Consider the following 144,179-nt stretch of genomic DNA (forward strand, 5'->3'; position numbering starts at 1 on the left):
GTACAATGAGGTCTCAAAAACATACGTCCTAGTCTCAGACTTACTAAATAGTCACTATGTCTCCTCCCTTACATGATGTGGAAAACAAGACAAGGTACTCAACTATATATCTTCAGTTTAATTTTTTTGGTGAAAAAAACATTTAACATTAGATTCACCTTCTTAGAAAATCTTACGAGTACAATACAGTACTGTTAGCTACAAGTTGTGCAGCAGATCTCTAGAAATTACTCATCTTGTATAACTGAAACATTATACCCTTGGAACAGCAACTTCCCGTTTTCTCCTCTCCCTATCCCCTGGCAACTATGTTCTATTTTTTTTTTCTTTGAGTTTCTATTTTATATACTTCATGCAAGTGGAATCATGCAGTATTTGTCCTTCTGTGACTGGCTTATTCCACTTAGCATAATGTCTTCCAATTTTATCCATGCTGTCATATATGGCAGGATACAAATTGCCAACATATGTATGAAAAGATACTTAACATTATTAATTATTGGGGAAAGGCAAATTAAAACCACAATGAGATATTACCTCACATTTGTTAAAATGGTTATCATCAAAAAAGCAAATGTTAGTACAGATGTGGAAAAGGTGGAACCTTGTGCACTATTGGTGGGAATGTAAAATGGTACAACTGCTATGAAAACATTATACAATTTTCTCAAAAAAATTAAAAATTGTATTATCATATAATCCAGCAATCCCACCTCTAGGTATATATATCCAAAAGAATGGAAATAAGGATCTAAAACAGACAGCTGCACTCCCAAGTTTAAGGCAATGTTATTTACAATAGCAAAGATATGGAAACAACCTAAATGTCCATAAATGATGAATGGATAAAGAAAAAGTGTACATACATATAAGAGAATGTTTTTTCAGTTTCATACAGGAAGGCATTCCTATCTTTCCCTCTTCTATGGTTTGGATATGACTTGTTTGGCTCAGCCAAGTATCATGTTGAAATTCGATCCCCAGTTTTGCAGGTGGGGCCTTGTGAGAAGTGTTTGGATTGTAGGGACAGATCCCTTATGAATGGCTTGGTGCCATTCTCACGAGACTGACTTTTAACTCTTAGTTCCCATGAGGAACTGGTTGTTGAAAGATCCTCGCATCTCCTCTCCCTGTTGATTCCCCTCTTGCCACGTGATCTGCACAGGCCAGCTCCCCTTCCCCTTTTGCTATGAGTGAAAGCAGCCCGAGTCTTTCATCAGAAGCATATGCTAGCACCATGCTTCTTGTACAGCCTGCAGGACTTTGCACAAAATAAACCTCTTTCCTTTATAAATTATATAGCCCCAGGTATTTATAGCAACACAAGCAGACTAAGACACCCTCCAGTTCTTCACTGGTAAAACAAAGAGTATTATAGCATGTGCCTCCCAGAGTTGTCATGAGCATTTAATAAAAATATACATGTTAATGATTTAACTCAATTTAACCTGCTTCCTATTAAATAGTAAGCAATCAATAACACTTAGATGTGATGATGATTATATGATTTTTAGTTGAAGATAACACTTTTGAAACTCCCCATCCTCTTATTCTCTGGAATATAAATAATACAATTTTAAGATAAGAACTCCCTCACAAAATAGTATTTTTTTCTGTTTACATGTTAACCAGCGTATGCACGTATTTTAAGCAATTTGTGTTTTAAATTCAGACAATTAACATCTAGCATAGTCTCATTTTTTACTGTATGTTAGATACTTTCTATGTAAATAAATAAAAGACATTTGATAAATGTCAGTCTAATGACTGAAGGGAGAAGAAAAGAAAAGAAATGAGAAAGGAACAAGTGATTTGACACTAATCCAATGTACTTAATGTATGTTAAAATGCATAGATAAGAGTTACACTAAGATTTTATATGAATTCTAAGCAGCCTACATTAGATACTAACCTAAGCTAGGCAGATAACTAACATATATTATCTTTAACAATTCAATATTGACAGTGCTATATATTAGAAAATATCCTAGCCACATTATATAGCACTTTTCATAGCCCCTGTTTTATACTTAATTCATAATTAGTATTTGCAAGCTATATTATGAATGTAAAAAATGAAATAAGATTCTCATATTTAATCTAAAATTCAGTATATAGTGATATCTACATATTAATATTTAAGCTACACTAATTATTGATAAAACATATTTCTCGAATTAATTATATAATAACAGTGATAACAGTTCCTGCTGCTTGTATTCTAAAACATAAGCAGGTGAGTCATACAATATACATCCTATACTTCGGTTTTCAAACATTTTGATATGAAGTATTTGGAAGCCTGGTACAACTAGTAGGTAAAAGTTTAACAGCGAGAGTTAAAGTGATTAGGAAGAGCAATACCTCAGTTAGGAAAAAAAATTTGGAGCCAACTTTGGTATTCATTGTTCTATACAAGATCCCTCATAATTCTCAGAGGAGAATCAACACACAGCTGGAGAAAATGACCAGCTGGGTGCATTAGCAAAGTTACTCTCATAAATAACAACTCCAGAAAATTCTGACAGATGGCTTCACTGCTGAATTTTACTAAATACTTAAAGATGATCTAATAGCAATTCTACTCTATTCCAAAAAGTAGAGGAGGAGGAAATACTTCTAAACTCATTTTACAAAGCCGATTTATCATCCTTATGCCGAAATCAGACAGACACCTCAAAAAAAAAAATGAAAAGAAAGAAAACTACAGGTCAATATTCCTCATGAACATTGATGCAAAAGTCTTCAACAAAATACTAGCAAACAAAACTCAAAAACACGTTAAACAGATCATTTGCCATGACAAAGTGAGATATATCCCATGGATGCAAAGATGGTTCAACATATGCAAATCAATCAGTGTGATACATCATATCAACAGAAAGACAAAAACCATATGATTATTTCAATTGATGCTGAAAAAGCATTTGATAAAATTCAATGTCCCTTCATGATAAAAACCCTCAAAAAAACTAGGTATAGAAGGAACATATCTTGATACAATGAGAGCCATATATGACAGACCTACAGCTAGTATTAAACCGAATGGGGAAAAACTGAAAACCTTTTCTTTAAGATCTGGAACATGACAAGGATACCCACTTTCACCACTATTATTCAACATACTACTGGAAATCCTAGCTAGAACAGTCAGACAAGAGAAATAAATAAAGTGCATCCAAATTGGAAAGGAAGAAGACAAATTATCCTTTTTGTGGATAACATGATCTTATATTTGGAAAAACACCTGAAGAATTTTTAGAATTTTTGATGCCATACTCCTACATAGAAAAATTTTATAACATTGTGTGTGATTATGTGTTTAGATCTGAAGATAGCCAAGTATAGACAAGTTTATTTTTATAATGGAGGAATATTATAATTCTAATAAGAGAGACTGAAGAAAATAGAAAAACAAAGAAATAGTTTGCAACACATGAATCTTACTAATTTCCTACTGAGGTAAGAATGATTTTTTTAAAAGTAGACATCAGAGAGGGACACAATTAACAGATGGAACTACAGAAATACCTTGATTTAAAAAAAACACTTACAAAAACTTTGACGATCAATTTCAGTTGTGAAAAATATGTGAAAAAAAGCATTCTCAAAATTTTCTCTTTCTCAAAGCTATTTCCTCTGAGGAATCCTGAAAATACTGGAAAGCTTTCCATGAGTTGGTAAAATAGCATACATAGGGGAAATAGTTCTATTTGTGAGCCAAAAGGTCTTATCAATATTTTACCAATCCATTTATTTTTAATCATCTAAAAACATGGCTCAGGAGATTTTAAAATGTGTGTACTTTTAGCAACTTAACTGTAAGTTTCTCCAGGCAGACTATATCAAAGCAAAAAGAACTGTTAATTGAAGACCTCAATACTAATCTTATTAACAACTCAGTGAGATCATTAAGATAATTTTAAACACTTGTTATCTATAATCTTCTTAATAAACAAACTTCTCATGTTTCAATGTTGCAAACCTGGACACATATTTTATAGGAAGCTCTTTCTGGTCTGTGTACCATTTTCTGAACACTTTTTAGAGGTATCAGTGATTGTTATTCCATAGTTTCTTCAATGCTTATCATGGTTCTGCTGTTCTATTTTATGTTGGCAATATTAATTTTAAAGCAAGTTGCAACATATTGTATTTCTCCATAATTATGTAGTGCTTAGGTTATTTGTAAAAATTTGTATCATCTGAGAGCGTTTGACATATTCAAAAAGAAACTACTAATAATTAGGTAATGAAATACCTTATCTGATATTGACACTGTAGAAAAAAACGTTCTGTAAATTGATGCTTGACAAAAATACTAAAAAAGGGTACTGGTAAAAAGATTTGGAGTGTTCACAGCAAAAAGAATGATAAATATTTGGGGTATAGATATCCTAATTAATATGATTTTATCATTACATGTTGTGTGCATATATTAAAACATCACAGGTACCCCAGAAATATGTACAATCATTATATATTTGCAAAAAATAAAATATGGCCTTTCGTCTTAGTTAGGCCTGATTCTAAAGCATAGAGTATTATAGCAAGTGCCTAAACAGTTTGCCTTATGTAGTTTTAATTTACATTGAGTTATTTTAAGAATTGGGAAATTTGGTTTTTCCTTTTTATACGAGTAGAGAAAGGACTGAAAATTGTACTGGATTCACCATCACTAAGCATAATCAACGAAGGATGTGCAGAAACGCACTTGCCACAAAATATCTCTAAAATTATTTTCTGATGGGAGTATATTGGTAAATAATTTATTGGATAGTAAATCACACTGCTAAGTAATTTTTAAAAATAGTGTACAAGACTAATTAGCTTATACTAAACAGGACTATTCTGTCCATTTTAATGACAAAATCTCCTCCAGTTGGGAAATTAGGAGGTAATTTTAAATATCACATAAAAGGAGCAAATCAAAAACAAATTACTTAGTGAAGCTATACTATTTTAGACTTAGACAGTTTTAGGTCAAATTATATAAAATAAGATAAAATGGTATCCAAATGTTCAAGTGCTATAGACTGAATGTTTATGTCCCCTCCCAAATTCATATATTGAACCCTAATCACCAATAAAATGATATTTAGATATGGTCCTGGGGAGGTGATTAGGTAACAAGTTTTAAGCCCTCATGATAGAATTAGTGCTCTTTTAAGAAGAGATAAGACAGGAAAAAGAGTGCACTCTCCCTCTTACTCTCCCTCTCTGATATAGCTAGAAGGCAGGTGTCCAAAAGCCAGAAATCAGACTCTCACCAAACACCAGAACTGCCCCTCTTTTTGGAGTCTAGTTTAGGCACATGAATCCAAAGTAATTTTAATTTATACTGAGTTATAAATTAAACTCAGTAATTTAATTCGATCATCCTCTAATCAAGAACTGCTTCTGTAAATTACCTCCATCCATATTTCTGCATTGTATGCTGCAAGGATTTGGGGCATTTTCAGAATTAAAGTTGTTCAAAACAATGCACAATTTAAATACTATAGTGCTAATATAGTTATGTTAAATATTTGCCCTTTTATTGATATATACATATTTACATATTTATGGGGTACCTGTGAGTGCATATTACATGTATAGAATGAGTAATCATCAAGTCGGGGTATTTAAGGTATTCATCGCCTTAGTGTTTAGCATTTTAATGTGTTGGTATCATTTCAAGACCTATTTTCTGGTTACTTTGAAATATGCATAATATTGTTGCTATATATATATATGTGTGTGTGCTATATGTGTATATACTATATATGTGTGCTATAGGCACACATATGTTCATTGCAGCACTATTCACAATAGCAAAGACATGGAATCAACCTAAGTGCCTATCAACGATACGCTGGATAAAGAAAATGTGGTACAAATACACCATGGAATACTAGGCAGCCATTAAAAAAAACCCACAAGATTGTGTCCTTTGTAGGGACATAGATGGAGGTGGAGTCCATTATCCTTAGCAAACAGAAAACCAAATACCACATGTTTTCACTTATAAGTGGGAGCTAAATAATGAGAACATGTGGACACATAGAGGGTAACAACACCCACTGGGACCTATCAAAGGATGGAAGCGGGAGGAGGGAGACGATCAGGAAAAATAACTAATGGTTACCAGACTTAATACCTGGATGATGAAATAATCTGCACAGCAAACCCCCATGTCACACATTTTCCTATGTAATAAACCTGCACATGTACTCCTGAACTTAAAATAAAATTTAAAAAATAAAAATAAAGATCAAATACAAAAAAAGAAATTGAATGTGTTTCTTTTATCTAACTGTGTACATTTGTACCTATAACCAACCTCTCTTCATTTTCTCCTTTCCCACACCCATCCTTCCCAGTCTCTGGTATTCATCATTTGATCGTCTACATTCATGAGATGAAGCTTTTTAGCTCCCACATATAAGTGAGAACACTTATTTGTCTTTCTGTGCCTGGAGTATTTCGCTTAACATAATGACCTCCAGTGTACACATGTTGCTATAAATGACATGATTTCATTCTTTTTATGGCCCAATAGTATTCTCTTGTGTACATATGCCACATATGTATCCATTCATCTATTGATGGGCACTTAGATTGATTCCATATCTTCACTTCTATGAATAGGGTCATGATACACATGTGAGTTACCCTTTCTCTACATCTTTAAGCATCTGTTATTTTCTATCTTTTTAGTAATAACCATTCTAACCACGGTGACATGATAGCCATTGTGGGTTTGATTGGCATTTCCCTGATTAGTGATGTTAAGCATTTTTTATATAACTGTTGGCCATTTGCATGTCTACTTTTGAAAAATATGTATTCATGTCCTTTGCTTGTTTCTTAATAGGATTATTTTGTTATTTTCTTTTGTTTTTACTACTGAGATGTTTGAATTTCTTGTATATTTTGAATATTAGTCCCTGTTAGAGAAATAATTTGCAAATATTTTTTTCTGATTCAACAGATGTCTCTTCACTTTATTGTTTCTTTTGCCATGCAGAAATATTTTAGTTTAATATGGTCTGATTATTCTATTTTTTGTTTTGTCTGTTATTTGTTGTTGTCGTTTCTTTTTCTTTTTCCTTTTTTTTTTTTTTTTTTTTTTTGATAGAGTCTCACTCTGTCGCCCAGGCTAGAGTGTAGTGGCATGATCTCGGCTCACTGCAACCTCTGCTGCCTGGGTTTAAGTGATTCTCCTGGCTCAGCCTCCTGAGTAGCTGAGATTACAGGCACTTGCCACCATGCCTGGCTTTTGTTGTTGTTGTTGTTATTGTTGTTGTTGCATTTTTAGTAGAGACGGGGTTTCACCATTTTGGCCAGGCTGGTCTTGAACTCCTGATCTTATGATCCACCCACCTCAGCCTACCAAAGTGCTGGGATTACAGGCATGGTTGTCTGTACTTTTGAGGTCTTAACATCTTTGCCTAGACCTGTGTCCTGAAGAGTTTTCCTATTTTTCAAGCAGTTTTATGGTTTCTAGTTTACATTTAAGTTTTCAATCCATCTTGAGTTGACTTCTGTATATGCTGAGAGATACAGGTCCAGTTTCATTTTTTTGCTGGATATAATTATCCAGTTTTCTCAGGACCATTTTAAAAATTTATTTTTATTTTTAATTGTTGTGTGTACATAGTAGATGTATATATTTATGGGGTAAATGAGATGTTTTGATACAGGCATGCAATGTGAAATAAGCACATCATGGAAAATGGGGTATAAATCCCCTCAAGCACTTGTCTTTTGAGTTACAAGCAATCTTATTACACTTTTTAAGAAGTTTAAAATGTACAATTATTATTGACTGTAGTCACCCTGTTGTGCTATCAAAGAGTAGGTCTTATTCATTCTTTCTAACTGTTTTTTGTGACCACTAACAATTTCCAATTCCCTCCCATAGCCCCCCACTACCATTGCCAGACTCTGGTTACCATACTTCTACTCCCTATTTCCATGGGTTCAATTGTTTTAAATTTCAGACACTACACATAAGTGAGAACATTCAATGTTTGTCTTTCTGTGCCTGGCTTATTTCACTTAACATAATGATCTCCAGTTCCATCCACATTGTTCAAAATGACTGTGTCTCATTCTTTTTGTGGCTGAATTGTACTCCATTGTGTATATGTACAACATTTTCTTTATCCATTCATCCACTGACACTTAGGTTGCTTCTAAATCTTAGCTATCGTAAACAGTTCTGCAACAGACATGGGAGTGCAGATATCTCTTTGATATACTGATTACCTTTCCTTTGGGTATATACCCAGCTGTGGGATTGCTGGATCTTATGGTAGCTCTATTTTTAGTTTTCTAAGAAACCTCCAAACCATTCCCCATACTGGTTGTACTAATTTGCATTGCCACCAACAATGTATGTTATTGCCTGTCTTTTGGATATAAGCCATTTTACCTGGGGTAAGATGATATCTTATTGTAGTTTTGATTTGCATTTCTCTGATGCTCAGTGATATTGAGCACCTTTTCATATTCCTGTTGGCCATTTGTATGTCTTCTTTTGAGAAATGTTTATTCAAATCTTTTTGCCCATTGTTTGACCGGATTATTAGATTGTTTCCTATAAAGTTGTTTGAGCTCCTTATATATTCTGCTGATTAATCCCTTGTCAGCTGTGTAGTTTGCAAATATTTTTTCCCATTCTGTGAGTGGTCTCTTCACTTCATTGATGGTATCCTTTGCTGTGGAGAAACTTTCTAACTTGTGATCTCGTTTGCCCATTTTTGCTTTGGTTGCCTGTGCTTGTGGGGTACTACTCAAGAAATATTTGCCCAGACTGACGTTCTAGAGATTTTTCCCAATGTTTTCTTGTAGAAGTTTCATAAGTCCTAGATTTGAGTCTTTGATAAATTTTAATTTGATTTTTGTATATGGTGAGAGACAGGGGTCTAGTTTCATTCTTTGGCAAATGGATATCCACTTTTCCCAGCACCATTTAGTGAACAGACAACATTTTTCCCAGTGTATGTTCTTGGCACTGTTGTTGAAAATGAGTTAACTGTAGATGTATGGATTTCTTTTGGGGTGCTTTCTTCTGTTCCATTGGTTGTGTCTGTTTTTATGCCAGTACCATGCTGTTTTGGTTACTATAGCTATATAGTATAATTTGAATTCAGGTAATGTGTTCCTCCAATTTTGTGCTTTTTGCTCAGGATAGCTTTGGCTATTCTGGGTCTTTTGTGGTTCACATAAATTCTATTTCTATGAAGCAGGTCATTGGTATTTTGACAGAGATTGCATTGAATCCGTAAATTGCCTTGGGTAGTATAGACATTTTAAAAATATTGATTCTTCCAATCCATGAACATAAAATATCTTTCCTCTTTTTCGGTGTCCTCTTCAATGTTTTTAATCAGTGTTTTATAGTTTTCATTATAGGGATCTTTCACTTCTTTGGTTCAGTTAATTCCTACATGTTTAATTTTAGATGTGGCTATTGTAAATGGGATTAGTTTTTGAATTTACTTTTCAGAGTGTTCACTTTTGGCATATACATATTCTACTGATTTTTTATGGTGGTTTCGTATCCTGCAATGTCTCTAAATTTATCAGTTCTAATAATTTTCCTATAGAGTCTTTAGGTTTTCCAAATACATAATCAGATTATCTGCAAACAAGGATAATTTGACTTCTTCCCCTCCAATTTGGATGCCTTTCATATATCTTTTTCCTGTCTGTTTGCTCTTCATTGGATTTCTAATACTATGTTGAAAAACAGTGGTGACAATGGGCATCTTTGTCATGTACTAGAACTCAGAAGAAAGGCTTTGAGTTTTGCCCCATTCAGTATACTAGCATGGTTCTGTCATAAATGACTTTTATTATGTTAAGGTGGTTTATTCTATCCCCAGTTCTTCGAAGAATTTTATCATGAAAGGATGGTGAATTTTATCAAATCCTTTTTCAGCATCAATTGAAATGATCCTATGATTTTATCCTTTATTCTGTTGATATGATGTATCACGTTAATTGATTTGCATATGTTGAATCATTCCTGAATCTCAGGGATAAATCTCAGTTTGTCATGATGAATGATTTTTCTAATGTATTGTAGAATTTGGTTTGCTAATATTATGCTGAGGATTTTTGCATCAGTAGTCATCAGATATATTGGTCTGTAGTTTTTTTTGTGTGTGTGTGTGTCATTTTCTGGGTTTGGTATCAGGGTAATAACGGCATCATAAAATAAGTATGGAAGTATTTTTTCCTTCTCAATTTTTCAGAATAGTTTCAGTAGGATTGGTATTAGTTCTTCTTAGTAGAATTCAGCAGTGAAGCTAACAGGTCCTAGACTTTTCTTTACTGTGAGACTATTATGGCCAGGCGTGGTGGCTCAGGCCTCTAATCCCAGCACTTTGGGAGGCCAAGGCAGGTGGATTATCTAAGGTCAGGATTTGTGACCAGCCTGGCCAATGTGGTGAAACCTCATCTTTATTAAAAATAAAAAAAATTAGCCAGGTGTGGTGGTGGGCGCCTGTAATCCCTGCTACCTAGGAGGTTGAGGCAGGAGGATCACTTGAACCTGGGACGCTGAGGCAGGAGGATCACTTAAATTCGGGAGGCAGAGGTTGCAGTGAGCCGCGATCACGCCATTGCACTCCAGCCTGGGTGACTAGAGTGAAACTCTGTATCCAAAAAAAAAAGAATGAAACAGCACCAAATAGACAGGTACCAGATTATAATACGTGCACGACTGGATCTTCAAAGTTCTTTTTTATGTTGTATATATAAGGAGAACAAATACAGTATAGCTTCTATGAGAAATAAAAGCCAGAAGACAGGACTGTATTTCCAAATTCAGAGAAAGATAACTTTGAGTGAAAATTATTAATTGCATACTCATAAAGAATGTTCTAGAATATTATTTAGTATTTTTGTTAGGTTACAGAAAGTTAAAGAAATTTACAGAATAGTATTTTATGTTATATAAATAATTTTATGTTCTATATTTGATCATGCATGTGAGAGAATGGTATTGATAAATATCACTGGGGAAAATTTCCATACTATCCATGTAATATAGTTTAGATGTGTGTCCCCTCTAAATCTCATGTTGAGATGTATTCCCTAATGTTGGAAGTGGGGCCTGGTGGGAGGTGATTGTATCATGGAGGCAGATTCTTCATGGTTTGGTACTGTCCTCCCAATAGTGAGTTCTTATGAAATCTGGTTGTTTAAAAGTGTGTGGCACCTCCACACTTGCTTACTCTTGCCTTTGTCATGTGACCTGTCTGCTCCAGCTTTGCCTTCTTGCCATGAATAAAAGCTCCCTGAGGCTTCCCCAGAAGCCAAGCAACCGCCAGTGCCATGCTTCCTGTACAACTTGCAGAACTGTGCAAAAATTAAACTTACATTCTTTACAAATTACCCAGTTTCAGGTATTTATTGATAGCAATGCAAGAATAGCCTAGCCCACCATGCAAAATAGAACTCCTTGGTTCTCTGCAGAATTATAATGTGTAGACCCATTTTCCTGAGTTTCTACCTATCTCTACACCACCTATAATATTTACCACACTTGGATCATTTGCTTTGTCCCTAATGCATGGCAACTAACTTATCATAAACAATCAATATAGCATCAATATTGATAAAATAGGCCAGATGTGGTGGCTCACACTTGTAATCCCAGCACTTTAAGAGGTTGAGGCAGGTTGATCGCTTGAGCCCAGGAGTTCTAGGCCAGACTGGGCAATATGGTGAAACCCCATCCCTATAAAAAGTATATATATATATACAAAAATGGGCTGGGCACGGTGGCACATGCCTATAGGCCCAGCTGCTTGGGATGCTGAGGTAGGAGGATCACTTGAGCACAAGAGGTTGAGGCTTCAGTGAGTCTTAATCATATCACTGTACTCCACCCTTGGCAACAGAGTGACACTCCATCTCAAAATATTTATAGCTATATAAATACAGATATAGATATTTTATATCTATATATTTTACATAGATATATAAAGAGAGAGAGAGAGATAGAGAAAATAATCTTCTGTTGCTTCAATGAAAAACTTTCCTTTGAGTGTGCAACTGTCAAGAGATTATGATTAATAACCCTAAAATTTATATAGACTTACAAAAGACTCATAATAGCTAAAGCCATCTTCAGCAAAATAGCTAAACTGGAGGAATAATATATCTTGACTTCAAATTATACTACAGAGCAATTGTAACCAAAACAGCATGGTACTGGCATAAAAACAGACACAAAGACCAATGGAGCAGAATAGAGAATACAATAATAAATCTATACATTTTCAGTGAACTAATTTTCAACAAAGGTGCCAAAAACATATATTTGGGAAAGGGCAGTCTTTTTCATAAATGGTACTGGGGAAACTAGATATCCATATACAGAAGAGTGATACTAGACCCCTATCTCTCACCATATATAAAAATCAAATCAAAATAAATTAAAGACATTAATCTAAGACCTCAAACTATGAAACTGCTAAAAGAAAACTTTGGGACAACTCTCCAAGATATTGGTCTGGGCAGAGATTTTTTTATTAATACCCCAAAAGCAAAAGCAAAAGCAACCAAAGAAAAAAGGGACAAATGGGATCACACTAAGGTAAAAAGCTTCTGGACAGCAAATAAGTCAATCAACAAAGTCAAGAAACCACCCACAGGTTGGGAGAAAATATTTACAAACTACCTATTTTAGAAGTGATTAATAACCAGAAAATATAAGGAGTTCAAACAACTTTATAGGAAACAGTCTAATAATCCAGTCAAACAATGGACAAAAGATTTGAATAAATATTTCTCAGAAGACATGCAAATGTCACTTAGACATGTTGAAAGGTGCTCAATGTTATTGAGCATCAGAGAAATGCAGATTAAAACTACGATGAGGTATCTCACCCCTGTTAATATTCAAAAACAGGCAATAACAAATGCTGGCAAGGATATGGAGAAAAGGGAACCCTCATGCACCGTTGGTGGGAATGCAAATTAGTACAACCATTATGGAGAACAGTTTGGAGGTTCCTCAAAAAACTAAAAGTAAAGCTACCATATGACTTGGCAATCCCGTTGCTGAATATATACCCCAAAGAGAGGAAATTAGTATATTCAAGAAATATCTGCACTCCTTTGTTTGCTGGAGCACTGTTCACAATAGCCAAGATTTGAAAGCAACCTAAGTGTCTATTAACAGATGAATGGATTTTAAAAATGTGGTACATATACACGATAGAGTACTATTCAGCCATAAAAGAGAACAAGATCCTGTCATTTGCAAAAACATGGATAGAACTGGAAGTCACTATGTTAACTAAAATACGCCAGGCACAGAAAGATAAATATTGCAAGCTCTAGCTCATTTATGGGAGCTAAAAATTTAAATAAATGAACTCATGGATGTAGAGAGTAGAATGGTGGTTATCAGAGGCTGGAAAGTGTAGTAGGGTAGAGGGAAGTGGGAACTGTTAGTGGGTACATAAATATAGTTAAAACATACAAGATCTGGTAATTGATAATGCAACAGGGTGATTGCAGTCAATGATGATTTGTTGTAAATTTAGAAATAACTAAGAGTGTAATGGATTGTTGTATCACAAAGAAATAATAAATGCTTGAAGTGATGGATACCCCATTTACCCTAGTGTGATTATTACGCATTGTATGCCTGTATCAAAATATCTTGTGTACCCCATATATATATATATATATATATATATATAAAACTGTGTGTGTATATATATATATCTGCTATGTACCCATATTTTTTAAAAAAGAGTATGATTAGAACATTTCTCAGAGTTTCAGTCTTTATGTTTCTGATGATAAGAATATCTAAAATAAGAGCTGTGTTAGGAATTGCAGGTCAAATTATATTATGACTCTAGGGTAGAGTGAGTTAGAAAATGGGAAACGTGAAGATACAATGTGCTCCTAGACAGTGAATGTAAAAGTGAACAATTCTGCATTACTGGTTAATGGCAAAGGAAATTCTAGAATGGAACATAAATTAAAGAATCTGTAAACCTACTACTGAAGCCATGTTATAGTAATTTTATTTGAAAATTGTATTTTTCTTTTTCTATTTGTATAAATTTAAAGGGTACAAGTGCAGTTTTGTTACATGGATATATTACATAGGAGTTAAGTCTTGTACAAGGTCAGGGTTACGATGTTAGATTAATTCATTTTAAGCAGCAGAAATAAGCGTTAGAGATTTGGATCTTCGGAAGTATCTATCAACCTTGTAGTTATTTTCTTCTTTCCGTCTAAGAGAAAATTGGAGATGGTAAACAATAGAGTTTTGATTGATGCAGTAGTTACCTTTCTTGTTTGACCTCATTTTTTTATAAAAATCTTTTAAACAGAGACAATTTCTACCACCTGTTTAGATTAGATATCTTTTTGAAAAGGAAAATAAATTGCATGATAACCACAGCCTACCCCCACAAAAGCAGTTAGTTATTGAACAAGTTGAAGGCAGTTCTCCAATCTGTACATTTCATAGAAAAATGTTGACAAACTTCACCTGTTCCCTCAATTTCATTCTCTGACTTGCATGCTCAGTCTTTGTCATCTTCTCTGAAGGGGCCTTTTCTCAATACATAACCAAAAGAAGAACTAAAATGGAAAATATTTTCTCAAAAGAGGCACCATGAATTGGGGGCACTGAGATTGATAACAATTAATTTCAAATGATCCTTCTACATCAAATAAAAGAGGATAATGACAAATGTAAATGCTCTTCACTGAAGAATAACACTAACTCTTCTCAGATCTATCTTTGTCTTACATTTCACCTCATCCTATGTCAGGTCAAATCTAGAGAAAAAGCAAGCCACAGTGAAGGAGAAACCAACTTCTTTCTAGAATCTGGAGTTGTCAGAGCTGTTCTAATTATTGAGTTCTGATTCTTAGTTTTATTAAATTCAAGCCTTGAGGACAGTATATTTTTTAATCTTAGATCTGCAACTAATAACTATAACATCCAGAACACTGACTGAAACACATTTTTTTTGGCTAAGTTTATGAATCTTTGAAAAGGATGCACAACTGAGTAATTTATTTACTTAGCATTGGCTCCTAATGTATTATCCTGTTGTGCTTTACAAATAATCAGCTTGGTTCATCCGAGAGAGTATGCATGGTTGCAGAAACAGAATATGCTCAAAAGTCTTGCATCCAGAAATTGGTCTCATGAGAATGTGACAGATCTGAATATACTTTCCCCAAATTGAATAGGATGCACCAGAAACTATAGCTTTGTGTTGAATTTTGCTCACATTTTAATGTAGGTAACATTTAAGAAGTGCTCTCATTTGGCTCTTGTAGTGCATTAAAAAATCACATTGAAGGGCAGAGCAAGATGGCAGAATAGAAGCCTACACTATTTGTCTCCCAGCAGAAACATGAAATTTTAACAATGATCTGCACACAGAATAGCACCATCACAAGAACCAAAAATCAGATAAGCAATTACAGTACCTGGGTTTTAACTTTATATCACTGAAAGAAGCATTGAAGAGGGTAGGGGACAGTCTTGAATCACCAATGCCACCACTCCCCTGTCCTCTAGAAGTGGATGTATGGTACAGAGAGAGTCTATGCACTCGAGGGAGGGAGAGTACAGCGACTAGTAGACTTTACATTGAAATCAGTGCTGCTCTATCACAGCAGAGAACAAAGCCTTGCTGGGCCCAGCCAGTGTCCATGCACTGAATGAGCATTTGGACCAGATCCAGCCAGAGGGTAATCATCCACCCCGTGGTTGGAACTTGAGTTTCTGCAGGCATCAGTACCATAGGCCAAACTGCCCTGGGGTCCTAAGTAAACTTGACAGGTCCTAAGTAAACTTCTAGAATGTAAGGACTGCAATTCCTAGGCAACTTCTTGTGCTGGGCTGGGCTTAGAGCCAGTGGACTAGGTAGCAAGTGACCTAGAAAGTCACCAGCCCGAAAGGCTAAAGGAGTGCTTGTGCTATTCCTCCCCTAACCCCAGGCAGTGAAGCCTGAAGCCAAAAAAAAAAAAAAAAAAAAAAAAAATGACAACTTCCTTCTGTTCTAGGAGTGGATAGCAAAGAGTAAAAACCATTTTGTATTGCACCTTGAATAGCAGCCCAGCCACAATAGATTAGGAAACTGGGCAAAGTCATGAGGCCCCCATTCCAGGCCCAAGGTCATGGACATTTCAAGACACACCCTGGAACAAAAGAGAAACCAGTGCCTTGATGGGAAGGACCAAGTCCTAGCAGGATTCATCACCTACTGACTAAAGAGCCCTTGGACCCCTAATAACCATCAGCAATACCCAGGTATTATGCCATGGGCATTGGGCTCTGAGATGTGCTGGCTTTAGGGGTGACCTAGCATATTCCCAGCTGTAGTGGTTATGGTGAAAGACTCCTTCTGTTTGAAAGAAGCAAAAGAAAAAGTAAAGGGGACTTTGTCTTGCACCTTAGGTACCAGCCTGAACACAGTGGATAGGGCAACAAGCAGGCCCTTGGGGTCCTAAAGTCCAGGCCTGGGCTCTTGGATAGTATTTCTGGACCTGCCATGGGCCAGAGGAGGGCCAACTGCCCTGAATGGGGAGCCCTTGGCTTTAAGTCAACAACAACGGTACCTGGTAAAACCCTCTGTGGGACAGTAGTGGCTGTGACCACAAAGAGAGGCTCCTCTGCCTGCAAAAAGAGGAGGCAAGAGCAGACAGGACTTCGTATTCTGGTTTGAGTGCCAGCTTAGCTGCGGTAGAATAGAATATCAAGTACATTTCTAAGATTTTTGACTCTAATCCCTGACTCCCAGACAGCATTTCTGGACCTGCCTTGGTCCTGGGGGGAATTCACTGCTCTGAAGGGTATGATGTAAACCTGGCTGGCCTTGCTACCTGCTAATTGTAGGGGTCTAGGTGGTAGCCAGATAGTAAACACAGGTGGTAGCAGGCAGTGGTTATAGTCTTTTATCCAAGGATACTAGGCCTTGGGTGAGACTTAGTGCTATGCTACAGGTCTTGGGTGAGATTCAGTTCTGTGCTGGCTTCAGGTCTGACCCAGCACAGTCCCAGTGGTGTTGGCCACTGGTGTGCTTATGTCACCCCATCCCCAGCTCTAGGTGGCTTAGGGGGGAGAGAGAGAGAGAGAGGGAGAGAGAGAGAGAGAGAGAGGGAGAGAGAGAGAGGGAGAGAGAGAGAGAGAGAGAGAGAGAGAGGCTGACTCTTTGGGAGAACGTAAGGGGAAACGAACAAGAGTCTGTCCTGGTAATCAATGCAATTCTTCCAGATCTCATCTAAGGCCACCAAGGTAGTATATCTACGAGTCTGCAAAAAACATAGCATTATTGGACTTGGGAGCCAAGTCCCTTTGAATACCTGGAAAGCTTTCTCAAAAAGGATGAACACAACCAGCCCAGAATCTGAACACTACAATAAATTCGTAACTATACAATGCTCAGACACCAATGAATATCTACAAACCTCAAGAACATTCAGGAAAACATGACTTCATCCAATAAACTAATAAGGCACAAGAGACTAATTGGTGTAACAGAGACATGTAACTTTTTAGACAGATAATTCAAAATAGCTGTTTTGAGGAAACTCAAATAAATTCAAGGTAACACAGAGAAGGAATTCAGAATTCTATCCGGTAAATTTTAACAAAGAGATTGAAATAATTTTTAAAAAAGCAGAAATTCCAGAGGCAAAAAATGCAATTAACATACTGAAGAATTCATTAAATTCTCTTAATAGCAGGATTGATCAAGCAGAAGAAAGAATCAGTGAGCTTGAAGACAGGTTATTTGAAAACACAGAGTCAAAGAAGACAAAAAGAACAAAGCTGGAAGCATCATGCTACCTGACTTCAAACTATACTACAAGGCTACAGTAACCAAAACAGCATGGTACTGGTACCAAAACAGAGATATAAATCAATGGAACAGAACAGAGCCCTCAGAAATAACGCCGCATATCTACAACTATCTGATCTTTGACAAACCTGACAAAAACAAGAAATGGGGAAAGGATTCCCTATTTAATAAACGGTGCTGGGAAAACTGGCTAGCCATATGTAGAAAGCTGAAACTGGATCCCTTCCTTACACCTTATACAAAAATTAATTCAAGATGGATTAAAGACTTAAATGTTAGACCTAAAACCATAAAAATCCTAGAAGAAAATGTAGGCATTACCATTCAGGACATAGGCATGGGCAAGGATTTCCTGTCTAAAACACCAAAAGCAATGGCAACAAAAGCCAAAATTGACAAATGGGATCTAATTAAACTAAAGAGCTTCTGCACAGCAGAAGAAACTACCATCAGAATGAACAGGCAACCTACAAAATGGGAGAAAATTTTTGCAACCTACTCATCTGACAAAGGGCTAATATCCAGAATCTACAATGAACTCAAATTTACAAGAAAAAAAAAAAACCCCATCCAAAAGTGGGCAAAGGATATGAACAGACACTTCTCAAAAGAAGACATTTATGCTGCCAAAACACACATGAAAAAATGCTTATCATCACTGGCCATCAGAGAAATGCAAATCAAAACCACAATGAGATACCATCTCATACCAGTTAGAATGGCAATCACTGAAAAGTCAGGAAACAACAGGTGCTGGAGAGGATGTGGAGAAATAGGAACACTTTTACACTGTTGGTGGGACTGTAAACTAGTTCAACCATTGTGGAGGTCAGTGTGGCGATTCATCAGGGATCTAGAACTAGAAATACCATTTGACCCAGCCATCTCATTACTGGGTATATACCCAAAGGACTATAAATCATGCTGCTATAAAGACACATGCACACATATGTTTATTGCGGCACTATTCACAATAGCAAAGACTTGGAACCAACCCAAATGTCCAACAATGATAGACTGGATTAAGAAAATGTGGCACATATACACCATGGAATACTATGCAGCCATAAAAAATGATGAATTCGTGTCCTTTGTAGGGACATGGATGAAATTGGAAGTCATCATTCTCAGTAAACTATCACAAGGACAAAAAACTAAACACTGCATGTTCTCACTCATAGATGGGAATTGAACAATGAGAACACGTGGACACAGGAAGGGGAACATCACACTCTGGGGACTGTTGTGGGGTGGGCGGAGGGGGTAGGGATAGCATTAGGAGATATACCTAATGCTAAATGACGAGTTGGTGGGTGCAGCACACCAGCATGGCACATGTATACATATGTAACTAACCTGCACATTGTGCACATGTATCCTAAAACTTGAAGTATAATAATAATAAAAAAAAGAGTGAAAAAAAAGAAAAAAAAATGAAACACACATAAAAATCTAGCAAATAGCCTCAAAAGGGTAAATCTGAGTGTTATTGGCCTTAAAGGGGGGTAGAGAAAGAGATAAGTGTAGAAAGATTATTCAAATGAATAATATCAGAGCGCTTCCAAAACCTAGAGAAAGATATTAACATTCAAGTACAAGAAGATAATAAAACACCAAGAAGATTTAACCCAAAAGAAATTACCTCAAGGTCTTTAGTAATCCAACTTCCAAAGGTTAAGGACAAAGAAAGTATTCTAAAAGCAGCAAGAAAAAATAAATGAATAGCATACAATGGAGCTTCAATACATCTGGTATCAGACTTTTCCATGATTATCTTACATAACAGGAGAGAGTGGCATGATATGTTTAAATCACTGAAGGAAAAAAAATACATACATCATGAATAGTACATCAGGCAAAAATATCCTTCAAGCCTGAAGAAGAAATAAAGACCTTCAGAAAGAAACAAAAGCTGAAGGATTTCCTCACCAGACCTGTCCTACAAAAAAATGCTAAAGGGAGTTCTTCAATGTGAAAGAATAAGATGCTAATGAGCAAGACGAAGTCATCTGAAGGTACAAAACCCAATGGTAATAGTAAGCATACAGTAAAACACAGAATATTATAAACTGTAATTGTGGCGTGTAAACTACTTTTACCTTAAGTAGAAAATCTAAATGATGAACCAATCAAAAATAATAACTTCAACAACTTTTTAAGACATAGACAGTACAATCTGACCTAATGAGGAAAAAAGTTAAAAAGTGAGGGGGATGAAATTTAAATGTAGAACTTTTATGAGTTTTCTATTACATGTTTGTTTGTTTATGCAATCAGTGTTGTCATCAGTTTAGAATAATGTGTTATAAGATAGTATTTGCAAGCCTCATGTTAATCTCAAATCAAAAACATACAAGGGATACATAAAAACACAAAGCCAGAAATCAAATAGTACCACCAGAGAAAAATCACCTTGACTAAAAGGAAGACATAAAGTAAGGAAAAAAGGAAAAGAAAAACATGAAACAACCAGAAAACGAATAACAAAATGGCAGGAGTAAATCTTTATTTACAAATAATAACACTGTAAATGGACTAAATTCTCCAATAAAAAGTCATGCAGTGGCTAAATGGATGAAAAAACAAGATACTATGATGTGTTGTCTACAAGAAACACACTTCACTTATAAAGAGACACATAGACTGAAAATAAAGGGATAGAAAAAGATATCCATGCCAAGGGAAATGAAAAAGAGAGCATGAATGGCTATAATTATATAAAAAATAGATTTCAGGACAAAAACTATAAGAAGAGACAAAATAGGTCATCATATAATGATAAAGGTGTCAATCAAGCAATAGGATATAATGATTATAAATATATATATATATATAATATCTCCAACACTGGATCACCCAGATATATAAAGCAAATATTGTTAGAGCTATAAAGAGGAATAGATCTCAATACTACAATAACTAGAGACAACACCCCACTTTCAGCATTGAACAAAATTCCCAGACAGAAAATAAAGAAACACTGGACTTAGAATGAAGGGACTAATAAGTGTTTACAGAACATTTCATTCAACAGCTGCAGAATCCACATTCTTCTTAATACATGGATCCTTCTTAAGGATAGAGTGTATGTTAGGTCACAAAACAAGTCTTAATGCATTCAAAAAAACTGAAGTAATACCAAGCATCTTCTCTCACAACAATGGAATAAAACTAGAAGTCAGTAACAAGAGGAATTTTGGAAACTATACAAACGTGGAAATTAAACAATGTGTTCCTGAATAACCAGTTTGTCAATGAAGAAATTAAGAAGACATTGAAAAATTTCATGAAACAAATGATAAAGAAAATACAGCATACTAAACCCTACGTGAGGCAGCAAGTGCCTACATCAAAAAAGAAAAGAAATAAAATATATTACCTACTGATGCATCTTAAAGAATTAGAAAAGCAAAAGCAAACCAAACCCAAAATTTGTGGAAATCATCATTCTCAGCAAACTAACACAGGAACAGAAAACCAAATACCACATGTTCTCACTCATAAGTGGGAGCTGAACAATGAGAACACATGGACAGAGGGAGGGGAACATCCCACACTGGGGCCTGTCAGGGGGTGGGGGGCTAAGGGAGGGATAGCATTAGGAGAAACAGCTAATGTAGATGATGGGTTGACGGGTTGATGGGTGCAGCAAACCACCATGGCATATGTATACCTGTGTAACAAACCTTCACGTTTTGCACATGTATCTCAGAATGTAAAATATCATTAAAAAAAGAAAGAAAATAATAAAGAGAGAAGGAATAAATGAATTTCAACTTAAGAAAACAAAACAAAATATCATTGAAACAAGAAGCTTTTTTTTTGTAAAGTTAAATAAAATTGACAAACCTTTAGCTAGACTAACAAAGAAAAAAGAGAAAAGACTCAAATAAATAAAAATCAGAGATGGAAAAGGAGACATGACAACTGATACTGCATATATCCAAAGAATCATTAGTGGCTACTATGAGCAACTACGGGCCAACAAATTGAAAAATCTAAAGGAAATGGATAAATTCCTAGACACATACAACCTACCAAGAACCATGAAGAAATCCCAAACTCAAATAAGGCAATAACAAGAAATGAGATAAAAGCTATAATAAATCTCTCCCAGTAAAGAAAACACTAGGTTGTGATGACTTCACTGTTGAAATCTACCAAACATTTAAAGAAGAACTGATAACAATCTTACTTAAACTATTCAAAAAAACAGAGGTGGAGGGATTACTCCCGAATTCCTTCTATGAGGCCAGTTACCCTGATACCAAAACCAGACAGAGACACATTAAAAAAGGAAACTACAGGCCAGTATCTCCAAGGAATATTGACGCAAAACTTCTCAACAAAATATTATCAAACCCAATTGAACAATGCATTAAAAAGATTATTCATTATGACCAAGTGGGATTTATCCTAGGGATGCAAGGATGGTTCAACATATGCAAATCAATTGATATGGTACATCATATCAACAGAATGAAGGACAAAAACCATATGATCATTTCAATTGATGCCAAAAAAGCATTTGATAAAATTCAACATCACTTTGTGATAAAAACCTGCAAAACATTGGGTGTATAAGAACCATACATCAACATAATAAAAGCCATATATTATAGACTCACAGCTAGTATCATACTAGATGGGGAAAAACTGGAAGCCATTCCTCCAAGATCTGTAACATAACAAAGATGATCACTTTCACCACTGATATTTGACATAGTACTGGAAATCCTACCTAGAGCAATCAGACAAGAAAAAGATATAAAAGTCATCCAAATTGGAAAGAAAGAAGTAAAATTATCTTTGTTGGCAGATGACATGATCTTATATTCAGAAAAATCTAAAGTCTCCACACAAAAAAAAGACTATTAGAACTGATGAAAAAATTCAGTAAAATTGCAGGTTACAAAATCAACATACAAAAATCAGTTGCATTTTTACATGCCAAAAGTGAACAACCTGGAAAAAAATAGCAATCCCATTTATAATAGCTGCAAACTAAATTAAATACCTAGGAATTAACCAAAGAAGTGAAAAATCTCTATAATGAAAACTATAAAACATTGATGAAAGAAATTAAAGAGGACACCAAAAAATGGAAAGGTATTTTATGTTGATGGATTAGAAGAATCAATATTGTTAAAATGTCCATACTACCCAAAGCAATATATATATTCAATGCAATCTCTATCAAAATACCAATGACTAGCTTCACAGAAATAGAAAAATTAATGCTAAAATGTATATGAACCACAAAAGACCAAGAATAGCCAAAGCTATCCTGAGCAAAAAGAACAAAACTGGAGGAATTACATTACCGACTTTAAAGTATACTACAGAGCTATACTACACAAAAGAGCATGGTATTAGCATTAAAACAGACACACAGAGACAATGGAACATAATAGAGAAGACAGAAATAAATCCATACATCTCCAGTGAACTCATTTTTGACAAAGTTGCCAAAAACATACATTGGAGAAAAGACTGTCTCTTCAGTAAATTTTGCTGGGAAAAATTGTATATCTTATGCAGAAGAATGAAACTAGACATCTATCTCTTATCATATATAAAAATAAAATCAAAATGGATTAGTGACTTAAATCTAATACCTCAGACTATAAAACTACTACAAGAAAACATTGGGAAAATGCTCCAGGCCTTTGACTTGGAAAAAAAATTTCTTGATTAATGCCCCCAAAGCACAGGCAACCAAAGCAAAATTGGAAAAATGGGATCATATCAAATTAAAAAGCATCTAAGCCTTCTGCACATCAAAGAAAATAATCGATAAAGTCAAGAGACTACCCACAGAATGGGAAAAAATATTTGTAAACTACTCATCTGACAGGGATTAATAATCAGAATACATAAGGAGCTCAAACAACTTTATAGGATAAATTTTAATAATTTAATGATAAATGGGTACAAGATTTGAATAGGTATTTCTCAAAAGTAGAAATACAAATGGCAAACAGGCCTATGAAAAGGTTTTCAACATTACTGAGCATCAGAGAATTACTAATCAAAACTACAATGAGATATCATCTCACCCTAGTTAAAATGACTTATATCCAAAAGGCAGGCAATAACTAATGCTCGCGAGAATGTGGAGAAAAGAGAATCCTTGTACACTGTTTGTTATAATGTACAACCACTATGAAGAACAGTTAGGAGTTTCCTCAACAAACTAAAAACAGAGCCACCACTGCTGGGTATATGCTCAAAATTAAGAAAATCGGTATTTCAAAGAGATATCTGCACTCCCATGCTTGCTGCAGCACTGTTCACAATAGCTGAGATAATGGAAACAACCTAAGTGTTCATCAATAGATGTATGGATAAAGCAAATGTGGTACTTATATGCAATGGAGTACTATACAGCCATAAGAAAGAATGAGATCTTGTCATTTGCAACAACATGGATGGAACTGGAGGACATTATAAGTTAAATAAGCTAGGCACAGAAAGACAAAAGTACATGTTCTCATTTATTTGTGAAATCTAAAAATCAAAACAATTAAGCTCATGGTGATAGAGAGCAGACTGATGGTTACCATAGACTAGGTAGGGTAGTTGTGGGTGGAGATGGGGGGTAATATCTGGGCACAAATATAATAATTAGAAAGCATAAATAAGACAGTATTTGATAGCACAACAGGGTGACTATAGTCAATAATAATTGTACATTTTAAAATAAATAAAAGAGTGTAATTGGATTTCTGTAATACATAATAAATGCTTGAGGGATGGATACCCCATTTACCCTGATGTGATTATTATGCATTGCATGCCTGTATCAAAATATCTCATGTACCTCATAAATATATACACCTGTTATGTACCCACAAAAATAAAAAAATTTAAATTTAAAATAAAAAAATCACATGCAAGAAATGGCAAAGCGTAAGGCCTTTAAGTGAGAAGATCACTAAGACTCAATTGATATTGCACTTAAGTTCAAGATTATCCAGTGCGCAGATCAATATCAGGAGTGTTTCCTGTAAGTGGGAGAAAATCACAATTATGATCCTTCTCATAGGAAAAGCACTGCTTAGATGTTGAGGAGTGCTCAGGGCAATTCCCAATTTTATTTTATTCACAAAACATGTCTTCATCAGTAAAAGTAAGAAATGAGCTGGTAGATAACTATTATTTCTGTAAAATTCACTAAAGCTAAAATAAAAGAATACTGTTTTATGATAAGAGTTCAAATAGGTGAGGGAGTGACACTATATTAAGGTATCCAATTGACTATATATGAAAAAATATCTTTATACAGATAATTGTCTAGTATAAGAGATTCTATCTCTAATATAATTTCTTTACTTGTCTTCTAGTATTACAAACAGGAATGAAAAAATATTTGGATAAGTTAATAAGACTTATGAAATTAAAAGTTGACTAGAAGAAAGACTGATAATGAGGGCTATATCTGGAAATTATTCTGTCATGAGAAGTTAATAGCATACACTTTACACTAAGGCTGAATAATATGTCACACAGATTAAAGTAATACAAAGGACAACAAGAAAGCCCCTTTCATCCAACTAAAATCAGTTATCTACTAGATTCCTCCAATGCATAAAATGTCAATGTGGTATGTATGTCCTTTTCTTCTCTGATAATGTCTTCCCCATAGTTTTTATTGCAAATATCTAACAAAACTCTCATGTGATTTTTGTTATGACAACCATCAAATTGTTTTATGCCCACCTTAGAACATGGACATATTGGCAAAGAGAAAATGAACGAGGCTAGGGAGGGACTAGTAACTTAATTACACAATATGTTCACAACAGCAGGTTGGGGAATGTCAAGGTTGTGTTTCCAGGGAAGGTGACTTGCTGCTGAGATTTCCATTTAAGTTTATCAGAGTGTGCTTTCAGAAGCCACATCCATGGAATAGAGAAGAAAGATTCTGGACTGTGCAGATGATGAAGCAATGAAGTCCCAGCAAGGTCTCTGTCAACTCTGAAGTGACCTCAGATGCTACAATGACCCCTCAGAATTGTCAGGATTTGAGTTTGAGGCCTGGGCCTTTAGGCTCCTGTATCAAAAAGTCATTGTATGCAGGCTGTCTCTGAAAAGGGTCTTGATTTTGGGCTAGATGTCTCACTTCAGCTAAGTCAAGCTCTCTGAAGAGTTGAAAACTGAAAACTGTCAGTCAAGAGCAGCAGCTGGGATATACAATCTCAGCCCCAGTGTGGGTCTCAGGGAGCACAGACAGCATCCACAACAAAGATGGACTACTTTTTTCAAATTTAGCCAACTTTCTCATTATTATTCTCTGATAAAAATTTTCACGTTCACTCTTTTACAGTCTCTTTTCAACACAAACTACAGATATACAGGACTTTTCTACCATTTTCCTATTTCTTTTCTCCTTAATGTGTCCATCTTACAACACTTTGAATGTGTCTATTCAATGTCATATTGTATGCCAAATATTAAAGTAAACCAGGTAAAATTATATAGACACAATGAAATTTTTCCATTCTGTTTTTTAAAGAGAAATTATGACTGGTATGCATTGTCTATTTTTATGGTTTCTAGGTTGTACTTTCTTTGTTCTAAATGTTACCATAGGCATGACTCACCCCAACCTTTGTGTGTATATCTTAACTGCTATTCTCACTTACATGCAGGAATGTGTGCTATCATTCTTCCTCAATATGTTAGTTGAATTGTAAATATTAAAAGTAGCTATGTTTTTATGACAGAAGTAGGAGAGCCTACTTCATTATGATAACATAAATGCTGCCAACTCAATAGTCAACAATAAACAGGACTGCTGAGCTTTCTTTCAACATACTCATGTCTTAGATTGTCTGAGAAAATACGATATTCAGAAGGTAACACAACTATTCATCTTCTATGGTATATTCATTGATATCCTAATAAAAAGAGAAGGTTTTAGAATTGGGAGTCTTAAACCAGTAAATCCAAAAAACAGAAACATCAACTGAATTTTCATTTTACATATAGTATTTGAGAATTTTAGAGATGTCTGAGTAATTAAACAGTCAATTCAAAAATTTCTCACAGATTAGTCGATTATGACTCTCTCTGATAAAATTGTTATGAAAATTGAAACAATGTATTTCAAAAGTGAATTTTGCCTGGCAGAATACTGATTTTGACGGTTTTTTTTTTTTTGAGACAGAGTCTCGCTCTGTGGCCCAGGCTGGAGTGCAGTGGCGCGATATCGGCTCACTGCAAGCTCTGCCTCCCATGTTCACGCCATTCTCCTGCCTCAGCCTCCCCAGTAGCTGGGACTACAGGCGCCCACCACCACGCCCGGCTAATTTCTTGTATTTTTAGTAGAGACGGGGTTTCACCGTGTTAGCCAGGATGGTCTCGATCTCCTGACCTCGTGATCTGCCCGCCTCAGCCTCCCAAAGTGCTGGGATTACAAGCGAGCCACCGCGCCCGGCCTGACGGGTTCTTGTTAAGTATTCCCTAAACACTCTTTCCACCTTCCCCCAACACTACCAGTTTAATCAGAGTAACTGAACCTCATGATTCTGGGGTCAGTCTTACATGAAATAACCAGTCTCAATTCTAAACTGTTTCATCATTAACATTTCATTATATTGCAACTTAGATCCTTACATATCCCACAAAACATGTACATAAGTTGAATATTAATATAAAGTATTTATTGGTATACTTGTTTATTTATTGTCAATCTTGTACACAGAGCTGCAAGCTACATGGAGAACTATACATGGTGCTCACCACTGTATCCTCAGGGTCAAGAACAGAGCCTCAAACATAAAAGGCAATTAACAAGTAGCCACAGAATTTAAATATGAGTATGTCAACTCCTTAATTCATGATCTATCAAATCCATATTAATAGAAATTTTGAAAATAAACTGTAACTCTTGTTCTAAAAGAAACTGATAATATTTATGCAATCTCTGTGCTTTATATTTGATACATGCCTTCATGTAACAACAACTTATTTTCACAATTAATATTTGCTAGGCTGTACGTATACAACGGGGAGCAAAAAGTTCCTGTCCCGGCTCTCAATATATTACATCCTACAAGGAAAGTCAATATTGATCAAGTACTTACACAAATATCCACATTCAGAGTATATGAGCACCATAGAAATACACCACCAAAAATTGTAGGGATCTAGGAAAGTGTGTAAATACCATATGAGATTAACTAAGGAAACTAAGAAAGCTTTTTCTCAAAAAATCAGCATTGGAGTTGAGATCCAAACTGAGTGTGAATTAATAAGGTGTGAGCGTGGGTATTCTCATGCATTCATGCAGCATATTATACATAGGTCCTGGGGCAAAACCAGTGTTAACATCTGTGCTGATGGAGCAAGTCAGAAGGATCCAGTGATGCACAGTCACCTATTCTCTCTGAACCTTGAACAGCAAAATGGTATGCAGAGTTGTGGAGCTGGGTTTTGTCAGAAGGATCTTGCTCCTTCACTGTGCTTCCATGATATGGTGTTAACAAGAGTCAACTACACGTGCTCAGGTTAACTACAGGTATTAACAAGAGTTAACCCCATATCTGTGCTTCCATGATATGGGGTTAACTACAGGTGCTCACCACCATGCCAGAATAATTATAACTGCAGGAAAAGTAGACTGCTGGATTACGAAGCAGTCTAAGCTTAAGCAGAACTATACAGGGAAATGCTGAAAATGCTATCTGCCCAACATCTTGGGGCCCAGCTCTGTGGAAAACTGAATTCAGGTACAATCACTCGAAAGAAGGAGTGCCTTCTTTCCAAGGTAGCTTTTTGCCAGGAAATCCCAATACATCTCTAGGGTCAATCCCACTTTTCTCCAGGTAGAAGTAGGGAAGTAGCAAACACTGTAAGTTAAGAAAAAGAGGGTACCTACAGACATGAAAGAAGGCTGCTGAAGCTGGCATAAAGATCATCAAGATTTATACTTCATTATATTTTATGCTTAGGGTTATGTTCATTTTTAATCACAGTGTATTCATATGTTAGTGATTTTGTTATAAATATTCTTCATGTGGCCAGGCACGGTGGCTCACGCCTATAATCCCATCACTTTGGGAGGCCAAGGTGGGCAGATCACCTGAGGTCAGGAGTTCCAGAGCAGCTTTGCCAACATGGTGAAATCCAGTCTCTACTAAATATACAACAATTAGCCGGGTGTGGTGGTGGGCACCTGTAATCCCAGCTACTTGGGAGGCTGAGACAGGATAATCACTTGAACCCAGGAGGCAGAGGTTGCAGTAAACAGAGACTGTGCCACTGCACTCCAGCCTGGGCGGCAGTGCAAGACTCTGCCTCAAAAAAAAAAAAAAATGTGTGTGTGTATATATATACACATATATATATATATGTATATATATATATATATACCTTCTCCATGCACTTCAAGATTTGGCCCAGCATGAAGTGAACATTTGAAAGAGGATAGAAGTTTTTTTGTTGTTTTTAATTTAAGCACTCAGCCATAAATAAGCACACTGTCAGAGGAAATTTTACTGAAGTTCGGTATTTGATGCAGTCCATTCTCTTACAAAACCAAAAATAAAATAAAGCAGCAACAACAACATTAAAAATCATTTTCCAAAAACAGGACTAGTGTTTGATATAGCCCATGCCACCCAAGTCTCATAAGAGCCCTGTGTCATTGTCTTTACCTGGCTGAATCAAACTTTCCTGTGGAAGTCACCAGATTCTTAGATTTAGGTGGGGGTTGTTTGTTTTGTTTTTGAGGTAGGGTCTTACTCTGCCCCCCAGGCTGGAGTGGAGTAGCACAATCATGGCTCACTGCAGCCTCGACCTCTGAGCTCAAGCAATCCTCCCATCTCAGCCTCCCAAGTAGCTGGAACTACAGGTGCACACCAACATGACTGAATAATTTTTGTATTTTTGGTAGAGACAGGGTTTTGCCATGTTGCCCAGCTGGTCTCAAACTCCCGGGCCCAAGTGATCCTACTGCCTCAGCCTCCCAAAGTACTGAGATTAAAGGTGTAAGCCATTGCGCTCAGCATTGGATTTAGGTTTTGAAGTAGACTAATATGGCACAAATACCATTTTAAAAAGGTTCAAATTACTAAGAACACAGCACACAAACAATAAAACCCAGAATCCTTATATAAAATACAGATGAAATTAGCAGTTATGATGTTTTACCTAGAGGGAGTGCTTGTGAAACATACACCACCATCCTACAAGGCACATGTTAATATATAGTGGGCTAATGGTAAATGTATTTTAATATACTGCTGTATACATATAAAACTTATCTGTTAGAATTGCAGAAAGCATTTTCAGCCATGTTTGAACCATCAGAGATGTAAGCCAGGAATTTTGGATCACCTTTGCTGAGCATATGTTATTTTCATTATTGGATTGTTGATGAAAGGCTGATATAGTATACTAAAAATAGTTACCATCACATAATGGAAAATACTTCCCAAATACTCCAGACTAAAGTGTTTCTACTTCTTTTGACTTAAGTGTAATTTTTACTGTGACTGTCCACTGACTCACCACTTCTCTCCAACTCTAGATATATCCTCAGGCTTTCTTCTCCAGAATTTTGTTGAATCTCTAATGCTCAGTGTCCCCACTGGGAACACTGCTCCTGGTTGACAGTATTGTAGAATTATGGATGACAAATACATCTCACTTTGAGTGCTGACCTTTATAGATTAGTAAGAGCTTTCAGAAGCACTGTGTTAAAGTGCTCTTTATCTGTGTTGCAAACTGCAATTGAGATTGGTAGCAAAATGCACTGGTGTTAATTATTATGTCAGCCATAAACATTGGACAGGGTGGAGGAAGAATAAGCATTGGTCTTCAGTAAATTCCATCATACGTAAGGAGAAATACATTGGCTTTGGCATTAGAAAGACATAAAATTCTGTTTGGGGAAATGATGGGTGGGAAAATTCTTACAAACTCTTTGAAGAAACCTAAAAACATCAGATTATATACAAAATAAAACATCCTAAAAACATCATCTAACTAACAAGATAGTGAAAAGATATTTGAGAAGAAAAAAATCCAGAGAGGTGAATGAATAAGGTGTTTTGCATCAGTTTTGCATAGTGGGAATTAGCTGATGCAGCAGAGGTAGTCTAGAAACGCTGCATCACTTTGGACAGCGTCTCAGACACAGGAAGGGACTATTTGGAGTTCATGTCCTACCAAGGGTGAGGACTAGCTTGTCAAATCACAGACAAGTACACATTTGAGATTTTACACAGTATCAAGGCATATTAATAATTTTAAGAATATGGGAAGACATAGGTCTCAGTAAGAGCAGGAAGTACTTAAGATTCTCAACACAGAATACCAGGTCTTTTCTTGATATACTCTCTGGGCCAGATTAATTAATATCTGAGGTCTCCAATGTATGTGATCACATCATTCACACAAAAGGAAACTGTCTTAAGCAAAACATATCACTGTTTTGAATTCTGATAGTAAAAATTACATTTGTTATATGATCCAGAAATATACAAACTCCAAGTTTCTTTGCCAGGCTGAAGTGCAGTGGTGCAATCTCAGCTTACTGCAACCTTCGCCTCCCAGGTTCAAGCAATTCTCCTGCCTCAGTCTCCTGAGTAGCTGAGATTACAGGCATATATCACCACGCCTGGCTAATTTTTGTATTTTTAGTAGAGATGAGGTTTCACCATGTGGGCCCAGCTGGTCTCAAACTCATGATTTCACAAGATCCACCTGCCTCAGCATTCCCAAAGTACTGGGATTACAGGCATGAGCCACCACGCCCGGCTGCAATATTTCTTTAAATGATGCGAGTATCTCTGGGTTTTTCTTCCAAGTTATTGGCACCTGTTCAACTGCATTATTCATTATTCCTAAAATTTCTACATCAGGAAGCTTTTGACAAATTGATGTGCACAGTTTTAAAGATAGTTCTCATGTATGTGTGAATAAGTCAGTCACTGCAGCCAATCATTGCTTTAAATGTCTTCAACTGTACTGATAAATTTGGCAAATGTTTTGGTTTCAGTAGCATCGAATGGTATGCAACACCAACATGTACAATACCTACTGTGCAAGCAACTTCATTTAGGTGAAGAAAAACAAACCTATTAATAGGTTGACATGTATAGGCAGTGATAATTAGAACATGACCAACCCATTGCCCAAGAAAAAGATGACATCATACGCAACATACAACTTCATTTTAGAGCTGTGAAAAAACATGCTTCCTCATAAATAAGATTTTGCCAAATCCCCTCCATTTGGGATAAATAAAAGGATCTCTTTCATTGTAAGTTTCTTGTCAAATTTTCTGATCTTTACCAACTTGAGAGATGAGAAAACATATTCAGTATTATTTTAATTTGATTTTCTGCTATCCAGGGTAAATCCGAACATTGTTTTCACAGCTTTAAATGTTATTAGTATTTCTTTGTGATTTTTTTCATGTCATTTAAACCATATTTATATCTGGAGTTTGGGCTTTTAAAACACTGATTTCAAAGAGGCTGTAATGAATTTGTGAGATTAGCCTTTGCCTATTATGTAAGTAGAAATTATTTTCCTATTTTTTTGTTTTTAACTTTGCTTATGATATTTCTTCTTTTCTATAAAAACCAGTTAATTTTATAACCAAAATAGTTTCCTGTATTTCTTCTAGAATTTGAATCATAACTAAATTTTTTTCCACTCAAGTTTATAAAAAATTAAACAAATGTTTTTCTAAAAATTGTATGGTTTAAGTTTATATTTAATCTGTGACCCATGTGGAAATGATCATATCATAGATATAATGTGAGGTACATTTTACAAATATTTGTTCAGTTGCCTCGACATCATTTATTTAAAAGTCCACCCTGTTCTCATTGATTTGAAATGCCACTTCTATTGCATAAATTTTTTTCTTACATACTGAGTTCTCTATATGAATTTTATATTCCATTCCATTCATCTGTCCCTGTACCTATGCCATATACAGTGATTTTATTATTGAGGTTTCATCTTTGTTTCAATATCTAGTAGTTTTTTCAGAGGTGTTACCCAGTTATTCTAGCATTCCTAGAACCCACTGTTTTTCTCAGGACCTACTTACCACTTTCTTCATGTAAGTTTAACATGTTTCTTATTGTTGTATTTCATATTTTTTTAATATAGAAAATCAGGTCTTCTTTTCCATTATGTCTCCTAATTGATAGTGTTTGTATACATAAAGATAGAATAGAAAATAGTTAACAGATTTCTTTAAGTTAATTTTATATCTTGCTCCCTTACTAATTTTTTTATGATTATAGCATAATTTCAATGGATTCTTTCAGTTTTACAGCTGTATATTTTTTACCTCTTCCTCTATAATATTTATGCATCTATTTGCTTTCTTTTTTTCTGATTTCATTGACCAGTATCTTCAGTACAGGTTTAATTCTTTATATTTTAAGTCTAACATGCGCTCAGAAATCCACATTAAGCAAGCATACAGATCAATACATTATTATCAAATGGCTGCCTTTGTGCTTCCACCATGTAAAAGAATATTGTCAGACCCTGCCTTTAAAAAATCACTCTGACCTCTGTAACAATTATTGCTATTTCTTATTTTATGGAATCACTTCTTTTCTTGATAGTTTCATAAACTAAGGTGTATCATTAAAATTAGAATTTAATTTTCTCTGTTTGTAAGTTTCTCACAATTTGTTTTTCTCCCTATTTATTATTGAAGAAACTGAATTTTGCTGACTACATTCCTATAGTTGGCATGTTCCTCTGTACTCTGGATTTCAATATATGAATTTTTAATTGGATCTGTAAGCCAAAGTGAATTCAGTTTGATTCTTTTTTCAAGATGTATTTGTTGCTTAGGGCTTCCATAACAAATTACAATAAACTGGATGACAAAAAAATAGCAGAAATTTACTCTCTCACAGTTCAGGAGGCCAGAGATCCAAATCCAAAATCCAGTTGTTGGTAGTGTTGATTCCCTGTAAGAGCTCTAGAGAAAAACCTTTTCTTCATCTTTTTTTTTTTTTTTTTGAGACGGAGTCGTGCACTATCGCCCAGGCTGGAGTGCAGTAGCGCGATCTCGGCTCACTGCAACCTCCACCTCCCAGGTTCAAGCAATTCTCCTGCCTCAGCCTCCCGAGTAGCTGGGATTACAGGCGCTTGCCACCATGTCCAGCTAATTTTTTGTATTTTTAGTAGAGAGAGGGTTTCACTATGTTGGCCAGGCTGGTCTCGAATGCCTGACTTCATGATCCACCCACCTGGGTCACCCAAAGTGCTGGGATTACAGGCATGAGCCACCGCGCCCGGCCTTCTTGCTCTTTTTAACTTTTGGTGGTTGTTGGCAAGTGTCAGTGTTCCACGGCTTATCACTCCAAGCTCTGCCTCCATCATTCCATGGCTTTCTCTCATGCATGTCACCTCTGATCTCTGTGTGTCTGTCTCCTTATATAAGAACAGTGATTGGATTCACAGCCCATGAGGTCATATTGACATTGAGCATCAGTTACTCTCAATAGCCCATCCTAATCCTAATCCAATATGACCTCATGTTCCTCTGCAAAAACACCCTATTTCAGAAAAAAAAAAAAGTCACATTCACAGATAGGAGGGTTAGGACTTGAACACATCTTTTCCAGAGACATTATTCAACCCATTACAAAAGACTACTTCATAGGTGCTCTCGTTCATCATCACTAAGTACATTGTATCTCATTGCCTCTCTTTGTAATAGTAGCAGTAATTGATGATTGATATCTGAATTCTTAATTCAATATAAGTTGCAAAATTGTGATATACCAATTTTATCATTTTGTATATGTATGTAAGTGTGTGTTTCAAATATTTCTTATGATAAATAACGCTTTATACTATTCATTGCCCGGCAGAAGATATTTGTGATGAAGTAAATGAATGCTTGACTCTTTCTATTTATTTACCGTGTCATTTACATTGGAATCATGGATTTTTGTTGGTGCTCTATATGTGCTTGGAAAGGTTGTCTATTTTCCATCTTTGGCATAATATTCTATACGTAGCTATTAGATTAATTTGACTTAATAATATTTTTCAAATCATGCATGTCCTAATGAAATTTTGTCTACTTGTTCTATCAATTACTCAGAGAGCATTGTGAAAATCTCCAACGTTGTGAATTTATTTATTTGATTCTATCAGGTTTTACTTAAATATGTTAAAGATTTATAATTATGTGCAAAAACTTTAAGGATTGCATGCTTCCTTGATATATTCATCAGTTACTCTCAACAGCCCATCCTAATCCTACTCCAATATGACCTCATGTGCCTCTGCAAAAACACCCTATTTCAAAAAAAAAAGTCCTATTCACAGTTAGGAGGGGTTAGGACTTGAACACATCTTTTCCAGAGACATAATTCAACCCATTACAAAAGAGTACTTCGTAGATGCTTTTTTCACGTTAAATGCCCTTCTTTATTTTTGGTCATATAACTTGATTTAAAGACAAAAGCTGGTTGATATCAATATAGCCACACAAGCTTTCTGACTAATGTTTGCATGGTATTTCCCACCCTGATATTTTAACATCTGTTTATTTAAACACAGGTTTTTAAATATGCCTCTTTGTCTTACCATAGTATGTCTCTAAGTCAAACTTAAATATATGGAAAAAATCATACTCTATATTTTCATTTTCTCCTCATTCTATTATACACATTTTATTTTTACATATGTCAAAAATTACAAAAAAAATACAAAAACTGTGCAGTGAAATCACTTAAACTCATTTTAAATAATCCTTGTTTAAATGGTTTTATAAATAAAAGAAGTAATACATATGTTGAATAATAGAAATATTGAATAATTCCAGAAATGGCAAATATGTGGGAGCTCGCACATCTCCCTGATTAGACCCTCAGGGCCTTGTACAATAATAACTAGCTCTCTAGCATGTATGTCATTGGAGACTCAAAACGGAGAATGAAAACAGGGGAAAGAATATTTGAAGGATAGTATTCCATGGTGTATATGTGCCACATTTTCTTAATCCAGTCTATCATTGATGGACATTTAGGTTGGTTCCAAGTCTTTGCTATTGTGAATAGTGCCGCAGTAAACATACGTGTGCATGTGTCTTTATAGCAGCATGATTTATAATCCTTTATAGCAGCATGATTTATAATGCCAGTAATAGGATGGCTGGGTCAAATGGTATTTCTAGTTCTAGATCCTCGAGGAATAGCCACACTGTCTTCCACAACGGTTGAACTAGTTTACAGTCCCACCAACAGTGTAAAAGTGTTCCTATTTCTCCACATCCTCTCCAGCACCTGTTGTTTCCTGACTTTTTAATGATCGCCATTCTAACTGGTGTGAGATGGTATCTCATTGTGGTTTTGATTTGCATTTCTCTGATGGCCAGTGATGATGAGCATTTTTTCATGTGTTTTTTGGCTGCATGAGTGTCTTCTTTTGAGAAGTGTCTGTTCATATCCTTTGCTCACTTTTTGATGGGGTTGTTTGTTTTCTTCTTGTAAATTTGTTGGAGTTCATTGTAGATTCTGGATATTAGCCCTTGTCAGATGAGTAGGTTGCAAAAATTTTCTCCCATTCTGTAGGTTGCCTGTTCACTCTGATGGTAGTTTCTTTTGCTGTGCAAAAGCTCTTTAGTTTAGTTAGATCCCATTTGTCAATTTTGGCTTCTGTTGCCATTGCTTTTGGTGTTTTAGACATGAAGTCCTTGCCCATGCCTATGTCCTGAAGGGTACTGCCTGAGTTTTCTTCTAGGGTTTTTATGGCTTAGGTCTAACATTTAAGTCTTTAATCCATCTTGAATTAACTTTTGTATAAGGTGTAAGGAAGGGATCCAGTTTTCAGCTTTCTACATATGGCTAGCCAGTTTTCCCAGCACCATTTATTAAATAGGGAATCCTTTCCCCATTTCTTGTTTTTGTCTGGTTTGTTAAAGATCAGATGGTTGTAGATGTGTGGCATTATTTCTGAGGGCTCTGTTCTGTTCCATTGGTCTACATCTCTGTTTTGGTACCAGTACCATGCTGTTTTGGTTACTGTAGCCTTGTAGTATAGTTTGAAGTCAGGTAGCGTGATGCCTCCAGCTTTGTTCTTTTAGCGTAGGATTGACTTGGCTATGGGGACTCATTTTTGGTTCCATATGAACTTTAAAGTAGTTTTTTCCAATTCTGCGAAGAAAGTCATTGGTATCTTGATGGGGATGGAATACTATGCAGCCATAAAAAATGATGAGTTCCTGTCCTTCGTAGGGACATGGATGAAGCTGGAAACCATCATTCTCAGCAAACTATAGCAAGGACAAGAAACCAAACACTGCATGTTCTCACTCACAGGTGGGAATTGAACAATGAGAACACTTGGACACAGGAAGGGCAACATCACACACCGGGGCCTGTAGTGGGTTGGAGGGAGGAGGGAGGGATAGCATTAGGAGATATACCTAATGTAAATGACGAGTTAATGGGTGCAGCACACCAACATTGCACATGGGTACATATATAACAAACCGGCACGTTGTGCACATGTACCCTAGAACTTAAAGTATAATAATAAAAAAAAAACAAGAAAAAAAAAGAAGAAAAGCACAGAACACACAATTTCATTAAGACCTGTTAAAGCCAGATGCTAAAGAGAAATATTTTCACTTGTATAGCTCACTTAAGTATTAAATGATTTCCTGTGACTGAATCAAATACACCAAACATTACCTCAAAGAAACAGAATTCAATCATTCTTTATTTGACATAATTGTTTTCCTCTCATTGGCTTTGCCCATGGAATCCTTCCAGCTATAAATGTAAAATATTTGAAAACATATATTCAAGGATTAAAAATGCTGCAAATATACCAATGTACATAGGAATTACTCAGTAAACCCAAGCAATATATGGCATGAAATAACATTGAAATTAAATCACATAATATTGAGACTTGTAAAAACCAGCAGGCATGTTATGCATGGTCTTTTAGTAATTCTATATTTCTCACCACAAATATAAACCTTCAAATCCAAGAGATAAATATTTATTTATTGTAAAATTTTTTGCTTTTCTTTTCTCTCGCCATCACGCCAGCAGTACAGACAAAGCCATCACATAATTTATTACATACTAAACTATCATTACTTTATTTCTGTTGCCACACTTATGGGAAGCCTGGTCAAATATGCAACAGAATAGGGAAGTAGCCTTTTAAAATGAAGAACACACTAGAAAATGTTAGGTTTAATTACAGGTAATAATTTTAAAGCAATATTTCTCTTATAAACATCTGTGGCATTATAATATAAAATTGACTTGATATTTAGATTTTTGTTGATTTTGAAAAGTTCATCCTAGATAAAAATGCAACTTTTATACAACTAAATGAGGTTTCTCTTTAAGCAAAATGCATCAGATAGAAATAATTTCCAATTACATATTTAGAGTACTCATGAAGGACAATTTATTTTCTTTTTGTTTACTCTGACTTCATTTTACTAGGAGGTCATCAGAAGAAAAGCCACAATATGTTGTTACAAAAATTTAATGCTGACAAGAATGAAAAATTATCTTTAAAATGTATTTTCATGGATTCATAAATCCTCTTCAATTTTAGCAGCAAACTCTAAAATAATATGAAGTGAATATGCAAAATTTGTTAAGGAATCTTGGTAATAAATAGGACTATGATAGAGTAATATGAGTTAGCACTGAAGAAGGAAAGAAGTTAGGGTGTATAAAAGCTCAATATTCAGGATAAATATTTTAACTCAATAATACTAAAAATCAATTTTAATGCAAAATAATTCCATGATGATCAAAATATCGAACTTTAAATGAAGGATCTGATCCTGCGTTTGCATAAATCCATTGCACTCGAATTCTTGTCTTGCTAATTAAAATACTGATATTTTTAAGTAAACATTCAAATGAAAAAAAAAAGAATATTTGAAGGAATACTGGCTGAATGTTTTCCATATTTGATGAAAAGTATAAACCCAGAGATTAAAGACAAACTCACCCCAAAGTGTCTCCATCATTCCACGGCCTTCTCTCATGCGTGTCACCTCTCTATCTCTGTGTGTCTGTCTCCTTATATAAGAACAATGATTGGATTCAGAGTCCATGTAGATCTAAGTCCTTTAAGAGATCATTCTGTTTCTACTTAAAGAACATTCTTCAAACTTCTTTTAAACTTCAGGTCTGTTGATAACCAACTCTCTTTACTTTGATCTGCTGAAAGTATTTTTTTATTGACATTGAAAGATAGTTTTGCTGGAATAAAATATGGCTTGGTAGTTGCTCTTTCCACTTTAAACATGTAATTTCATTTTCTTCTGGCTTTTATAATTTGAGGTGAAAGGTCTATTAATTCTTATGTATGTTCCTCTGCTTCATGTGGTTTGTTTTACCCCTCTACGGATGTTGTAAATATTTTTTCTTGTCATTCATATTAAGATATTTTATTAATATTAGGCTTGGCGTATTTGTGTTATCTTATTCGGAATTTTTTGATTGTCTTTAATCTCTGGGTTTATATTTTTCGTCAAATATGGAAAACATCCAGCCAGTATTTCTTCAGATATTATTTCCCCTGTTCTCACTCTCCATTTTGAGTCTCCAATGACATACATGCTAGAGAGCTAGTTATTATTGTACAAGTCTCCAAGGGTCTAATCGTTTTTTTTTTTAATGTTTTTAAAGTCTGTTTTTCCTCTGTGTTTTAGTTTGTATAGTTTCTATACTTATATCCTTAAACTCACTGACATTCTTTTCTACCACACTTACCTGCTGTTATTGTCATCTACTAAGATATTCATTTTGAATGTTGTATATTTCCTGTCTAGAGTTTGTATTTGATTATTTTCTTTATATTTCCTACATCTTACCTCATTATATTCATGTCTTTCTTTTGATATTTGAGCATTTTAAACATATATAAAATTACTGTATTAGTTCATGTCTGCAAATTATAACATCTCTGTCATTGCTACTTCAGTTTTTGATTGACTTGACTTTTATGGGTCAAATTTCCTTATGTCTTGATAGGTCTAGTAAATTTTTATTGGCTGCTGGACTCAGTAATATTACCTTGATTAGTGCCTGGATTTTCTTACTTTGAATGTGGGATTTGGTCTGGCAGAAGTTACTTACAAATTAGCTTGATACTTTCAAGATTCATTTTCAGGTTTTTTTGAAGGAAGAGTCCAGAACAGCCTTACTCAGTATTTTAGTTTGCCCTCATTACAGAGTTGTGATCCTTCTGGGGTCATTACTGAATGTGGTGTGTTCAACAAGTTCACTCTGACAGGTGGAAACTCAAAAAATTGCAATCCTTGTGAGAACTCTGGTAATTATTTGACTTAAAGTTCACCCAATTTTTTCTTTATCTGGAAGTTATTCTTCGCCTGGACTTCTGGAGTTTTACCATATGATTTTGTGTATTGGTATTCAGACAAGAGACTGAAGTTAACTTTTATACAGATTCCTGGAACTCTTTTTCTGCATAACGTTTCTCACTCAAACCTTACCCACAATTTCTAGCCACCTTAGGCTCATCCAATTCAAATCTGTTGGTCTTTGTTTTGGTTCCCTCTCCTGTTTACAGCTCAGAAACTGCTGTAAGCAAAAACAATTGTAGGGCTGACCTCACCTTTTCCCACTTCCACAGGATAACAGTTTTCTGCTGTCTCACGTCCAATACTTCAAAAATACTATTTGATATATTTCTGTGCACTTTTAAGTTATTTATGGTTGAATGGTAATTCTAGATGTGTTTTTATTTCTTAGCAGCCCATACCTTTTTATTGTCTATTGTGCTGTACTGTTTAAAATCCAGTAATACAACCTAGGATAAAAACCTGATTGATAGAAAAGCTAATTGAATGCTCTAAGATTTTCTTTTCCTCTGAATCTTTCTCCATTTTTGGGTCTGTCTCTGTATCTACATATATAAAATATGAACTATATTTATAATATATAATAGATTATTTAATATTATAACTATATATATTTATTTTATATATTATATAATATATCATATTTTATATATTAGAAAATATATAATATATTGTATATTTATATAGTAAATAATATATTATAAAATATATTATATATTATGAATAGAGTATATTATATATTTATAATATTAAATAATTTATACTATATATTATATTAACATAATAAACTATATTATAAATATATAATATAGTATATTATAAAATATATAACATTTAGTATTATATATTATATATTATATATTATTTGTATATAAATATATATTATAAATATAATTCCATATTTAATACAATATAATATAATATTATATTATATTATATATAAATAGTATATTATATATTATATTATATTATATATATGATAGTATATTATATATTATATTATATTATATATAATCGTATATTATATATTATATTATATAATAGTATACTATCATATAATATAATATATAGTAGTATATATTATATTATATAATATATAATAGTATATATTATATTATACAATATATAATAGTATATTATATATTATACAATGTATAATAGTATATTATACAATATATGATAGTATATTCTACAACATATAACAGTATATTATATGTTATACTATATAGTGTATTATATATTATATATAGTATATTATATATTATATAATATACAGTATTTTATATATAATATAATGTATAATATAACATAATATAACGTAATAATATTAGATATTATATATCATATATATAATATATATTATATAATATATATTATATATAATATATAATATACATTATATATCATATATATTATATAACATATAATATATATTATATATCGTATATATTATAATATATACGATATATAATATATATTATATGTAATATATAATATATATGATATATAATGTATAATATATATTATATATAAGATTATTATCTTATGTATTATATATTATCTATTATATTATATATTATATATAATCTAATATATATTATATATTATATTATATATTATATATAATCTAATTTATAATATATTAGATTATATATAATCTAATATATATTATGTATTATATTATATATTATATATAATCTAATATATATTATGTATTATATTATATATTATATATAATCTAATATATATTATGTATTATATTATATATTATATATAATCTAATATATATTATATATTATATTATATATTATATATAATCTAATATATATTATATATTAGATTATATATTATATATAATCTAATATATAAATATATCAGATATCTATTATATATATTTATATATTATATATGATATATTACTATATATAATAATATAATATGATATATATAAATATATATAATATATATCCTATATTACATATTATATATAATATAAAATATATTATATAATATATTATACATAATATATATAATATATTACATATTATATATAATACATTATATATAATATACAATAGTATATTATTATATTGTATATTATATAATATATTCTATATAATATACAATAGTATATTATTATATTATATATTATATATGATATATTATATAATCTATAATATATAATAGTATATGATATATTATATATTAGTATATTAATATATAATACTATATGATATTTTATGATATATAATGGTATATTACATATTTTTTAATATATAATGGTATATTATATATTATATATATTATATAGTATACTGCTATATTATATACTATTATATAATATATAATAGTATATAATATATAATAGTATATTAATATATTATACAATATATAATAGTATATTATCATATACTATTATCACATTATACAATATATTATACAATATATAATAGTATATTATATATTATACAATATATAATAGTATATTATACAATATATAATAGTATATTATATATTATACAATATATAATAGCATACTGTACAATATAAAATAGTATATTCTATATTATATATACAATATATAATAGTATATTATATATTATATATATACAATATATAATAGTATAGTACATATTATAGTATATATAGTATACATACTATACTATATACAGTATACATATTATACTATATATGTACTATATACCATACTATATATAATATACTATACTATACTATATACTATACTATATGTACTATATAGTATATACTATATATACTATATAGTATATACTATATATACTATATAGTATATACTATATATACTATATATACTATATAAATGCTATATATAGTATATACTATATATGCTATATATAGTACATACTCTATATATACTATATACTATATATATGCTATATATGGTATATACTATATATATACTATATACTATATATATTATACAATACATAATAGTATATTATATATTATATTATATATAATATATAATAGTATATTATATATTATACTATATATAGTATGTTATATGTTATATATAGTATATTCTATATTACATAGTATATTATATGTTATATATAGTATAATATATATTATATAATATACAGTATTATATATAATATAATATATACAATATAATATAATAATATGATATATTATATCATATACATTATATATTATATATAACATATAATATATAATATATATTAACTGTAAGATTATTATATTATGTATAATATATAATATTATATATTATGTTATATATAATATATAATATTGTATTATATATTATATATGATATATTATATTACATATTATATAATATGTAATATGATATATATTCATATTATAAATATAAAATATAAATATATAAAATATAAATATCTATTATACATATATATTTACATATTTATAAAATATATTTTATATTTATATTATATAGTTTATATTTTATATATATATTTATATTATATATTTTAAATATATAATATATATATTTTGAATATATATCATATATTTATAAAATATATACTACAGATAAAATATATATTATATATAATATATAGATAAAATATATATGTTATAAAATCTATGAAAATATATATATATTATATATGTATTATATATAGTATATGTATTATATATACAATATATATTATATATAATATGTATTCATACATTATGTATAAAATATATATTATACATTACATTATATTTATATATAATATATTATATAATATATGATATACATCATATATAATGTATATCATATATTATATAATTTATAAAATTGATATATACATTATACATGATATATATTATAAATATATAATACTATATATTTATATAAATATATAATACTATATATTTATATAAATATATAATACTATATATTTATAATATATGTTATAAATATTATAAAATATATATTATAAATATAAAATATATATTATAAATATCATAAAATATATATTATAAATATTATATATTTATATATTACAAATATTATACATTTATATATTATAAAGATTATATATTTATCTATTATAAAGATTATATATTTATATATTATAAATTTCATATATTTATATATTATAAATTTCATATATTTATATATTATAAATTTCATATATTTATATATTATAAATATTATATAGTTATATATTAGAAATATTAATGAAACATATAAAATATATATTTCATTTGAATTGTTGATATTGAAAGATATTTTTTCTAAACAACCTGTTAGGAAGAGTGTTGTAGAGGAGGGGGTGTTTTACATGGCTTTCCATGTTTCCTTAAAGAACTGCCATTCATCTTCCTTTCATTTCATCCATATTTCAACATTTCTAATCTCTGCTTTCTCAGAGACAGGCTCAGTAGTTCCCTTTCTAAATGAGGCCTTCTTCTGGGAATGAACATCTGCCGTACCTGTCTGGGTTCTTCCATAACTGAGGTGTCATGCACTAAATGTTTATGTCACCCCACAATTTATATGTTGAATCCTAATCCCCCAGGAGCTGATATTATTAGATTGCTGTCGATAAAGCCAGAAGCAGTTCTCACCAAACGCAGAATCTACTGCCATCTTGATTTTGAACTTCTCTGTCACCAGAACTGTTAGAAATAAATTTATGTGGCTCGGTGTGGTGGCTGACGCCTATGATCCCAGAATATTGGGAGGCCAACGCTGGTGGATCACAAGGTCAAGAGATCGAGACCACGCTGGCTAACACGGTGAAACCCCATCTGTACTAAAAATACAAAAATTAGCTGGGTGTGGTGGTGCGCACCTGTAGTCCTAGCTACTCGGGAGGCTGAGAGAGGAGAATCGCTTGAACCTGGGAGGTAGAGGTTGCAGTGAGCTTAGATTGCGCCACTGTGTTCCAGCCTTGTGACAGAGTGAGACTCTGTCTCAAAATAATTAATTAATTAATTAATGTTATTTACAAGTTATCCATTCTATGGTATTTTTTCTATCATAGCCTCACAGGACTGACATAAAGCTTTGCTGCACTCTCTATTCTTCTGTGCATATATGATCAGACTCACAGCACTTCCATGTAAATTGACCCTGAATCTGATGGTCCCTAAATCATGTTAAGCTTTATAGCTTTCTCTGTCATCTAGTTTCTCTGTAGAAGTAGGTTATGTTTATCCTTGTTTCATAGTATACATTTTGGAAGAGGTAAGGGGATAATTTGATCTTAGACAAATGTCATTATTCCAGAGCAAATCATAAGACCCATCTTGTAAAATCTAATGTGGTCACAGAGAGTAAATTTCATTAAGGTTTTCCAGATATCAAAAGACTCAACAAAGTATGTAGATACGGCCCATGTTTGAATCTGTCTGTGTGAGTGGGGTAGAGAAGAAAGCTGTTCATGGAAAAACCACCTATTGTAATGCAATAATGTAGAATATTTTATATAGCTCCGTTATATGCTTGAGCTGTATGTGTCTTTAAAATCAGTATCTAAGCAGTGCTTACAAATTTGAGAAGCAAACATAACCCTTTGGAAAAGGAACTGAGAGTGGACAGGTTGAATGTCAATACTTCTTCACTGGGATCTGGTATTAGGTTTAAGACAGAAGTCTTAGAAGGAAATTGCACTGAGTTCCTTGGAAGAACAGGGCGTAATCATCAATGAAGAAGCTTAGTTCTGTGCAATAAATCATTACAGAAAATTAAATAAATGGAATATATAAGAAATACTTATTAAATATTTTCTGCATGTTTGGTAATAAACCAAAAAAATGTGATAAAATATACTTCTAAACTGTTCCATGGTATTCTGGATCCTAGTTTTGCTTAACAAAGCATCTTAATTCTGGCAACATTAGGCAATGGTGCTGAAGATCCATACACTTCCTGCCGGTACCTCTAAAAGTTGGGCATTCCTAACCTGCAGAAAAGAAATACTACTGTTGCTATCAATGTGGAGCTATTAATTGTTAGGTGTTTACATCTCTGTGATGTTCTAGTTGTACTAACATATACTCATTTATATATGAAAAAGTATTAGAAATGTAATGGAATTTACTCAATATTAGACCACTGGTAAATACCCAACTCTGCGTCACGCCAAATCTAATGCACTTAATTTGTACATTTGACTGCCTTCAGGCAGACCATAGTAGTTGTAACATGGTTCCAATAATCAGTAGTGTAGAATTATCAAGATAAAATAACTTCTGTAATAGTGGCAAGGCATTTTCCTTTCAAAGAGGTTTTTCTTAAATTTAATGGCAGCATTGTACATTTCCTTCTGCCAGTATAGAAATAATTATGGAGAATGGTTAGTAAAAGTCTAAAGAAAGATATGCTGACCCAGTTAAAAACAGAGTTCGAGGAGATAAGATGATAAAGAAAGAGGAAAAAGGAAGAAATCTAAATTGGATAGTTAATCTGTAAGTGTGTCCTTCCTTTAAAATAGAGATAAATGCAATAGCAATATATCCCAGTGTTGTAAATAGATATGTTCTTACAACCTCCATCTTTATAACAAAATAGTTTATATCTTTCAATGTGCTGAAAAATTAAACACAGGCTTTCTGCTTCTAACTATTTTTGAAGTTCACTGTCTGGCTTCATAAATAATAGTCTCATTGCAGTGCACATAACATTTTCATAAGATATATTATTTGCTACCAAAAATTAAATGATCTCATTTTAGTCTAAAGATAGGTATTGATAGCTAATACAGAATTTTAAAATATTCATATTTTCCCTTCAATTCTAATTCAGCATAGCTAAGGGAAGTTAGAACAGTGACCACATTAAATTTAAGCATGAAAAATGAATGAATTACAGATATAACTATATACAGCTATCAATAAAGAGCTACTAATTTCCGAATTTTTACAGGTACTTTTCTTTATAGAAACTTTTTAGTACTGTACAACAAAATTTAGTACATCTTGTGATTAATATGCTTTATAAAAACTAAGGAAAGATAGTCATGGTTAATATGACAAAAATAAATACATGTAAATAAGGCAATTTTATCTTTTCTGAGCTGATAATCTCAAACATCTATTGTATGACATAATAGGGTCTCTTAGTTAATAGCAGTATAATGCAGGTTTAATGGATGCCATTTTTCAGACGTTTGGATTTTTAATTGCTTTCTTTTCAGCTTCATTAACACAATGGCAACTCTTCAGTCATTCCAATTTTAAGCCAAAAAAAAAAAAAAGAAAAAAACAAACAACAACAACAAAAAACCACTCCCGTAACTCTTTTGTTGTTTCAAGAAAATGTGCTATTAAATGAAGGCATCACAAAAATCTAAAGATTTATACTCAATACTATATTTCAGAGTGGCTAAAATAGGCACCTATTGCTTTGCATTCCCAGTGATTCTTTGCCTGTAACATAATAAAATGCACTTTTTTTTTTTCCCCCTCTGGAAATCACCTTTTCATAGACCCATCTCTTTTAGATGGAATGTCTATCATGGTACCTTGCACAGCCCCCTACCTCTGCTACCAGTATGGTTGAGAAGAGTCCTGAGATTCAGAAAAAAAGAAAAAAAAAAAATCAAAGAAACCCACTTTGTTGGCCATGAGCTATAAGAATCATGTATGTATAAACTAGTTGATAACCTTTTTCTCTAGCCATATGTAAGCTCTCTCTACACAGAAGAATGCAGAGGCAGGAGGGATTTTTTGAAATAGACCAATCACTATATTGTTTGCTTCCTTAACTCTTTCACTCATTAAGCCAGATTAACCTCTGGCCTTCCCAGTTATGTGAGTCATTATATTCCTGATTTCACTTAAATTAGCACAAATTAGTTTTCAGACACAATGATACAAAAGCATCTTCACTAATACAATAATTTCAGCAAAGCATCTCAGCTTCAAAAGTCATAGTGAACAGCAATAGTATCACCAGCTAATAGCCTCAAAATGCCAAGGTTGGATAGTATGGCTCCTGCAGCTGAGTACACACCACAAATTCCTCAGGAAGTGACAAAATGATAGCAATTTGGTGAACCATATATTTTAATTTTTCTGCAATTCCCTGATTATAAGGCATTGATAGATTGATACTACTAAATCAAGTTTACTAATTCACTGACCAATACTTCCTTTAAAAGATTATATTCAACAAAAATACAAAATAATTATTTAACTATATTTTCTATTGTACTCATCCCTAATCAATACATAATTTTAGCGTCCCAGAGGCCATGACAAACGTTAAAAAAATAACTCTCTGGGGTCCATAAAAAAATTGCTTTATAAGTTGCTGCTATACCTTTCAATTTAGAAAAATGTAGTCCTAAAAAGGAGAAAATGACATTTCAGAATAACTGTTTCATTATACAGGATACGAATGAACAAAATTGGCATAAGTCTATGGAAGAAAACCAGAGAGAAAAGGAAGAACAAACCTTAAATACAGAAGTTATAAATTTACTGAGTGTTATAGAAAATAGAAAATAAGTCAATACAAGAGCTGCTAAAAATATTTCAGACAATATGGCTATGGTAAATATGACATAAATAAGTAAAAATAAAGCTATTTTATCTTTACCAATCTGATATTCCTACATCTATTTTACTAAATAAAAGGATCTTATTTATAGTAGGTAGAAAGGAAATGTTAACAAATGTTCAACACTTACGTATGTAAATTAACTAAAGTTAACTTATTGTAATGATTATTAATTTTTTTAAGTAAGCTTAGTTTTTTTTAATTTAATTTTATTATTATTATACTTTAAGTTTTAGGGTACATGTGCACAATGTGCACGTTAGTTACATATGTATACATGTGCCATGCTGGTGTGCTGCACCCATTAATTCACCATTTAGCATTAGGTATATCTCCTAATGCCATCCCTCCCCTCTCCCCCCACCCCACAACAGTCCCCAGAGTGTGATGTTCCCCTTCCTGTGTCCATGTGTTCTCATTGTTCAATTTCCATCTATGAGTGAGAACATGTCGTGTTTGGTTTTTTGTCCTTCTGATAACTTACTGAGAATGATGATTTCCAATTTCATCCATGTCCCTACAAAGGACATGAACTCATCATTTTTTATGGCTGCATAGTATTCCATGGTTTATATGTGCCACATTTTCTTAATGTCATTGTTGGACAATTGGGTTGGTTCCAAGTCTTTGCTATTGTGAATAGAGCCACAATAAACATATGTGTGCATGTGTCTTTATAGCAGCATGATTTACAGTCCTTTGGGTATATACCCAGTAATGGGATGGCTGGGTCAAATGGTATTTCTAGTTCTAGATCCCTGAGGAATCGCCACACTGACTTCCACGATGGTTGAACTAGTTTACAGTCCCACCAACAGTGTAAAAGTGTTCCTATTTCTCCACATCCTCTCCACCACCTGTTGTTTCCTGACTTTTCAATGATTGCCATTCTAACTGGTGTGAGATGGTAGCTCATTGTGGTATTGATTTGCATTTCTCTGATGGCCAGTGATGGTGAGCATTTTTTCACGTATTTTTTGGCTACATAAATGTATTCTTTTGAGAAGTGTCTGTTCATGTCCTTCGCCCACTTTTTGATGGGGTTGTTTGTTTTTTTCTTGTATATTTGTTTGAGTTCATTGTAGATTCTGGATATTAGCCCTTTGTCAGATGAGTAGATAGCGAAAATTTTCTCCCATTTTGTAGGTTGCCTGTTCACTCTGATGGTAGTTTCTTTTGCTGTGCAGAAGCTCTTTAGTTTAATGAGATCCCATTTGTCCATTTTGGCTTTTGTTGCCTTTGCTTTTGGTGTTTTAGACATGAAGTCCTTGCCCATGCCTATGTCCTGAATGGTATTGCCTAGATTTTCTTCTAGGGCTTTTATGGTTTTAGGTCTAATGTTTAAGTCTTTAATCCATCTTGAATTAATTTTTGTATAAGGTGTAAGGAAGGGATCCAGTTTCAGCTTTCTACATATGGCTAGCCAGTTTGCCCAGCACCATGTATTAAATAGGCAATCCTTTCCCCATTGCTTGTTTTTCTCAGGTTTGTCAAAGGTCAGATAGTTGTAGATATACGGTGCTATTTCTGAGGGCTCTGTTCTGTTCCATTGATCTATATCTCTGTTTTGGTACCAGTACCATGCTATTTTGTTTACTGTAGCCTTGTAGTATAGTTTGAAGTCAGGTAGTGTGATGCCTCCAGCTTTGTTCTTTTGGCTTAGGATTGACTTGGAGATGCGGGCTCTTTTTTGGCTCCATATGAACTTTAAAGTAGTTTTTTCCAATTCTGTGAAGAAAGTCATTGGTAGCTTGATGGGGATGGCATTGAATCTCTAAATTACCTTGGGCAGTATGGCCATTTTCATGATATTGATTCTTCCTACCCATGAGCATGGAATGTTCTTCCATTTCTTTGTATCTTCTTTTATTTCCTTGAGCAGTGGTTTGTAGTTCTCCTTGAAGAGGTCCTTCACGTCCCTTGTAAGAGGAAATTTATAGCACTAAATGCCCACAAGAGAAAGGAGGAAAGATCCAAAATTGACACCCTAACATCACAATTAAAAGAACTAGAAAAGCAAGAGCAAACACATTCAAAAGCTAGCAGAAGGCAAGAAATAACTAAAATCAGAGCAGAACTGAAGGAAATAGAGACACAAAAAACCCTTCAAAAAATTAATGAATCCAGGAGCTGGTTTTTTGAAAGGATCAACAAAATTGATAGACCACTAGCAAGACTAATAAAGAAGAAAAGAGAGAAGAATCAAATAGACGCAATAAAAAATGATAAAGGGGATATCACCACCAATCCCACAGAAATACAAATTACCATCAGAGAATACTACAAACACCTCTACGCAAATAAACTAGAAAATCTAGAAGAAATGGATAAATTCCTCAACACATACACCCTCCCAAGACTAAACCAGGAAGTTGAATCTCTGAATAGACCAATAACAGGCTCTGAAATTGTGGCAATAATCAATAGCTTACCAACCAAAAAGAGTCCAGGACCAGATGGATTCACAGCCAAATTCTACCAGAGGTACAAGGGGGAACTGGTACCATTCCTTCTGAAACTATTCCAATCAATAGAAAAAGAGGGAATCCTCCCTAACTCATTTTATGAGGCCAGCATCATCCTGATACCAAAGCCAGGCAGAGACACAACGAAAAAAGAGAATTTTAGACCAATATCCTTGATGAACATTGATGCAAAAATTCTCAATAAAATACTGGCAAACTGAATCCAGCAGTACATCAAAAAGCTTATCCACAATGATCAAGTGGGCTTCATCCCTGGGATGCAAGTCTGGTTCAATACACACAAATCAATAAATGTAATCCAGCATATAGACAGAACCAAAGACAAAAACCACATGATTATCTCAATAGATCCAGAAAAGGCCTTTGAAAAAATTCAACAACACTTCATGCTAAAAACTCTCAAGAAATTAGGTATTGATGGGACGTATCTCAAAATAATAAGAGCTATCTATGACAAACCCACAGCCAATATCATACTGAATAGGCAAAAACTGGAAGCATTCCCTTTGAAAACTGGCACAAGACAGGGATGCCCTCTCTCACCACTCCTATTCAACATAGTGTAGGAAGTTCTGGCCAGGGCAATTAGGCAGGAGAAGGAAATAAAGGATATTCAATTAGGAAAAGAGGAAGTCAAATTGTCCCTGTTTGCAGATGACATGATTGTATATCTAGAAAACCCCATTGTCTCAGCCCAAAATCTCCTTAAGCTGATAAGCAACTTCAGCAAAGTCTCAGGATACAAAATCAATGTACAAAAATCACAAGCATTCTTATACACCAATAACAGACACACAGAGAGCCAAATCATAAGTGAACTCCCATTCACAATTGCTTCAAAGAGAATAAAATACCTAAGATTATTAATTAAAATCTTTTTGCAGTGCTCTAAATAAAAGTATAATAAATGCAGCAAATTTTTAGAAAGTGAGCTATTATATAGGTATGTTGCCCTGTATTTATTTTGTCCTTTATAATTGTTTTCTAGCTTTTTAATTTCTCCGTATGATAGTTTATTTTTACAATAATGAATTTAATTGTGTAATTCAAATATAAATAGAGACATGGCAAAGTTCTAATAATGTATGGCAGCATATCTATAGTTTTCCTTACATTTTCCAAGTATAACAGCCTACATCTTTTGTTCTACTGGGTGTCCCTTTTGGGGCCCTGTGTTAGTCTGCTCAAGCTCTTGTAACAAATACCAGAGACTGGATTTCTTAAACACAGATTTTTTTTCTTTTTTTCACAGCTCTGGAAGCTGGAAAGTCCAAAATGAATGTGCCAGTTAATTCAACTTCTGGTGAAGGCTCTCTTCCTGGCTTGCAGATGGTGGCTTTCTTGCTGTGGGCTTACACGGCAAGGAAAGAGAAAGAGCATGATCTCTCTTGCCACCTGTTTTTATAAGGTCACTAATACTATTATATCAGGGGACCATCTTTGTGACCTCATTTAACATTAATTGCTTTCTTATAGGACTTATCTATAAATACAGTCACATTGGGAGTTAGGATTTCAATGTATTAATTTCAGAGAGATAAAAATCCGTCCATTGCAGGCCCCCACCAAGTATTTAGGCAGCAATCAAGAGGAAACAAAAAGCTTTTTCAAGAGCCTCAATATATTTTACTTTTCTCTTTGTTAGTCTCTATACAGCTTTCTCTCAGTCTCGCTCTCTGACTTTCTGTTTCTCTCTTTCTTAGTCTTTCTCCTGTCTGTTGTCCTTTCCTTCCTTCTTCCTCTTGTATAATCTCAGGTACACTAGCTACCTTTCATAGGATGTGAAAAAGTGTCACATAAGCAAGAGGAACTGAGAGAGGAATTTTGAGGGCCTTGCTCAAGATTATAAAACCCACAAATGGCAAGGACCAGAGTAACTTCAGGTGACTTTCATACCAAATTAAATGCAAATTTAGGATGAAAAGTGCTCTACAACTTGAAAATATATAGAGGCTCTTCAGTGGCTATAATGTCATTAAGTTGCCATCTTATAAATGACCTAGACTCCTTTGAAAACAGGTTCTCTAACAGCACTTCATTTCCTGAGACACAGTCTCATAACACATTAAAAGTGAATTACTAACACTAATAAAAACTTAAATAAGCAATAGTTTTTCACCAGCAATGAGCTTCTCTTCTTCAGTAATATTTTTGATAACTCCATTTCTGCCAAAATGTCTCATGAAGTGGAATGAAATAGAATGATACTGTCTAAATTCTATAAGAAGACTAATCTCAGCAATGGAAAAAGGTCACAAATAAGAACATGATTTGTGCAATTCAGGGCACTATACAAATTCTAGATACAGATATCTTTATGTTTCCTTGCCATTCTCCACAGGTGAATGCATTTAGGTATATATAGTCAGTTATTCCCACAACTATAAATAATAAGTTTATACCTATCTTTATTGATGTATTAAATTTAGTCTGAATCAAGTAATCTATCATTGAAATATCAGAAACACATTTCCCATGAATGACCTACCCACATTTGTATCCTGACGCATGTTAATACTATTTTTTAGATATTCTAGGAAGTATCAGATTGTTTTCTTCCAGACAAAATTCTTTATCTTTTGTACATACACATAAGTCCTATAAAGACAAATAAAAATTAAAAATAAAAGGCTTAATTCTGCTTGTTCAAAATAAGGAAACTTCTCCCCTTTCATTGGGAGGATTTACTTTAGAAAATAGGCCTTTTGTCGACATTGTGACCCAGGAATGTCTTTCTCCAGAGCCTGGCAGCCATCTCTTTGAAATGTAAGCATCAGGAAATAGCACCTTTTACCCAGTTCCTGCCGGAGAGCAGGAATCTGACTTTGGTGGGCAACATGTTTAAAGTTCTAAAATTACCTTCTGTTATAAACATATGACAAGCTTATTTCTCCTCTAATAAAGCCAATAAACTAATACAGATGGTCACTCCAATTGCCATGTAAGGTTAGGATGAACTATGTGTAGCAAATTCAACCTTCAAGTCCTCCTACTTAAGGACTAGTTACTGTTTAGCTTAAAAACTTGTAGGTAATTACTTGCTTCTGCCTAGATAAAAGATTCAGATTTCTTTCTGCCTTTGCATCTCTGGGCAGATGGCCAGTGATGTACATAACACTTTGGTTTAATGCTTATTCAATAACATGACTGATTTCTGTCTCTAATACCTTTATGGAGAGATTTTCTGGGTTTGGAGATGATTTTGTTTTTTAATTATATTTCCTTTAGGTTGTGCACACACGCACATGCACATATATACATACACACACATCTTGCATTTAATATGTTTCCAAATTTGTCTTACATTTCTCTTTATTATTTACAGCCTTAATATTGGCAACTGTGTTCATTTCTTCCATTTGCTCTGATACAATGTGGGGAGATTCTTCTTGACACCTTCCCATTTAAGATCCTTATGTCATCTCCATTCAGGCTGTACATGGGAGCCAGGCATTATGCAGCCTTCCAAGAGCATGGTGTTTGTATCATAGACTGGCTCAATATGCCATCAACCTTTCTATCAGTGAATGGGTTTAGTATGTCTTTCATATTCTTCTCATTTCATTTATTTTCCTCACCTCTATATTTCTTTGCCAATGCATGACAGAATTATCTGTTATTTCACAGACCTCCTTGGATGTTTACTTTTTAAGGTTGTATACTTAACTTTTTTGTCTTGTAACTAGTAAGTTCATTGACTACTTTTAATATTTTCACTAATTCAGTAATGTGATGAGACAGATATTTCAGTAAAATTACCTTAGTCTCCTGTCATTATTCTAGCATCTTTATATAATTTACTATGTTTTGTAAATTTTCTGCACAAAGATTGGGGGAAGACACTTTCCTGTCCTGGATAGCACTACTTTTTTTCTTATAGCTTTTTTACCTTTGGCATGACTAAGTTAGATCAACAGAACAACAATGCTCTCTAGCTGATAAAAGATACTACGCAAATGCCCCTGCCCTAACTTCTGGTCATTTCTCCTTTTAAATGAGAAATTTCTCCAGCAAAGATAATATCCATTAGAATATCCAGAATGCCTTCCTAATTCTCCCATAAATATATATAATAATACCATGTCATACTGGAGCACTTCCTACAGACTCCAGTCTTACCTGTATCATCAAATCTGTGCAACACAGAGATCTGGGGAAAATGTGTGCATTCACTGTAAGCAGGCACTTTACATGACAAAGACAAACCACTTGTATTAAAAAACAAAAACATTATACACTTAAAAAATTCTACTCTCACTAGATTGCAGTGAGACGAGATCACACCAGTGCACTCTAGCCTGGGCAACAGAGTAAGACTCCGTCTCAAAAACAAAACAAAACAAACAAACAAAAGTTCTACCCTCACTATGTTTAAGGGATTATCCTAAAACTAATTGTAAAGCTTCATAGGGTATCGTTAAAATAGAAAATAGCTACAATCAAATGGATAATAGATAATAAAATAGATAATAGCTGCCACTGAATTTCTATAAATCAGAAATAATAGACAGAATTTTAGGAACAAAATACTATGTAAGGTTAGCAGAATCATCTCAAAATTTTTGAGCTTTGCTTTCTTCAAGGATATTCTGCATTGTTGATCCCTTATTCTGGCTTGGTTTGTGTTTTTCAGCCAAAGAACAAATTTAAAAGAATTTGTCCTCTGGAGAAAGAGAACATTAAGTCATCTATCAAGAGGTACAGTTGTCCCTCAGTATCTGTGGAGGATAGGTTCCAGGATCCCAGCAGATACAAAAATCTGCAGATGCTCAAGTCCCTTATATAAAATGGCATAGGATTTGCATATAACCTATGCATATCCTCTTGTATACTTTAAATCATCCCTAGATTGCTTATAAATCCCTAATACAATGTAAATGCTATGTAAATACTTGTTATAGGCCAAGCACTGTGGCTCATTCCTGTAATTCCAGTGTTTTAGGAGGCTGAGGCAGGAGGATTGCTGGAGGCCTGAAGTTTGAGACCAACCTGGACAACATACTAAGACCCCCGTCTCTACAAAAATTTTAAAAGAAAATAAGTAGGCATGGCGGTTCATACCTGTGGTCCCAGCTACTTGGGAGACTGAGGCGGGAGGATCCCTCAAGACCAGGAGTTTGAGGCTGCAGTGAGTTATCATTGCATCACTGCACTACAGCCTTGGCAACAGAGTAAGAGCCTGTCTCTACAAACAAAAAATAAACAAAGTAGTTGTTATATTTTATTTTTTGTTTATTTTTATGTTATTGTATTGTTATTTTATTTTCTGACTACTTTTTTTACCTGTTAGTTGAATCTGTGGATGTAGAGTGCATAGATATGGTGGACCAACTGTATTTTTCTTCACATCTGCCAGATGTATATGCCTCAGGCAATTCATGATAAGGCAGAATGATCAAGCATTGGTTAAGAAGTTATATCTGTGTGTTTGGAAGCAGATATTTCTTTAGACCTACAATTACATGTCACTAGTTTTTGTAATGAACTTAAAATATCAGTCAAATAATTACTTCGGAAAAATGTAAATGCAAATAACTTATTGCCATTTAAAGTTAGGTTTAATTCATCAATTTCATAAGCAGAGATAGATACGAGATGACAATCTGGTCTTGTCCGAGTCAGGCCACCCTTTCCCCACATCTATCACTCAAACTCCCCTCAACTTTATCACAGCGTTGAAGTGGTAGTCCTGGGTTTATGTATCTCTAATTCCTAGGAAATATTTTTTACTTAAGAGGTCCCACTAAATACATTCCCATTCACCCATTCAACAAATACTGATTAACTACTTATTTAATCAGGTCACCACTGACTATATGAAGGTGAACTCAGGAAACACAGCTTACAGTTTAATAGGATAGACAAATCTTAGATATAGTAAAACAAATACAATATAAATTTTTAAATTTTTAAAATACTTTTTAAAAGAAAATTTTAAAAAATGCAGTCTGAGAGAAGTGTGAGGGACACAAATTTAGACTGTGGGCCAGGAATAGTCTTTCTTCAGAAGACATTATGAGGCTCAAAGAAAGAGTAGGGAGTGCCCCATATGAAGAGTGGTAGGGATACCAACACGTATGAAGCAATAGACTATAAAGGGTTTGGAACATCAGAGGAACAGAACCAAAAATCCCCAGTCTAGACAAAGTAAGGAAAAGAGAGAGGACTAAGAGATTCAGCTGGAAAAGTAGGCCAGAGTCAGACAATGCAAGGCCATATGTACCATATATTGATTTAGAATGTTTAATACAATTTAGCTTCTAGAAGAAGTTAAATATTTGTGGGCAGACAAATTATTCTCCTGTCCCTCCTGTTTTCATTTAAACACTCTGCACTGACCTCATTATCTTTGGAAGCTTAAGATTCCTGAGCATCTTTCCGAAAAGCCTATTTGCCCAGGCCCTTCTGGTTCCCTCATTCAATCTCTCTCAAATTAGACCTGTTCTACTTCTCCCTTAAATTCTTATGAAGAGTTAATTTAATGAATTCGTAAGTGCTAAAATGTCATTATGCTGTTTAATATAATAAATCATTATGTTGTTCCATCAATTAATATGTCTATTTACTGATGCTTTTTAAAGTACTAACATAAAAATTGAAAAATGTGAGATTTTCAACAAATTGCCATGGGAAATGAAGGTGATATTGTGGCTGAGAAAAGTTGGCCTTATCAGATTACATCTGTGGCCATCTTTTATCCCTGAATGTAAGTGTGTGACCAGTGACATTTCCAGCAAAGCACATTTTAAGCAAAATATACTGCCTAAATAACACTTCTTCGAGAAGCAGGAATCAAATAAATGTTTTAGGTCTAGGGATTAGGAAAAAAAGCCTTTTAGTTTTATTTCCTCTCCAAGGCAATCATTTTAAAGTGTGTAAAAAGTAAAAAAGTAAAGTATTTAAAGTATTTTAAATTGTTCAGAGCATAAGATGAAGGTAAAAAACAACCAAAAAAATAACTAACAGCAGTACAGGCAATATCATTATTCCCAATTTAATGGTGAGAAAACTGAGGACATAGAAGTCAAAGAGTTAGCTAGATCAAACTTGAGTGTCATATTTACAAGTCCAAATTCCAAGCCCTGTTTTCCATTTTGGAACCTGAAAAACAATTTTCTTAAAATTTGGTTAATAAGTATATTATGATACAGGACCTACAGATAGTTTAGATAGATGCATTTAGATTGGATCACTTTTCCTAATCCTTCTTTCTCTTTCTGTAAGTTATTAAACACTTGCCCTGTAACTTTGCAGTGCTTCCCCACTGTGGGTGGAGCATTTTTCTCACAATGCTGATATTGGGTAGGGCTTTCTGATTTGGATTGGTCAATGAAATATTAGTAGATGTGACATTAGCACAGGCTTTCAAATTTTACATAGTTCAGTTTGCCCTCTTGCATTGCTGAGATCCGCTATAAGTAGAGCCTGGCCTGGGTAGACATGCTCCACTGTTCCACACATATTTAAAAGAAACCATATTCACTCAAAAATATTCTAATAGAGGTATTAAAATTAAGAGTTATCATTTATTGTGTGCTACTATTATGTACCAGGCTTTTTTTAAAAGTGTTTTATAATCTAAGCCATACATCCTACTTGCCATTTTAGAGTTTAAAACTGGCATTCAGAGAATTTATATAATTTGCTAATAAATAATAGAATTTAGAATTGAACCATGACCGGTTTGACTTTAATTCCCTGATCTTTCCCAGTAATGTTACCTACTGGTATCTAAAATTTACCAAATTTTTCGCTAATATATGAATACAATACTTAGTTTTCAACCCCCATAAGATTCCCAAAGACATTAATAGGGATTATTAGCATTATCAACATTTTACTAAAAAATAGAAATTGAATGACTTACCTTGTGATTTATTGAGGTAATAAAACTATCAGTGAAGAATTCCCTCATTATTCCAAAATTATATTTTGTTCTCTGCCAAAAATATTTTTCCCTCTTGGACATGAATTCCAGTTTGCTTACCTTTTCAAATATTTTTTCTCTTTCAGTTATCCCTTTACACTTTCATATTATGAATTTCTCACTTCATATGGCCAACTCAGTCCTACATATCTCTTTCCAGTAGATTTCTCCAATTCTTTCTCTCATAAAATCTGCAATCCAATCTAACTAGTCTTCACCATTCCCCTGAAACATGCCCTCATTCAGCAGCATAAATTTATATCTGCCTGTATGCTAATTCCAGACTCACATATCCAACTGCTTACCTAGGAACTACAAGTCAGTGATAAATAAGTATCTCCAGGTTAAGATGTTTAAAAGGATCCTTTTGAAATGAAACACTTTCAATTCATTGTGTGCTTAAGAGGGGGATAAAAGGGAACAGAGCTAGAACTGAAATTTCAAGAATCTCTGTAGGCAATAACAATGGACAACAAAATTTACAAGCACTGAATTATATTTTGATGCGTAATTTCATTTCCATTGTAATATTATACTCAACTAAATCATATATTTAAATTAATTGTAAAATGACAACTAAAACACATCAAAAGCTCTAATTTATATTTGCATAATTTTGAAAGATTTAAGATTCATTTTATTTAAAAGTGAGATGAAGCTATTTCTGCATCTGTGTGTATACATGTGTATATACATGAGTGTTTTGCAGGACATATTTGAACTTATATTGGCTACGTAGGTAATTATTCTGTTGTTGTTTTGGCACAAAATATAGAACACTTCTTATTTGATCATATGACCCAGATATTCTTCCAGCTGTAATAAATAATATATATTTGTGCTATTTACTCCCTCACATGGTATTATATATGTATATAATTATATTTTGCATTTGATCTATATTGATACCATTTAAATTTTGTTCCATAAAGAGGACATGAAGATAATTTGCATTGTAAGATAATATACTCTTTGTATATTTGATGGCATTTAAATTTAGTTCTCTACACAGAAGATAAAAATAATTAGCATTATAAAATAACATACCCTTTTTGAAGAACAGAATATACGATACTAGTGTATTTACCATGATGATTAGTTGAACGGGTGCATTAATATTGGTCATGAAAATGTTGGCTATAAATCAGAGTAAGAAATCATTTAAAATACATAAAACATTTGATGAATTCAATTGATATTCATGCTCAGAATTATTTCTGTATGAATAATTATATACATATACAGAGGCAAACAGTCATATTTACAAAAGTCAATACCACACTATAGGTGGGAGGCATAATTTTAACATAACCCCCAAAGAGTCACGTTGCTGTACAGTTCTCTCCCTTATCACTTGCTTCTTGCCAATAAAATATGGCAAAGGTGACGGGATAGTAACTCCCTTAATCAGTTATGTTATACGGCAAAGGTGAAGGAAAGTCATTCCCATGACTGTGTTGTTATATGAGACTCCGTCTTGGCAGACTGCATGAGAGATTCTCTGGCTGGCTTTGAAGTAAGCTGTCATATTGTAACAAGGCCTGTGAGTGGGCCATATGAAAAGCTACAGGGGCTGCTAGTTGCTAAGTGGGCTCTGGCTGACCATTAGCATGAAATCTGGACCTCAGTCCTACAACTAAATGAAACTAATTTCTGAAACAACCATCTGAGCTTGAAAGAGGACCTGAGCTCTAAAGAACACAGTTGAGCCAACACTGTGATTGCAGCCTTATGAGATTCAGAGAACAGAACCCAGTTTAGCTGGACCCAAACTGAGATAAGAAATGTAAATTCCTTGGCTCTTAATAAAATGTCAAAAAATAACAGATGCTGGCAAGGTTGCAAAGAAAAAGCAATGCTTATACACTGTTAGTGGGAATGCAAATTAATTCAACTATTGTGGAAAACAGTGTGGTAATTCCTCAATGACCTAAAAAAAAAATACCATTCAACCCAGCAATCCCATTATTGATACAGCTATATATCCAAAGGAATATATACCCAAAAGAATGTACATCTTTCTAACATAAAGACATAAAGGCATGTGTACATTTATTGCAGCACTATTTGCAATAGCAAAGACATGGAATCAACCTAAATGCCCATCAATGATATACTGTGTAATAAAAATGTGGCACATATACACCATAGAATACTATGCAGCCATGAAAAGGAATGAGTTCATGTCCTTTGCAGGAACATGGATGGAGCTGGAAGCCATTATCCTTAGCAAACTAATGCTGGAACACAAAACTAAATATCACATGTTCTCACTTATAAGTGGGAGCTAAATGATGAGAACACATGGACACATAAAGGGGAACAACACACACTGGAGCCTCAGAGAGGAGAGAGTGGGAGGAAGGAGAGGATCAGGAAAATTAATTAATGGGTACTAGGCTTAGTACTTACGTGATGAAATAATTTCTATACCAAACTTCCATGACACAAATTTACCTATATATTAAACCTGCGCATGTATCCCTGAACCTAAAATAAAAGTGAAATTTTAAAAAAAAGAAATGTAAATTTTTTTAAGCTGCTAAGTTTTGGTAATTTATAACCAGCAATAGTAAATGAATATACTACATGTAAAATTTATACTCTAGTCATTCAATGCATTGTTTCCTTTGTAAAATTTCTACTCTAGTTATTAAATACATTGTTTCCTTCTCTATGTCACTATGTTTTTAAACAAGTTGTTACATTGTTATAAAATACTTAAACATATAGAGATGTCATGTATAATTTTACCACCTTATTGTCATTAAACATACACGTTGTTTTAATTTTTTTTTGCAAATAATGCCACAGTGAACATCTGCAGGTATAAATTGTTTTGTATGCCATGTTGTGTTTGTAAGAGATTCCAAGCAGTGGAAATACTGTGTTCAATGGCAGGATGGTAGGAACATGTTATGGATATTGACTCATGGTCTCAAATTGCAATCTGGAAGAATTTCACCAACTTATATGCCTTCTAATAGTATACCAAAGTTTACACAGTACAACCACACTCGCATTAGAAAAATACGTGTATGCATATATGTGCGTATATAATTACGTTATATACATATACATAAACATATATATACATATACATATGCATATATGTGCTTATATAATTACATTAATATCATTAGCAATTTTATGGACATGCATGACAGGACAACATTGAGACACATTTCTTGGATTGCTAGTGATTTTGAACATATATTTGGTATGCTGTCTGGATATTTTTTCTTTTACATTGTGTTTATTTTTAGATCATGTTTTGATTACTATAGATTATATATTTAGGACATTAATCTCTGATCATCTTGTATTTTGGGGGGTTTGTTTCATTTGTTTTTCATTCTTTTTTTTTTCTTTTTATAAAAGCTGTTTGACTTTAATGTGTAATGTGTAACAAATATTTCATCCTTTTTTTCTGGTTTCATGCTTTTGTATTCAGAACATCAGTGCTCAACTTTAATTAAGCACCAAATATAGTTTAAAACTTAATATCATTTATATGAACATTAGGTTTTAGTGCTTTCAGTTTTTTCATCAAAGGCTTCTGGACTTTTTTGGAATGTTGTAGAAGTGTTTTGCCTTTGAAATTTTTTGAATTGAATTTTTTATTATTTTGATTTCTTATCCTTTACATATTAAATATACATATATATGTTCTGTCCAGAAGTTTTAATAATTTGTTGGTTAATTGTAGCATTAGGGTCACTCTCTTTTCATTGTATTTTCTTTCATTAAATGTTTTAAGATCTAATTGGCAAGTCCCCACAAACTTTTATAACAAAACATTATTCTTCATTGTTTTATCCCTTCAGAAAAAGTTCAGAATTATTTCATCAAAATCAAATGAAAACGAAATTGAGATTATGTTTGAGGTTATATTATTTAGCCAGTATGTATCATACTTGATTTTATCTAAACTAGGTATCTTTTAAGGAATATAATTTGATTTCAAGTTGTCTAAAATACGTTTTATGGAGCATTGCTTTAAATGACATTTTGAACATCTGCTGAGATTATTTCATAGAATTCTTAACAGAACTTTCAAAGTAATGTTGTTTATAAGACAAACCAAATTGATCTTTTGTATTTATCTTTAATAGTACTTTCCAAACTAGGACCTGGCCAGCCTTTGAGAATTCTGGAGGGGCCTCAGGGGCTCCTGTGTGAGCAAAGAGAAGGCAGAAGAGAGAGATTTAGCTGATGTTTGTTCCAGACTCTTGCTTAAAACAAAACATTTCTTCTTTAATCTTAATTAGGCCCCTGAGATTTTTTAATGTTTCAAAGATTTGCATGTTTTATTTTTTGTTTGTTGCCAGCATGGATTACACTTAAAATTCATTTGGTTATTTGAGCTTGCAAACTTCTAAAATGAATTTTGTAACTTTTAATGTTATTATCAATGTTGGAACAGTATATATGAAATAAGAACTTCCAATTGTCCTAAAGTTTGTAGGTACAAATTTATTATTTGAGCTCTGCCAAAAAAAAAAAAAGTATGTTAAAAAACTCAAGGTATTATTCCAGTGTAATGAATTGGCTCAAACATTTGTTAATATTATTATAATTTTGATAGTTTATATTGCCCTTCAAATTACCCATTTGTAGATTGTCAACTTATTAATATAAAGTTAATAATTCAACCACTATATCTGCTCATTAAAAGCTTGCTTTTAATTCTAATTATAATAATGTTATTAATTTTTCCTAGAACATATTTACTAAAGACTTTACCATTTTACTGAATGCTTATTTTTGAAGAATTTAGTACTAAGATTCCAAATTTTTCCAAATTATCCATTATGTTTACTGTTAGGTTTAATATATATGTCCCTAATTTTATAACAACAAAAAAAATGAAACCGCTTAGTTTCACAAATATAGTCTTAAAGCCATGTACACTTGTACCATAGTTTATCATTGTGTATGTCACTTTAATATTTTTAAACTATTCTATTATTACAGTTTTGATTTATATAGTTCAATAATTTATTCAGTAGACACTTTCTATTTTCAGATTTGGTGGATTTTCTGGTATCAATTATTATAATTTCTAGTTTTTTTGTATTGTGACCAGAAAATGAGGTTTATACTGTGTGTGTTTTAAGAACTTGAGATTTTCTCTGTAGAATGCTTTAACCATCTTTTAGGTATTGTATATATATTTAAATATTGTATATATATTTGAAAGATGTCCATGCTCTGTAGGTTAAAATATTTAATCTATAATTATTTGAGACTATATTATCCATATTTTCTATAATTTTTGTATAATTATTTGACAAATTTAGTATTGATAATATTTCTGCAACTTTCAACTTTATTTTTAAATTTACATCTGCATGAAATCATTACAGGCTGAAAGTTTTATTATTACAATATCTTCTCTGGATTTTAATTACTACTATTTTAATTAGTATCATAATTAAACTTTTTATGTTATATTGCTATATTTCTTAATTTTGCCCTGGGTTATTCTTTGTTTAGTATACCTAAGGCTGCATCTGTTTAAACTTTGTAGTTTTCTGATATATCTTTCTTCATTTTCATATTTTTCACATCTTTCTTTTTTAGTGTGTGTACTACTAACATAATATAATTAGATATTCTTGAATAAAGTTGGAGAGTATGTTAATAAAACGGATTAATATGTTTACATAAAACAGATACATTTTGCCTCATGTTTCTCACCAGCTTCCATGCAATTTTTAAACATAACTCCTGGATCTTATTTTGTGCTATTTTATTCTTCCTTGCGTTTAAAAATAAATGTGTACAATTTTACTGATTCATTTGTGTTGGTGTTTAAGTATGCATTATTTGAGTAGTTCTAGAAATACAGATTATATTCACACTGCACTTCTGATCCATTAGAATATCCTGCTGGCTCTATGTTCAAAATATATCCACTGCTCCCTTTGCCACTACCCTGTTCTTGGCAGCCTCCAACCTGGATTATACTACTAGCCTCCTAAACAATCATCCTGATTTTACCTTTTTACAGCAGCCAGAATTATCCTTTTAAAACAAAAGTCCGGTCAAGTCACTTCTCTTTTAAAAATTCTCCAACACTTACCTTTTCTTTCAAAGTCAGTGTCAAAGATCTTATAGTGTGAAAACTGAAGTCTTACACGTTACAGCTGCACAGTTATCTCTCTGATTCATCTCTCATGCTTGCAACATCACTTCCTCCATTCTAGCCTCCTTGACATTCTTGCTGTACCTTGGATATGCCAGTCAAATCTCTACCTCAGGTCTTCCAATTGACTGCTCCTGCTGTCTAGAACACCTTTTTTTTCCAGGGAGATAACTCCTTCACTTCCTTCATCTTAAGCTGCAAACATTTAGAGGGACCTCCGCTAGAGGAAGGGCAGATAGAGGAGAAAGCCCTAACCCTGAGACCTGGGCAACTAAGAATCTGTCTGTGCTCCCCATCCCTGTGGCCCCCTCCTCTCACCAGGCCAGTAAGCACTAAGTAACAAGCAAGACCACTGATGAGAGAAGTGAGTGTGAAGGGAGAATTCTGAGATGAAAGTGGACAGCGAAACCCTAACACATCAGGGATGGAGCAGACACACTAAGAAAACATTTCTGGCAAGACAACTCCCACTAAAATCACAAGAAACTCTAGAGGAACTGTCTCAAGGATAGACTTCTTTTTCCTTTCCCCTGTCACTAGTAGGTTTTCACCCGTGCCCTGAGAAAGACAAGGGCTACCTTAAGGCTTTTGCCTGTAGGGAAAAGGGTCTAAACATGGTTTCAGCATTTCCTTCACTGGCAGCTGACATCGTCCTGTAGGTCTGCCCACCAAGGAAAATTTTCTCCAGTGCCCAGCCCTGCCCTCAATCTCAGGAAGCACCTTCCTCAACACCCAGGAAAGTCCATAGCCTTGTGATTGAGTGCAAATTCCCCTTTATCTGCTCTACTTTGTCTTGAGTAAGCCCACATTTGGCCTTTAGTATTTAGTTAAAAATTTTATCTGAATTGCTTTTTACCCACTTGCATTACAGCCACAATTTCCCCTTTGCTCTGCCAAGGGTAAGCCCATGTGTGCATCCTGGTTCTTTTTATAAGACATCTGTCATTTCTCCAGTTTCAGATTAGTTGTGTGCTCTGGAGCCTAATCTCTCTGAAGGATTTGAGAAAAATATGACCTTCCAGATTACCTGCATCTTTCTTATTGCCTAGGTAAGAACATTGCTCTTTCCAGCTCTCTATAAACTGGGTGGAAACCAGAATTTCCTGACTTTTTATGCAGGCAAAGTATGTTACATGGGACAATTCTCGATGGCTTTCCTTAAGATGAAAATACCACATTCCTTCAAAGTTAAGTGGGTCTGAATTTCTTCATTTTTATGCAAAATTTATGAAAAAAGGTAATATATATTCAGCTTGACAGGTCAACTTTTCCATTTTAACCAATATTACTTCTTATTTGTGTGTATGATAGTGCCCTTCTGCATGAATTTCTCTCTTTTTTTTTTCTAATTTTCTGGTTAGGCATTAAAATAAATTGTCAAGAAATTATTCATTTGGGCCTACCATGTCTTAATTTGTATTCTATTTTATTCTATTTAATTTTTTTTCTTTTCCAGGAAGCATTTTTGTTCTCTAGCTTTGTTTTCCAAGCAGTCTGAGTTCTCTTTATGCTAAAACAGAGGCTGATCTTGATCTTGAGGCATATTAACATTACTTCAGAGAATAACAAAACTCAGCCTCCTATCTTCTGTTTTAAAAATGAAAACACTTTATTGAGGTATAATTGACAAAAAAAGCTGTCGATATTTGATATATATAAGCTGATGTGTTTAGAGATCATTATACCTCCATAAAACCATGAAACTATCATCACTATTAATGCCATAAACTTATCCATTACTGCCAAAATTTTCCTCCCATGCCTTTAGTTCAGTTGAGTTTTCCTTTTGTGGTAAGAACTTTTAATATAAGAGCAACCCTATTAGCAAATTTGTAAGTATACAATTGTTAATAATAGGTCCATGTGTATGGTAGACGTTCAAATCTTATTATTGTATACAACTGAAACTCTGCCATGTTTCTTCCTCCCTTACAATTCCTCGAAAATTAACCTTTCACTTTCTGCTTCTGTGTGTAAAGATTTTAGATTCTACATATAAATAAGATCATGCAGTATTTGCCTTTCTATAGCTGGCTTATTTCACTCAGTATAATGTCCACTAGGTCCGTCTATGTTGTCACAAATGGCAAGAGTCCCTTCTTTTAAGGCTGAATAATATTCTATTGTATGTATGTATGTACCACATTTTCTTTATCTGTTCATCTGTCAATGGACATTTAGGCTGTTTTCATATCTTGGCTATTGTGAATAATGCTGCAATTACCATGGAAGTGCAGATATCTTTTCAAGATCCAGATTTCAATTTACTTGGATATACAGTAGGCTCTCCTTATTTATGGTTTCTTTTTCTGCAGTTTGTTTTCTGTGCTAACTGCAGTCTGAAAATGTTAGATGAAAAATTTCAGAAATAAGTTATAAGTTTTAAATTGTGCATCACCATTCTGAGTAGTGTGATGAAATCTTGCACCATCCTGCTCTCTCTCACCCAAGATGTGAATCCCTCCTTTGTCCACCATATCCATACTGTCTATACTACCCACTCATAAGTCACTCAGTAGCTGTCTAGGGTATCAGATCAACTATCTTGGTATTGCAGTTGTGTTCAAGTAATCCTTATCTGACTTACTAATGGCCCCAAAGCACATGAGTAGTGATGCTGGCAATTTGGAAGCAAAGAGAAGTAATAAAGTTCTTCCTTTAAGTGAAAAGGTGACCTTGGCCTTCCTTAGCTATAGTTTGGCACATCTGTAATTTCAGGCATTCACTAGGGCCCTTGGAATGCATCCCCTGTTGATAAGTGGGACTACTATATATCCAAAAGTGGGATTGCTGGATCAAATGGAAATTCTGTTTTTAATGTTTTTGAAAACCACCAAAGCTGTTAAATGGCTATTAAAGCCATTAAGTTTTGCAATTCAGTTATTCTATTATTCAGTTTCAAAATGTCTACTTTATTCTTTTTTGTTTGTTTGTTTTTTGAGACAAAGTTTCACTCTGTCACCTAGGCTGGAGTGCAATGGCACGATCTCAGCTCACTGCAACCTCCGCCTTCCAGGTTCAAGCCATTCTCTTGCCTCAGCCTCCTGAGTAGCTGGGATTACAGGCATGCACCATCACACTCAGCTAATTTTTGTATTATTAGTAGAGACAGGTTTTCACCATGTTGGCCAGGCTGGTCTCGAACTCCTGACCTCAGGTGATCCACCCGCCTCAGCCTCCCAAAGTTCTGGGAGGCGTGAGCCACCGTGCCTGGCCTCATTCTTTTTTATGATATGTATTTCTTTTTGAAATACTTTTGTTCATGTATTATTTACCTAATTTTGTTTAGTCGTCAATCTCTGTAGTCTTGGTAGTTAATTGAACTTTTTAGGATGATTATTTTAAATTTTTATCAAGCAGTTCATAGATTTCTATTTCTTTAGAATCAGTTACTACAGTTTTATTAGTTTCCTTTGGTGCTGTCACATTTGCCTGATACCTTGTGATCCTTGCAGCCTTGCACTGATGTCTGAGAATGTGGAGGCGAAGTCATCTCTTCCAGTTTTTTGTTTTCTTTTGTTTTTGAGACAGAGTCTTGCTCACTGCAACCTCTGCCTCCCAGTTTCGTCCCGCTCGCTGCAACCTCTGCCTCCCAGGTTCAAGCAATCCTTGTGCCTCAGCCACCCCAGTAGCTAGGATTGCAGGTGTGCACCACCACAACTGGCTAATTTTTGTATTTTTAGTAGAGAAGGAGTTTCACCATGTTGGCCAGGCTGGTCTTGAACTCCCGACCTCAGGTGATCTGCTCACCTTAGCCTTCCAAATTGCTGAGATTATAGGCATGAGCCACCATGCCCAGCCTCCTCTTCCAGTTTTTAAAGACTGCTCTCTGCAGGTAAAGACCTTCTGCTGTAATCCTGGATGAATGGGATTTCCTCTAGGATTGTGTCAGGCTTCTCTATTTCTTCAATTGCAAACTAGAGAAGTAGCTATATAGTTTCAAATTTGTTTTATCATTCATGGTTAATTATTCTTCAGTAAACCACTTCAACCACCTCAAAGGTAACATGAGATGTAATAGTTATCATTTATTATAATTTTATGATTTTAAAATATCAAATAAGAAAGAAAAAAGAAAAATAGATCACTTTTTTAACAAAAACTGGCCTTCATTCACCCAAGTTAAAGTCTGAAAATAGCCTGTTTAGGAAGTCATGTTTTTCTTTCAGTGTATTTACTCTTCTCATGCATAGTTTTTGTTGGTTGGTTGGTTTGTTTCAGTTGGAATGGTACTTAAAGGTTTGTAAGAGTAAGTATTACCTACATACGATTATTTTTAGCGTCATGTAACTATCACTCTAGTGAATTAGTGAGAATTACAGGAGGTTGTCAATATACATTTATGCATTCACTTTAACTTTGCTGAGGTTTAAAGGTAATTTCTGCATATTTTACATAAGACGCAATTCAAATCAATGTCTTATTCTCTGAACTGTTAGATGTATACTAAATTCACATATCTTTTTGGAAACGAATGAATACAAATTAAGGCCTGGGGGCACTTCTAGCTCCCATGTTATATAAAGAAAGCATTTCTATGTTAATTCTAATTTTTCCTATGCTGTCCTAGGTTATTTAACCCAGAAAGGATCAGAGTATCCCATTCCACAGTTTCCTAAATCAAGACACATGAGCCCCTGAAATAGCTTATTATTTAACCCTATTTTGCAAATATTATGGAAGATTATTTATAAAGCACATTTATCTTAGAAATAAAAACCTAGGTAGATCTGGCAATATTTTAGTAGGCAATGGATGTGTGAATACAATGCTTTTTACCCCTATTTTTGAAGTAGGAAATAAGATGTATAGAGTTGTTATGGCTTATTTTCTTGAAGACTGTGCTTTTGCATTCTTGAAATTTTGTTCAAGATCGTAGTACAAGAAAGAACTATACTGCACTTTACTGGTATCTAACTTTATGCCCATACTTTCTATAAAAACGTAAACTGTTAAAATGACTTTTTATTCTGAACCTTCTAATAATCTTCTCTTTCTGCTCTTTTCATAACATTCACAGTGATTAGAAGAGGTGGAATCTGTCAGATTTTCAAACCTGATCAGGGCAAATTCCAAGTTGTAAGGGACTAATAGAGTCCCATATGTTTTTCTACTTTAAGTATTTTTCTAGAAGCAACTGTCCTTACCTACACATGTCACATAAATGACACAAATAATTTTTGTCCTAAAATAGGAAGAAAAATATACAGTTCACAATATAGGAGTTGTACATATTTAATGAAAAAATCGTTTAAGCAAATATCCACCTTGGTGAAAAGCTATGAAAAGCTGTGTTAGAATATTGTTCTTCGCAGTGGTGCCTGAAGACTGATAATGCATTAATGCCCGAAGAAATAATGCTTTATAAGAATATACAACCTTGCACCGTGCTCATATGTCTAGTGTGCCATTTTAAGCTTGCTTGTATTAAGCTACAGGTACAGAGGTGCTGTAAAATGAAAAAGGGGCAGCTGCTTTACTGCGAGGGTGTCACAATGTGAGGCAGTGTCTCTATCAGTGCTCTATCAGCACAGAAAACAGTGCTGCAATGAAATAAGCTCACATGGGCAAAACCTGAACATCTTGCAAACTCATCTTCATTAGTTGTTTTCACATACCCAATCTTACTTTATCTTCTCACTTATGAATCCCTGACCAGATTTTCAATTTTATTTATTTATTTCTTCACTTTTAACATTCTGGATATCCACCTTGAGGTATCTTACCTATCTAAATGATATTGTTAATTGCTACATAGCAAAATTTGAAGACAACATAGAAAGAACCTAATGTAATATTATACCAGGACTCAAATTTTGTTTCAAGTAGCATAAGTGAGTGTATATATAAGTATATGCACATATATTACAACATATGTAAAAAAATATATGATATATATCACATTATATATAATAGAGCATAAACATTATGTATTTCACTATATATAATATATAGTTTGTTGTATAAATAGTTTAATCTCTGTATACTTTTTTTTTTTTTGGAGACGGAGTCTTGCTCTGTCACCCCGGCTGCGATCTCGGCTCACTGCAAGCTCCGCCTCCCGGGTTCATGCCATTCTGCTGCCTCTGCCTCCTGAGTAGCTGGGACTACAGGAGCCTGCCAGCACGCCCGGCTAATTTTTTTGTATTTTTAGTAGAGACGGGGTTTCACCGTGTTAGCCAGAATGGTCTCGATCTCCTGACCTCGTGATCCGCCCGCCTCGGCCTCCCAAAGTACTGGGATTACAGGCGTGAGCCACCACGCCCGGCCTGTATTTCACTATATATAATATGTAGTTTATTATATAAACAGTTTAATCTGTGTATACATTATATAGTACTATCAACTATCTAGGATGTTCTATCAAACCAATTTTGCAAACCATTTTGTACCAAACATCTCTCTGAATACATGGTATTGTCTTCATGTGGTACCCTTAGAGAAGACTTTTATTACCTTTTCAATTGGGTTTATTCAAAACCATCTTGTTGTGTTAATATATTTGAAATAATGTAGGGAATAGCAAGTGATCTAACCAAAATGACGACTGACTTCCAGAAGAAGGACAATTTACCCATTACCACATGGTAGAAAATGTCTAACCTTAGAATACCTCTAAAATATCACAATCACTACACACACACACACACACACACACAGAGAGAGAGAGAAAGAGAAAGAGAATATGCCATATTATTTTAGAGAGAAACAGTATCAAGATTGTGAGGAGAACAAAAGCAAGGCTCTAAATACATGTAAACATTTATTACTTATCGTTTTAAAAGCCTATATTTATGTTCTACATTTCAGAAATCACTGTGTTCGCTTCAAAAAATACAATGAATAATGTTTTGTTCTTGCACTCAAATAACACTTATTCTGGTGGGAAAAAGTTAACATTAAAAATACAATTCAATTTCAAAAGCAATGTAGAAAAGGAGCAGAGAGAATGAGTTTACTAACTCTAAGGGAGTCAAGGAAAATTTTACAGAAGGGTTAAACTTGTGCTGAGAGGGTGAAAGAGGATTTGAAGGTCACCAATAAGATAAAAAACAGAAAAGGTAATCCCAGATAAGCACATGAAGGTTTGAAAGAGCAAGGCTTGAATAGTTAAACCCTGGTAGCTTACATGACTAATCCAGGTAATAGATGGGGGAAGTTAGAGAAACTTGTTAAAGCCTCCAGTAGCTGTGAGTCACAGTAGTGCCGCTGGGCATCTTTGTTAATAACTCTAAAGTTTATATATGAAAACTTTGGCTTTTATTGTTTTATTCTGTATTATTTAACATGGCTTTTAGTTACATACCCTTTAGTAAGTAAAGAAATAATCCTTTATTCTTATATTGTCAACTTTTATTTAGAAATTTTATCTAATCCTTCTTGGGCATCTAACATGATGATATTAAATTTCTCCTCTCTACTCTTATTGAAAATTACATTAATAGAGACGTAAAGATTGTTTAGATAATTATTACTTTCTTGAAATAAATATATTAATTCACAATTTATTATTTCAAAATGTATATTACACATGCAACTATTTATTATTTATGACTTTTCATCAATGTTCATAAAGTGAAGTTGATATAAGCTTTTTATTTTTCTACCTAATTTTGTCTAATCTTTGAAAACAAGGGGAGAAGCCAACTTGGAAGTGGATCCTCCATCCCCAAGTTATCCAGCAGGTACCATGTGGATCAGAAAAGAAGCTCCCACACAAATCCTTTCCAGCTTCCTGACTCACAAAAACATAGATAAAATAAAATGGTTATTTAAACCCATTATGTCTTGGGGTGGCTTGTTACATAACAATAGGTAACTGAATACCAATTCACTTATATAAAGCTTTATGTTCCTAGCAAATAAAACAGAGACTTATCTAAGCTATGCATGGTCCCTTAGTACCGATCTGCAATTCATACTGCAATGCTGCTGCCATGTAAAATCATCAGGTTCTATTGTTGCTTGGGGTAAGAGATTTTTACAAGCTTTTAAATTTGTTCTATTATTAGTAATATATTCTCTTTCCAACTGTATTCAAAGGCAACATTACTGAAATATAAACTCATCATTTTCAGTTGGATTTTCAAATAAATTGATGGAAAATGTTATATTGAGAAAACAAATTGAAGTACAAAGTACTTACAACTTGTTCTCTCTTTTCCTCAACTTTTATCCCCAAATAAGAATTTTCTTTGTTTTTGCTGCTGGGTCACAAGACATTTGTTGGTTTCATTTTTGTTGCATGAGGTAAGGGGAACTTACGTAGTTTTGAGGAAGCAAAAATAAATGCGTAGATAAAATAATATACAGCATACTATCTGTCTGTCTGTCTATCATCTATCTATTTCTAGATGTGTACAGATACATATTTGTCATAAATGGCTAGGTATATCACAAAGTAAATAACGGATATAAACATTATAAAACCTTAAAAATGCATATTTCACTATAAGTACACATGTAAATATATGTAAAAGAAAAGAGGAATATCATTAAAGATGAAAAGAGTAACATATACACAAACAAAAAATTCATCAAGACAGAGCAATCACAAACATATATTTCCAATAATATCTCAAAATTGTGAAGTAAAAACAGATCAAAATAGAGGAAAAAAATAAGTGTCGGACCTTAACCCACCTCTCTAAGAAATGGGTATAGAAAGCAGAAATTCTGGATATTAGCCTTTTGTCAGATGGATAGATTGCAAAAACTTTTCTCCCATTCTGGAGGTTGCCTGTTCACTCTGATGATAGTTCCTTTTGCTGTGCAGACCATCATTCTCAGCAAACTATCACAAGATCAAAAAGCCTAACACCACATGTTCTCACTCATAAGTGGGAGTTGAACAATGAAAACACATGGACACAGGGAGGGGAACATCTCACACCAGGGCCTGTCAGGGCAGGGCGGCGGTGGGGGTTGGGGAGGCATATCATTAGGAGAAATACCTAATGTAGGTGACAGGTTGATGAGTGCAGCAAACCACTATGGCACATGTATACCTATGTAACAAAACTGCATGTTCTGCACATGTAACCCAGAACATAAAGTATAATTTAAAAAAAAAAGAAAGTGGAAATTGTATAGGTATAAAATATTTGATAAAAAGGTAATTGATATTTATTGAATCATAGCTCTGATAAATAATATATATACAAACACACACATATATTTCTCAACTTGGGATATTTGTCTCCAGGGATATTTGGCAATGGCTGGAGATGGACATTTAGACATTTGGCGACGCTGCTAATGTCCAACAATACGTAGGACAACAAAGAATTATCTAGATCAAAATGTTCATAGTGCCTCTCTAGAGAACCTTTGATATCTATTATATGTAAATGTATATACACACATAAATGTATATTTCTGTAGCTCTATATACATATTAGTATCTATATATACTATTAATATATCAATTAAAGAGACAATGTGACATTTGTTTCAGGTCTAGTATTAAAACAGATTTAACAAATTAAGTCTCATTGTTCCTTGCTCTGCTAGGCAAATAGATCACAATATTTTTTTAAAAAAACCTCTAAGTTGCTGTTATATATACATTAATTCAATATAATATTTGAGAGGGAAATTCCATATTTTGCTGCATGGTTTTTTTTATTATGTAAGTTACTGTATTCCTTCAATCATTTTGCTTCTAGATTAAGTAGATATTTTGTATATTGTGACTATGGTGAATACATAATATTTTCTGCCCCAAAATACACAACTTTGAATAAATTGGTTTCCAACTTAACCCAAGATAGGTCGGTTTCTATTTGGAGGTAAAATTAAAAGATTCCAGGCATTTGGAAGCCACATGTCCTAGGTCATAAAGGTGTCAGATGCCGTCTTGGGCCCTGTCCTATTTTGCACTGCCAGTGTGAGTGATTATTACTAAATATAACACATCCTTCCAGTACTTTGAAAAAGAGAAAAGGTTAATGCACACAGGATTATATAGTTTAAATGCTTATTAATGGATATTGGGCACTATATATTAACTTACTCAAAACAAGCCAAAAAAAAAATTCATTAGTTCTCAGAATCAAAACACACACACAAAAGCAGGGCAGAGTTCCTCCAGGGATTGGAAAGCTGTCAGGACTCTAGGCCTCTCACCCTTACTCACATCTGCATGTATGTTATTTTTATTTTCTTTCACTGCAGATGCCTTTCTTTCTCTGGCAGAGAACAGCTTCTCTGGAAACTCTGCATTTGCCTTTGTGAAGTGTCATCATCACTAAGGGAAAGAAAATTCACACACTCCCCCACTCAGTGCCAACTAAAAATGCAGGAGGAATGATTCTCCTAGATCAGGGAGAAAATACCTCACAATTGATGGAGTATGAATCATTGTCAATGGAGCACAAGATTTGTGATTCTGGTCAGAAACACACAACTGGAGTGTGGAAGCCACCTCTGAAAAAGGCTCCGTATCATTGTTATGGGCTCCTTATATGTTGAAATCTTAACTCCAAGTACCTCAGAATGTGACTGTGTTTGGAGATAAGGTCTTTAAAGAGGTAAGTATGTTAAAATGAGGTTCTTAGGGTGGGCCTTAATCAGATATGAGTGCTGTTTTTATAGGAGGAGGAAATTAGGGCACAGGTGTGTGCACATACAAAGGGACAATCATGCGAAGACACAGGAAGAAGATGGCCATCTACAAGCCAAAGAGCGAGATCTCAGAAGGAACCAATCAGCTAGCACCCTGATCTCAGTCTTTCCTCCAAAACCATGAGAAATAATTTCTATTGTGTAAGCCACACAGTCTATAGTATTTTGTTATGGCAACTATAGCTACTAACAGTTACTCAAAGAAGGGAATTAGTTTCTACTGAAACCAACCCATCTTCTTTTCCTATAAAAAAAATCAATAGTAACCCCAATAGGTACCCATCATGAGGTTATGCAACCAATACACATCTGGATGAAAGAACAGATGATTATAAGGGCTTTTTCTTTGCTCTTATCTCTCTCTGTCAGGAATCATAGCACTGATCCCACTAAACGTTACATGATTCAGTCCACTTTCTCCATCGTTCCTATAATTCCAAGCTACTTATTTTTCTTTCATTTTTACTATTAAAATTCTTAATGGGTTCAGTAAGGTAGCTTAATACTAATAATTTAGTATAGAAAATGGCATGTCACAGTTATCATAACTCAGAATATGTTTAATGACTCAATCTGGCTCTAAGGCATGTTCTCAGTACTTTCTTCTCATAGCCTTTCACCATTCTCACCTACTTTGCTCATGAAAACAAACTGCTGTCGCATTCAATGTCTGTTTTTTTCTTATTCTAATAAAAACATTTATATGTATAAATTATATACTAATTGAGGATAAATACGAAGGTGTATTTTAAAGTTAAGACTCCTCTTTATTTAGCCAAGCCCAAAGTACCATATAATTGGGGTAGAAAACCTTTAAATTGCATTACAGTAAAAGAAAATTGCAATATACATTTTACTTAGTGTTTCTAGAAAGATGTAGCATGCAATAAAAATTCATTTCAAAGCTACACAAATGCAAAGCATTTTCTCCTACTCTTGCTTTTATTGTCAATCAACTTGCGTTATTATTAAAAATACTGCAGGAAATGTTTGCTACACCATTTTTTTCCTTGATGAAGATTCAGATGGGCTGAATCTTTGTATGGAAAATAATGCCAAATTCTATATATAAGTATAGAAAATAAGGTTTATCCCATATAAACCTTAAAAATTTCCAAAACCCCTATATGCCAAAACTGTAAAAAACAACAAATTTCAAATGGCACCTAGAGCAACAAATGTTTCTTTCAAAATATTTTTAAGAATTTCAGTGAAAATAATTTCTACTCAACATACTCCTACTCATGAAAAAGTTATGCTGAATTTAACTTTGCTCTGTTACATTGAGAAATTGTAATTTGGGGGAAATTGAGTATAATAAAGATGTCCTATAGGGTATAGGAACATAAAAATTACCTTTCCTGTTGAAAGTTTTCATATGTGTCAATAGACCTGTGTATACTTGCTGCTATAATTATATGCAAATAGGTTTCCAGAAGTAATTATTGATAGTTAAAATCATGTTTTTCTGCATTAAGGCACACATAGCATGCATAAAATTATTTACCATACGTAGTTGACAAACAGAACTCAATTCATAACAGGTCAAACTCTATTTAATCATTTTTAATACTTATTTTCCTTTAAAAGGCAATATAAATTTAGTGAAAGAATCTGAAATGTTCTATCCAATTTGTGTATAATAGTGACACTTCATTTTAAATAATGAAGATGCTTGCATTGCTTATCAGATGGGATTATAGGATATTCAGTGGGAAGAAAACCTTTTTTCAGATATACTAAGCATCGGGGCAATAAGTGGTAGCAGCATTTTATCTGAGCAAAGTTTTTTTCTCCTTTTTTATGTAAAAAAAAAAAAAAATTGGGCATACACATGGCACCAAACCAGACTGAAGAATTTTTGTTTTGAAAGTCAGAAAGTACCTAAAGGAAAATTATTGATCATACCTTGGAGACGAAGTAGAAAAGAGAAGCTTTACACTATCCTTTTTACAGGCCATTGAATACTGGAGTCTCCACATCAGTCTGTCTCTAGACAGGGAAGGCAGGACAAATTAAATCAGAATTTTTTGCTCCAATTTGATCTAATCTGTTTGTGTAGATAAAAACCTCAAAGTTCCATCAGGCCAAATATATCATCTTAAGCAATTGGTTTCCTTATCATCTTTCCTTTGACGTTTTATTCTGTGACAGACCAAGAAACAACACCAATTTCCTTTGGAGAGTTTAATTCACATCTGGAATATTTTAGAAAGCTTTCCTGATAGGAATAGCAATCTTAATATGAAAGCATTCACTTTTAATTACATCTTTAAATATCACATGATTTACCTGCATACAAATTGGAAGTTCTGGAAAGAATGTTAAAGCGGCTTCAATATTGATATAGTTGAATTCTTTCCCAAGGCCTGAAGAGAAATCTAGCAACCTGAGACATATTCTGAACTTTATTGCTAGCACATGGACAAGCATCTGACTACCCCTGGGAAATGTACATACTACAATAGTTTATTCAAAATTTTTCACAAGGGACTATTTAAGCAGTAAGGACTTACTGGAGGAAACTCCCCTGAGGATATTTAGGAAGACTGGACCCAGGGAGGAAAAGCTAGCTTATTTCCTGCATTACCCTATTTCTTCTATAAAATATCTTCATGGTAGCAGAAAAGTTAATCCTTTTATCTTATTTTTGTAGTCATGGCAAATGTTCAAGTTTATTGAGCAGGTAGTAGGATCTAGTCTCTCTGTTCACATATTCTGCTACACTCCAGGATACCTGTATTTCAGGCATTCCTGAGAACTCCTTTACCAAGTGTCACTCTGTGCTCACCACACTAGAGGGGCATGCAGATCTGAAACTTGGCTAGCTGCCAACAGAGTTTAAAGGGCCAGACTTGTCAGGATTTATAGGAGATTTTATTAAGAGCTTATTTCACTTGGCTTCGGTTGAGAAGGAAACACCCACTACCTTTCCTTATTTGAGTGAATAGCAAAACCACAATACTCAAGGTGTGGTTGAAGACTCATGGCATAATTTCCTTTAGAAAGTGGAGTCTTCTGACTTATTTAATTTCTGGTTAATTTATTGTTAATACCATGCATTGCTCTTTTCAAACTATTTTTTTAAGAGTTAAAAAAAAATGACAGATGCCTCTTTTGGTTTTGTACATAGTAGGTTTTCACACTATAGAGTGAAATAGTAGTCAGAAAATTTAGTCATGAATGAACACATTCTATGATACCATAAGTTTCCTAATTGTTTTTGTACCTCAGTATACAATTTACATTATGTAATGTAATCTGTATACTGAAGTACAGAAAAAATAATTATAAATTAATTCGTTGAATTTAAATTAATTGAATTAATTACATTTAATTCATTTAATTGCATTAATTAATAAATTAATCTCTATACCTCAGTATACAGATTACATCATGCTGTATGACATTTGCTTTGGAATCATAGTTTTCTTTCAGCTGAAAGAAAGGGAACAGATTGATGAGCAATTAACCAGTTTCTGCCATACTCTCCATCATTTAATTAAACATAAATATATATTTAAATATATATATTTAATTATATATCTTATTGAATAAAACAAGCTCCTATTTTGTTCATTATCAACTTTATTGAGGAATAATTCATATATATCTTTAAATTTTACAGTTTAATGAGTTTTGACAGTTAGAGATACCACTCATGCACAATCAAAATACAGAATATTTTCATCACCTCACAAGATATTCAGAGCCCTTTTGCATTCTATTTCTCTTCAACCCTGACTGCAAAAAACATTGATTTGTTTTTTGTCATTGTAGTTTATTTTGCATTAACATAATTGAAATTATACTTAATGTACTCTCATATCTCTGGGTTTTTTCCCACAACATAATGATTTTAAGATTAATCCATATTACTGCATATATCAGTAGTTTATTCCTTTCATTGCTGAGTATTAGAGCTCCATTAGACAAAATATTAAATACTGCTTATCTATTCACTGAAGATGGAAACAGTTTTTCCAGTTTCGAACTTTTGTAAATACAATTGCTATAAATACTTATGCACAAGTCTTTGGGCAGACATATTATATCAATTATCTTGGGTAAATACATACACAGAAAGATGGGGTGGTGTGTTGTGTATGCAGCTTTTTATGAAACTGCCAAGTGATTTTCCAAAATGTTTATAGATTTGTAGCCCCATAATCAGTCAATGACACTTCCAGTTCGTTCACATTCTGGCCAATACTTGGTATTACCAATGTTTTTCATTTTAGCCATTCTAATGGTGTGTACTAGTATCTCATTGTAATTTTGATTTGTATATCTCAGATGGGTAATGATTGTGAATGTCATCTTCTATATGCATTAAGCATTTATTTGTATGTCTTCCACAGTGAAGTCTCTATTTAAACATTTTGTCCATCTTTTATTTTGATAAGATATGTTTTATTATTTTACTTCTTCTTTTTATGATTTTTAATGTTCTAACCAAAAATAAATGTTGCTAACACCAATGAGAAAATAACTTTTCTATGTCTTTCATTTGGGACTTTTATTATTTTAGCTTTTATTTTTTGGTCTGTGATAAATTTCAAGTTAACTTTATGTGCAGAGTAAGGTAAGGATTGATTTCTTCCCATGCAGTTACCCACTTGTTTGAACAAAAATTATTAAAAACCACTGTGGAAAACCATATGGAGATTCCTTAAAGAACAAAAAGTAGATCTACTATTTAATCCAGCAATTTCACTACTGGGTATCTACCCAGAAGAAAAGAAGTCATTATATGAAAAAGACACTTGCACACAAATGTTTAGAGCAGCACGATCTGCAATTGCAAAAATATGGAACCAGCCTAAATGCCCACCAATCAACAAGTGGAGAAAGAAAACGGGGTGCATATATATAACATGGAATACTACTTAGCCATAAAAAGGAACAAAATAATGGCACTGATGGCAACCCAGATGAAGTTGGAGACCATTATTCTAAATGAAGTAACTCAGGTATGGAAAACCAAACACAGTATGTTCTCACTTATAACCAGGAGTTAAGCTATGAGGTTGCAAAGGCATAAGAGTGATACAGTGGACTTTGGGGCCTTGGGGGAAAAGGTGGGAGGGGTGGTGAGGGACAAAAGACTACACATTGGGTACAGTGTACACTGTTCCGGTGGTGAGTGCACCAAAATCTCAGAAATCACCACTAAAGAACTTATTCATGTAACCAAATACCACCTGTTCCCTAAAATCTATTGAAATAAAAAAAATTACTTTCCCAATTGAATTGCCTTGGTAACTCTGTTAAAAATTAACTGGACACACACACACACACACACACACACACACACACACACACAAATATATATAGTATGATAAAGTGGGATATATAAAAATATCTATATTGATATAGTACAGATATCTAGGTAGATCATACTGATACATAGATCCTTAGATATCTACATTGATAGATATCAATCTATAGATCTATCTATATATAATGTGATATATAAATCCATATATCAATAGATATGGATCTACTGATATATAGATATCTATAGTCTACTATATATAGATAGATATAGATATATAGATAGATATAGATATAGATACAGACTTAGATATATAGATATATAGATATATAGATTCCACATACATATTTGTTTCTGGACTTTATCCCACTATGTTTAATCTACATATCTATCCTGCTACCAAAACCTCATGTCCTTGATTAATGTCACTTTAAATAAGTCTTGAAATCAGGTAGTGTAGGTCTTCTCATTTGGTTCTTCTTTTTAATATTACTTTAACTATAGTAGTTTGTTTTTATTCCCATATATGCTTTAAAATCGACTTATGAAAATTTCAGAAAAAGACCGAGTATATCTATTTTAATTGCAATGAATGTGTATCAATTTTTGAAGACCTGGAATATTAAGTTTTCTAATCCATGGTCACAATAACTCTCCAATTATGTAGGTTTTCAATATTTAAAAATATGCTACAGTCTTTATCTTAGTGGTTTGCATATTTTTTGTTTAAAATATTCCTAGATATTTTATAATTTTTACACATTAAATTTTTTAAATATTGAATTTTAGAATTTAGAAAAACACAATTCATCTTTATATTAGCATTGTATCCTAAAAACCTCTAAACTTAATTTGTATCTGGTAGATTTCTTCTGTTGCTGTTGATTCCTTTAGATTTTCTAGGTAAACAATCAACAATCATGTCAACTGCAAGTAGTGTCAGTTTTAGTCATTCCTAAACCGTATAACTTTCTTTTTGCCATATTGCAAAAGGTAGAACCTTCATACAATATTGAATAAAAGTGATAAAAGAAGATTTCTGTCCTTGTTCACTATTTTAGGAGTAATGCATTCAACAGTTCAACAGCAAAATTAAATAAATTGTGGGTTATAATTTTTTGATTGACTAGTGACAAACTATATATTGATAATAGAAAACTGATGTTTTGATATGTGTATACATTATAGAATGATTAAATACAACTAATTAACATATTGATCACATAATATACTTAATATTTTTGTGATGAGAACATTTAAAGTCTACTTTCTGAGCAATTTTAAAATATGTTATGCATTATTATTTTGTTGTTGTTTTCAAGACAGGGTTTCACTCTGTCACTCAGTCTGGAGTGCAGTGGTGTAACCTCTGCCACTGGGGTTCAAACGATTCTCCTGCCTCAGCCTCCCGAGTAGCTGGGACTACAGGCACACACCAGCACTCTCGGCTGATTTTTGTATTTTTAGTAGAGATGGGGTTTCACCATGCTGGCCAGGCTGGTCTGGAACTTGTGACCTCAAGTGACCCACCCACCTCGGCCTCCCAAAGTGCTGGGATTACAGGTGTGACCCAACCTGCCCAGCCCATTATTATTAATTATAGTCACCGTGCTGACAGTAGATCTCCAGAACTATTCCCTATGTCTAACTGAAATGTTTAACTGTTTAACCAACATCTTTGCCCTCCCACGCAGCCCGTTAACCACCATTCCACTTTCTGTTTCTATAAGCTAGACTATTACATTCCACATATAAAGGAGATCATGAAGAATTTGGCTTTCTGTAACTGGGTTATTTCACTAGATATAATGTCCTCCAGATTTATTCATATTTTTGCAAATGACAAAATTTATTTTTCTTTTTTAAGCTGAATAATACCATTGTGCATATATACCACAATTACTTTATCCATTCATCTGTTGATGAACCCTTTGATTAATTCCATATCTTGACTATTGTGAATAATGCTGCAATGAACATCAGAGTGAAGATATCTTTTTGACATACTACTTTTATTTCCTTTAAATACATATTCAAAAGAGGAATTGGTGGGTTATATGGTAGTTCAATTTTTAAGTTTTTTGAGGAACCTCCATACATTTTTCAATATAACTGTAATATTTTACATTTCTACCAACACTGTACCAGGGTTCCCTTTTCTCTAAGTCCTCACCACATATAATATATATAATTCATTCTTACAGGTGTGTAGTGATATCACATTGTTTAAATTTTCATTTCCCTGATGATTAGTGATGTTGAGCACCTTTCATATAGCTGTTGGCCTTTGTATATCTTCTTTTGAGAACACTCTAGTCAGGTTTTTACCTAGATAATCTTTATCAGTTTATAATGGTTCTCTTCAATTCCTAGTTTATTTATTTTTTAAATAAATGAGGATTGACTTTTTAGAAATGACTTTTCTAATTCCGTTGAAAGGATCATATGATTTTCTCCTTCATTCTGTGATGTATATTGACTGATTTTCAAGTGTTAAACTTTGCATTCTAGGGATAAACACACTTAGTCATAATGTGTATCCTTATTACACATTGCTAAATTTCCCAGTTGCATCCGTGTATATCATTTTCATCATAATGCTTTTACCTGATTTTACCAGAGATTAATGCACATCTCATAATATTAGCTGGAAATGTTTCCTCCTCTACCAATCTCTCTGAAAAGTTTGTGCAGAATTGGCAATATTTCTTCCCTATTTTATGTAATTTACTAATTTAGCCACCAGGTCATTTAGTTGCCTTTGTAGGAAGTATTTTGTATTAGTTTACTAAGGCTGCCATAACAAAATACCACAGACTGGGTGGCTGCAACAACAGTAATTTCTTTTTGTCTCAGTTATGAAGGCTAGAAGTCCAATATAAATGTATCTGCAGATTTGATGTCTCTGGATGCCTCTTTCCTTGCCTTGCAGGAAATGCCTTTTGGCTGTATCTCTCATTTTTTTTTATCTATGTTTGTGTGCACATCCCTGGTATCTATCTTTGTATCCAAATTTCTTCATCATTCAGATGATTAGGGCCCACCCTAATGGATTCATTTTGAATTAGTTATTTTTTTAAAGATCTTATGTACAAATAACAGTCACATTTTAAGGTACTAGGGGTTAGCACTTCAACATATCAATTTGAAAGGCACACAATTAAGCCAATAACTTTGCTAAAATAGAAATTCAATTTATTTAATAGATACAGAGCTGTTCAGGTTATTTATTTCTCCCTGAGTGTTTTATGCTGTCTTTTTTGTATGTATGAACAGTTTAGCTAAGTGTTTGTCAACTTTATTAATCTTTTTTTGAGAACCAGCTTTTAGCTTTGTTAATTTTCTCTATTTTCTGCTTTTTCTTTTGTTGTTTCTACTCATTATTTCAGTTTTTATATATGTTGGCTTTACTGTAATATTCCTAACTTCTTGAAAGAACGTTTGATTTTAAATCTTTATTCCTTACTAATATAATCACTTAATGCTGTAAATGTCTCCTCTAAATAATGCTCTAGCTACAGTTCATGTGTTGGTATCATGTATTTTTATTATCATTCAGTTTAATTTTTTTCTGATTTTCTTTTTCTTTTTTGCTGTGTTATATGAAGCAATTTATTTAACTTTTTAATATTTGATGTTTTCCTAGATACTTTATTATAACTAGTTACTAATTTAATTCTGCTTTTGTCAGAGAACATCCATGATGTGGTTTCATCTGATATATATTTATCAAGATTTGTTTTATAGTTAGCCCTGCATGTGCTCCAATTTTGCTATTTTCTAGTTTGGTTTGTTGTATTGTTTTAATAAGGATAGTTTTTGTTAACTAGGCCTTTTGGTACGTATGCATGTTTTCCATTAAAAAGTGAATGAGCTTAATATGCAGCTTCAAGGTTTGGACCAAAAGACATGCAATACATGCATTAAGACAGGAGTTTCATATACCCAAAAGGTACTGTTCAAACTCTTTTTAAATTAGTAATATTTCAATTTTTCCAATCATTTCTAAGCATTTTGAGCTAAATAAGATGCCTGTAAATGGATGAGTATTAAGTATCCTAAATAATTATTTGATAAATCCTAATTTACTTCTTATCAGTATGGTACTAATTACATCAAGAAAAATACTCAATTAATTTTATTTAATTCAATAAAATTAAAGAACTACTTGAATTGTCACTGATAAGTCACTTAGCAAATAATTCTGTTGATAGGCCTCTAGGTGTATTGCTGTATTTTTGTTTTTGTTTTTTCTTTTTTGGTTGAGACAAGGTTTTGCCATGTTGAAAGGCTGATACTAAACTCTCGGGCTCAAATGATTCACCTGTCTTGCCCTCCCAACGTATTAGGATTACAGGCATGAGCCACTACACCCAGCCAAGATAAGATTCTTGATGTGACAATATTCCTAGCATATATACAGGAATGAATTTAAATAAATATCATTTTATTAATACATTTTTTCAACACATATTAACATTAAAAATAAGTGGCAGTGGAGGTTGAAAAGATGTGTGTTTTAATTCTCTATTACTATTTCCTGATGTGCTGGTTATTGTTGTACTAGTTTTAAAGATTATAAAACACTAACTAGAGAGACATATACTGTTGGTATGACCCATTTCTGGACTAGATTCGCAAAGTTGGCTAGTGCTTACAAGTCCAGCTGTGCTAGAATATACTATGTAGAGAAAAATGGGATAGCTGGCAATGTACTCTAGATACTAGAGTCACATCTCAGCAGAGGAGAGAAAGGTGTAGCAGAAAGTACTAGTTCTGCTTTCCCTGCAAGAGTATCCATTATTTGAAACCTATAAAATTCAAAAGCAGAGCAAAGGCAAAATTTTGTAAAAGAGTACTGAGCAAGTATAAAGGCCTGACTGAACCCCATGGCAACAGAGGCTATAAAAATTTCATTAGTGACAACTTCTTTCCACTAATCTGCTGAGGATGTTTCACTATCTTATCACATAAATTAATGACAAGGATATCTAAATGTTATTCTATAAAAGATAAGTTATTTATCTTTTATAATTTTAGTTCTATTGATATTCAAGTAAAGTGTTCCATCCTCAGCTCATATAGTACTATAAAGCCATTTTTTTAGCTAAATTTTGTACCTCACCACTTACTGATACATTCAAATCATTAGGTTAGTCATGACTTTCAAATCATTGGACAATAAAGTTTTTGCTATTTCTAATAAAAATGTCTCAGATACTCCACACATAGACTCCCTCTTGACAAACAAGTCATTCATTCAGCTCTCATCACAGTTTCATGACTTTTTATTTTATTATTTTATGATTTTTCCTTTAATTTTTGTTTTAAATTCCAGGGTACATGTGCAGGATGTGCAGGCTTGTTACATAGGTAAACGTGTGTCATCATGGGTTGCTGCACCCATCAACCCATCACCTAAGTATTAAGCCCAGCACGCATTAGCTATTTTTCCTAATGCTCTCTCCCCTCATGACTTTTTAATTAGTTTTTAAATACTAAAATACTTTCAATGCACTTCCTACAACCTAGTCCAGTTTATTTTAACATTTCAATCTAAAGTGTGTATAAAGCTTTCCTTATATCTACCTCTTACCACAGAGGATTGTTTTCTTTTTCTTTTTGACATGGTAGAAAGGCATTTTTTGAAGATAAAGAGGGAAAATATAGATATCTCCTTATGTGACTAATAGTGGTCACATTCTGCTCTCATCCCTTAATACCAATCTCTGTTTGGTTGGGCTGTTTCAATTGTTCATGAGCTATGGGATTCATGGAGATGTCATGACACACATCTCTAATGAATAGATGATTTACAAGTGTAGTCACCATTTAGGGTCATTCTTCATTGAGAGACATTATACAATATTCTGCTGATACACATTCTTGCATCACATTTTATGGCCAGATCCTCAAGATTGTTGTCTCAATCTTGAGGCCACCATGCATGTCTATATGCTTTGGATATATCCTCTTTAATTTGGGGAAACTGGTTCCTCTTTGCCTGTTTTCCAGTAGCACAGGCACTTAACTAGTGTATGAAAGACCAATACTCTCACCTTTTATAGGGGCCCAGGTCTTTAAAAGTTATTCTTTTAGAGCTCAACTCCCTTAGATTTAGAGAGAGGAAATACCTCCTCTTCTCTCTTATGGGAAAAACTATTTGCTTTCTTTTTCCATGGTAACATTTTTCACATGGCCCACTGTTCTTTACATTATCATTTATATCAACTATGGATAAATGAGTGTTGGCAGAGCTGGGCTCACATATTTCTCACTGAATTGTGGAGTAGAAGCTGGCTACAATTGCTGGCAGGTTTCTGAACTTAGGCTGAAGGTTCTTGGTGCCTTTTAAACACAGGGAGAACACATGTCTTGTTATATGACCACACGCAACTTCCCAACACACACATACACAAACACACACACTTGAGTCTTTCAGCAGGTCTGCCATATTCCCAAGTACTTCACCAGACACAATTAAAGATGCAACAGTAACAATGTCAGAATGCTCTGATTTCCATCCAAGAAGATAAGAGACTGCTTATCTACTGTATCTGAGGATATAAGATAGATCTAAGCATAAGAAAAAATTATATTTGTCACAGTTATTATAGGAGTGATAGGATATGTTAAAGGCAAACACTGAAAACTTAATGATTTTGCCTGCAATCTCATATTTTTTTCTACATAAATAGAATCCATTTCTGAGAAACACTTCATGTCTTACTGGGCTCTGGAGTCAAGGATTGTGACTGTGATCCTGCCAACTCAGTGGAATGTGCTTTAAAACACATTGTTTCCTATACCCATTATCAAGAGGTTTGTCTGAAATTTGTTTCCAAGGAAGAATTAAAAAATATAAATCTAAATATAAAAAATATAAATCTAAGCAGAATAAAACTAGACATGAGATTTTTGGTTCTCATATTTTTAGCTGCATATGAAACATTCTTACCCACTTTCTTTTCTGTTTTTTATTATCAACCATGCCTCTCTACACTTCAAGCACATTTTTATCTCCAAAAAACAATGCTGATTCTAAACTACTTTCATTTCACCTCACATGATCCTCTATTCTTTGCTTCATCTTGCCCTAGCTGCACTCTGCCAAAGACCCATAGAACAGGAAATATTGTTTTCAGTGACTTTCTATTTCTCTGATGAGAACAAAACACATTCCATAAACAGAACTCAGAAATATATCAGAAATTAATGTTACATGAAGAATCTTATCTCGACTGGGTGTAGTGCCTCATGCCTGTAATCCTAATACGTTGGGAGGTCAAGACAGGTGGATAATTTAAGCCCGAGAGTTCAGTATCAGCCTTTCAACGTGGTAAAACCTTGTCTCGACCACAAAAAAAAAAATACATATACACACACACATACACACACACAAATACAAAAATTAGCCAGGCATGGTGGTGCATGCCTGTAGTCCCAGCTACTCGGGATGCTGAGATGGGAGGATCACTTGAGTCCAGGAGGTCGTTGAGGCTACAATGAGTCATTATTGTGCCATTGCACTTCACCCTGGGCAACAGGGCAGGACACTGTCTCAAAAAAAAAAAAAAATTATCTTTTGCTTTTTTCTTCTTTTGTATCTAGTAGCATTGAATATTAGCCTATTTCACGCTGGGCCTATTTATTCAGAGAAGCAGCCTAGGTCATACTATTTGCAAACATATTTTTCTTACTTCTAGACTAAGAAAAGGTGTATTAGTTAGCATATATTTTTCTTCCTCTGAAAGGCTTTCGTTACTAGAAAGTACATGGGTCCGAATAATCAATGCTCCCACTTAGATCAACTCACGAATGTATGCCTACTGGGTGATACATAGTCCTAAGGATCACGGGCTATATGGTAGTCTCATGTATCATAATACACTATCTCATAATTCTTCTGGTTGTTTCTCCTATGTATAATGCTTTCCCATCTTGGAAATTATGTGAAATTGACTAAATAAATAATGGAATCTGGCTCATTATAGATTCTTTCATAATTCTAACTATTCTAGTATCTATAAGAATATCTTGGAAAGAGTAATACAATCAATATTAAGTTTGTTCACTTTGTATTTTTAATTATCCTTTATTAATTTCTCAGGAATAAGTATTAGCACCAAATTCAACGACCCTTGTACTAATAAAACCTGTAATGCAAGCATTAGGAGACATATCATGGGAAATGATTAGATAACAAAAATATACTGTATTTGCTCATTAGTTCGGTCTATACCTTCCTATAAGTTGACCTATATTCGGGCAATTTTTCTGACTTTGTCTTCATATCATGGCATAAAACTTCCGTCCTGCTCTAGTTCTCAAAATGGCTATATCAAGATAGAAGTGGTAAAACAAGAAATGGGGTAGGCCATGGTGAACTCCCAGAATTTTATGGGATGTTCCATAATCAGACTCTAAGAGAATAACATAAATTAGTGTTAAGGAACAATAACCAGCATTTAAGGATAAATAAAAAAATCAGTGTTCAGACAGGGCAATGAGGGGCTGACTAAATTCTTAGGAACATTTGTAGCCAGTATCTCAGGTGATTTTAAATGTGTAAAATATATAAAGCACAGTTTTCTCTTCCCTAAAAGTAGATCAACAATGTCCACACTGGACAGTTTTTTAAAGAAATTTTTAAATCTATTTTTAATTGAAAAATAATCATGTATATTTATAAGGTATAATGTGATATTTTCATCTAAGTATACATTGTAGAAAGGTTCAGTCAAGCTCATTAATATATCCATCACCTCACCAACTTACCTTTTTGTCTGGTGAGTATGTTAAAAATCTATTCTTTTAACAATTTTGAAATCTATAATACATTATTAACTGTGGTCACATAAAGTACAATTGATTGCTAAAACTTATTCCTTCAGTCTGAGACTTTTCACCCTTTGATCAACATCTTCCCCTTTCCGGTGGTTTCTCCTCCTCTCCAGCCTCAAGTAATTACCTTTCTACTCTCCATTTCTATCAGATCAACTTTTTTAGATTCCACAGCTAAGTGAGATCATACAGTATTTGTATTTCTGTGCCTGGCTTATTTCACTTAGCATAACGTTGTCCAATTTCATTGATGTTGTTATAAATGATAGAATTTCCTTCTTTTTAAAGGCTGAATACTATTCTATTTTGTATATATGCCACATTTTCTTGATCCATTCATCTGTTGATGGACACTTAGGTTGATTTCATATCTTAGCTATCATGAATAACATTAAAATGAACATGGGAGTGTAGATATCTCTTTAACAAATTGATGTTAATAACTTTGGATACATCTTTAGAAATTACATTATTGAATCATATGGTAATTCAATTGTAATTTTTTGAGGAACCTCCATACTATTTTCAAAAATGGCAGTACTATTTTACATTTCTACGCACAGTGTGCCAGGGTTCACTTTTCTCCATATCTTCGTCAGTACTTGTTATCATTTATTTTTGTTGAAAACAGTCATTCTAAAAGGTATGAAGTGATACCTCACTGTGATTTTAATTTGCAGGATAGTTGGAGGAAGAAAAGAGGTATCATTAATAATATTCTGTGACACAGGCTTAAGTAGGTACTGTCCTAGGAACACCAGGAATATTGTTCCCAACCTTAAGCTCACCTCGTCATTTCTTGCATTATAGATTACTTTAATGTTACTCCCCAGATTCAGAGCCAGAGAAATTCCCCTGTTTTTTTTCCTAGCCATAAAACCTAACATGTCTCTTTAACTTTGCTGTGTGAACTACCCTGCTCAAATCAAGTCTTCTGAAATATATCTATCCACAAGAAGTCTTCTCTACCCTACTTCTACCCCAGCCCATCTACAGGACCAGTTGCTATGTGCCTTTGGCATTCGTTTGCCTGTGCCTTTGGCATTCTTTTACCTAACAGTTCAAGAATGAGTTATGGTGACTTCCTCCCCCATCAGATACAGGTAAACCCTCCATCTCCTGAACTTAACACAAAGTTCAGCACATATTAGGTGCTCAAAAATGGTTGAATTGAACACAGTAGAACTATTATACAAGTGCCATAATGTCAAACTGGAAGGCCAGATAATCGTATAGTTTGACAACCATATAGAAGAAAATTAAGAGAAATATATATATGAGGGTTACAGATTTTTAAATTCTATCAGAATTTGTAAAATTTGCAACAGTAACTTTTCAGGTTAAATATGGGCTGGAATCACCATGACTAATGAAATACTTAATTGTATAATGTGTAATTAGTCATAGTAGACTACTCATTTAGGCCATTTACATTGGCCTCATCTCTATATATGTTTAAGATTTCTCTTTAGGTAATAATTATATCTTAGAGTAACACAGTAACCAGATTAATAGTGAGCATAAACTGTATGTTTCACAATTATCTGTCAATTCCCTTAATTTTTGCCAATGTAAATGTTTAATACAGATAGAAATTTCAGTCTAAATCTAGGTATTAATAGAAATCAGTGCTGATTAATTCCACAGCTGAATTTAACTAAAATATAAACACATCTAGCAAAGGGCCACCTGATAATAAATTTTAGAATTATAAAGCATTTATAAAGCTAAACAAATTAATGAAACATATTACCAAATATGAATGAAAATTAGGCCTTTAGAGTGTTGGCATTAGGAATTGGAAAGACAGAAAGAGCAAGAAAGATAGTGTCCATTTTGACTAAAACAAGTATATTCTATTTCCCAAAATATGAAGTAATGTATAATGCTCTGGTATGGTAACTGTAGTTGGTAAACAGAAAAAAAAACAAGAACATAGCAAAATGTTTTTGAAGATTTGTTTTCCACAATGGGTGTAGAAGAAATTAATGTCTCTTGAAGATTTTCCACCTCTTAACATATTAATTATAATCATTCATTACTAAATGACTATATACTGAAAACATATTTAGTGGAAAAAAAATAAGTTCAGGTCTGCAAAAGAAATATAAAACGCAAATATCTTGGTGAACTCCTTTTTAATATCTTTACCCTGTGCCAGACATCATGTTCTGCACAGAAAATACAAAAATGAGTAAGATTCACAATTGACTCTCAAGTCTTTCCAGTTAATATTACTGACATTTTATTTTTTTCCAATATTCACACTATTCTTGCTTCCTTAAATCTTCCTTCATACTATACTGTGAATTATTTTTTTGAAAAACAAAACATTCTTCTCTAATAACTTCTAGATATACTGAAACTTTACATTCTTATGCTATGAATGACAAGTATCACTAGTATTTTAGAGATTAGGCAGACTTAATCCCAGAGAAATCTTCACAGCAATTTAAAATAATAGAGGGTGTTATTTACAGAAACAAAGCAATGTTGTCCTACCTGTCCAGGAAAACAGGAATAAAGCAAACAATTAGCTGGGAGACAAAATGTCATTTAATCCTATTCTAAGACAGGTCACATTGTACACAATCAGATGTTTCTTCTCTGTAGGTATAGTCAGACACTCTACCTCTCTCCTCCCCTGTAATGAATAACCTGAACTTTTAGGCAAAACTTAAGTCTGTTTTCCACCACTATAGTTATATTAATTTCTCTTTTCTGTTGCACAATAGCTGCCTTACTTTCCCTGATTTTGTTGTTGTTGTTATTGCTGTGGAACATTCAATAAATCACTTAAAAGACTGACTTTATACATTTTACCTACTATTATTGTGGGATAACGTATCTGTATATTTTGGGAAAACATCTTCATGCTATCTTCTTTGTATGATCCCCTAGCCATGTTTTTATATTCTTAATGTCACTTGTGTAAGAAACAGAAACACTGTGTGTGAAAGCATGCAAAGGTTTTGTCCTTTTTTGCTCTGTGTGCTGAAGGTTAGTAATAAATTAGAACACATTTAGAGCCTTTCTTCATCCCAATCAAAAGGGACAGGGTGAAAAATTATGCATTTCTTCATGAATAACATAACTTGGTATAATAAATCAATATTCATTGCTCTCAAAACATCGCTTGAGGTATTCACCGATTTGTAGAACATAAGTGCAAACTAGTGAGGGCTCCTCACTGTGAAAACTCTCAGGCTCTGTGCTTCATGCAGCAATGACTACGTCGTTTCTTGATAATCACACTGAAGCCCGGTAAGAATCATAATTTGCAATATAGGCAACAGGCAAATAATAATAACAACATTTAAAGGTTTAATATAATGTTTGTTTCTAAGCCTTTGCAGCTAACAAGTTTCTAAGATTAAAACATAAATTTAATTCCGAAGTGTAATATCTTTTTGATATTCCACTTTGTTCCCTGCAGTGTTCCTCTCCCATGGAAATGAATGACCTGAGATAAGGGGAGCAGGTTTGGAGTGAATCTGAAGTCAATATGCCCAAATTTCATAGGTACCTATATCTGTATAACAATTCACCTTTTTCAAAGCATATTTACATTTTATACTCAAATAACTCTCACAACCCAGAAAGACTGATAATGTAGTTATTGTCACTTCCAAGTTATTACTGAGGAAATGGAAGCTTAATAATATTCCTTAAAATAGTTTTAATAGTTAATATCTGTTGAACTCTCTGTTTGTCTATTTTTCCAGAAACAGAAAGCAAAGAAAGCACTTATGTGTAGTACTTTATTGTAAGAAACTGTGAGAAATAGGAGAAGTGCAAATACACAGCTCAATAAATATTAGTTATTTAAATTATTTAAAGAAATATTGCTAAACACCTATAAATCAATAAAAAGAATATATTATTCCAAAACTAGTAAAATAAATATGAGGTCATGGCACCTGTCTTCATTATTAAGAAATAAAGGCAAAAATGAAAGAAATAAAGTACTGAAATCTGCAAAATACATTAGAAAAAAAAATAGCAACAACTCCTCTTGCTCAGGCCTAGAGAATTGAAGATGAAAAAAACTCAAATTAACAAGATAGTACCAAAAATAGTAAAAGTATTAAATTATTTTAATGTTATTTTAACTGGTTCTTTGAAGAGAACGGTAAAATAATAAATCCTTTACAAACCAATTTTTTAAAAATGAGAAAGTCTACAAAATAAACAAGATTAGCAATGAGTAAATATAAATAATTATGAAATTTTAAAAAGCCATTATAAGAACATTATTATACCTGTAACTATGGAAGCAACTGTTAGGAAATTTATAATTTTCTAGAAAAATATAAATTATATACAATTAACCCAAAAAGAAATAAAAAACTCAATTACCAGAAGGAATATTGGGAAAGGGATAAAATATCTAGGATAGAAAAGCACTAGAATAAATGGGTTCACTGATGAATTTTACTTACTGCTTATTTCAGTAATAATGTCAATTATATCAAAATTATTTCATACCAGAGAAATACAACTCTTAAATTTGTTTTAGGAAGTCAACATAACATTTATATCCAGAAGATAATGGAAAAATAAAACAAAATGTTACTTTTAAATACAATGATAAAAATTCTAAATAAACTGTTTTTCCATGAAAGAAATACAAATTCAGTGTTTAAAAATTCCTTGTCATGATCTATTTTACAAACATATTAAGATCTGTAGATATTAAAAATACACATAATAAATATAATCAAAAGTTCAAATAACTACTGCAGTGATACTCAGGATATAATACAACCAAACTATTGAAACTTAATTTTTAAGAAACTATAAAAAGTAATACATTATCCTGCATACAAAATGACTAAAATAATTTCCATTTAAAGAGAAGGAAATAATTCATAATCTCCATTGTTATTACTATCAATATTGTCTTGGAGATTTTAGAAAATGAAATATTTAAAAAGTAAAATATCTCCTAGGTTCTTTAATACAGATAGAACTTCCTCTTTTTTCTTGGTATGATTGTTTACCTACATAACTCAAGAGCCTCTAGTAAAAAGTTTTAGACTTAAAGAGAACATTTGGTAAGAAATTAGTTAGAATTAATATAAGCATTCAAATTCAATAACCCTTTTTTTATTTAGGGATAAGCAAAATAAATCCAAATTTAAAAAATACTGTGTTACCTAATAGTGCCAAAGCTCTAATAAATTGAGGAATAAACTTCACAGTATTATATTGCTCCTATCAAGACAGAATAAAAATACAATGATTACTAATTTACATTGAGCTCTTATATCATAGGTAGTATTTTAAGCATGTTATATGTGTTTTCTCTTTAATTCTCAAAATAAACCATCGACTTGGTATAAGATAGTCATAGATTAGAATTTTAGCTTTCCCAAATACTAGCTAACTAATAAAGAACAATTTTTTCCAACTCTCTAAACCACAAAAAGGTTTTTGGAGGATTGAATACAATAGCATATATTTTTCAATGTTTATCACATTAAAAAATCTTGAATAAATGGTAGCTGCTATTTTCAATAACCCTCTGATCAATCTATAATATAGCAATTAGCTACCTTAAGTGTTTTTGCAAACAAGGATGGCTATAAGAAATAAAGTATTGTAACTATCATTAATTTTCTCAAAAGAGTTTTGGTCAATTATAAAAGCTCTGAGTTAGGAAAAACAGAATTATCCTCATTTTATTTATAATAATTCTAACGGCCAAAGAGTTTAAATTACTTAACTGTGATAACAAAGCCAATGCATCCTGTTCTGTTTATTACACACCCTTTTTACTTTAAGGTTAACATTTTAAAATTTTGAGTATGATATTTCAAACATCTATGAGGCTAAAAGTAAAATGATGCACTTTTGGTAAATGCATCCAATAATAAATTCTAGTAATGTAAATAATCTACAATGGACTTTCAATTACTAACTTAGGAAAAATATATTAAAGAATTTATCAAATTTTAGTAAAGTAATGGACATTGGCAACGATAACATTTGCTCACATTTTGCACTCTACTTATGCTCTTCAAGTACAATTGAAAAGAGTGTTTTTTAGAAAAGCAAATTCTGAAGGGGTTTATTTCACCAAATTGCCAATATGTACAGGTAGATAATTTCCCAAGACAAATTATGAGACCTCACGTATATACTAGGGTGAAATATCAGCAACGGAGAGTTAGCAAGGAATGGTTTTGTTTCCATCCACATTTAAGAAGAGGGTAAGAAACAGTTCAGTTTTCTTTGCATGTCATTCTTTATTCACAGGTTATCTCTCATTTGATATAATTTACAAAGTATTATGAATAGTATCATCCCTAAGTTCTAATTATGTTCTACAAATTAGAATTAGGTCAAGTATTATGCCAGATACAAACAGTATAACAAATGAGCTTAGAAATCTTAAAAATGAAAATAAATTTTATTAATTATAACATTTGTTTCAAAAGAGAAAGTCTACTCTTTTACAGCCAAATATACTCAAGAGAAATATAATTACAAAAGACAGAAAATGTTGAATTTAATTGAAAACTAATGCAATATACAAGTAAATAAATAAATAAAGTTTCAGAGTACACTTTAATTGGAAGTATGGGATCTCTGTAGCTACTTCTTAGCAAATATCTTTAATTATGCTCATTTTCCTCTTTTCCTGACACAGTAAAATGATCTCTCATCATCTCTAAGCCCATCTGCTCAAGCCATTTATTTTGTGACTCCAGAGAGCTGAGTAAGAAACAAAACTAATATAATCAAATTGATCACTTTAAACAGTGTAAATCTGGTCACTTTTAGTTAGTTATTAGATTCTTTTTTCAATTACTGCCTAGGGGAAAAGGGAATATATTTTACTTCTTGAAATAGATAATCGTGCATAGAATAAAAAGACATCAAAATCGTGAAATGACATAACATATTTCTGCTTATGTGAACAGATGGAAATCTATACATTCTAACATATACAGTCTCTAAAAAACTTACTTTAAAGCATAGGCCACCTAATTAGTGTGGGTAGGGGAAGGTGTCAAGTTCGAAAGTTTTAAATTTTAGACTCACATGTGTTTATGTACATTTATTTACCATGGTATTACTTTACAATTATACTTTCTTTTAACTCAAAACACTATAATTTATTTACATCTAATTATTGAAGTCAGCAATTAGGGCTGGTTTTCAGCTTTACTCACTCAGGTATCTTTAGTCAGAAGGAAGGAGACAAGAGACAATAGCATACTAGATTTCTTGAGGCCTAGGTTCAGACTGGCACACCATCATTTCTCCTGCTTTCTACAGATCACACAAAACGCTAGAGCAGCATAGATTCAAGGAGCAGAGAAATGAACTATAGTTATTCATAAGAATATCTACAAATTAAGTGGAAAAGGAACATGAATACAAGGAGAGGAATAATCAGGGCCATTTTCTGCAAATATTACATATATATGGCATGGAGTTGGGAAGATATTGGTCAAAGTATTCAAAAATTCAGTCATATAGGAGGAATAAGGTCCAGAGATATAATTCACAACATAGTGACTATTGTCAACAACAATATATTATATTTCTGAATACTGCTAAAGGCAGACTTTGAGTGTTTTCACCAAAAAAGGATTTAATGTCATGCATATGTTAATTAGCTTGATGTAGCCATTCTTCAATGAATACATATTTCAAAAGAGTATCTTGTACATGATAAATAATCTTTATTTGGCAATTTAAGATAAATTAGTATAAAATAAATAAATGTAAAGAAAGCTGAATTGACAATATGGTCATTCATTTTTGCTACATTGACAATAATGAATGACCTTCTTAGACACAAAAAAAATTGGAGGGCAGAAAGAGCTGGAATATTTTGAAAGTGGTAAATGAAAATGTCTATCAACTCAGGATTCTGCATTTACTGGAAATTTTCTTTAGGAGTAAAAGTAAATTAGCAACTTTCTCAGATGAAAGAAAAAGAAAAATTATACCCAACACACCTGATCTAAAAGAATTTATAAAGAATATCCTTAATATAGAAGGAAATGATACCGGAAGGAAATGTGGAAAATTAAGAATGAATGGAAATGAGGCAAATAGTAAATAAACTATGTAAATAAAATGGAGTATTGGTCTCCTCTTGAAATCTTCAATACATGTTTGACATTTGAAACAAAAGTTGAAACATTGTCTGATGGTGTTTTTAAAATATGTGCATGCAACATATAAGACATGTATAGCATTGGGGGTAAGGTAAATACATGTCTATGATGGTAACATTTTTATATTCCAACTTAAGTATACAAAGATTGATTTTTAAATAGGCTATGGAGAGTTTTTGCATATTTTAAAAACCCTAGAGTAACAATTAAAAACTATACAAAGAAATATATTAAAAATCACAATATATAAATTAAAGCAGAAGAAAAAAGAATGAACAAAAAATGAACAATAAAATTATAATCTATATCCACACCATAATTATTTCAGGTGTAAATAATCTGAAAACATCAATTAAAAGACAGAACTTGTCAAAATGGATTAAAAAGCAACGCCTGATACAACTCTATACTACCAACAAGAAACTCATTATAACCATAGTAACATAGGTAGGCAAAAAGCATAAGATATACCATAGTAACACTATTCAGTAGTAAGCAGGAGTATCTATATTAATATAAGACAAAGTAAACTTCAGAGCAAAAAAATAAATAAAAATTACCAGACAAAAAAGGAATATTTTTATTTCTTAATTCACTAAGAGTAACAATAATATGTCACAGAATCTACTATTTAGTTTATATCTTAGCAAATATTTTACTGGTTATTGTTAAATATTTATTTTTTATAATTGTTTTTTCTTTCTTTGTCAACTAGTTATCTCTAAGAACTTTAGACAAGAATACTACTAATTAACTACCAAAAATTAATGTATCAGTCCTCAACACAGACTATTACCAAAAAAAGCTGAATTACTTTTCTATCATAGAGTAGCATAAAATGATAGAAATCTAATTAGACAAACACAAAACATTAATAAAACCATTAATCAGTTCCAGTAGACTTTTGGTGGAGCTTTCTAAGTACAGAATCATATTTTCAGTGAAGAGAGTTTGACTTATTTTCCTACATGGATACACATATTTCTTTTTCTTGCCTGATTGCTCTGGCTAGCATGTTCAGTATTATGTTGAGTAGGAGTGGTTAAGAGTGGGCATCCTTGCATTGTTCCAGTTCTCAAGGTGAATGATTCCAGCTTCTGTCCATTCACTATGATATTGACTGTGAGTTTTTCATAGATGGTTTTTATTATTTTGAGGTATGTACCTTTGATGCCTAGTCTGTTGAGGGATTTTATCACGAAGGGATGTTGAATTTTGTTGAAAGCTTTTTCTGAGTCTATTGAGATGATCATTGTTTTGTGTGTTTTTAATTTTATTTAGTGAATCACATTTGTTGATTTGCATATGTTGAATCAACCTTGCATCCCAGAAATAAAGCCTGCTTGATCAAGGTGAATTAACTTTTAGATGTGCTGTTGGATGCAGTTTGCTAGAATTTTGTTGAGAATTTTTGCATGTATATTCATCAAGGATATTAGCCTGAAGTTTTTTTGTTTCTTTGTTTGTTTTTTGTCATATCTCTGCCAGATTTTGGTATTAGGCAATGCTGGCTTCTTAGAATTTATAAGGAAGGAGTCCCTCCTCTTTGAATATCTGAAATAGTCTCAGTAGGTTCAGAACCAGTTCTTTTTATGTATGATAGAATTAGACTGTGAATCCATCTGGTCCAAGGCTTTTAAAGGTTGGTAGGTTTCTCAGTACTAATTCAATTTCAGACTTTAAAATTGGCCTATTAAAGGGTTTCAATCTCTTTCTGAGTCTATCTTGAGTGATTGTGTGTTTCCAAGAATTTATTCATTTTAGATTTTCTTTTTTTTTTTTTTTTTTTTTTGAGACAGAGTCTCACTCTGTTGCATAGGCTGGTGTGCAGTGGCGCAATCTTGGCTCACTGCAACCTCCGCCTCCCGGATTCAAGTGATTCTCCTGCTTCAGCATCCTGAGTAGCTGGGAATACAGGCATCCACCACCACGCTCAGCTAATTTTTGTATATTTAGTGGAGACAGGGTTTCGCCATGTTGGCCAGGCTGGTCTCAAACTCCTGACCTCAGGTGATCTGCTCACCTTGCCCTCCCAAAGTGCTTGAATTACAGGTGTGAGCCACTGCACCTGGCCTTCTCTAGATTTTCTAAATTGTGTGCACAGAGTTTTTCATAGTATTCTCTGAGGTCTTTTGTATTTCTGTGGATCAGTTGTAGTATCATCTTTGTCATTTCTGATTGTGTTTATTTGGCCCTTTCCTTTTTTACTTTGTTAATCTAGCTAGTGGTCTATTACACTTATTTATTATTTTGAAAGACAAACATTTGGTTTCGTTAAACTTTTTTATTGATTTTTGCATCTCAATTTCATGATATAAAATCAATGTACAAAAATCAGTAGCATTTTTTATACACCAATAGCATCCAGGCTGACAGTCAAACTAATAACCCAGGCCCATTTACAATAGTCTCAAAGAAAATGAAATACCTAAGAATACAGCTAAGCATGGAGGTAAAAAAATATCTACAGAGGAACTACAAAACCCTTCAGAAAGAGGCCGGGCGGGGTGGTTCACACCTGTAATCCCAGCACTTTGGGAGGCCGAGGTGGGCGGACTACCTGAGGTCAGTATTTCAAGACCATCCTGGCCAACATGATGAAAACCCGTCTCTACCAAACATACAAAAATTAGCCAGGCGTGGTGGCATATGCCTGTAATCCCAGCTACTCAGGAGGCTGAGGCAGGAGAACTGCTTGAGTCTAGGAGACAGAGGTTGCAGTGAGCCGAGATCGTGCCACTGCACTCTAGCCTGGCCAACAGAGCAAGACACTTTCTCAAAAAAAAAAAAAAATCAAAATATGCACACTCTCACATAAAGGTTGAATATTCACGGATATACAACAGGTAAGACATACTCCCATATTGCTTTAATATAAGATGAAAAAATGATGCAGTTTAAGTTTCATCATTTTAAGTTTTCTAACTTTTAAAAGCTTTATTTAATAGATTTTAAAAGCTTTAATCAATAAAACAAAAAATATTATTTTATTATTCAACAAGACTCAGTAAAAAGGTAATTTAATATGCAAAAGAGATAACCTTATTCAAGGTTGGCCTTATCTTTTGATCCACAAACATTGCTAGTGCCTTCAACTGGCATACTTTTGCATAAATAAACTGCAATTCAGAACTGATTAGTATTGCAATTAGGAAGGCAAATTACTGTAAATTGTTCTTTGAATATAATATAAACAGATGGCATATGTGTTACACACAATGTTTTTGTAAAAAGAGATACCTAGTCTCTTCATAATAAATATTCTTTCATTAGGTACTAATGAGTAAAATTAATGTAAATGTACATAATGCTGCAAAGATTCTCATAGTACAAAATAGAGAAGGTGGGTGTTCAAGCTATATGTAATCAAATATAAACCATACAAAATGTATATGGTTTGTCATACAAGCCAGGATAAAAAACAAGTGCTTGCAATACAGACATTAATAAAAATAGACCTATTAATATTACAGAACTAGAAAGAATAGTATTACCTCGGATATTGAACTGCTCAGGACAGCAGATATTTAATTGGTTTATTTAATTCCATGTGCTTCTGAAAATCATACAAATTTCGTAAAAACTATTTCTAGTCAAAAACTTCCGTTTTAATTAAAAAGACATACTTGTGGCCAAGCGCGGTGGCTCACACCTGTAATCCTAGCACTTTGGGAGGCCAAGGTGGATGGATCACGAGGTCAGGAGTTCAAGACCAGCCCAGCCAAGACGGTGAAACAGCATCTCTACTAAAAATACAAAAATTACCTGGGCGTGGTGGTGGGCATCTGTATTCCCAGACACTCAGGAGGTTAATACAAAGAACTGCTTGAACCCAGGAGGCAGAGGTTGCAGTGAGCCAAGATCACGCCACTGCACTCCAGCCTGGGCAACAGAACAAGACTCCATCTCAAAAAAAAAAAAAGAGACACTTGTATTTCTTTTCATAAAGTAAACCTATGATGAAGACAGAAGGTTTAAAAATTAGAATTTTTCTTCATTTAAAAAAGAACATAGGGCCAGGAATGGTGGCTTATGCCTGTAATCCCAGCACTTTGGGAGGCCAAGGCAGGTGGATCACAAGGTCAGGAGTTCGAGACCAGCCTGACCAACATGGAGAAACCCCGTCTCTACTAAAAATACAAAAAAAATTAGCCGGGCGTGGTGATGTGCACCTGTAATCCTAGCTACTCTGGAAGCTAAGGCAGGAGAATTGCTTGAACCCAGGAGGCGGATATTGCAGTGAGCTGAGATTGAGCTACTGCACTCCAGCCTGGGCGACAAAAGTGAAACTCCACCTCAAAAAAAAAAGAACATAAAATTGTATAATTCAATTATTTCTTATAAACATTAGTTATTATATTTCATCAGACTCAAGCACTGAATATATTTTTCCTGCATATCTGAGTCAGTATGTGATATAGATTGTTTTTGGTTTTCTAATCCACCAAACCTGTGTGTTTTTATAATAAAATATAGAAAAGATCTTTTACCAACTAATTTTTAATGTGAGAAATATAAAAATGGGTGATAAAATGTCTTTTCAATGTATGTCTAACACTAATTAAAATGCAACTGAATACAACTTTAAACAATGTTTTAATTGTGAGTTATAAAGTGTTTTTAAAACAAAGGCAAAATAAACCCAAATACAAAAAATAACACATTTGTATATTTACTTCAGAATTTTTTTAAGAAATAAAATATCACAAATGATTTAAAGTTTTCCTAATCATTTCATTGTTCCACCTCCCCTTCCTCTGCCACAGTTAATACATCTTCTTCCAATGAATGGTTCTAAGAAATCTGCAGTATATATACAGATCTATAGGCAATGCAGTAGTGTTTTATTTTTCCCAATAATAAGTTGTGTAACATTTAAATTCTTGTAATTTTCTTTCTTTTTCATCAGCATACTGCCGTTAAGATTTATCTATATTAACCAACATACCTGATTTATCCATTTTGACTGTATTATAGAAATAAATTATGGTAAAATGGTAATGTTTCTTTATACATTTCATTATATTTGGATATTTGTTTCAAAGTGGGTCCCATTAAAATATATTGAAATAAAAATGTATCTATATATGTATTTGTACACAAATTCAGGGTTATCCCTCTGGGGTATACACCTTTGACTGCTGCTTTATAGAATATGTTCATCTTTACCATCACAAAGTCTTGCCAAAAAATTTTCCAGAGAAATCCAATTATCTTATACATGTGTTAAATAATGTGGTAAGATTTTCTTTCAATAGACTTGTTAACAATTGGTGCTATATGATTATCTAATTTGTGCAAAATTGAAGTGTGTGAAATAGTATTTTATTGAGAATAGGCTTCTTTTTTTTTTTTTTTTGAGACAGAGTCTCGCTCAGCCGCCCAAAATGGAGTGCAGTGGTGCGATCTCGGCCCACTACAACCACCGTCTCCCGGGATCAAGTGATTCTCCAGTCTCATCCTCTTGAGTAGCTGGGATTACAGGCATGTGCCATCATGCCTGGCTAATTTTTGTATTTTAGTAGAGATGGGGTTTCACCATGTTGGCCAGACTGGTCTTAAACTCCCGACCTTAGGTGATCCGCCCACATCGGCCTCCCAAAGTGTTGGGATTACAGGTGTGAGCCACCGTGCCTGGGAGAATAGGCCAATTTTTATATTTTTATTTTATACATTGCTTTATCTTTTTTAATAGTTACATTATTAGATTGTTACATATATGAGATATGCAGCTTATTTATTTATTTTTATTTATTTACTTTTTTTTTTTGGAGACAGAGTCTTGCTCTGTCACCCAGGCTGGAGTGCAGTGGCCCAATCTCGGCTCACTGCAAGCTCTGCCTCCTGGGTTCACGCCATTCTCTTGCCTCAGCCTCGCAAGTAGCTGGGACTATAGGCACCCACCACCACACTGGGCTAATTTTTTGTATTTTTAGTAGAGATGGGATTTCACCATGTTAGCCAGGATGGTCTCAATCTCCTGACCTGGTGATCTGCCTGTGTCAGCCTCCCAAAGTGCTGGGATTACAGGTGTGAGCCACCACTCTAGGCCGAATGCAGCTTACTTATTTCTTGTTCTCATAGTGTCTGATGCTATAGAATTTGAAATTTCTAATTTAATATTTCAATAGATAGATAATTGTTTTTTATAATAATGGTTTTCAAACTGGCATAAGCCTTTAGGAAAATAATGATTTAAGGTACTTTTAATCAAAGTGCCCTTTCAGTCAGTTTTACATAATTTTATTCTGTAAAATAAGTAGATATCTTACCCTTAGGTGCTTAATTTGATCATATTATCAAAAGAAAGGTAAAGCAGAATATTTAATCTAAATCTAAATACTTAGCTCTGGTTTGTCCCAAGGACAACTTTTTAATTCATGTCTTATCTGTAGCCATTTCCCTTCTATTACGCAAGGGAACGAATCACATATTGCAGCTTAATTCCTAGCTTACTTCATCTCTTCTCTAATCTTCCTGCCTAAAAATAGAGCCCAAAGAAGGACAAGATGCATGTGTGGCAGAAAATGATTAAAGAATCATGTGAGGCCCTGCTGACACTGGCATTAGAATCAGTGTACTTCCCCTTCAAGTGAATGACTTTGATATTTCTGCATTGCAATATTACTTAATATTCAAAGAAGAAACCTCAAAATTTCCATAGCACTGATTCCCTTTGAAATACAGCGATAAGAGCTTCAAATATTAAGTACAAATTATTACAGAATGATTCTATCAGAGAGATATAAAATGATCCTCATTGCTACTACAAGCTGCTAGATTAATTTCATGCATTTATGAATTGGTCAGAGTTCTCCAGAGAAACAGGACTAACAGGATACACATATACAAACCCATATGAACACAACTCACACACAGAAGGAGAGAAGGGGGGGATTATTTTAAGGAATTGGCTCATATGATTATGGGGATGGCAAGTCTGAAAACTGCCAGGTAGGTCAGCAGGCTGGAGACACAGGGAAGAGCTGATATTGCAGTCTCTAGTACAAGTGGTGACTGGACTTTGAGGAGGGAGCCAAGATGGCCAACTACACACAGCCAGGAAGAGTTTCTCCTACTAAGAGAGACCATACTATCAAGTAGACCGGCACACTCCAAACAGGTCTTTGGAAAGAAGGCACTGAGAATTAGTGGAGGGAAAATGCAGACCCTAGGCTGAAAGGAGAGGAACCCAGGAATCCTGCATGGGGTTAGTGAGCACCAGGACTCATTCCTGCCTTGAAGAGCTCTTGAGAAAGGGGTGGGTCAAATAGGCATGGAGTGGCCCAGTCTTGTCACTGACCTCTGGAATCCTTGCTGCAGGAAAACACATGACTCCCACAGATATTTGAACTGGCAGGGAGATCTGCTCAGAGAGTTGCCAGAGATAGAACTCCAGGCTGCATGGAGTCCAGACGGTTTTGCCCGGGAGTGGCTATAGTGGAGAACAGCCGTAGATGCTGATTCCTCAATGCTCACCATGTTCCTCTAAGGACCCTTAGCCCTTTGTTGCCTGTCAGATCTAGGCAGGGCAAGGTTATCCTGCCCATGGGAAGAGGCCAGTCTGATCTGAGCACCACCCTCTCTGCCAGCCTATCCCAGAGTCACTGTCTGGCCATGCCTGCTTGCAGTGTGGCCTCAGCTGCCGAGCAGAGGAGCTTGCCATGGTCACAGCTCTTTTACCAACAGACCCCAACTAAGAGTCAGAGAGCTTCTGCAGGCAGTCCCCTGCAGGTGGAAAACCACCCGCTCCGCGGCCCTCCCCTGTCAGCACACAACTGCCCAGAGTCTCACCCTGCTGCTTCACCAGTGCACACTCGCTTGCAGCCTCTCTCTGCTCTTTCACTGTATTTGCACATGGAGACTCCCACGACCCAATGGACCCCCACTGAAGTGCTTTTGCTGGCATCCCTCATTGGAGTATTGTGGTCAGTGGATTGTGAACACCTTGGCCTCTTCAGTACTGTCGGTGCTTAACCTTGAAGGACCAGAGAAAAAAGTTGCAAGCCTGGTCCCAGCCACCAAGGGTGAGAGCATGACACCCAGGAGGGCTGAGATGAGCCTTGACCTCCTGAAATCATACAGAAACAAAGCCAATTGACTAAACCCAACTTATATACAGTTAAGCCCCCAAAGGTGTCAAAGAATATAAATCAAAATGCCCCATCCAAAGGACAACAACTTCAAAGATTAAAGGAACATCAGCTCACATCGGTGAGGAAAAATCTGTGCAAGAACTCTGGCAACTCTAAAAGCCAGAATGTCCTCTAACCTCCAAACAACTGTACTAGCTTTCCAGCAATGGTTATTAATCACACAGAAATGGCTGAAATGACAGAAATAGAATTCACAATCTATATGGAAATGAAGCTAGAAATTCAAGAGAAAGTTGAAACCCAACCCAAGGAATCAAAGGAATCCAATAAAGTGATACATTTTCAGAAAGAAACAGAAGTAGAAATTATCAGAAATAGAAATATCTATTTTCAGATATACATTTCCAGAAAGAACCAAAGTGATCTAAAGCTGAAAAAACTCACAGTCAGAATTTCATAATACAATCGGAAGTGATAACAGCAATTAAATAAACTACTCCTGAATGACTGCTGGGTAACAAATGAAATTAAGGCAGGAATCAAGAAATTCTTTGAAACTAATGAAAACAAAGTTACAACATAACAGAACCTCTGGGATGCAGCTAAAGCAGTGTTAAGAAGAAAGCCTATAGTATTAAATGCCTACCTACATTAAAATAAAGGTCAAAAAGGTCTCAAAATTAACAACCTAACATAAACCAACACCAAAGCTAGCTGAAACAACAGCCAAAATCAGAACTCAACTGAATGAAACTGAAATGTGAAGATCTATATAAAAGCTCAACAAAATTAAAAGTTGTTTCTTCAAAAGAGTAAATAAGATTGATAGATGGCTAGCTAGACTAATTAGAGAAGATTCAAATAAACACAATTAGAAATGAGAAAGGGAACCTTACCATCTACCCCACAGACATACAAAAACCCTTAAAGACTATTATGAGCACTTCTATGCAGACAAACTAGAAAACCTAGAAGAAATGGACAAATTTCTGGAAACATACATCCTCTCAAGATTAAACCAGGAAGAAATTCCGTACTTCAGCTGACCAAGATTAAGTTCCAAAATTGAATCTGTGATAAAAACCCTACAAACCAGAAAAAGCCCTGGACATAATGGATTCACAGCCAAATTCTAACAGATATATAAAGAGAGCAAGTAGCAGTCCCATTGAAATGATTCCAAAAAAATCAAGGAGGCAGGACATCTCCCTATCTCATTCTGTGAAGCCAGCATAATTTTGATAGCAAAACCTAGAAGAGACACAACAACAAAAAAGAAAACTTCAGGCCAATATCCCTGATGAACATAGATGTAAAAATCCTCAACAAAGTACTTGCAAATCTAATCCAGCAACACATCAAAAAGCTATTCCTCCGTGATCAAGTAGGCTTTATTCCTGGATGCAAGGTTGTTTCATCATACACAAATCAATAAATATCATTCATCACATAAACAGAAGTAAAAACAAAAACCACACAGTAATTGTAATAGATGCTGAAAAGGCTATCAATAAAATTCAACATTCCTTCATATTAAAAACCCTCAACAAACTAGGAGTTGAAGGAAAATACCTCAAAATAATAAGAACCATCTATCACATACCACCAATATTATACTAATCAGAGAAAGAAATAAAAAGTATCCAACAGGAAAAGAGGCAGTAAAACTATGTCTCTTCACATATGATATGATTTTCTACCTAGAAAACCCCAAGCCCCTGCACAAAGGTTCCTATAACTGATCAACATCTTGCATAAAATTTTAGGATGCAAAAATCAGCGTACAAAAGTCAGTAGCACTTCTAAACACCAATAATGTCCAAGCTGAGAGCCAAATCAAAGGATGCCATTCCATTCCCAATAGCCGCAAAATGAATACAATACTGAGCAATATAGCTAACCAGGGAAGTGAAAGATGTCTACAATGAGAATTCTGAAACACTGCCGAAAGAATTCAGGGACAACACAAACAAATAGAAAACATTCCATGCTCTTGGTTAGGAAGAATAAATATTGTTAAAATGGCTGTACTACCCAAAGCAACTTACAGATTCAATGCTGTTCTGATCAAACTACCAATGTCGTTCTTCACAGAATAAAAAAAAAAAAAAAACTATTCTAAAACTCATATGCAGCCATAAAAGTTCCTGAATAGCCAAAACAATCCTAAGCAAAAACAACAAAGCTGGAGGCATCACACTGCCAGTCTTCAAACAATACAATATGGCTATAGTAACCAAAACAGCATGGTACTGGTACAAACACAAATACATAGACCAATGAAACAGGTTAGACAACCCAGAAATAAAACCACAAAACTACAGCCATTTGATCTTTGACAAAGTTGACAACAACAAGCACTAGAGAAAGGACACCCTATTCAATAAAAGATGCTGGTATAACTGGCTAGCCATATGCAGAAGATTGAAACTGGACCCCTTTCTTACCTCATATACAAAAATCAACTCAAGATTCATTAAAGACTTAAACATAAAACCTAAAGCTATAAGAACCCTAGAATGAAACCTAGGAAATACCATTCTGGACATGAGCTTTAGAAAAATTTAATGATGAAGACTCTAAAAGCAATCTATAACAAAAACAAAAATTGACAAGTGGAGCTTAATTAAATTAAAGAGTTTCTGTACAGCAAAAGAAACTATTAATGAAGTAAACAGACAACATATAGAATGGGGAAAATATTTGCAAACTATGCTTCTGACAAAGATCTAATATCTGGAATCTATACGAAACATAAGCAAATTTACAGGCAAAAAAATCAACCCCATTAAAAAGTGGGGCAAAGGACAAAAACAGACACTTTTAGAAAGAAGACATACATGTGGCCAACATGTATACAAAAAAAATGCTCGACATCACTAATCATTAGAGAAATGCAGATCAAAACCACAATGAGATACCATCTCACACCAGTCAAAATGGCTATTATTTAAAAATGAAAAAATAACAGATGCTAGTGAGGTTGCAGAGAAAAGAGAACACATACACTGCCAGTGAGAATGTTAATTAGTTCAGTAACTATGGAAAACATCTTGGAGATTTCTTAAATAACTTAAAACAGAATTACACTTCAACCCAGCAATCCCATTACTGGGTATATACCCAAAGGAATATAAATAATTCTGTTATACCACAAAGACACATGGACATGTATGTTCATCGCAGCACTCTTTACAGTAGCAAAGACATGGAATCAACTTAAATCCCCATCAACAGTAGACTGAATTTTTTAAAAATGTGGTACATATAAACCATGGAATACTATGCAGCTATAAAAAAGAATGAGATCATGTCCTTTGCAGCAACAGAAATGGAGCTGCAGGCCATTATCCTAAGTGAATTAATGAAGAAACAGAAAACAAAATATCACATATTCTTACCACCACAAAAACAAATTAGTAGGTGCTATACATTGAATACTCATGGGCACAAAATGGGGAAAAATAGAGTCTGGTACTCACTTGTGGGTGGAGGGCAAGAGGTTGGTGAGACTTTAAAAACTACCTATTGGGTACTGTGCTCACTACCTAGGTGACATATACCTTACTTCAGTGACATGTAATTTACACATGTAACAAACCTACATGTATACTCCCTGAAACTAAAATAAAAGTTGGAAGAAAACAGTGCTATCTGAAGGAAGAATTCCTTCTTTTTTGGGAAAGTCAGTCTTTTCTCTTAAGGCCTTTGACTGATTAGACAAAGCCCACCAACATTAGGGAGGGAAATCTGCATTAGTCAAATCTACTCATTTAAATATTATCTACAGTGAAAAAAAAAACTTCATAGATACATCAAGAATGATGTTTTACCAAAAATTTAATAACGTGGCCTACCCAAATTGACATAAAATTAATCATCACAGTGATTTCCAATAAAATTCCATAGAAGAAATAGTGTATGATACTTTCATTCTAATATTTGTAAAACTCTGTTTATAAAAACAATTGAACAATCTGATAAGTTTGAGTCCTCACAGACCTTGTTTGGGAGATATCTTTGTACTAATCCTAGGTTGTTCGAGACTTGTCTAATTTTGTGGAATGGGGTGTCGTGAGATGCTGGAGAGCCTCAGGAAGGTATCAAAAAAGTACGCCTAATGGAGTTAAATAACCAAGATTTGATTCAACATTATTGCAATACGAGAGAGAGATTAAACTCTATTCTGCCAAAACAAAGGTCAGGAGACTTTTAAGCACTGCAGTTAACTAACCAAGTACTGAAAAAGTACTTGAAGACATTAGGGTTAGAGTGATGGTTGAGCGGGGAAGTTGATCAATGTGATTAAGCCATCAGTGTTTGCTAACTGATGCTAATTGGCTAATTGAGGTTAGGCTGCTACCCTTACAAAGACACTAATAGATACAGGCACTTTTTTTCTTTCTTTTCTTTTTTTCTTGTTTCTTTCTTTCTTTCTCTTTCTCTGTCTCTTTTTCTTTCCTTCCTTCCTTTTTTTTAAATCAGCTTTTAAGTTCCAAGTTACATGTGCAGGATGTACAAGATTGTTACATAGGTAAATGTGTGAGGCACTCTCTTTCTTATGATAACATTTCACAGGGATGACTCCAAATCCTTGAGAAAGACATTCCTGGGTTGTGAAACTTGCAGAAGATATCTTAAAGAGGCAGAGAAAAAAATTATAACTCCAATTTTTCTAAAATAAATGCTTTAAGAAAAGGAAGATCGGGGGGTATCGGAAGGTACCAGTCTAAAGTTTAATCAAGCTGGCAAGAAGCTTAAGACTGCCACAGTTAGGGAATATGTCAGAGTGGCACAGGAGAGTGAGAAGACAGGAAGACTGCCAGTTTATTTCTATTGTGTGCATATCATTCAGCATTGTGCTACATTTGGGAAATGACTCCATTTTAACAGTCTTATAGTACACACACTTCAGCTATATAGTCCCCAAAATTGCTGGCTGATACCAATATGTAAAATGGGATTGATCAAAGTGAGATTTTTTTTTGAAACTAAATATTTCTTTTGAACATGTAAGTTTCCAGATTAATCAGATGATTGAATATACCTAAGATCTAAATTTCAAAGGTAAAGAGAAGGCCTGGCAATAAATTTATTAAGAAAATTAAATAAAAATTTCAAAATCAACCCTGAAATTGGATTCTCTATATGCCCAATGTAAACGGCCAATAAATCTCCAAAAAGGTTTTTAAATGATCCTTACTTTGGCCATGATCCTTTTCATATTATTGGTGCTTTATTTACCTAATGTAACAAAAATAAAATTGTGCCACATGTATCTAAACAGGAATGTACTTGCTATTTTTTAGGGAATTTACTCATAGGATATTTTTCATGAAAAGGTAAATAAGCTATTGTTTATGAAAGTATTGTGGCAAAATAACAAAATACATGCATAATAACGAAATAAGTAAACACTTTTTCCTCACTGTAAATATTAATTTCATGGAACATTATGTAGATACTAGAAATTATAAATATGAAAACTAGATATATATTTTAGAAGTTGTATTTGTGACTGAACCTGTTAAGGTTGAGGGTGATTGCCATATTTTGTGCAAAATTTTGAAGTATTGTAAGGATTCCTTTTTAATATCATGGTCATTAGTATTACTGCAGAATATTTTTGCATAAAGTCTACATTTTGTTATTTAGCTTTTCATTTAAGAAAAAAGTTGAAAAACAGTTGCATGGCATTCCTTTCAGAGGTGGGAAATTTTTAACTATTAGGATGGAGTCAATTTGTCAAGAAATTCTTAAAGCCTTTTACTTTCTAGGCATCTAAGAACTGAAAAAGTTATTTAATTCAATAAAAATGTTTCATATTTATGAGGTACTGTGAGGGTTAATATTAAACGTCAACTTGATTGGATTAAAGGATGCAAAATACTGATCCTGAGCGTGTCTGTGAGGGTGTTGCCAAAGGAGATTAACATTTGAGTCGATGGACTGGGGAAAGACAGACCCACCCTCAATCTGGGTGAGTATCATCTAATCATCTGCCAGCATGGCCAGAATAAAAGCAGGCAGAAGAACGTGGAGAGATTAGACTAGCTTACCCTCTGAGCCTACATCTTTCTTCTGTGCTGGATGCTTCCTGCCCTTGAATATCAGTCTCCAGTTTCTTCAGCTTTGGGGATCATACTTGCTTCCTTGCTCCTCAGCTTGCAGCCTAATGGGGGCTTCACCTTGTGATCATGTGAGTTAATACTCCTTAATAAACTATCCTTTATATATACATCTATCCTATTAATTTTGTCCCTCTAGAGAACCCTAATACAGATTTTAGTACCAGGAGTGATTGTAGAGGAACAGAAATATTAAGGATGGAGTTCCTTAGTTGGTTTTGGGTTTCTGGAGTTGGCTGCTTAATATGATTAGACCCAAAAATGCTAAGAGCTCTACTTCTAATAGTATGGAGAACACTGATAGTCCTTGACATGAACTAGTTAAAAAGTTATGCAAAATAAATGCATTTGGTAATCCTGATTCACAGCTCATGAGAGGCAAGGACTTTAGTGACTCTATACATAATACCTTTGATCATATGTGGAGAACCAAGGAACATAATGAAGCTGATTGATTGCTCCTAAGTTCACTGGACAAAGTGATGAAAGAAAATGATGAACTCAGGGATTCTAACTCCCCACTTCAGAAGCAGATACTGAGTCTCAAATCTGCTAAGACTGCCCTAAGTGACAGTCTTATCTCCTATAGAAAAAGAGCTAAAATTGTGGAAAATCAGACAAAAATTCTTATCATGCGAGTGGATGACCTGCAACGAAAGGTGCATGCACAGCCTCATCAGGTGTCTACTGTTAAAGTGAGGGTGTTGATTGGAAAAGAACGTGACCTTGCAACTTGGAATGGAGATATGTGGAAAGAACTTGATGAAGCTCGGGACACTGAGCTTGTAAACTCTGATGAACTCTTTTTTCCAGAAGAAACAGCTTCCCCCGTTCCCTCCCTAAACCAGGCTACCATCAACCTTTTCCACTTTCTCTGAGGACATAAACCCTGCACTGCCTGAGGCAACAGTGATTACCTCTCCCGAGGCAGTTGCCACGCAGGACAATGTTGATTCTCCTCAGAACCTACCCTCAACACCCCTGTTTGCTTCTAGACCTATAACTAAAGTCCCAGCAGGCCCCTAGATGTGAGGTTGAGAGTGTGACCCATGAGGAGGTGAGCTATACTCCAAAAGAACTGCTTGAGTTTTCTAATTTATATAAGCAGAAATCTGGAGAACAGGCATGGGAATGGATATTAAGGGTATGGGATAATGGTGGAAGGAACATAGAGTTGGATCAGTCTGAATTTATTGATTTGGGCCCACTAAGTAAGGATTCTGCATGTAATATTGTAGCTCTGGGAGTTAAAAAGAACAAGTCCCAAGTTCTTCAGCTGTGGGACTTGGACTGGCTGCCTTGTTCCTCAGCTTACAGACAGCCTATTGTGTGACCTCACCTTGTTATCGTGTAAGTTAATACTCCTTAATAAACTCCTCTTTATATATACATCTATCCTATTAATTCTGTCCCTCTAGAGAACCCTGACTAATACAGGTACCCACTACTTTGAACAAAGCATCTTGGTGGGCATATAATACTAGAAAAGAAAAAATGAGACAGGTACTCAGCGTTGTATGTGATAAGTAAATAATACTTAGGTTACACCAAAGCTGCAGTTTTTGTAGGTCAATATTCTTGATTAATGCTGCAGCATGAATCCTTCAAATGTAGTTTCAAAAATATAAATCGTGTTTTTCCATAATTAATATGGAAAATATGAGGCATAAACATGTCTTTCTTTAGAATGTAAAAATGGGAAAATAATGAAACCTAGATTTCTGTAATAGGTTAGTAAGAATAAAGAATAAGCATATATGGATAAAATGTCAAGATAAAAATAAGGATTATTTTAAGCTTCCAAGCAAATTGATTAGATTAATCCAAAGCAAAGTGATGATAATAATCATAAATTGTGGTGTATAATATAGGACAGTATTGAAAAGCCTACGTAGGATTCGGCAAAGTACCTATTGATTAAAAGCATTAGCTAGGCTTAGAAAATATATCCAAAATTATTTTTCTGTCAATTAAAAGGGTATAAAAAGAAATTTAACATCTCCAAGAAAAATAAAATTATCAACAAATATGAGTTTCTTTGTAGAAAAGAAGGCAGAACAATATTCTATTCTGATTTTGTAAACATCTGTATTCAAAGCCTCATAAAAATTGGAAAATATTTTTATTATCAATATTTTTATTGATGAATCATAATTGTGTACATATATGGTATGTGATGTGATATTTTAATATATGGAATGATTATATTAAGCTCATTAACATATCCATCACCTCAGTTATCTTTTTTTATAATTAGACATTTGAAATTAACTCTCTTGTTTTGAAATACACAATACATTATTATTGACTATAGTCATATTTTTGTGCAATAGATTTCAAAACCTACTCCTTCTATCAGAAACTTTGTACTTTTTGATAAATAATCCCTATTCCATCCCTTCCCACCTCCAGCCCCATCCTCTGGCAACCATCATTTTACTCTTTATTTCTATGAGTTCAACTTGTTTAGATTCCACATTTAAGTAAGATCACGTAGCATTTGTCTTTGTATGCCTGGCTTATTTCACTTAGCATAATGTTTTTCAGACTCATCCATATTGATGCATATGACAGGATTTCTTTTTTTAAAGACTCAATAGTATACATTGTGTATAAATACCATATTTTTAAATCTATTCATCTGTTGATGAACACTTAGTTTGATTCCATATCTTGGCTATTGTGAATAATGCTGCAATGAACATAAAGTGTAGATAACCCACTGACATATGACTTTTAGGTCCTCTGAACATCCCAAAAGTGGGATTACTGAATCATATGATACTTCTATTTTTAGTTTTTTGAGAAACCTCCATACTATTTTCCATAATGGCTGTATTAATTTACATTCTCACCAACAATAGTTAATTGTTTAATTCAGCAGGACATATATTTTGGAGAAAACAAAATTTTTTTAAATTTAATGACACTTTGAAGGAAAAACTTGAATTAGACACTTCAGATAGTACTTCATACTGTATTGTTTAACAAGCTTATTAAATATCTTATTTTAATTAATTTATTTATTTTTTAGATGGAGTCTCGCTCTGTTGCCAGGGTGGAGTGCAGTGTTGCGATCTCAGGTCACTGAAACCTCTGCCTCCCAGATTTAAGCAATTCCCTTGCCTCAGCCTCCTGAGTAGCCGGGACTACAGGCCCGAGCCACCATGCCTACCTTTTTTTTTTTTTTTTTTTTTTTTTTTTTTGTATTTTAGCAGAGACGGGGTTTCACCATATTGGGCAGGATGGTCTTGATCTCCTGATCTCATGATCTGCCCACCTCGGCTTCCCAAAGTGCTGGGATTACAAGCCTGAGTCACCACGTCCGGCCTTGTTATTTCATTAAAGCTAACAATTGGTAAAATAACCACTTTCTTGAAGAAGATAAATCAAAATTTCTAGCAATTAGAATAAATTCAGAGGTACAAACAGAAAAAAGTTTAATAAGCAAAAGTCTCTGGAATTCTTTTTATATTTTCCCCCTTGCTATTTTGTTCATCACTACATTCTGAGTTATTCAAGTTTCTGGGTATATGTTTATTTTATATCGAGTGTAAAAATTACAACCTTCAGTGTAGTCATCAGGAAATAAAGCATATCAACTGTTCTATTTTGTAAGAATACTCTGGTCTTAACACGCAGTGAGGCATATTGATTAATTATCTCTTCAATATCCCTTCTTTTGTGGAAGGGATTATAAACAATTTTCACTTTTCCATTTTTGGGTTTAGAGCTTGGACAAAAGATTTGCTTGAGCCAGTGAAATGGACAAGGAATAACAATGTGTCAGCTCCAATCTTAGACCTTCAGAGAGGTAGGAGAAATCCTCTTGCATCTGTCACTGCTGTGAGAATAGTGTACCACAGCTAGCCCACTGGGTCAAGCAGGATGAGAAGCACCTAGAACAGGGCAGCCTGCTCAGAGACCAGCAGTGAGAAGCAGATCCACACCAGCCTCAAGCATAGCTGTCCAGCTGAGTTGAACCTATATTACCTGAACCTCAGAGGACTCACAGATAATGAGAATAAAAAATTACTAATTTGAGCCACTAAATTCTGAGTAGCTTGTTAATTTTTTTTTAATGTGTGAGATTAGCTAACTGAAACAGAGCAAAACAGAATACAGCAGAAAGATAACTAATCTTGTGTTTAAAAAATGCAAAGTGGAATGTCAGATATGCTATTCATTCATTGTATGCATTAAGGTAAATGATTAAACTTTGATATAGACTCCATATTTCAATGGGAACAATGACACCTTTAATACTGGTTTACAAGTCACTTCTAGTATCTAGAACCCTTTTTTATGACAACCTGGCCCTGACTAGTAAATTTCAAACCCCATGAAGACCCAAGCTCAATCTGGTATCTAGTGTTAACTCTCATTGCCTAAGTTAGTGATTGTATACTCTTGCTAACAGAATTCCTTTCTGAAGTATGCAGTAATTGACACCAATCTTTTAGTCCCTCTCAGGGACAAGGCTTTTCTGTTCATTTTCTTCTTCCTGTTGCAGAGTTGTCCCCAATTTGAGCTCTATCATGGCGGGTGTGACAAATTGCAAGGTCTGATTTCTCCTTGTTGTAATGCCAATGAACCTTTTAAGATATATTTTCTTTCAAAGAAAAGTCTATCTGTTGGGATTTGCAAGTCGAAAGATTTATTATTGTTTACAAACAGTCATATCCATAACATGTGGAGCTGGTTAGATTCTACTAGGAAAAATGCATTTAATCCTGACTACCACAATTCAAGTGCAAAGTACAAAAATGGAACTCACTGAGGGTACAATAATGACAGTAGTAAGGAAAGTCAAAACAGGCTTTATTATGAATTACTAGGAGTGTAACACAGTCATTTTCAAGTACATGAAGGAAGTTTGAAAGAAAGAGTAGCTTTACTCCTAGTTGGGCCTAGAAATAACAGACTGTTTATACAAGTTATAAGATAATTTTAGGCTCAATATCATAAATCATTTTTTGAAAATTATAATTGGTTCAAAGATGGCTCAATCCACCTTAAGAAGAAGAGAGCTCTCTACCCAACAGATGGAGTGTTGCATTGGATAATTTGTTGGGCTGTTTAAGTATCGGTGCAGAATTTTACAAGGCACTATAAGTAAGCAATTGTATATTTAGACTCAATATAAGTAGCTTAGCACATTTTTTTCTACATCTAGTCCAGATAAAGCATTTATGTTAACTGGACGTACCTTGCAAGCATTTCAATTATTTTTGAGGGTGGGGAAAATCATGTGCAAAAATGTATGACAATGTTGTGCAACTATTGCTATGTTTTTTTTTATTATTTTTGTAACAGTTCCATCTCGAGTTCCTAATCCATAAGATTAAAAAATAACTTGCCAGCCAGGCACAATGGCTCATGCCTGTAATCCCAGCACTTTGGGAGGCCGAGGCAGGTGGATCACCTGAGGTCAGGAGTTTGAGACCAGTCTGGCCAACATGGTGAAACCTCGTCTCTACTAAAAATGCAAAAATTAGCCAGCCGAAGTGGTGCATGCCTGTAATTCCAGCTTCTCAGGAGGCTGAGGCAGGAGAATCACTTGAACCTGGGAAGCAGAGGTTGCAGTGAGCCAAGATCATACCACTGCACTCCAGCCTGGGTGACAGAGCAAACCTCCATCTCAAGAAAACAAATAAAATAAAATAAAATAACAAAAATAAAAAATAATTTGCCATTTAAAGTTATATTAGTATTATCTTAAATTGGGCTTCTCTAAGACCTGTTCAGATAAAGATTGATTAAATTTTAAGGTAAAGTCTACATACCTAAGAACTGACCTTCTTGTCACAAATGTTTGCCTTTGCAATTTTTCTTCTTCAAATTGGAGTTGGGATATAAAGACACAACATGGGAAAATGTGCCCAAACTGAGTAATCCCTTTGCTATTCTTCTGATTTTTCATTGGCCTGAGAGGAAATTTTTCCACACAGACTGATTGTCATCTTAGATTTTACTCCTCAAGTTCAAAGATGGCAGAACCTAGAATGTAACCTCTCATCCTAGTAGGGGTCAAATGCACCTTCTTTCCTCCACTAATTCAGCTCTAACTCAATGCTAGCTCACTGTGCAGGTTCTTTGAGTCTCATCCACATCCTCTGCCTTGCCCCTGGATTAGTTGTGAAAACCTGACTTCTGCAACACCATTATTTTATCTTTTTCCCCTTGTTGCTGCTATTCCATTCCAGGATCACTGACTGCCAACTCTTAGTTGCCCTTCCAACTGGGAGGTGAAAGAAATTTCTAAACCTTTAGTACAATACAGTGGAGCTACTTCTAGCTCTCTCTCTATTTACTTTGCAGCTACTGCTATTGGTATGAGACTTTTTGTAAAGTGCCCTTAATCAGAGTCCTGAAGAAGAAAATAAGGCACAAGTCCCCACTGTTTGGGATTTTCCTTCCATTTTGAGTTGGGCTAGGGAGAAACAAGAACACTTCTAAAACACCACTTATCTCACGTCTATCCCAGCCCTCCAAGGGATCTTCTACTTCCTCTTGCTGTTAAGACCTTATGAAATCTCATAAGAAATACCTTCCTCAGTTCTTTCTACCAATGATTTATAATTAGGTATTAATACCCAAGTCTTCAAAACACTTATCATGTTCTAATATGGAAAGGGAGTTATACTAAGAAAAGAAATCAACAACTTTTATGTGTACAAAACAATGACTAGATGTTGATTTTGTTTTCTATAATTGGCACAATAAATCAACCAAAGCTTGCCAATGGATTTGCTCTTATGGTACTAAACTCTCTCTTTTTACTTCTGACAATAAGCCTTATAATGGCTGTAGGACTTAAAGGTAGGAAATTTTCAGAAAAATGTCATTTATGGGAAAAAAACACACACACATATAAAATACACATATTTAATACTTTCAAAATATTGTTCACTATTTCTGTTTCTAGGGAGATGGAGATGTACTTTTCTCTATTCCTACTCATAAATTATGTATAAAACAAACAAAAATTCTAAAAGGTAAAGAGAAAATAACAGATTGGCTAGGGACTTCAGGTTCTAAGACACATCGCTGATGTGAGTTCACTGAGTGTTCTTTTTGCCTCATGCATTCCACGTTTGGAGCTGAAGAAGTCATCAACCCAGAAATACCTATAGGCATAGACAAATAAAAACCCACAAGAAAAGACTGCCCTCCTTAGCAGGAGTCAAGAAAAACGGAAATATGGTAATATTGAAAATTTTAAATAATAACCACTCTATTCCACAGAACAACATAGGAAAAAAGAAAAGTGGCCCCTATGCATCTCTGCCATCAAATACTGAGCAGGGAGCCTAGATTTCCACCCTTGTCAGACTGTAATATGGTACCCCTACTGACATTGGGGTGGTGTCAGTGAAGGGTTAGTAGGGAGGTGAGCTTTTCTTACCTGCCATGAAGTAATTACACCTCCCTCCTGCCCAAGGAATCAGTGGAGACCACAAGGGAAGGCTGTACTACAAGGACCAAGCAGTAATGAGGCATCCTCCCTCTCACTCATCCCCTAGCATGGTATGAGAGGAAAACTAATGGAGAACCAGACTTTTTTAACCACCTAGTGTAAATAAGGCCACCACACTTTCTCAGTGGGTATCAACAGAGGCCACATGGGGAGCAATAATGGTATATTTCTATGCTTCTCAGCAGAGAGGTATGAATGGAGGCCCAGTGGGTAGCTGAGACTTTCACAGTCACCCAGCAGTAACTAGGAGTTCTCCCCACTAAATGTCAGTGGAGATCGAGTGAGGAACCTGGATTTCTAACCCACTTACCAGTAATGAGTTAGTCCCTCCAAATCCCCTGCCAGATTCATGTCATAGGAAGCCAACTAATAGAGAAGGCTTAAATAAGATCTAGAGTCCTATATCATAATAATCAAAATATCCACATTTCAATAGAAAATTATTCGTCATACCAAGAACCAGGAAGATGTCATACTGGATGATAAAGATAATAAATGACAATACTAAATGACAGAGATGTTAGAATTATCTGACAAATATGTCAAAGCAACCATCAGATAAAATACTTCAGCAATAATGAACACACTTGACACAGATGAAAAAAAATAGTCTCCACAAAGAAACAAATTGTCTGCAAATAAATAGAAGATAAGTAACCGATGAAAAATTTAAAAGTGGAAAATAAAATAATTGAAATAATAGTCTCAATGCACGCGAACAACATTAAAATAGAGAAGATAGAGAAAAGAATCAGTGAACTTGAAGATAGAACAAGAGAAATTACCAAATATGAGCAATAAAGAGAAAATAAACTCGAAAAAAAGATTTGAGCTTCAGCAATTTATGGGATGAAAACAAAAACTATATTTATGTCATCCATATACTGAAAGGAAAAGAGAAAAGGGCAAGGCTAAAAAAAGTATATGAAGATGTAATAACCAAAATGTCTCAGATTTGTCAAGAGACACAAACACAAAATTCAATTATTTGGGCAAATCCTAAACATGATAATTCCAAAGAAATCCATGAGAAGATATAACATAACTAAACGTATGAAATGTAAAGATAAAGAAAAATCTTGAGTGCACTTTACCTTTAGGGAAAAAAACAATTAAAGTAAAATAAGATTTCTCATCAAAAACCATGAAGGCCCAAGAGTAGTGGCACAATATTTTTTCAAACGCTAGAAAAACAACAATCATCTCAGAATCTTATACCTGATGAAAATATCTTTCAGGGAAAAGAGGGTGATCAGGACATTCTCAGACAAAGAAAAATTAAAATTTATTGCCATCAGATCTACCCTAAGGGAATAACTAAAGCAATTTATATAAAAAGAAAAAGAATGAAACAAGAAAGCTTCAAACGTCAGGGATAAAGAACATGGCCAGCAAAAATATGGGTATACAGAGTAGGCTTTTCTCTTCCTTTTGAGTTTTTCAAGTTATGTTTTATGGTTGAAGCAACAATAATAATGCTGATTAATGTGGTACTAAATGTACCCAGACAAATATTTAAGATAATTATAAATGGGGGATATTAAAGGGACATCAAAGGAAGTAAGTTTTCTTCACTTCACTCAAACCGATAAAATGACACCCCCAGGAGACAATGATAAGCTATATATACATAACAAATACTTATAATAGCCATTAATAAAAATATACAAAGTGATACAATCAAGAGACCTATAGATACATCAAAATGGAATTGTAAAAAGTGTTTAAGTAATCCAAGGAAAGACAGAAAAAATAAAACAGAGAAGAAAAAACAGAACAAACAGGAAACAAAGGAAAACAAAAAGGTGGACTTAATCATCAATATATCAATAACTAGCAAATATGTAAATGGTCTAAAGACACAAATTAACAGACAGCAATTAGCAGAGAAAACTGTAAAACATAACCCACTATATGATGTCTATAAAAAATTCTCATCAAATATAACAATGTAGACACACTTAAAGTAAAAGGATGCAAAAAGATGTATTATATATAATCCAATAATATTAGAAGTTGCTATATTAATATCAGATAATGAAGAAAGAAAAAAATTATTAGATACAGAATGGGGCATTATGTAATTCTTGAACAAGAAAATATAGCTATTCTTTGTGTATAGCAAACAACAGAGCTACAAAACAGGTGAACCGAACACTGAGATAACTGAGAGGGAAAATACACAAATACCGACTTAAATATTCCTCTGTCAAAAATTTATATATTTAAAAAGAAAATCAGCAGAACATAGGAGAAATCAACAATACCCAACAATAGCACAATATGAATTTTTTTCAAGTTTCCCGTATTGTATACTAAGATAGACCACATCCTGAGTCATAAAACAAACAAATTTAAAAGACTTGAAATCATAGAATTTATTCTCTAACTACAATGAAAATAAATAGCAGAAAGACAACAGATGTCTCCAAACACATAGAAACTAAACTGTGTGGCTGGGTGAGGTGGCTCATGCCTGTAATCCCAGCACTTTTGGAGGCTGAGGCAGGGGGATCATGAGGTCAAGAGATCAAGATCATCCTGGCTAATGTGGTGAAACCTTGTCTCTACTAAAAATACAAAAATTAGCTGGGTGTGAGCACCTGTAATCCCAGCTACTCAGGAGGCCTAGGGAGGAGAATCGCTTGAACCCAGGAGGCAGAGGTTGCAGTGAGCCGAGATCGTGCCGCTGCACTCCAGCCTGGCAACAGAGTGAGATTCCGAGAAAAGAGAAAGAAAAGAAAGAAAAGAATGAAGGAAGGAAGGGAGGGAGGGAAGCAGGGAGGGAGGGAGGGAAAGGGAAAGAAAGGAAAGAAAGGAACTAAACCATGTACTTCTAAGTGTTCCACGGTTCAAAGAGGAAGCCTCAAGGGAAATTTTAAAAAATACATTGAACTGAATTAATAAAATTAAGCCATATCCAAATTTGTAAAACATAGCTAAAGCAGGACTGAAAAGGAAATTTATAGCACTAAATGCTTGCATTAGAAAGGAGGAAAAACTCTCAAATTAATACTCCAAGCTCCCATCCCAAGAACGTAGTTTAATAAGTTATGGGATATTCTACCAACTCAACCTTAGGACTATGAAACTTATTTGGAAAGTTTCAGATGAGTGAATAATGGGGCTTAGACATACCGCTCCAAAATATGACTGTAGAAAACAAGAATATGTTACTGCCAAATATGCCTCTTGGCATAAATATTATTTGAGCTAATTATTTTGAAAAATTTCAGACAGAGGAAGAGCTCTAAAAACAAGAGTAGAAATTTAGTTTTTAAAAGAGAAATTCGTATTTATAAAAGATAGACTTGGATTTGTAAGGGTATCTCCCTCTTTCTGTACCCAGAAAAATAGGTTACTCTAAGTCACTAGAGACTTTTATCAGGGAAAATATACCAACTTAAATCTGACAACAAACATTACCCTTGTTTACCTTCAGTTCTTGGCAAACTCCCCATTACTGGACTTTCTTTATACCTTTTTGTTTCAGTTGAAGATGGTATTTAAGCCTGAACTCAAAGCTGAGTCTTGGAGATTAACATAATTTTTCTGTATTTCTTCCAACATAGATGAGGTATGCATGCTATTAACCTGTTTTTTCCTTGTTATATAAAAAGAAAACAGAAGCAAGGAAATAATAAAAAATAATAGCAGAAATGAATGAAATTAAAACCAGAAAAATCGGTTTTTAGAGAAAACCTAATGAAACAAATATCAGATTTTTTTAAAGATCAATACAATTTACAAACTTCTAGTAAGACTGACAAAAAAAGAGAAAAGACTCAAACTACAAATACCTGGAATTATAGGCTGCCACTACAGACCCTACAGGCATCAAAAGAATAAGTGACTACTATGAACAACTCTGCACACATAAATTAGGCAGCTTAGAAGCAATGAACAAATTCCTCAAAAAATACAAACTACAAGACATCCAATGTGAAAGAGATAAAATTAGTATCTCTATTAAGAAAATTGATTTTATGATTAAAATTTACAGAAATACATTTTCTGGCTAAAATTATGTTACTGGGAAATTCTTTTATTATTATTATTATTATACTTTAAGTTCTAGGGTACATGTGCACAATGTTCAGGTTTGTTACATATGTATACATGTGCCATGTTGTTGTGCTGCACCCATTAACTCCTCATTTACATTAGGTATATCTCCTAATGCTATCCTCCCTCCCCCCACCCCACAGCAAGCCCTGGTGTGTGATGTTCCCCTCCTGTGTCCAAGTATTCTCATTGTTCAATTCCCATCTATGAGTGAGAACATGCGGTGTTTGGTTTTTTGTCCTTGTGATAGTTTGCTGAGAATGATGGTTTCCAGCTTCATCCATGTCCCTGCAAAGGACATGAACTCATCATTTTTTATGACTGCATAGTATTCATGGTGTATATGTGCCACATTTTCTTAATCCAGTCTATCACTGATGGACATTTGGGTTGGTTCCAAGTCTTTGCTATTGTGAATAGTGCCAAAATAAACATACGTGTGCATGTGTCTTTATAGCAGCATGATTTATAATCCTTTGGGTATATACCCAGTAATGGGATGGCTGGGTCAAATGGTATTTTTAGTTCTAGATCCTTGAGGAATCGCCACACTGACTTCCACAATGGTTGAACTAGTTTACAGTCACACCAACAGTGTAAAAGTGTTCCCACTTCTCCACATCCTCTCCAGCACCTGTTGTTTCCTGACTTTTTAATGATCACCATTCTAACTGGTGTGAGATGGTAGCTCATTGTGGTTTTGATTTGCATTTCTCTGATGGCCAGTGATGATGAGCATTTTTTCATGTGTCTTTTGGCGACATAAAGGTCTTCTTTTGAGAAGTGTCTGTTCATATCCTTTGCCCACTTGTTGATGGGGTTGTTTTTTTCTTCTAAATTTGTTTGAGATCTTCGTAGATTTTGGATATTAGCCCTTTGTCAGATGAGTAGATTGCAAAAATGTTCTCCCATTCTGTAGGTTGCCTTTTCACTCTGATGGTAGTTTCTTTTGCTGTGCAGAAGCTCTTGAGTTTAATTAGATCCCATTTGTCAATTTTGGCTTTTGTTGCCATTGCTTTTGGTGTTTTAGACATGAAGTCCTTGCCCATGCCTATGTCCTGAATGGTAATGCCTAGGTTTTCTTCTAGGGTTTTTATGGTTTTAGGTCTAACATTTAAGTCTTTAATCCATCTTGAATTAATTTTTGTATAAGGTGTAAGGAAGGGATCCAGTTTCAGCTCTCTACATATGGCTAGCCAGTTTTCCCAGCACCACTTATTAAATACGGAATCCTTTCCCCATTTCTTGTTTTTATCAGGTTTGTCAAAGATCAGATGGTTGTAGATGCGTGGCATTATTTCTGAGGGCTCTGTTCTGTTCCATGGGTCTATATCTCTGTTTTGGTATCAGTGCCATGCTGTTTTGGTTACTGTAGCCTTGTAGTATAGTTTGAAGTCAGGTAGCATGATGCCTCCAGCTTTGTTCTTTTGGCTTAGGATTGACTTGACAATGCAGGCTCATTTTTGATTCCATATGAACTTTAAAGTAGTTTTTTCCAATTCTGTGAAGAAAGTCATTGGTAGTTTGATGGGGATGGCACTGAATCTATAAATTACCTTGGGCAGTATGGCCATTTTCATGATATTGATTCTTCCTAACCATGAGCATGGAATGTTCTTCCATTTGTTTGTGTCCTCTTTTATTCCACTGAGCAGTGGTTTGTAGTTCTCCTTGAAGAGGTCCTTCATGTCCCTTGTAAGTTGGATTCCTAGGTATTTTATTCTCTTTGAAGCAATTGTGAATGGAGTTCACTCATGATTTGGCTCTCTGTTTGTCTGTTATTGGTGTATAAGAATGCTTGTGATTTTTGCACATTGATTTTGTATCCTGAGACATTTCTGAAGTTGCTTATCAGCTTAAGGAGATTTTGGGCTGAAATGATGGGGATTTCTAGATATACAATCATGTCATCTGCAAACAGGGACAATCTGACTTCCTCTTTTTCCAATTGAATACCCTTTATCTCTTTCTCCTGCCTGATTGCCCTGGCCAGAACTTCCAACACTACATTGAATAGGAGTGGTGAGAGAGGGCATCCCTGTCTTGGGCCAGTTTTCAAAGGGACTGCTTCCAGTTTTCACCCATTCAGTATGATATTGGCTGTGGGTTTGTCATAAATAACTCTTATTATTTTGAGATACATCCCATCAATACCTAATTTATTGAGTGTTTTTAGCATGAAGGGCTGTTGAATTTTGTCGAAGGCCTTTTATGCATCTATTGAGATAATCATGTGGTTTTTGTCTTTGGTTCTGTTTATATGCTGGATTTCAGCTAACATCATAATGACAGGATCACATTCACACATAACAATATTAACCTTAAATGTAAATGAGCTAAATGCTCCAATTAAAAGACACAGACTGGCAAATTGGATAAAGAGTCAAGACCCATCAGTGTGCTGTATTCAGGAAACCCATCTCATGTGCAGAGACACAAACAGGCTCAAAATAAAGGTATGGAGGAAGATCTACCAAGCAAATGCAAAACCAAAAAAGGCAGGGGTTGCAATCCTAGTCTCTGATAAAACAGACTTTAAACCAACAAAGATCAGAAGAGACAAAGAAGGCCATTACATAATGGTAAAGGGATTAATTCAACAAGAAGAGATAACTATCCCTAAATACATATGCACCCAATATAGGAGCACCCAGATTCATAAAGCAAGTACTTAGAGACCTACAAACAGACTTAGACTCCTACACAATAATAATGAGAGACTTTAACACCCCACTGTCAACATTAGACAGATCAACGAGACAGAAAGTCAACAAGGATATCCAGGAATTGAACTCAGCTCTGCACCAAGCGGACCTAAAAGACATCTACAGAACTCTCCACCCCAAATCAACAGAATATATATTCTTCTCAGCACCACATCGCACTTATTCCAAAATTGACCACATAGTTGGAAGTAAAGCACTCCTCAGCAAATGTAAAAGAACAGTAATTATAACAAACTGTCTCCCAGACCACAGTGCAATCAAACTAGAACTCAGGATTAAGAAACTCACTCAAAACCACTCAACTACATGGAAACTGAACAACCTGCTCCTGAATGACTACTGGGTATATAACGAAATGAAGGCAGAAATAAAGATATTCTTTGAAACCAATGAGAACAAAGACACAACATACCAGAATCTCTGGGACACATTTAGAGCAGTGTATAGAGGGAAATTTACAGCACTAAATGCTCACAAGAGAAAGCAGGAAAGATCTAAAATTGACACCCTAACATCACAATTAAAAGAACTAGAGAAGCAAGAGCAAACCCATCCAAAAGCTAGCAGAAGGCAAGAAATAACTAAGATCAGAGCAGAACTGAAGGAGATAGAGACACAAAAAACCCTTCAAAAAAATCTATGAATACAGGAGCTGGTTTTTTGAAAAGATCAATAAAATTGATAGACTGCTAGCAAGACTAATAAAGAAGAAAAGAGAGAAGAATCAAATAGATGCAATAAAAAAATGATAAAGGGGATATCACCACCGATCCCACAGAAATACAAACTACCATCAGAGAATACTACAAACACCTCTATGTAAAAAAACTAGAAAATCTAGAAGAAATGGATAAATTCCTCAACACATACACCCTCCCAAGACTAAACCAGGAAGACGTTGAATCTCTGAATAGACCAATAACAGGCTCTAAAATTGAGGCAATAATTAATAGCTTACCAACAAAAAAAAGTCCAGGATCAGATGGATTCACAGCCGAATTCTACCAGAGGTACAAAGAGGAGCTGGTACCATTCCTTCTGAAACTATTCCAATCAATAGAAAAAGAGGGAATCCTCCCTAAGTCATTTTTTGAGGCCAGCATCATCCTGATACCAAAGCCTGGCAGAGACATAACAAAAAAAGAGAATTTTAGACCAATATCCCTGATGAACATCGATGCAAAAATCCTCAATAAAATCCTGGCAAACTGAATCCAGCAGCACATCAAAAAGCTTATCCACCATGATCAAGTGGGCTTCATCCCTGGGATGCAAGGCTGGTTCAACATACACAAATCAATAAACGTAATCCAGCATATAAACAGAACCAAAGTTACTGGGAAATTCTACCAAACATTTAAAGAAACACTGAGACCAAAAACTGTACAATCTCTTCTACAATATAAAAGAGGAGAGAATCTTCCCAGTGTATTGTTTGAAGGAATGTATAAACTGATAGCCAAGTAGAAAAATACAGCCTATAAAAGAAAGAAAAGTACAGACGAATATTTCCCATGTAGATTCAAAAACCTTTAACAAAATATTAGCAAACAGATTGAACATTATATAAAAATAATTACACATTATTACCAAATAAGTTTTATTCCAGGGATGCAAATCCAGTTCAGTATTCAAAAATCAAACAAAGTCATTCATTATATTAATAAGGGAAGAGAAAAAGGTCCATGATCATATCAGTCAATGCAGAAAAGTCTTTGAAAAAAGCCATCACTCATTTATGAGAAAAACTCCCCCAAAATAGGAACAGAGATCTTCCTCAAGTTGATAAAGAGCATCTACCAAAAAACCCTACTGCTAACATAGTACACACTGTTGAAGAACTGCATGCTTTCCCCTTAAGATCAGGAGCAAGGCAAAGATATTCACCCTCACCAACCGTATTCACCACACTGAACAAAATTCTAGCCAATGCAATAAAAATATATGGTATAGGGATGAAAAATGAAGATATAAAACAGTCCTTTTGTGCAAGTGATATGAATGTATACTTAGAAAATCCCATAAAATCTATCATAAGAAAAAAAAAGCCTAGAATAAGTAAATTAACCAAAATCAAAAAAACCCATAAATCTATAATTTCATTCAATGTCCTAGCAATAAAAAATACCAAATGATATATTTTTATAGTAGCTCAAAATAATGTAATAAATAGGTAAATCTAATATAATATACACAGGACTTTTATGCTGAAAACTGTATAACTGTGATAAAAATTTTTGAGTATCTCAATAAATGAAGAAACATAACATGCTCATGGATTGTAAAACTCAATGTAGTAAAGATGTAAGTTTTCTTCAAACTCACATATAGATTTAATGCAACCATTATTACAATCTTAATAAGACTATTGGAGATACGGACAAGATTATTCTAAAATTAAATGAAAAGGCAAAGAACTGGAAGAGCAAAAACAATTTTGATAGATAATAAAGTGGAAGGAATCAGTCCACTGATCAGTCTTTCTTTCTTCTTTCTCTCTTTCTCTCTTCTTTTTTCCTTCCTTCCTTCCTAACACAAATTGCACTGCTAAGCATTTATTCCAGAAAAAAAAATTAAAAAATTATGTTCACAAAAACCTATACACTTATGTTTATAGCAGTTTTATTTGTAATAGCCAAAAACTGGAAACAACTAGATGTTTTTCAACAGCTGAATTGCTAAAGAAAATATGGTCTAACTACAAAATGGAATGCAATTCAATAACTTCATAGAATGATCTGTTGATACATGAAACAACATGAGTGAATCTCCAGAGAATTATTCTGACTGATAAAAGAAAGGCATGGAACAGAAGTGAGGTGGATGCATCTATAAAAGGGCAATATAAGAAGTCTTTATGCTAGTGAAAACATTTTACATGCTAACTATATTAATGACAATAGTCTGGTTGTGATGTCAGACTATAAGTTTTTGCAATATGTTGCCATTAGGAAAAAATTGGGTAAAGGAAACATAATTTATCTCTATTATTTCTTAAAACTGCAGATGAATATACAATTATTTCAAAATAAAATTTTTAAATAAAAAAGATAAATAAATCCATATTTAAATGTAAATACAATATGTTATACTCAGAATAAATTGAGGGTGATATTATAGAGAAAAACTATAACCAGATATTTTACTATATCAGGTAAATGTTCAAGTAACATGCCAAACAAATTATCGGCTTTAAGTGTTGCATAGAGGATTTAATCCTTTTCCTCTTTGCAGGAGCTCCATATTATCATGAGTTTCATTAGAATGCTGAGTGCTGTTAGAAATTTGAACCTTTTCAGTGTAAGTTGCTAGAAACTCAACATTGGGAATATATTATGCTCCTATGTCTAACCTCCTTGTTACTAGATACATTTAGTTAAAATAACCTAACAATCAATTTAATAACTAATTTGATTATTCTTTATATTAAATGATAAAGAAAACATTAACAGCATTCATCATGCACCATTTTAATTTTATATGAAACATAATTTGCTTATTCTTGCTAATTTAAAAATTTTAATTTTCTTTTCAAAAACAACAGAGATGAAGAGTTTCAAGTGCTCATCCCACCACAGAAACATCAATTTAAACAACTATTTATACACAAAACACCTTCACAGAGCTAAAGAAACCCAGTGAGGGATTAAAGAACCTAGGTATAGCACAAAAAGAAGAAAAAAAATGCATTAATGAGTATAGGAAACATAGTTCTATATTACCTTCTTTACCCTTTGCTCAACCCCAGGGAGCACAACCTGGAGAAAGATATCTTTGCTGAGGAGAAGAAGAAGGAAGTGAGCACTGTACTTTGCCTTGGACTCTGAAGAAAGTCCACCCCAGTTAAATCCAGCCTTACACAGGATTTAATGGACCACGTGGACCCAGACTCCACCCTGGTACTTACAACTGAGCCTCCATGCTCACTCCATTGCCAGACTTGATTCTACAACCCCAGGTTCTAGGCCCACAAGTCATGGCAGACTTAATCTCTAGTCCACCCCACAGTCAGACTGACCCCGGTGGCTTCAGGTTCCAGACTAGACCCAGCACAGACCTCCACACCCTGTAGTCCTAGTCCTCAGGCTGACACCTGCGGACTTAGCCAACAGTTTGGGCCCTGTGGATACAGACTCCAGGGAGTGCAGCCCCAAGCTCCAGACTGGTCTCCAAAGACTGAGCCTTCAAGCCCACCTTGGTGCCAGGCATAATTTCATACTCTCAGGATCTAGCGTGCACAATGGAATCCTAGGGACTCAGGATCCAGGCCTTTCCCAGTGGTCTTAGGTACCAGGCCTACCCCCATGGACTTAGGCACCAGGCCTATCCCTTTGAACCCAGGCTCTATATGAGCCACCCAACATCTGACCAGTCCATATATAGACTTACGCTCAAGGCCACCCCAGTGTGAGGTGAACCCCTGTGAACCCAGGATTTATGCCAGCCACTACAAGACAGGCTCCAAACTTACCCTAGTAGATCCAGGCTAAAGGCCCATTCCTTCAGACCTAATGAATAAGTTCACCCCAGAAGATCCAGGCTTCAGGCTCAGCCCTGCAAACCCAGGTGCCAGGCCAACCTGCCCAAGGAATCCAGCAAACTATGACACCCTCAAACGACACTAGATGGCATACTGAGGATTTTTGTATGGGCGGACTGATCCTGCACTTTCTGAGGCAAAGCCAGGCTGCAAAGCCTGGAATAAGTATCTACTATTTCATTTTTTTTTAATTTTATTTTATTATTATTATACTTTAAGTTTTAGGGTACATGTACACAATGTGCAGGTTACTTACATATGTATACATGTGCCATGCTGGTGTGCTGCACTCATTAACTCATCATTTAGCATTAGGTATATCTCCTAAAGCTATCCCTCCCCCTTCCCCCCACCCCACAACAGTCCCCAGAGTGTGATGTTCCCCTTCCTGTGTCCATGTGTTCTCATTATTCTATCCCCATCTATGAGTGAGAATATGTGGTGTTTGGTTTTTTGTTCTTGCGATAGTTTACTGACAATGATGATTTTCAATTTCATCCATGTCCCTACAAAGGACATGAACTCACCATTTTTTATGGCTGCATAGTATTCCATGGTGTATATGTGCCACATTTTCTTAATCCAGTCTATCATTGTTGGACATTTGGGTTGGTTCCAAGTCTTTGCTATTGTGAATAGTGCCGCAGTAAACATACGTGTGCATGTGTCTTTATAGCAGCATGATTTATAGTCCTTTGGGTATATACCCAGTAATGGGATGGCTGGGTCAAATGGTATTTCTAGTTCTAGATGCCTGAGGAATCGCCACACTGACTTCCATGGTGGTTGAACTAGTTTACAGTCCCAACAACAGTGTAAAAGTGTTCCTATTTCTCCACATCCTCTCCAGCACCTGTTGTTTCCTGACTTTTTAATGATTGCCATTCTAACTGGTGTGAGATGGTATCTCATTGTGGTTTTGATTTGCATTTCTCTGATGGCCAGTGATGGTGAGCATTTTTTCATGTGCCCAAGGTAATTTATAGATTCAATGCCATCCCCATCAAGCTACCAATGACTTTCTTCACAGAATTGGAAAAAACTACTTTAAACTTCATATGGAACCAAAAAAGAGCCTGCATCACCAAGTCAATCCTAAGCCAAAAGAACAAAGCTGGAGGCATCACGCTACCTGACTTCAAACTATACTACAAGGCTACAGTAAACAAAACAGCGTGGTACTGGTACCAAAACAGAGATATAGATCAATGGAACAGAACAGAGCCCTCAGAAATAACGCCACATATCTACAACTATCTGATCTTTGACAAACCTGAGAAAAACAAGCAATGGGGAAAGGATTCCCTATTTAATACATGGTGCTGGGAAAACTGGCTACCCATATGTAGAAAGCTGAAACTGGATCCCTTCCTTACACCTTATACAAAAACTAATTCAAGATGGATTAAAGACTTAAATGTTAGACCTAAAACCATAAAAACCCTAGAAGAAAACCTAGGCATTACCATTCAGGACATAGGCATGGGCAAGGACTTCATGTCTAAAATACCAAAAGCAATGGCAACAAAAGCCAAAATTGACAAATGGGATCTAATTAAACTAAAGAGCTTCTGCACAGCAAAAGAAACTACCATCAGAGTGAACAGGCAACCTACACAATGGGAGAAAATTTTCACAACCTACTCATCTGGCAAAGGGCTCATATCCAGAATCTACAATGAACCCAAAGAAATATACAAGAAAAAAACAAACAACCCCATCAAAAAATGGGTGAAGGAAATGAACAGACACTTCTTAAAAGAAAACATTTATGCAGCCAAGTCCCTACTTTTTCAAAGCAGCACACATCAATGTAAGGCAACAAGAAACATAAAAATCCAAGGAGACATGATAGTCTTAGTCCATTAGTGCTACTATAACAGAATATCTGACTGAGAAGTTTAGAATGAACAGGAATTTATTGGTTCAAAGTTCTGGAGGCTTAGAAGTTCAACATTAAGATGCTGGCAGGTTCAGTGATTCTGATTTCGAGATGGCACCTTGAGTATCACATTTTCCCTCATGCTGGAATTCTTTGTCTTCACATGGTGGAGGACAGAAGGGTAAAGATGAAAAAAAAAAAAAAAAAGCCAAATTTGTCATTTATAACAACACTGATCCTACCCCACTGATCCCATAAGGGCAGAGCCCTCCCTAATGGCCTTTTTACCTCCTAAATTCTCAGTTTCTAACACCACCACAACAGTGACCAAATTTTATCGTGAGTTTTGGAGGGGACAAATATTCAAACCAGAGCAAACACCAAAACACTACAAAAATATCCCAATAGGCAGCCACACCCCACCCCCCAAAAATGAAGATATATAAATTGGCTGACAAAAAAAAATCGAAATAATTGTTTTAAAGAAGATAACAAACTTCAAAAAAATACAAAGAAAGGATTCAATAATATTAGAAAAATAGTAAATAAAAAAAATGAAAAAAAAAACCCAGGGAACAATGGGTTGATATATTCAAAATGCTGAAGAAAAAAAAAAAACTTCCATCCAAGAATACTAAACTCAATAAATCTGTTCTTCATAAATGAAGGAAAGATAAACTTTCTCAGATAAACGAATGTTAAGAATGTTCATCACCATTAAACATATCTTACAAGAAATGCTAAAGAAAATGCTACAAACTGAAATCAAAGAATTCTAATTAGTAACACAAAATAATATGAAACTATAAAGTTCATTGTTATAAGTAAATATATCAGCAAATTCAGAATACTCTGAAACTGTAATGGTGATGCATATATCACTTATAATCTTAAGTATGAAGTTTAAAAGATAAAACTATAAAAAACAATAGCTAAAAAATCTGTTCAGGGAAATATCATATAAAATATGTAAATTGTGACATTAAAAATGTAAAGTTTTTGGAAGGAGTAAAAATTTTTTGTAGGCAAATTTGTTAATTTGTTCAAGGTAGACTGTAAGATGTTTTTTGTAAACCTTATGGTGACCACAAAGCAAAAGCCAATGGTAGACACATAAAAGATAAACAGCAAGAAATAAAAGTATATTACTTAATTACAAAAAAAAAAGACAGCAAGAAAGGAATAAAGGATTTACAAATAAAGCAACAAAATGGTAGTAGTAAGTTCTTACTTATCAATATTTACCTTAAATATAAATGGATTAAATACTTCAATCAAAAGACATAGAGTGGCTCAATAGATTAAAACAAGACTCAACTACAAAAGACTCACTTCACCCATAAAGATGCATATACCCTGAAAGTGAGGAAGTACAAAAAGATATTTCAAAAATTTGGAGAACAAAAGGAAGGAAGAGTAGCTATACTTATACCAGATAAAATAGACTTTATGTCAAAAACTGTAAGCAGAATAAAATAGATCATTGATATGGTTTGACTCTGTGTCCCCACCCAAATCTCACCTCAAATTATAATCCCCATGTGTCAAGGGAAGTAAATCATTGAATCAAGGGGGCAATTTCCCCCACTCTGTTCTCCTGATAGTGAGTGAATTCTCATCAGATCTGATGGTTTTATAAACGGTAGTTTTTCCTGAACTATTACTTTCTCTCTTTCCTGCCACCTTGTGAAGAAGGTGCCTGCTTCTCCTTTTCCTTCCTCCATGATTGTAAGTTTTTTGAGGCCTCCCTAGCTTTACAAAACTGTGAGTCAATTAAACCTCTTTCCTTTATATATTATCCAGTCTTGGGTAGTATCTTTATACCAGTGCGAGAACAGACTAATGCAATTATTATTTTATAATGAAGGAGTTAATTCAACAAGAAAATATAATGATTATAAATATATTTGTACTAAACATTGAGTAACCTAAATAAATACACGAAATATTAATAAACCTGAAGAGAGAGAGAGATTGCAAAATAATAATAGTAGCATACATGGAACATTCTCCAGGATAGATTAAAAACCCTGGATGCAAGAGGAGAGGGAGATGAGCACTGTATTTCGCCTTGGACCTCAAAACTAGGCCTGCCCCAGTAAAACTCAGCACTGAAGTCTCTTACAGCCCCAGATTAAAATCTGGTATGCACATATTGATCATCCAGGCTTTTTCTAATGCCAGACTAGATGCCACAACATTAGGCTGCACTCCAGCATGGGCAACAAGAGTGAAACTCCGTCTCAAAAAAAAAAAAAAAAAAAGGAGAATAGAGAAAATAATAAAGATCTAAATGAAAATACATAAAATAGAGACTAGAAAAGTAAGAGAAAACATTAATAAAATTAAGAGTTGGCTTTCTGAAAGTATACACAGTATCTGCAGACATTTAGCTGGACCAAGAAAAATACAGAAGATTCAAATAAATAAAATTAGAAATATAAGAGGAGACATTAGAACTAACAGCATGGAAGTACAAAGGATTACAGGAGAGCACTATGGACAATTACACTCTCCTCAAAATGGACAACCAGAGGAAATGGATTCATTTCTAGACCATACAACCTACTAAGACTGAATCATGAAGAAATAGAAATTCTAAACAGACCAGTAACAAATTAGGAGATTGAATCAATAACAAAATATCAAAATATCAAAATAACAAAATATCTCTCATCAAAGAAAAGCCCAGAACCTGATAGCTTCACTGATGAATTGTACCAAACGTTTGAAGAACTAAACCAAGCTAACTCAAACTGTTTCAAAAAATTGAAGAGAAAGAAGTACTTCCAAATTCATTTCACTAAGTATCATTACCCTAATATTAAAGCCAGACAAGAACACTATAAAAAAAGTTACAAGGTTATATGCTTGATAAACACATGTATAAAAATCCTTAGCAAAAACATAGCAAACAAAATTCAATACTACATTAAAAGGATTGTTGACAATTCACCATCATCAAGTAAGATTTATCCCAGGAATACAAGAATGGTCCAACAAAGCCAAATCTATAAATGCAATATACCACATTAACAGAATGATGTAAAGAAATTACATAATCCTCTCAATAAGGCATAAAAAGCATTTGACACAATTCAACATCCTTTCATAATAAGACTCTCAACAAACTGGTATAGAAGAAATGTACCTCAACACAATAAAAGAGCATATATAACAAACATACAGCTAGCATCATATTCTAAGGTGAAATTTGAAAGCTTTTCCTCTAACATCAGGAATACAAGGATACTCACTTTCGCTGCTTCTGTTCAACATAGTACTGAATGTCCTAGCTAGAGCAATTACGCAAAAGAGAGAGAGGCAAGAGACATTAGAAATGGAAAGAAAAAAAATACATTTTTCCTATTTTGGGATAATATAATCTTTATGTAGAAAACCCTAAAGATGCCACACTAAAAAAAACTCTAAGAACTGATAAATTCAGTACACAAAAAATAAAAAAAACCATAGAAAATAAACAAAAAACAGCACAAAACATTGCAGCATTTCCATACACTGAAACGAAACTATCCAAAAAATAAATCAAGAAAACAATTCCATTTATAACAGCTACCAAAAAATACATAGGAATAAATTTAACCAAGCAGGTGAAAGCCTTGTACACTCCAAATTATAAAACAATAATGAAAGAAAATGAAGAAAACTCAAGTATATAGTAGGAAATCCCATGTTTACAAATAGGAAGAATTAATATTGTTAAAATGTCCCTACTTCCCAAAAGAATTTGAAGATTCAATGCAATTCCATCACAATTTCAATGACATTCTTCACAGAAACAGAAAAAAAATCTAAATTGTGTATGAAACCACAAAATACTGAATAGACAAAGCAATCTTGAGCAAAAAGAACAAAGCTGGAGGTATCACACTACCTACTTTACAAAGCTATACTAACCAAAACATCATGGAACTGGCATAAAAACAGACACATAGGCCAATGCAACAGAATAGAGATTCCAGAAATAAATCCACATGTGTGGTCAATTCAGTTTTTACAAAGTTGCTAATAACACACAATTGGGAAAGAAAGGCCTCTTCAATAAATGGACACATGGATTATCTACATGCAGAAGGATGAAATTAGACCAACATCTCACACCATATATAAAAATCAACTCAAAATATAGTAAAGACTTAAATATAATTCTTCAACTGTAAAACTAGTAGGAAAAAATAGGAGAAAAGCTCCTAGACACTGGTTTCAGCAATGATTTTTGAGATATGAACCCAAAAGCACAGGCAACAAAAGCAAAATTAGACAAATAGGATTACATCAAATCAAACTGCTTTTTCTCTGCTAAGGAAACAATCAACAAAGAGACAACCTACATAGCAGGAGAAAGTATTTGCAAATATACATCTGATAAAGTACTAATATTCTAAATATATAGAGAATCCGAACAATTCAATAGTAAGAAACCAAATGACCCAATTAAAAAAAAATGAACATAGGATCTAAATAGGCATTTCTCAAAAATATATACATACAGATGGCCAATGGGTATATGAAAAAATGTTCAACATCACTAATCATCACAGAAAAGTAAATTAAAACCACAATGAGATATCACCTAAAACCTGTTAGAACACATATTAACAAAAAGCTGAAAGACACTTGTTGATAAGGATGTGGAGAAAAGGGTACCTTTGCACATTATTTGTGAGAATATAAACTGGTGCAACCATTAAAGAAAACACTATAGAAGTTCATCAAAAATTAAAAATAAAAGTACCAGATCATCCAGCAATTCTGATTCTGAGTATATATCTAAAGAAAATGAAATCACTATGCAGAAGGAATGTCTTCACTTCCATGCTCATTGCAGTATTAGTCACACTGGCCATGATATGGATTCAACCTAAGTGTTCATCAGCAGATAATGGATTTTAAAATGTGGCATATATACACGATGGAATACTATTCAGCCTTAAAAAGAAAGAAATCCTGTCATTTGTAACAACATAAATTAACCTTAAGGATATTATATTAAACAAAACAAGCCAGGCACACAAAGACAAATACTGTGTGATCTCACTTATATGTTGAATCTAAAAAAGCTGAATTCATACTAGTAGGGAGTAGAGCGGTCGTTACCAGGCACTGTGGTGTGGGGTAAATGTGGGGAGACATTAATCAAAAGATACAAAATTTCACTTATATGGGAGGTGTAAATTCAAAAGATCTATGGTACAAAATGATTATTATAATTAATATCAATGAATTTTATTTTTGAAAATTGGAAAAAGGGTAGTTTTTAAGTATTTGCATCACACAAAAAAAATCAGTGTTAGGTAATATATATGTTAATTAGCTCCAGTTAGCCATTTTATAATGTACACATATTTTAAAACCACATGTTGTGCATGATAAATATATACAATTTGTATTTGTCAATTTAAACATTTAAAAAATCAATGAAATGTGAAAAAAGACAAATGGATTCCTAAGGGATAATTTTTGACTACACTGCAGCTGTAGAAAAGTATGATTGAATATGATCTTATTAAGTCAAGTAATTATTAGACCAAAATTTCCTACTAAAATGACAGCTTGGTAATATAACAGATTTTCAAGGCATTAAAGCCTCAGAGCTCATTAATATGTTACCTAGAAGTAAGCTACTGTAAATTTATAAATAACCTGCTACACAGAGGAATTAACAAAAAGCTTCAAAATCACTGTTTAATTTTAAATTTGCTAACAGTTTATCAGCTGAGAAGATTAAATGGCAAATTATAACTTAAACTCCATTATACTGACGTAATGTAATTAGCGGTGTCATAAGGCACACCTACAAGCTTCAGAAGTATTGAAATTTACTCACAAGGCTGACACTTAATGCCTTTGGAAATATTAAAATTCCTCTCAGTACTCTTAATACATCTTTTTTAATATAGTAAAAAATGTGCTTTCTAAATCGAAAGTACCCTGGTTTGAGAGAAGTTTAGCTATTCCAATCATTCTTCCAGGATTTTCTTTTAGAAATCCAATTTAAACGAATGTTTCAGATGACTAACTTCTTAAGCTTGTTATCTCCAACATTTGAACTAATTGGCAGTTATTAACCATATAACACATAACATTTTGCCACCTAACATCACTAACAAAATATTATTGAAATATGGCCCAGTATGTCACTTGCACCTGTAATCCCAGCACTTTGGGAGGCTGAAGCAGGCAGATCACCCGAGGTCAGGAGTTCGAGGCCACCATGGCCAACATGGTGAAACCCCCATCTCTATTTAAAAAAAAAAAAAAATACAAAAATTAGCCGGGCATGATGGCGCACAGCTTTAGTCCCAAATACTAGGGAGGCTGAGGCAGGAAAATTGGTTGAACCTGGGAGGCAGAAGTTGCAATGAGCCAAGATTGTGCCACTGCACTCCAGGCTGGATAACAGAGTGAGACCCTGTCTCAAATTTAAAAATATGTATATATTGAAACAAGACAAAATTTTATTGAAATAGATTTTCTCCGTTTTTGGGGAGTGGTGGAGATTGATTTTCATATCAGAATTTCTTAGAGACCTGAAAATGTAAGTTATCTATTTTCATAATGTCCTTTTTCATAATTTTATTTCATTTTTTAAAAATGTGTACATATTTACAAGGTACATGAAATATTATGTTATATGCATATAATGTGCAGTAATAAAGTCAGGGTATTCAGGGTGTCCATCACCCAAGTACAAGACATTTTTAAATATAGTCATCCTATCAAACATTGTATTTATTCCTGATACAGTATGGCTGTGTCCCCACCCAAATCTCATCTTGAATTCACACGTGTTGTGGGAGGGACCCAGTGGGAGGTAAGTGAATCATGGTGGCAGGTCTTTCCCGTGCTGTTCTTGTGATAGTGAATAAGTCTCAGGAGATCCGATAAGGGGTGTTTCCCTGCCTTTTGCCATGATTGTGAGGCCTCCCCAGCCACATGGAACTAACTGTAAGTCCATTAAACCTCTCTTTCTTTTGTAAATTGCCCAGTCTCGGGTATTTCTTTATCAGCACCATAAGAACGGACAAATACAATTCCATCTATATTACTGCATGTTTGTATGCATTAGCCTATTTCTCTTTTTATCCTCCCCCTCCCTACTCCCTCTTCCCAATCTATACTTTCTATTTTTCACCCTCTACCTCCATGTGTTCAAAAGTTTTAGCTCCCACATATAAATGAGAACATGCAATATTTGTCTTTTTGTGACTGGTTTATTTCACTTAAAAGAATGGCCTCCAGTTCCATCCATGTTGCTGCAAAGGACATGATTCCATTTTTATATGGCTGAATAGTATTCTATCGTGTGTATATACCACATTTTCTTTATCCATTAATCTGTTGATGGATGCTTAGGTTGATTCCATAGCTTTTCTACTGTGAATAGTGCCATAATAAATGTGTGAGGTGAGTGCAAGTATCTTTGATATATTAATTTATTTTTCTTTCAGTAGATACTCAGTAGTGAGATTGCTGGATCGAATGGTAATTCTATTTTCAGATTTTTGGAAATGCTGTTATCTCTATTCTTAAAAATCTTTCCCAATCCCTACATCACCCTTAAATCTTCTATGATTGCACCTCTTAGTCTCCATGTACCTTCATAAATGTTGTTAGATGCCCTTCGAATGTGCTTGTATAGAACTATGCATTTATATGTGTCTTTGCATATTTTATTACTTCTTCCTCTCACGATGATATAAATTCTCTGAGGACTAAAACTGTACCTTATTTACTGTTACATACCAAAGATCTCACATACTTCCCATAAATATTGTGTGCAACATTTGTGCTGTGGAATTAATAAATATTTGTATCTAGTCTATTGAACTTCAAAGTATTTTGCCTACTTCCAGCATTCTTGTATTTGATAAATAGGTGATGGTTATACAAATATTTTATACACTTACAGACTTTTACAATTTTTCTTAGTCTTTGAATTTTCAAGTGCTTTTCATTTTTTCTTTTTCATCATATGGTATGATGGTTTAACTCATCACTTTAGAGTTTTTTGCAAAATCCATTATGTTTTCCCATAAATAATTCTCCAGAAATGCATACAGAATTCCAACTACGTTTTTGTTGATTCATTATTATATTAGTCTGGTTTCATGCTGCTGATGAAGACATACCCAAGACTGGGTAATTTATAAAGAGAAAGATTCAGTGGACTCACAGTTCCATGTGGCTGGGGAGGCCTCACAATCATGGTGGAAGGCAAAGGGCACATCGTACATGGCAGCAGACGAGAGAATGAGAGCCAAGTGAAAGAGGTTTCCCCTTATGAAACCATCAGATCTCATGAAACTTATTCACTACCACAAGAACAGCATGGGGGAAACTGCCGCCATTATTCAACTATCTCCCACCAGGTCCCTCCCACAACACGTGGGAATTATGGGAACTACAATTAACAATAAGATTTGTGGAAGACACACACAGCCAAACCATATCAATTACATAAAGTGTGTAAACTCAACAAATGAGAAAATTAATCTGAAGCCCCACCAAATAAGAGTTAAGAAGAACAACATTAACAGATAATGTTAGTCTAATATAGTAATTTTCCAGATTTCTAAATTGTCAATTAATCAAGTATTATTTGACTCATGCTTTTGCTTGATAGATTCTTTCAGTAACCATGTATATTTCAATAGTCATGTTCAATTAAGGTAGCAATGGGAAAATATTCTTGAGATTAGCTCACATTTTAAAGATCTTCTTGATTTGTTTCCATTATTCTTCACTATATTATTTGGCACATTTTAAGTCATTCTTCTTTGTGTATGCCTCTGATTAGTGTTTGAAAGTAGTTATCGTATTCCTCATTTCATCCTTTGACAGTGTACATATCGAACATTTTTATCTTGCCACATAAATCATTTCTCAAGTTTCTTTAATCATTTCACTCAAGATATTCACTCAACTTTCCCCAGTCAGCTCATAAATTTTTGATTACACAGTGTTCAAATTTAAATGCAAAAATGAAAACATGGTCCTACAGGAGTACTGAAGACTACAATTTCTTGCTATGATTATGTTCAATGGGATAGGAGCATCTTCAATTACTCCCAATATAGGAAGACTTCAGAGAGGCAATTTAAAGGCAAAAATTCAAACAAATAGTCTATAACTGCTCTTTTATTGGTACAAAAACTCATTTTTATATCTTATCTAGCTAACTATGGTTTTAATTTTTTCTAATATCTTGTTTTGCAATAACAAAGTGAACTTAGTTTACTGGAATCTACTGCTGATTTCTAACTTTTCTAACTTCATTAATAGAGAAAAATAATGTCACTGTATTTCAAATTAATATATATTTTATATTATTCAAAGAAATTATGTCATTATAGATGATAATTCCCAAATTATCTGTTGTTGTTTTTTTTTTTAACAATTTTCTTCTCTTTTCTATTCCTTTGGAGACTGGTTTGCATGGATGAATAATGACATGCCTGTGGTTTCTGACTTCTGATTAGTTTGGCCAAAGGAGAACACAGGAAGGAGTTCAAATAAAATAAGGTCAGGGTATTCATTCTCTTGATTACTTTCCTATAGAGTTAATACTAAAAAGCAGTGTCTCTTGACTGAAAGTCACTGCTATTACTACACAAAGTCTCCATAGAGAGATAAACTTCCAAAATGGTGGAGTGAGGATCTCAGTGAACTTGTTCTCCCTCTAAAACCATTAAAATGTGGGCAAATCAACTAAAATCAGCCATTTTAGTACTGACAATTAACACAACTACACAAAGGTAGGAAAATAATCTATCTGAAAGATACTACTGAACCTTGGTAAGACAGCAGGTTCTGTGATGTTTCCCCATTCCCCTTCCTTTTCCAGTTCAGTGGTACAGTAGACAAAAGCCAGCAATATAGCAAAAGAGAGAGAAAGACAGACAGAGAGAGAAATAGATTGAGAGAGAAAGATCCCTAAACACTCTTAGGCCTCTGTTAAAAGCACCATCCCCAGAGGGCTATCAACATTTCGTCCACATTTGAAGTTCACTGGAAAATATATATTCTTAGAGTACAGTGGCTATTTGATTTGATTTAGAACTCCTCTCAAAAGAGGGAGGAGAGTCTAACACTATGATATTACCCATAAAATAGCAAACTACTGGTCATATCTCACTTACATAAAGTTGTGATTTTAGTTGGGCCAAACGAGAGCCTGCGCACATCTTTAAAAGGAAATCCTGGGGAAGTAGATGACCATAGGATACTTTGAAAAGTGTCCAGTTATTCCTAGGAATCTAAAAGATTGTATGCTTGTGCAAGCCAGTGCACATGCCGGAGAAAACCTGAGACGAAGACGGCACCAGTGGATCACCGTTGATTGACCCTGAAGCTTTGCAGAAGAAAGTGAAAGCTAAGTTTGTCTTGTAAACTGCCTAAAGTTTGAAGGCATGCCTTATCACTCAGGTCATCTTTTCACAGAGTGAAATATGCAAAGACAATGAAATAAAAAAAATCTCCCAAGCAATCATCGCTCACATTAAATTACACTGAATAAGGCATGACACCTAAGAAGTCAAGCTTAAAATTAAAAATAATGATAATAATAATAAAGCCAACAGAGAACTCAGGGGTAACGCACTGGAAAGAATACAGAAACTACAAATTTGTTTCAAGAATTATGCTAAATAATGAGTAAAAAATTAAAAAAATATATCCCAGCAACAAATAACAGAAATGAAAACAAAAAGTGTAATACAGACCTTGATGGGGGTGGGGCATGATGTGGAGGAATGTGATCCCCACTTGTTACAATACAGTATATAAAATGTCCAGTTTTCAACAAAAAAATGAAGTCCAATGGGACAACAAAGTATGAGTCAGGGGCTTAGATCTTTGGTTCATTAATGGTCCCATCACCCACTGCCACTCCGCATCCCTGGGATGGTTCTCAGCTGCCTTCTCCTCTAATCCTACTGAGTGTTCCTATAAGGATCTACATTTACTGTCCACACTGGGGTGTAACATCATATAGTAAAATAATAACACTCTTAAAGATCAACAGAGATCATGGCAGAAAGGAAA

Source organism: Pongo abelii, chromosome 4 (assembly GCF_028885655.2).
Source record: "Pongo abelii isolate AG06213 chromosome 4, NHGRI_mPonAbe1-v2.0_pri, whole genome shotgun sequence".
NCBI classification, from domain to species: Eukaryota; Metazoa; Chordata; class Mammalia; order Primates; family Hominidae; genus Pongo; species Pongo abelii.